Source organism: Candoia aspera, chromosome 2 (genome assembly GCF_035149785.1).
Source record: "Candoia aspera isolate rCanAsp1 chromosome 2, rCanAsp1.hap2, whole genome shotgun sequence".
Lineage (NCBI taxonomy): Eukaryota > Metazoa > Chordata > Lepidosauria > Squamata > Boidae > Candoia > Candoia aspera.
In genome coordinates, this window is record NC_086154.1 from 211,791,977 (window position 1) to 211,936,155 (window position 144,179).

Consider the following 144,179-nt stretch of genomic DNA (forward strand, 5'->3'; position numbering starts at 1 on the left):
TCTCTCAGCCCTAGGAAGGAGGCAATGGCAAACCACTTCCGAAATCTTGCCACAAAAACTTCAGGGACTTGTCCAGGCAGTCACCAGGAGTCAAGACTGAGTCGAAGGCACGCACACACACACACACAAAAGGCTTTCTATATAGGATATTGCTTTTAGACTGAATGGCTTGCTTATGAAATCCACCCAAACTTGCTGCATGAACACTAGAGCACAGGGTCACTTGACTTTGGAATTGAGGGTATAAGCTACTCAAATAGATTCTGTGCAGTTGTACTTTGAGCCGTTGTCTTACTTTACAGATTCTGTGTCTACTTCACAACCAGCTTTCTAAACGTAAGTAGAACAAGCACTTCTTATTCTAATTCATAAACTTTTTTTTGATGATGAAGATGATGATCAGAGGGAGTAGTGGCCAAAACTTCAGTATGCCTATGGAAAAATTATTTAATATCAAAACATTCTAAGGATAGTCTGCCTGCTGTGATTATTTAAAAAATGACACAAAGTTTTTCAAATGAATTGGATCACAAAGATCATCAAAAGAAATGAAGCGGAACACATTTGATTATCTATGCACTGTGTTTTGGTTAACACTGGTTTATTTTCTTTTATACAAACATTCAGAAAGAGTGACAAAATATAGGGAACCAAAGGGTCAGGGCTGGGGGGGAAACCACTGCCTTGGGCTCAGCGATGATCTACACTTACAGAGCCTTTCTTTCCTCCTCCTTTCTTTTTTTAACAGATACAAGTAAGTTTTGAAAAAGAGAGATACAGGACATGTTACATTATATCCATGCAACAGATAATGTAAAAAATGGAGGTCAGATGATTATTTGGAAGGATCCTTGCATCACTGGGTTTCCAAACCATGGCTTTTTTCATCCCTGCCTTAAACAGAACACTTTACAAAAAAGTGACATAGATGCATACATGATTGATTTTTGTATATTGTCTAATGGCTACAAATTTAAGGCATCCTAAGAGTTTGTTATTCTGCTGGTGAAATTTGTATCTCATATGGGTGCATTCCAAGAGGGAAGATTTCAGGCCATGTTTGGAGGAAGACTATGAGATCCAATGAAATGTAAGTCAGAGGAACAATTCTTGCAGCTCTGGTTCTTCAAAACAGTTTTTGCTGTAAAAGCTCTGAGGTTTTTTACTGTAGCTATTATGCCTGACAAGACAAAAAGAAAAAAGAAAATAAACAGTTATTTGGGATCAAATAACCTGTAGTTAATCATAATCCAGAAGTAGCATTGGTCTTAAATTGGCACAGAAGTTTGGTGGACCATCAAATATGTAGATAATCTTACAGCTAGCAAATTGCGCTGAGATTATTTGTATTCCTATCTACTTTTATCCACCCATCCATCCATCCTGGTGTCAGAGACAATATACTGCATAGGTACTCATTTGGACTATGGTTCTCTTGTGGGAGAACCCAACTTTTATAAAAATTTACTTATTTCCACCAAAGCAGCCTGGAATTAAAATCTACAATTGGGAAATGAGGAATAACCTAAGAGTCCAGTTATATCATAGTATGCAAAATGATAAACTATGTAGAGCTAGTAGATCTTTTACTGCTGAACTAAATTTGAATATGAAAGGTTCTTTTATTATGCATATGGATATTAAAAAGTATGCAAATAATAAGCAGACCTTTTCATAATAATTTTATTCTGCCTAAGTAGACACTAATTGCAAAATATGTTGTTTATCCCTGTATCATAATGCATAAAGCATTAAGATTATATTATTCAAATGCAATCATAGTTTTAAAAACTATAAACTATACATATATTTGCAAAACATATATTTTGCATTGTATGCATAGCCATTAATTAAGAACTGAATTTGCATTTAGAGAGAAACTAGGGGAATAGGCAGGTAAAAAAAAATAAAATCTCTTCCATTATATATTTGAAAATACTCAGTACACTGTACAAACAGAGAAGTACACTGTGCTTCTCTGGTTTGCAATTTGGACATAAAACTGGTTAGGTCACCTCTTTCACAGTAGACAACTTTCTACACATGCTCATTCCCACACTGGTAGTAGAAAGGAACAATCTTAAATAGCAGCAACATCATAAAATCTCCAAAGCACCTGTTACCTTCCATTTCATTCTCCATATTCTCTAATTAAATATGAATACATTGGTATGATGAAAAGTTGCCACAAGCAGTTTGCTTATAGTTGTTGTTTTTTTCAATCATGGCATTGCAAACTGCACTGTGCATGGATAGAAAGGACAGCTGAATTCTGGTTCTGATGCTTGCATAAAGCAGTTGCTTTGTTCTCAAAACCCAAGCTAAACCATGCTGTCACTTTTCTCTACTATGAAATATTGTTTAGTTAGGGTTAGGGTCAGGTTAGGTAACCTGTTTAGTTACACCTCTAAAGTTAAAAAGTCCCATACATGTTAAACGATTGCCCCTGTATTCAAGGATGGTGGGGGAGAAGTAATGTAAAAATGACTCAGCAGCTTCACAGAGGCATTTAGCTAAGTGCAAAGTGCCCACTACAAATCCTAGCCATGTGTAGCCTTCCTTCTTTCCTACTAGTAATTAATGCTGAATTTACATGCTGATAATAAAAGGATATTGGTAATCTGAATGCATATGTCTAATGAAAAAAGGAACCTGTTCTCTATTCATTTCTAAAAATGGAGAGACTAGCTCTGAGGACAACATATATTGGTCCCCGTAGCTTCATGATGTAGTAAGGACAAAGGTAATAAAAGCAATAAAATAGCTTTCACGATAAAACTACTAGTGATGTGAATAAATTACTTATCGTAGATGAGTACATTCTCACTTTAATGTAGCACATACACTACATGCTTAAACCCTGAGAAACAAATATTTTATTAGCAACAGAAGGGTAACATAATTACAAGTATTTATTTGGTACTATCTTTAATAAAAACAGACCTGTCCTTTTAAAACAAAAAAAGGACTTAGCAAGTGGAATAGACCCTGTGTCGTTTAAAGAAAAGGACTGAATTTCTTTAAAATAAGAATGTTATTTGTTTTACTACAATCAAGCTATAGCCAATTAGGAACAAATAGCAAGCAGGACTTTTTGGAGGCAACTGAGATTTTAAAATTGCTGCTATACATATCTTAAAAAAAAACAACATACTGAGAGTGAAATGGCAGCTTCAAACTTCTACAGCTTTTATATTTTTCTTGGGTTTTCTGGAAATTACCAAAAGTTAGTATCTTCTTAAATATTAAACATCTGCCCCAGAGGTAGGTTATAAAGCAATACCAGGACAAAATTAATTTTACAAAAGCAATTCTCCAAAAGCATGATGGTTATAGGTGTCTGTCTTTCTGTCTGTATATCTATCTCTATGCTAAAGTTGTATATGAAATTTGCCATCTAAATAGAGGCAACTGTGGCTGTATAGAATTGGAAAAGCTATAATGAATTTCAGAAGCTTCAATAAAGGCATTTCCCCCAAAAAATGTTGCTTAAACTTATTTACTTTTTAATCTCATTACCATTTTTGTTTTATCATTGCCTACTTTTTTGTTAAATTTGCTACTCCTTGCTAAGAACTATAAAACTGGTAGGTGCATTGAAACTTTTGGGCAACTTTAATTATACTTCATCTCTCCTCAAACAAGCGTCCAATAAAAGACACAATTTTTAGTTAGATCCAGATCTGCATTCAGGGAAATTCTAGAACACAAGAGGACAGGGGTTGCGAGGGCATTTTCAGTGATTTTATGGCAGCCTTGAAAAACTACTCTGGAGGACCTCTGGGGGAATTTAGCTCTTGGAACAGAGAAAATATTAGAGATAGGCATCTTGAAGAGGATGCCAATAAATGTGCTATTGCAAGTCATCTGAATTTCCATCCTGGTACCATTCCTTTAAAAAACATGGAAGCCCTTCCCAGTATCTGGGAATTTTACCAGTGCCCCACTGAGAACGGCTTTTACATTCCTTTGCCTGCAGACCATGCTTTTGGCATATCTTGAAGGCAGATTTTGTAAGTACCTTGTTGAATAGCATCTCTACCCTGGGTACCAGTCAAGCAGAGAGAATTACTCAACTTGTCCTCCACTGTCCCATTTATGATGAGATCAGGGTCAAATTAATGGTGGTAGGTGAACTCAAGGGCTCAGTCTGAGTGACTGAATTATCTTCTTGCAAGTGTTTTTAACTGATAGTAGTTAGGTTGCTACTTTTGTTCTATTGTCATTTAAACATAGACATGTTTAAGTTCTTAATTGTAGCCCTGGTTTTATCTTGATCCAACCTTCTTATATCTAGCGTTTTTTTTACTGTTTTTCTTTTCTTGTTATTTTGCTTTCTTGTATTTTATGCTATGCCACATTGTTATGACCTGTGGTTACAACAGTAAACCTATTTATTTATTTAGTTACTACTCTGGATGACTGAGAAACCTTCCAAAACAGTGTGAGAGGTAGGGATGAAGGCTGCAAGGAGAAGAGACATTTGGCAAAAAAAAATTACCAGCAGAAAACATCTCCTGGATCTTGGTTCCCTCTCCAAACAGAAGCAGTATTTCATTCACAGAAATGTACGTCTGGTTCCAACCAAATATATTTATATTTTTGAAAAGAGAAAAACACTTTAATTTTGGCCTACTTAACATTATCTTGGCATTAAAAAATCAGAGTTCAAAGCCAAGTTATAAGACATGAGCAAATAGAGCATGAGACACTCATTCTCTGAATCTAAGTGGAGTGACTTGGCCTGTGCATAAAAGGAAATTTAATTTCCATCCTCATCTGCTGTTTGACTTCCATTCAAGAAGCTACACAATGCCAAACTGAACTAAAGGGCATTTTTGAATTTATGAGTACTGGTGTTTTTTATGCACACCGTACCATGGAACCATTAAGCTAGTTCAGCTATGAATATTAGCAATGGCTTATAAGAATTTATTATATCTTTTTAGCAGATCAAAATTATATTTTCTTTTACAATTATCAATGGTTTCATTAGTTTAAGCTGTGAACAATTATAAGTGGTAGATGCAATGAGAGGATAATAAAAAGTAATAGAAAAACAATGTTTTCATTCTACATCAGGACATACCATGCATTGTTACTGAGGCAGTCTCCAATCAGCATGCTAGTGGAAAAACTGATGTAGCTGGAGCAAAGAGCCTAAGGAAGGGCAATGCATTTGTCAGTCAGAAGGCATGCAGCTAGCTTCTTACATGCACAGTATACAGACAGGTATTAAAAAGTTAAGCATATCAACAAATGGGCTGGACATCTATATTACAGTTTAGTATCTAAGTAGGCGTGCAGAAACCTCAGTGTCTAACTAGAGCCTTGCATGCAAGGGAGAGGGCTGCTCCTATTGCCTTCAAGGGATCAGGATGTTTTTGGCAAACAATAGGGATTTTCTGCCTTACTGGCACAAGGATATAAGGTTGGATCCCCTTGGATAGCATCTATAACTTCATCAGGTAAAAAGGAAATAGTGCTGATATCTAGCACTTATATATGATTTCAACAAATCTTAATCTATAGACAAATCTATCTGCCACACCTTTAATTATACTTTGATTTCTAGTTTGCTTTAGGTCTCCTTTTAACACATATCTTCATTACGAGAAGCCACTTGGAGGTAGAATGTACTGTATGCATATAAATGTCAGTTTAGTTCAATACTATAGGAACTCAAGTTTAGGCTTAAATTTTCAAAACAAAATGAGCTATGCACTGACATTCTGCCAAAGCATAGCTTAGTCTTTATTTAAAAACTTTCTTTATATGAATATAATCCTTGCATTTTCTTGGAATGGGCTGTAAAATATGATCCACTCAGTTACTTTACCAAAGCTGGCTCCCAAGGCTCTTGATCAGGAGTATGAAACTTCTGTTAGCTCAAGCATCATTATTGGGATTTGACCTGCATGTCAATGGATGGGGCCAGGACCCCAAATGGACCTAAGATTTGGGAACACTGCCTTTTTAAGTGGAGAAAATGGTGCCGTAGGCATCAGCCATTTTGCTACTTAAAATCAACCTCAGCCCCCCCAAAACCCCCAGACTTGACTTTTTTTTTTTTTACCATTTCCAGTGGGGACGGGGATCTGGGGTCCAGAAAAGAATGCAGGCAAATTGAATGTACCTCTCTATTACTGGCACCTCTGCTCTAGACAAAACTTGTTTTATTCCCATTCTTTTCTCTCCTCCATATCTTTCATCTCTCTGACAGAATTTGATTTGGAAGCGTTCCCCTTTCTTAAGGTCTCCAGAAGCAGATAATATACTCACAAGTCCTATAATTTGTCTATTTTCCCTGGTAGTCATCATTCCTATAAACAATGGTTGAACCTGAGATTCCTAATTCTGAACCTTCTGCCTTACTTCTGTTGCAGCATTACCCAGTGCTCTACAGCTACCCTATTTTTGTCTATCACCTACTTCTTTGTAGTCAATAGCTTTTTTTTCCAATGCAGTAATCTCCAATATGCAGTCTCAATTGCTTTATGGCTCATACTTGATAGCCAACACAAGTAAACTAATTTAAATTCTACATAATAGGTGGTGACTTTTTCAAGTGAGGCAGTGTGCTGCATGGTTGGGCTTCCCCCCCCCCCCTTACCAGCATAAATGCTAAAAGAGAAAGTTTGCATTTGTATGGAAAAGAAAATTATCCAAATGCTTGAACAAGTCAGTCCATATGAATGTTTTAACACATAATAATAGCTGCCAAGCACAGCATTTAGGTAAGGGAAACAGAATGTAACACCATGCTTGGATCCCCTGGTGATTCATGTATTTCTCCATATGGCTGTATTCCTATTTCTGGTTTAGCACCATTGCATGGATATGCCTCCCTAATATTACTTCTACAACGTATTCCAAATAAAATATTCATTACACTTATCCAATCATCTCTCTCTCTGGGTATGTAAAATATAGAATATTTTATCTTTTGCTGAAGGGTTTGGATTTTAAGACCCATCTGCATAAAAAACTATTCCAGTCTCAATTCATACCAAGGCAAAATGATGAGAGAGAGTTCTTTCATCTCTGACCTATATATAAGACAGAACACTCTGATATTTCTTCTGTGCACAGGAGAATGCAAGCTGGCTTTTACTGTCATGCCTTCATCCAAGCAGATATAGAAGTTTGCATTCTGAAAAAGCTCAATCAGACATCTTTATGTTACACCCTTTCCAATTTTTTCTTGCCTCCTTCCAGATGTTCCCACATCATCATTTACCTCTCCTAAGCTTCCCCAGTCATGATGAACTGATATCAATTTAATGGTGTCATGTATATATCATTTTTGGCATTCATGATTTTTGGCAGAAATTATTGATGAAATTATGAACAAACATTCCCTCAACCCTTTATATTGACTCACTGGTTTATTTTTTCCTTTTGTAGAAGTTGCTGAATTTCCCTTGCTATCTGTGGCTTTTCTTCCTAATGAGGTAAAGGGTGATGAGGTCTTGATTAAACTTGAAGACTGATAATTATTATTATTGTTCTGATTGCCACTCAGAGTCTCCATTATGGATCGAAATGTTCCGAATGGACGTTTCTGCTGGTCCCCAGTCTCAGCAGTAGGTATTGGCCGTGGAAGAGTTTTATTCTGCTCTTTGTCCTTCTCCCCATTTAAACCAATCTCTGTTTGCTCTATCTGTACCACAGGCTCCTCAAATGTCACTCTGAGCTTTGAATTCTGAGCAGTCCTGCGCTTTGAAGATGGAGATTTGAGGGCACTCTTGGGACTTGTGGCAACTTTGGGAGCAATCATGGTATCGGGACTGGATTGACAGGGGTCTCCCCCAGCCTGGCTTTGAGGCATAGTTCCAATCTGATAGTGGGATTCATTATCAGGATCACTACTTTCAGAAGTGGGAGAAGGGCTGTGACCATCCATTGATTTCGAGGTTTTAATTCCAAAAGGAAACCGGCGTCCCGATGCCAAAGCATGTTTCTTAATCATGAGATGCAAATTCTCAGTGCTTTCAGTGTTTTCCACTATAGGCCGTGGCCTGGGCTTATCAATTCTTTTCACAGGTGTGTTCTTCTGGTCTTCCGAATTATTTGAATCTGTGTCAGATTCACTGAGGGACTTCTGCATTAGGTGCTTCAGTCTTGCTAATTTCAGTTCCTTTTTCTCCAGTGGAACCTTCTTTATATTCTTGGAAGCCTGAACATCCTGAAATTCTAAGGACAGCTTTTCCTGCATACAGACATTCTCAGAGATTTCTTTCCCCAGCAGCTGGCGCAGGATTTTATCAGAATCCTCCTCTTTCATCTTGGGCCGATTGGGGTGGTGTATTCCTGCACTGCCAAGAATCTGAATCCCATCATGGGTGTTCAGTTTACTTTTTGGTGGAGTCACGTCATCTGTATCAGATGGTTTCCACTGAGGTTTGCCAGAAATGGGTGATGATGGTGAACTTCAATGAAGAAAGAAAAAAAATTAGTACACAAGACCACAATCAAAATTATACAGACACAACATGGATGTTTCCATCACATTTTCTCCCCCTTTCCCATGCATTCTATTGCCTTCTTTTTTGACCTCATCCACCTGGAATATATTATGGACTTGCACTTCTATGCTACAGTTAAGCAAGTAAGTCTATTTGCAAACTAGGATCTATTATTTCCATTCTTTGCTAATCTCCACAGAAGGATTTTCTATTAAACATTTACTTTAGATCTTGATAGAATAGGTGTGTGTTAAAACCGAATATTACACTTTATTATAATCAGCATATGTTTTGACTTCATGAGAAAAAAAATGGTGATAATCAACCCTAATACTAACATCACCACCAGCAAAAACATTGTCTATGCCTCAGAATTTACAATTCTGTTGATAGTCCCTATGTTAACACTGGAAAAGACATTGGGAAGGAGTAGAGGAGCAGGCTATCTATAATATATTCTTCTCTACATTATTTTCAAATTGAATATGAGTAGAGGAGTATAGCTCACTTCCACTCAGCTGCCATTTTTACTCATCAGAATGCCTCTGAATGTTCTGAGAAAGTCTGGATGAAGAGGTTAACCACTGATCTGAAGCACCCTTCTCCATCTTGGGTACCTCCAGATGTGCAGACCAACTCTCAGAATTCTTAGCAATGGCCAGAACTGGCTAGAGTTCACACCTCTGGAGGGGACCTATGTTGGAGAAAGCTTCCAGGTGAGGTTCTGTGGCATACTAGATGTCTCCAAGGTAGTGAAGACAGTGCAGTGAACTGAACAGTGGCCAGTGGTGATTTCTGGCTGGTGAAAGTCTTTCTAGATAACGGAAAGAATGAAAGATTGTCCACCTGCACTCCGGACAGCTGCTCCTTGGAGGAGACTGTGGGATAGAAGTCTTGCTGTCTTCTCATTAGAGTGGCTGAGGGTCACAGGAGAAACAGCTTGCTCACTCTAGCCATGGAGATTTTTAAAGGACACTAAGCACAACCAATCCTGACTTTCTTAATCACTTTGGAAGAATTTACAGTTGAAAAGAGGTCTTTGAAAACAGTGGGACAAAGAAAACTTCTGGTGAGTCAGCCTTCCTTCCAAATTACGGAAAGTAAAATAAAGAGGGAAATAATACTTTGAAAAGACTTAAAACAACAGCAAAGAGCTTAATCAAGGTTTTGACTAAGAAAGTTATAAATGGATAAAGGGAACAGTATTAATTGAAAGATAAAGATTTTGGTGAAAGTGTTTTTGGCATTACATGGAATTAATGAAATAAACACAGCAGACCTTCCTGGGAATGTTGATTTTTGACATTAAACGGAAAAGATAATTGGTGGAAGTTACAAAATAAGATAAGTTTAATATGAGATGGACTGTGTCATTAAAACTATGGAAAGACAGAATGGACTAAAGCCTTAATGGTATAAAGAAAGTGAACAAGGAAAAAAAAGAGAGAAGCCTGCCTTTTACCTTCAGCTTTGTAACTGATTTACTTTTACTTTTGAATTATAAGTTAAAAAATGGCAACTCCAGAAAAGCTGCAAAGCAGGGTGAAGGAAGAAGAGGTTTGTTAGAGCAACCAACAGAAAAGGGCAATTACTCCAGAAATATTACAAAAGTTGTTTGAAGAGATGGGAAAGCTGGTATCTGAATCTGTCAAATCTGTTAAAAGTGAGTTGGTTGCGTTTGAAGAGAGAATGGAAAAAAGGTTTGTAAAGATGAAAGAGGAGATGAAAGAAGAAGTCACTCCCCCTCCCCCCCCCCAAAAGAAGAAGAATCTATAGGGCACCTTACAGGAGAAATTAAACAAATTAATGACAAAGTGAAAATTTTAGAAAGTGAAACAGAAATAATAAACAGAGAGAAGGACTTAGACAATCTGACATTACTGGAATTGAGAGAAAAAGAATTCTGCCTGAGACTTAGAGCAGTTCCAGGGGATCCTGGAGAAGACAGCAGAGAAAAGGTTGTCTGGTCTTTAACAAACTTTCTGGAATGGGATGAAGGTGATATAGAGGCAGAAGCTGATCAAGTTTATAGAATCAATACATGATTCACAAAAATAAGAAATGTACCAAGGGATATGCACTTTGTCAGAAAGAAGACCAGAGATCAGGTTTTGCAGCAGCATTTTACTTCCAGATTAAAGATTAACAATGCAAATGTGATTGTACTTAAAGAAATTTCAATTAGAATACTACGCAAACAGAAAATTGTATTTCTTTTTGACTAACAAAGTTAAACAGAAAAGGATACCATATTGATGAGACAAATTGGAAGGAGTGATCTTCACTTTGAAACAACAGAGATTCAGATTGAACTCAGTCCAAACAGCAAGAGAATTTTTAGAAAAGTTTAAAGGGGAACTGGAAGAAATGTAAATGTAGATGACAAAAGGCCCCAGCACTCTGGACTCTGAAACAGCTACAACAATAAACTGAGGGGGGACTTGGGAATTATTATAGAAGAACCAAAAGATTGTTTGGGATGACCCAGGGAAGTTGATGGCAACCATATATTATGGGAGGAAGAAGTAAAAGATTGAAGCTAGAATGTATGGAGAACAAGTGAGTGAGTGAATCAAGGGAGAGGAAATGACTATTAGAAAGAGGTTATCTCTGTGGATTTAGATATAATTGAGCAGCCTGGGACCTTCTCAAAGCTTCACCCATGCCACAGATACATGAAATTGGAGAAATTACTGCCCTCTTCTCAACAGTTTTCCTTTTTATATTATGGATTTCTATAGAAGTAAAGAAAAGTCATCATAGTTTTGCATTCTACACATCAGAATCTTTTCTGTTTTGCAATCAATATGAATTTCCATCATATGACATTTTCTGTTACATTCGTTATAACCCAAATTACTGAAATTTTAGCTGAAGCATGACTTCTCTGTAATTATGAGAAATTTCAGTTCAGAAACTGAATCCTACTTTTATAAGCCTAGTTACCTTGAGGATGTTGGCTGTGATTTGCCCTCTGCCCTCTGAGTTTCTAGAAGCTCCTGGAGTTGGTTCTGTAAACCCACACGCTCTACCGTCTGCCTATAAGAAATATTAAATTGTTAGACTATTTTATTCCTAAAAGAAAAAGGTGTCCATCGATGTACTAAAGGAGATGCAATTGTTTTCAGTAAACATCCCTTTAAAACAGCCCCTGTTAATTTATAATTTAAGGGCTGCACTCACAGAATGCATACAAATGTCAACATGTACAAAGGAGGACTCTGTTCTGCAAATTGCTTCTAATCCCTGTGACAAGACTCTGATCACTCTATTATACCTTCTGAAAGTTGCCTGCATTATATACATTATTTACTCCTAGCAGTGATGTTGGTGTCAGCTGCAGGGTTAGAATTTTAAGGAGCAGATTCCTGGGGCTTTGGAATTTACAACAAGGAATTTATCTGTGTCCAATTAAAACCAAAGTCACTGAAATTTGGAACTACTTCCCTCTAACTTTCCTACCAGTGACTTGAGAGAAAAGTATTTTTTAATTTTTTTTACTTATACCTGTCCTGCGTCCACTTAATGTAGTTTTGATAGATGTACACAGAATGGTGCAGCTAATTCTTTACCGACTTCTCAGAACTACAGATCTTCCAAAGTAGTTTACAATGTAAAATATACAATTCGGAATGTCCGAAGTTCATAAAATCTTAATGTGATATTAAATAAACTTAACAATGAACTAATAATGGAAGCAACGTATAAGAATGAAAAGCTTGCAATTAAAACTTCTAAAAAGTAAATTTGTGAAATGTATGCCTCTATTTCCCTCATGGTACAGGGTCATTTAGTAGAGAGCAAGTACAGTTATTCCGCATTCATCTGGAAGGATGCTTACAAATACAAAATGAGAGTGAAGTGAGGCCAGGGCTTATCAGTCAAAACTAAAGAAACAAAGCGGTACACTTTATACTAAAGAACAAGTTTATAGAGTTGCTAGCAACACGGAAGTACTAGTGATATCTAGAATTTTCTGCCTCTTAGATTACAGCCACTTCCATCTTTAAAATTAAGTGGTTGAGTAGCATGTACTAGAATATATATGTGATTTTAAAACGTAGCCCTTCTTATTTTAGCTTTCATTAACAATGTTTAAAAGAGACATTCAGAACTTCAAGAATAATTATGAACATGTAATTTTATTCTGAGAGTAAGAATAATAATGGTTCACATTTAGTGACGATGAGATCTCATCTGAGGAGGCCAAACAGGGTACCCAATTTGAATTAACCACATAACTGTCTGCATGACATTTAAATAAAACCCTTTCACTGCTCATCCGCTTGGTGAAACCTCTGTGGCAGCGTCCCCAGACTTTTCTGATCAGCCATAATAGTTTCCTTATAAGATTGCAAGATTGCACGGAGCGAGATTGCATGGAGGAGAGAGTTTCTATCAGAAACCAGCCCTGACTGGCTGATCCATGCCATGTGACATCAAGACATTATCTGCATTCTGCCATTGTTTTGCAGATCTGAAAAAAACCCTATTACTTTCACTTTTATTATTATTTTATACTATCAAAAAGCACCATGCTCAAATATCGGATTGGTGGGAATATGCCTTGAAAGGTATTAAAAGAAACAGACACAAAATTAAGGGAAACCACTCATCAGTATTGCTTTTTTCTGATACGATTTATGTTTAATAAAAGTGCAAGCTTCCTATATAAATCCTTGCTCAAAAATTCCTTTTTCAGTAAATGGCAACTATCCCAAGTATTAAAACTGATACTATAATCCTAAAAAGACATTCTTTCGCTGTCAGCTATACAATAATCTGAATAACTCATCTTTCTTTCTATATTTAAACAAGTACTTTACTGCCAGGAAACCTTTTAATTTTCCCCTTTCCCTCTACTGTTAAAAAAAAAGACTTAAACTGTAATAATTTAATTGCATAACATTATGTAAGTGTGTGTGTGTGCGTCTCTCTCTCTCTCTCTCTCTCCATAAATTAGACTTTTCTTTTGTTTTTTAGTAAACTGAATGTGGATTTTTATCATAAATGTGAATTTAGGTTATTTTATTGTCTTAGACATTGTCTTGAAAGCCCATTCTTAATGGGATAATTTCAGGTAAACACTTTTAGATAATATTTCTTCAGTTATTTACAGATAATAAAATAAAATAAAATAAAATGCTAGCATCTGAAGATTATTGTCATATGATGCCATGTTTTCAGAAGTTAAGAAAGAAATAGTAGCAATAACACAATAAACACTACAAAATGGAGTGTTTAAGTAACTGGCATATGCCATGGCTACACAAAAAAGTAAAATATATTTCAAATGACTCAACTGAAACATCCCCAAACATAGTAATTACTTTTCCTCTAATTATGATAAGCACATCCTTCAGCAACTCCTTTAAAAAGCAAAACTGTATATGATTTTTTATATAGAAGGCTTAAGAGAAACTCACACGGACTACTTTAGTAGTCCTTCAACTACCAAGGGTGCTTTTTTGTGACTTTTCCATCTCTCTTTCTCATCTTATGAAGCTATAAAACTTACAACAATAATGGGAACTAAATACATTTCTTTGTGATAACTGTTCCAGTCACCACTGGGACCAACACTGGTGACAGCTTTCTACATGGAGAGATTCCCTTTCAAAGAAAGGGACGTTGAACAGAGTACAGAAAAGGAGTAAAAATAAGCCAAAGAAATTAAAGTCATGAGGTGAGAAAGGGGAACATAGCTAAATCTAGTCCATACCAACACTGTTTACTGTTTCTCCCCATACTTTTCCAAGCTTGCAATCATTCTTGCTTCTATTACACTGTACACCAGTTCTTTCCTTGCCTTTTTGTTGCTGTTCTTTAAAATTCTCACCTCTTTCTTTTTCAGGATCTCATCAACTCCATCCAACATAACTTGCTCAATCTCTCCCCTCCTCTTGACCCATTCACTCAGGCATTTCTCAACAACTTGCTGAATGAGCAAAAATCTGCATACTTCCTGCTGGCATAAAGCTATAGTATATTTCTCAGATTTTGCTCATTATCACCTCTTGTACTCTTTCAGTCAGAATTCCGCCTAACATCCTCCCAGGCACACTTAACAAACTCATCCCTTTGTAGTTATTACAGTCACTCTTGCTACAGGGGAATAATAAAAGCATTCTTCCAATCATCAGACACAGATGCAGTCTTTCCACACATGTTAAGTAAGTTGCAAACCACATCCATATTTTAACATTTCTACAGTTATACTATCTCTACCTGCAGCTTTACATCTGTCAACATTCTCACAGCATTTCTGACTCTTCATTAACCTTTTCTTGAACACTGACATTTCTAACATTTGTTTCAATTATACTCTTCACCATATAACTCTCATTCCCATACAAATCTCTAAAATATTCCTTCCAACATTCCCTCACTTCAGTTTCATCCCAAATAATTTCATCACCATTTTTAATCCCATTCATTTAGCTCAGGTCTCTTTGTTTAGCTCTTTTCATCCACTTCCCAAAATTGTTTTGCATTTTGAGGAAAAGTTGTGTCAGCTTTTGAGGTCTAAGTCTCCATTCTCTTAGTAGGTTTTGTTTATGTTAGGTGAGAAAGAAGCAATAAAAATATTTGCAATTGTTACAATAAGAAGAGAAAAGCTTTTTTCCAGACTTGTAAAACTATTCAGGGGAGATGAAGATAGATTCCTGGTGACATGGCATCCCATTTTTAATGTTTAAACAACTTTGCAATCTGCTGAGAGATCTCCAGTTCCTAGGTAGACCAAAAGTATTAACATTACTGTCAAGACATTCAGTTTTATTTAATTTTTAAATTTTTAATTTAATTCATTCTCTCTCTCTTTTTTTCCTTCCCCCTTCCAGCAGATTTTTACCATTTTTGCCATACAAGTTGCTTAATGTTGAATGATATCCTGTGAGGGGCCACGATCGGACATAATCCATTCAGTTATATGTGTTAATTGGTGATCTGATCTCTTTGATGAAAAGGGGACAAATATTCATTTATAAAGAAAGAATGACATATAATTTATGAGGAGTTATTTAGTACAGGGGTGGGAATTTGGTATTCTTGGGAACAAGCAGTAGTAATGAACTTGCTAGAGGTTGGACCCTTGGCTTGATCAAACAGGACTCTCTATTTTCTTTAGGTAATCTGTCTACTAGAATGTGCACAGACATACAGTATATGAAGCATGCTAACTTTCTTGCACCTCCTGTAAACAGTTTGGAAATTGACAGCTTCTGCCCACCATGCATTCAGCCACTAGACTGCTACATTCTATGTTACCGTTTTTTTTCTCTCCCATAAAACCCTGGCTAATGTTTACCTTTGAAATAGAAAATTTCCAGAACAGCTATATTTTTCCTTTTCCCAGTTCAAAGCCATGTGATACTGCCAGAGCGTGTATAAAAATGCAGCCACCTCATTACTGCTTTCACTTTCAGAATGATTTGCTTAAAATGTGGAACAAAACTGACAGCACAAGTCCAGCTGTGGTATATTTAAGTGGATAATTTCCTGGCTCAAAGGACATAGTTTATTAACTCACTCCTCAGTTGTAGAGCTTTTGAAATGACAAATTTAGAGCCAGAAAGCATCCACATGATTTCAACCACATGTAGGCTGAATCTACAGTACTTATAAATGGAAATGCTCATACAGCATAGCAAAGGATCTGGAAATGACAAAATGTATTTTAAATAGGTCAACAGTAAACTAGTTTGTAGAAACTAGATCCATGGAAGATCATTCCTTCCTTCCTCTTGCCTACACATTTTCTTCTTGTGCTATTTAAAAATCACCCCCACTATCTGTCAGCACTGGCTTGTAACACAAAGTTGCAAGCGTACCTGTTTTGCAGGTTTCTGGATGAATTATTTCCATTTGTTATTTCTGACTATTTTTGGTCTACCTGTTTTTCTCTTCCATTAAGTGAAGGGGAAAAGTCACCTGTAAAATTCAAGTGTTTAATACTCACAACACATGAATTGAATATTCAGTTGTATGTATCATCCCATTTAAGAATCTGCCAAACAGTAAGTTTCAACCATGGATGTTGTCAGGAGGTGGACGAAGAGGGGCAAATGATAAGGCCTGATGGCATACTTATATACTTGCATTGGATGTCATGGTGCAAGTACATAATCATGGCATCATTGCATTGTGTCACCATTTTGGCATCATTGTAATTTGTTAGTATAGTAATCTTCAACTAGATTATACAGAGACAGAACTCAGGAACCAGATTGGCCACTTCTCTGGGATCAACAGTGCTTCGTTCTTTTCCAGCAACAGACTTTGTGCTCGATCAGTCCCACCCGTGAGCGTCAGTTATAGCAGTTTCTTTAGCAGGCCCAACAATGTGAGAAAACTACATGTCAAAAAAGCAGCAAAGCTAGATTTGGAAAGGCAGCCTCAATATTGTCCTTCTTTAATCAAGCAGCAGAGGTGAATCTGCTCTCCAATTCTTATCACCGAGCTAGAGCTGAACAGGAAAGCTTTGAGTAAATTGCAGATTCAGAGGGAATTTTTTTAATTTCATAAGCATGTAAATGTTTTACACCCACATTTCTCTGTATAGATGGTGCAATAGCAAAATGAAAGAGATTGTGATATCTGAAGATAGATAAAAATTATTTATGAAAGAATAGAATTGGAAATAAGAAAGTAAGAATTCTATGTCACAAGTAACAATTTATTGAATGTGTCATTAGTCCAAAAGTCTCACAGTTGAGGAAATTTCCATTTACTTCAACATGCCTTGCTTAGAAGACATTCCAGGAGAACCTGTTCATGGTTTATGCTTATCCAAGGAATGTGTTTTCAGCATGTCCATCAGATGTCCCAAGGTGACATAATCATAAGTAATAAGATATGCAGTTAGCTAAGGACCTCACTGCTTATTGACTGGTGGTACATCTTCAACTCAAGTGTTACATTATCTACCACACAGATATGCATGAACCATAAAGCAGCCTAAATTATATAGAAAATTAATAAACCTCTGTTTTGAGAACAGTTGGAACAACCCAACCAATGAAAGCTTACTCTTTTAGCTGTTTGGTTAACTTCACAACCTGGGATGCCAAAGACATGCATGTCTCCACCACTACCAAGTAACGTGAACACATGGTGTATCCCTGCCGTTCAGCACTTTGGGAAGGTTTTTCTCCAGCATGATTTTGCATAGTCACATTTGCTCCATATTCCACCAGAGTCTAAAATACATAAATATTAAGAGCAGCTATTACGTTGAGTGGCACTAGGTTCAGCATATTGATTACAGCAGCCTATGTCAGCCTTCCCAGTTTGATTCCCACCAGATGTGTTAGAAATATAACTTCAAGAATTTTAGCTAGCAAAACCAATAGACATTCTGTCTGGGAATTATGAGAGTTGTAATTCCCAACACAAGTTAATGAAACCAGGTTGGGGATGGCTAGCTTATGCGAAGTATTATTGTAAGAAGAGATATGGGAGAGTTAGTTCTCACACTGCCAGTAAAAAACAAAATAAGAACACATTTCACGGTTTCAAAAACACTGAGGAAAACAAGGCCAGCTCCCGCCAAAGAGGAGGCCAAGTAGTCAGTTACACAGGGAGGGAACAAAAACAAAGCACAAGAGCATTTGACCTGTTTTTCTATAAATAGAGTTAGTTTCTGAATAACTGAAGTTGCTGAAATTCTTTTGGTTATGGTTTCCTAACTTCCTTCAATAAGTATTACTTTTTCTAAATTCTTAGATCTGCTTGTGAGCTTCTAAGTGGTTTCAGTCCTGCTTGATTGGGTGAAGCCTGACATGATGAGTGCTGCAAGGTGACAGAATAATTTAAATTAGTGGAGGATAGGATAACTTTTTTTTTGAAGCATAAAAAGGAAATGGGATAAGCAGCATATTTTAGTTGTTTGAGGGGGAAAAGAATGATATATTTGTGCTGAGAAGGTAACAATAATTTTTAGATGATCTTCAGAAACTAGGAGAATTAATGATCTACTCCCTTCAAGGTCTTTCATATGTTCTTAACTTTAAAAGTCCTGTAATACTTCAAAGAATGTCATGTCAGTGATGGCCTTAAGCTTTTCATGCTTAGTTACCTCACCATGGATACAAATGTTCCAATTTCATTTTCCAACTATTATAACATTTTATTTAATCTAATAAATACATTCTCCTGAATTATGCTATCACAATTATATTTTTGTTAGATGAAATAGTATTGACCATATGCTATGCAGAGCACTTGCCAAGCCTGATACTACTTGGTGCTATTGGAAAAACTGATCCAAAGAATTAAAGCTGAGTCCATATTTAGGACTGAACTGTTATTAATAAATAACTGCTATTGTAAAATAAAAAGTTGACTGCCCTCTACCTTCCTGGGAGTTTGAGAAGCTCCAAAATCACAATGTGATTTAGCAATTACATAAACACAGGATCCATAGGAAATTACATTAGAAGGAAGGCACTGCACTTAAAAGGTGTTAGAGGTGAGAGCATCATGCAGTGTTGTAGATGGCTTAGTTCCATATAATACTTTTTATGATGGTGAAAAGTCAATTTGTAGTGAAAGGATCCATTCCAGAATATAATTTAAAATTATGTACAGGTCACTGATATGAACATTTTATAACATTCTCCTTCCTCCGTACCTGAAGAAAATTAGATGACCAAAAGTTTGTATCTTTTTTTTTTTTTTTTGGCAATGTAGCTCAACATGGAACAGTTGAAATGTTTTGAATCTTGATTCATGACGACAACAGAAACTCAAAAGTTCTAACATAACATTCCAAGTGTTCTGAGCTAGAACAATACCTTCCCATTTTGTCCACATCTTTTGCAAAATCCCATTTTTCCTAAAGCCCACACTTATTAACCCATTACTTCAATATACTAGTATAGTGTTTCTCAACCTCAGCAAGTTTAAGATGTGTGGACTTCAACTCCCAGTCCAATCCTGGGAGTTGAACTCCATACTTCTTAAACTTGCTGAGGTTGAGAAATGCTATACTAGAACATAGCATAATCAACTGTCATCTGATGTAAATGAACTTATGTTTCAAGTTAGCAATATTTTTGAATACTGTTATTTGTGCCCTTCCAAATGTTGCTGACAATTGCCAGCATCCCTCACCACTGGCCATGTTGGCTGGGGCTGCTGAGATTTGTAGCTCAGCAACATCTGGAGGGCCACAAGTTGCCCATTCCTGTTTTGTGGTTTACCTGTATACATCCTAAGTATCCATGCTGAGCAGCCACATGAACTGCACTATTACCATCTTGATTAACTTCATCCAAAGAAATCCCTTGTTCTTGCATAAACTGAAGAAGCCACAGAAGGATTTTCTCCTACAGAGAAAAGGAACATTTTATAAACTATGTGGAGAACAAAATATGTACAGTAAATATTGATAATTATAATGGTGTGATATATACATGTATAAAACAACATGATATATTTAGGTAGTACCAGCACAATGGAATTTAACACCAATTGCTTCTTTAGTTCATAGAAAGCCTATGTTAGATGCTATTAAAATTCCACTGAGTATTAATAAATTCTAAATACTGTCACACTACAGTTGGAAACTTTTCCATATGGGGAGTAAGCATTATTGAACTATGTATGTGTAAATATGCATATGGTTTTGTTATACTTCTACAATGATTTACATTAAAATATATGTGCAATCAAAACTGATATAGTTAATATATCCATTCTTTCTTTCCTGGGCATTAAGTACTTGAACTAAATAGATAAAAAGTGTTGGCTATTGATCAATAAAGACTTAATGTAAAAAAATGCATTACCTTTGTGAACATATGCTATCTATTAGTTATGGTCTCTTAACTGCAGCATTTAAGTTCAGGCAAGATTGCTATCAGCACCTGTCCATTGATGGCACATGTTTTTTCCCCCAGATATAACAAATAATGATTTGCCTTTTTGTACTGCAACCCATGTCTATAATGTTCTGTTATACTAATTAGTCTATCTATAGTTTGCTGTCTGGATTCCTATAATATATTTTCAGCATTTTTATGAGATTTTTCTTTTTTCTTTTTTAAATGAAAGGAATAATGAAACGTTGGGAGCGATAGAATCAGCATAACATATCATGGGGCAGCAGTATCAAGCTCTTTTGGTACCTCAAACTGAAAGTAATTCCTTTTACTACAGATTCTAAGACTTTTGTTTAGCAAGATTTATTGAAATGAAAAGGATGGTGTTACAAGAATTTTAGCAGCTGAACTATTTCTCATTTAGAACCTATTTATCTGCTAATACATTATGGCAGAGACATCTTTAGCCTCTTTCTAACAGCCATCCTATGATATAGTGAGGAGTTAGGTCTTTTATTTGACAGTGAATAAGCATGCTGGTTACATAGCCATCTCCTATGTCCTGAACAATTTGGAAACCTCCCATTAGAAGCAGATTTTCTGCATGGAATAAATATTGAGAAATGCAAAAATTCTCATGACAATTACGTTTTAAATATTTAAACCTTATCTCATATTTTTTTTTGAGGCCTATAAGTAGTATGCTGAAGCTCCACATTCCTAAAAGGAGGTGGGACTAAAACATGGCCAGGGACACAGCAAAAATACAGTTGATGTGAGTACTATTTAATTAAAATTAAATTAAGCAAATATAGTTATTATTATTCTATATCTTGGAATTATGGAATTGCAAGGGACCATTTAGGCCATCAGATGCAACCACCTTCTCATTGAAGGAATCCAGTTTAAAATACCCTGTCAGGTGCCTCTGCTTGAATACATCCAGCAAAAAGAAGCTTATTGTTTTCTTTGGTAATTGATTCCACTGTCAATCTCCTCTTCCTGTTGGGAAGCTATTAATTTGTTAGATATACATCCTCCCTTATGTTCAGATACTCAAGGAGAAAGACATAATGATCTCTTCTCCCATTTTTCCCACAATACCTATGAGGTGGGTTGGGCTGAGAAAGACTAACTGCCCCAAAGTCACCTAGTGAGCTTCTATAGCTAAGGGTAGACTTGATCCTGGGTTTCCCTGATAGAAGTCCAACACCTTAATCACTAAATTGCACCAGCTCTTTAATGTTTTCCCTAACATTCAACCAACATGTATAACTTAAGACCATCATTCCATGTCTTGCAGAAAATAAACCTGATTTTCCTCTGGGTAACATTCCTTCAGGTGTTTGCAAAGGATATCGTATCTTTCCTCATTCATCTTTCGCTAAGACTAAATATATTCACTTCCCTTAGTATCCTTAATAATTTTCTACTTCTGCAATGGCGATTTTTGGAGGAGCCTTAGATTGTACACCAGTGTTTTATATGGTAATGCTAAAATGCTAAGAACCCAAATTTATCTCTTATATTTTGATTGTATTTTATGAGCATTTCATTGTCTCTCCCCTCCCCCCATTGCTATTGTTTATTTGATTATTTTGATTTCATTCTGATTTTACAAGAAGCCCTTTGGCTCCTATAATGATGTTAGCATCAGGTGATCGTAACTAAAAAAAGCAGAGAACTCTGAGACTCTGAAAAATCTAATACCTTCCGAGCTCCTATCAGCAGGATGGAAATGAAGAATGTGAGGATTTTAGCTCTTTCCCTCCCCCCACTCCCAGACTGAAATATTTAATATCCTTTTAAAAGCAATGGAGAAAAGAGAATCTGTGCCAGAATTGGTCCATATTAGACATTAACTTGGAAGACACTGAGGGGCCAAGGAGAGTTTGATGATGACCACTCCTGGCATATCCCCAAGAAACCTCTCAAGCCACCTCCTTTCCCTTTTTGCAATATCAGAAAGGCTTCCACAGGGCCCCTCAGAGGGTTCTAAGAAAGGATCTCAGGTCAAAGTATATGCTCTCATATTGAAGGAATTTAAAAAATGAATCGTATTGCACAGAGGAATCCTCTGCAACAAGATCATCTTCACATTTAGACTATTGCAATGCACTCTACATAAGGCTGCCTTTGACAACCCTTTGAAACTACAACTGTTGCAAACTGTGGTGACCTACTTGCTAGTATGTACTGGCTGCCAGAAGCATACAACATTGGTGTAGTGGTCCCTACATTCACTATCAGTAAGTATTTGGGTACAACTGAAAGTACTGTTTTTGACTTAAATGGCTTGGCACCTAGGTAACTGCAGGACAGACCTCTCCTATTTGATTCACTCTCTCCTATATGATCATCCTGGGAAAGGCTACTTCCATTGCCTACTTCTGTGAAGTGAGGGGGCCAAGCTAGGATGTGCCATTTCTTGCTGATGGTCCCAATTCTGGTAGAACAGCCTCCCCTTACAAATCCTTCTCTAATGTCTTTACAGAAGACAGCAAAGACAGCTTTTCTGGGGAGCACTGGGTGATTAATTTTTTTGCTCAGTGCTATTTTTACTGTTAGAGTTATTGTTGGATTTGTTAATATTCCATCAATATAGTAACTATGTTTAGATTTAGAATTTCCCATGAGTTTTTAGCAGATTTAGCAGTACAGAACTATAGTAAATAAATAGAATCATACAAATATATTCCATTTATGCAATGATCAAAATGACAAATTTGCTTCTAAATGCTAAAATTAATTTTAAACTCATAACTAGGATTGCTAGAAATCAACAGTGAAACAGGCAAAATAAAGGCAATGAACTGTAAGACATCTATTGTTTTCTCCCAGATAAACTAATTTAAGGCAACAGAAGAATGAGATTGGGGAAATTGTAGTAAAACTCTGTATAAATCCTATTGAAGCAAAACAGTTGATGCTGACATATAATAAAATATAGTAGTAAAATTATACAGGAATAAACAAAAAATAATGCAGAACCCCCCCCCCCGCAAAAAACCCCTAGGGTTGAAAAGAGACATGGTTTGGATTAAGAGAACAGCAATATGATTTAATCAATACAGTTAAAAATTGCTACACTAAAAAATCTGTAATCAGTCAGACAATTTTTTTAAAAAAAAATATTTATTGGAACAAGTACTTAAGACAGTTTATTTTCTCCATATGAATGACAGGGAATGCTTCTTACAGCTTTATATCTGTTGAAGAACAGGCCTATGTAATCTAAAACCAGAAAAAATAAGTTTTTCTTCAGAACTATTATTTTATGTAGGAAAATTTAGTTTTTAATCACCAAGCATTTCTAGGATAAGTTTTCTATAATCGTATATAACCTACATGCTCTGAGATTTTTGAATTAATCACTTCCTCTAACAAATTGAAGAGGACAGTGCCAACAAAAAAGATGCCAAAATGAGATCACTGGGAAAAAAGTAGATTTCAGCAAGTTCAGAGGAAATCCAAGGTTTGCAGAAGTATAAAAATATTTAAAAATGCTAAAGATCAACTCCCCCTTCACCAAACAGGTCTCACTTATATATTAAAATAAAACACAGAATTTGTTTCCAACTAGTTAGACCAGAGATGTGTTTGGGGAGTCTGTTTGGCATACAGGGTTGGACAATAAATAAGGCTCTCTTTTTTTACTATTAACATGATTCACAGTCTAAAGATCCACACATTATTGGGGAAGTGCTCAATCTACATCTCTTTCTGATGTCACCAACTGGCAAGGATCCAACTGGCTCCTTTACTCTTTCTGAAAATTTTTGGGTTCAAGGATATTCCTGCATATAGACCTGGAACTAAGGCAAGACAATATTTTTTTTGTTTTTTAAGAATAAAACGTCCTGTACAAGCATTGCAGGGCAACATGGACATCAAGGGGTCTATTCGTTAGTTCTACCCCCACCCTTTTTAAAAAACTTTCCTATCATAGGAAATATTTACTGAAAAAACAGATAGCCTGTGTGCCAAGTGCTAGAGGAAATAATTATGTGTTGAATCCATTCAAAAACACTTCTTCCATATAAAAATATTTCCCTTGACTTGCAGCCAAGTCTGGTGTTTATACGGGTTATCTTTTGCATGAATAACTTTTGAGTATGTTAAAAAGCATCTTGCAATTCTTATACGTTAGAATTGTTTAATATTTATTTCTGCAGTTCTTAACACTTGAAAGCACTTTGCATTAGGCTTCACATCAGGGTTTGACCGTAAATTTTGGCTCTCTAGATACTTAACGCTTTATTCAGCCTTAGACTTGGCTTGGCTGAGGACTCAGACGTAACTTGGCTTGATTAGAAACTTCATTGCAAACAAGAGTGAAGCCTTAAACAGAACAGCTGACTTGCCCACTGCAGTGCAAAGATGCCAGAGTCATTCTGCAGGTCCATCCTCGGCTAGTCTTTTGACAGCTGTGGGAGACAGCTGAACGGTTTCCATAATGGTTGGCTTAAGCCTGGAAACCACTGGTTCCTGTCAGCCTCAACCCTCACACTTCGGATAAAATGCAATTACCTCAGTGTATTCAAGAAAAAAAACAACCCATCTTTGGTGCAGATTTTATTCTAAAGTTTCTATTTTTATGGAAAAGTAGAATACATAACATACTGTGGGCAACCTGAATCAATTATTTTACATACATATGCATGCCATATCTATCTCTCTGTACCTGTCCATAGCATCCGGCATAGTGAATAAGGCTTGGGTGATCCTTAGAGCAACTTAGTTCTGCAATAGCTTCTGTTTCACTCACCATCCACCGCACACACTCCAGCTGACCATTCTGAGTAAAAGAAAGAAAGACCTTTTTTCAGTTCTGCTTATTTGTAAGTATACCATCATCACAACAGCAAACACACACTAATAAATATCTGTCCTGATAGTTCACATGCCAGGCTGCTTTCTTATGTGCTTATTATCATAATGGCACTGACTGCAGACTTATTTACAATTTATGAGTCATTTCTGCTGCACAAACATCAATTGCTTCTAAGAGGCCTAAAAAATAAAATAGTCTTGAATGCATCAGTGTTTCCTTGACAGCATGCTTTCATAAGTCCTGTAAGAATTCTTCTGTAAATATGTATTTATTTCACGCAAACTCTAATTTAGCAATCACGGCTGCTTCCCAGATGTTTAGGACTACAGCACCCACATTTCCCAGACAGCATGGCTGCTGAAGCTCTGACACTCTGGAAGTGCCGTATTGTCCCAATTCATAATGTTAATATTAAAAATAATTTAAACATGAAATTAATATGGTTTAATAAGATGCAGATTGAGAGGGGGAAGAAGATAATAGATTACAGGATGCTGATTGTTAATATAAAAGAAACAATAGTTCTATCTGGTAAAGGTATACTTCAGACCCCAAATATCTCCTGTTGCACTTCCCCATAGCTTGGCTTTTTTCCAATTTTTCTGATTTTGATTATGGAGTCTGTTGTTAGAGAAATCAAAGAGTTAGGCAACTGTGTTTTTAATCTTGATGTTCTAGCAAATGTAATACCCACATTCAGGGTTAGAGCAGACTCGTTATGTATTTGTAGCATTTTCCCACATATTTTTAACAACAGTTCTGTATTAGATGATCCTACCATGACTCTATGATGCAAGGAAGTCCTGCCTCAGGTTTGTGAAAATGCGTTACTTTTAGGATAAAATTTGAAGCTTTATTAAGCGTGATTGTAAAAATAAAGATAAATGAGATGAAAGAAGTGCTTTTTATGCATCTTTATTTCAATATGCAACATTCAGAGCTAAAACATCTTAGATACTAAAACCTTTTTGCAATATCTCATGAAAATAAATAAGTTCTTTCAAAACCTAGCAGCCATACCAGTCCCAAAAAGGGGCTATATTCCTATGTACTGTATTTGGCAGCAAGCCTCACTGAAGTCCAAAGGATTTATTTCTTAGTAGACATGGATATTAATGCATTGAAAAATATCTAATGTCATCTGGAAAAAAATCAGCTGACAGCTATGAAATACAAGAAAAAGATACATATTATAACATTGTCAAGCACTTGTAAAATTTAACGATCTACACAGGAAGGACCATGATAGAATGAAACTTCTCCTTGGATACTTCTGCAGCTGAAGCAGAATACTATGACTGTTTTCTAAAGTACTGTAGTGAAGACAGACAATACAGGAATTAAAGAAGTTATAATATGTTTAGAGAACATAAAGGTCCCAAAAAACCCATACACACACACCAAAGCGTGCCCCCCACCCCAAAAGAGATGTATATACTGCAAAAAGGAATTTTGGAGATTCATTACACAGACAAGGGATCTGAATCATAATGCAGCTGAGATGCACAGACTATGGGGACATGCTGATATCTCCCCACCACTGGCAACTCTTAAGCAAATGTAAGGTCAAGAAAGTATAACACCCATCTATTGGCAATTTAACGGAAACACATGCTGGAAGTTTCAAATAGCATTAAAAATAAATCTTTTTGATGGATCCCTCCAATGTGTACTCTGCGTGTTACTGTACCCATAACAAAGCTATCCTTCATTTTCATAGCCCTGAATTGCAACTGTCTTAGAAGTGATTCAAGAATCCCAACATGTCAGGATACCCATGTCTTTCTAGAGATTTTGGTTTGTCATTTTGAAGCAGAAGTTGGTTTATTAGCCTTACTTGCTAATAAAGTTATCATACCTTTTTATTAAAATGCTTCTATAATGTACAATTGCAGTACTTGAAAATAATACGCTGGTCTTTCTCCCAATTAAGTGTGTATTACACACTAACAGTTCTGCACAAATTTATCCAATGAGTTCAGTGAAACCAGTCAGCGTGTACTGGTGTGTAACCTAAGGCTACAGTCCTATGCATGCTTATGTAGGAGTAAAATTCTTTGAACATAATAGGAATTATTTCTTTAAGTAAGCATAAATTGTAGGGTTCAAATTCATTTTGTATTAATTTTTTGTGCTGGGTCAGGAGTGCACTGTTGCTAAAGAGCAGCCAGAGAAGAGAAACATTCACTGCCTTTAGTAGCAAAGGCCAAGGAGCAACAACATTAGCAGAAGGCTGGATCTTTCTCACTGTGCACAAGTCGTTAGCCTAACTGCTGGCCACTTGACAGCATACATGCCTTTATGGTACTGATCATGCGTTCTTGCTTTCAGTGCCCTTTTGCAACACCTTCCTGTAATGCTGCAGTGTCTTCCTTTCCACTGATTGCTACTTTGTTGCTAAGGGCATCACTGGCAAAATTGTGCCTAGTGGTTCTTTTTTGTTTCTTGCATGCTATTGAGGAATGAAAGTTAAAGACCCAGAATAAAGTACTCCTTAAATATATAACTGGCTTACAAACTGGTTTGGGAAGGAGTCCCAACTTTTTGTGCCGATGGACACATTTGAAAATTTGAGAGGATATTATGAGCTTTCTTACAAAATAGCTGCCATGGTGGATGTGGCCAGTCACAAAACATCCATCTGCCAGAAAGCAAATGAGTGAGGGTACTCCCTGTTATGCCTCCCAGGATTCTCCCTACTGTCTCAGTTTCCTTTTGTCTTCTTCTGAGCAAATGGACCCATTTCCTGGCCATCCCCTTTTTTATTTTTTAAATATGTCTCCTGGGCACAACACTGGGTAATGGTGTTGGATTAGGAGTGGGGAGGTACAATCAAGTTTGCCATCAGCTATGGAAACTCCCTGGGTGCCTTTGAAACAATTACTACCTCTCATCCTAATTAACTCCAAGGGGTTTTGTTTAGTTTCTGGAGAAAAGGTGGTCATCTGTGTAATAACTATTTAACTACCAAAATAAATATGCATGGTCCCAAAACTTCTGTAGAAGTAAACATCATGCTTGAGACTGGTGTTCTGCTTTGTAGAATGCCAACATCTCATTTAAATTGAACAAATCTAAATCAAAACAAGAACAGTGGGACAGGGAAGCCAATGATGATGAAGGTGGTATCTTTTGGCACGCTGGCTCCTACCGTTGCCATGCTGGGGGAATTTGGTTTCGACAGTCCAGAGTGATTATAGTAGGTATGGTACACATTTTTTTTCTTGAAATAGGGGGTTTATTTATTTATATTTCAAATTTCCATCACAGTCCATCTCCCCTGAAAAGGGTTGAGTTTGATAGTGCTTAAATTCCAGTTAATTTTAGTATTCTCTGACAGAAATATTCATAAATTATTCAATAATATGTCTCACATTTATTCTGAAACAAAGAATCTAATTTAAATGACACAGAATAAAGATTGTCTAACCGGCTCAATGTATTGAATAATTACGTTTGCAGAAAAATCTCACTTCAACTTTTGCTTTTTTAAAAAAAATCAATTTACATAGTTTTTTTTATTATAAATTTTAAAAAGAATAACATTGTATTGCATTGATCAGGAGAAGACTAAATGTTCAGTATAAACTCAGTTTTGGAACACAACTATTTGACTGCAATCTAAAAACCTGTGTTGTGAGTGTGTAATTTGGAATGCAAGCTACTTAATTATTCTTGTGTGTATTGCTAATGTCCTAAAATGGCTTTTAGGCTTGTCTGGACCCCTTTCAGTCAGGATTCAGGCTGGGATATAGTACTGAAATAGCTTGGAGGGCACTTGTTAACGACGTATGGTGGGCTCGGGATGGGGATAATGCATCCATTCTGGCCCTCTATGATCTCTCACAGTCTTCAATACCAATGACCATGGTATTCTTCTGGACTGGATTAGGGGGTTGGGAGTGGGAGGCACTGCGTTAACAGTGGTTCTCCTTCCTCCAGGCCTAGTTTTATCAGTTTTTTGGTGGGGAGTGGTCTCGCCCTAGACTCTGCTTTGTGTGGTGCCTCGGAGCTCTACTGTCTCTCCACTTCTTTTTAACATCTACATGAAGCCTCTGGGAGAGATCATCCATTGACATGGGATGCAGTGTTATCAGTATGCCAATGATACTCAACTGCTTATCTCCATCCTTGGCTGACCAAGTGAAACTGTCAAGATTCTATCACAGTGACTGGAGACTGTAGGGTTCTGGATGGAAGAAAACATGCTTCAGCTTAACTCTCCCAAGACTAAGTTGTTTTGGGTTTGAGCCCCCCTGGAACTGGAGATTTTCCATCTTGGGTCTGGACTTCCTACTCAGACCTAGTACGTAATGTGGGGGTCCTCACTGATTCACAGCTTCTGCTCAACAAGCAATTGGCAATTGTAGCTAGAGGGCTGTTTGTACAACTTCATATTGGGTGCCAGCTGCACTCATTCCTGGGTCAGGTGGCCTTGCTCACTGTTACCTCTCAACTGGACTACTCCAATGTGCTCTACATGGGCTGCCCATGAAAACCATCCAGAAGCTACAATTGGCTCAGAATGCAGCAGTGCAGGTAGTACTGGGCATACCATGGTACACCCATGTAATGCCACTATTTGGCGAGATACACTGACTCAACATCAGCTTCTGGGTGCAATTCAAAATGCTGATTATCATCTATAAAGCCCTACATGGGACAAGGCTGGATTATTTGCAGGGCCACCTCTATCCAAGGATATCTGCCTGTCCCACCCACTCTAAAGGACAGGCACACTTTGGATCCTTTCCTTGAAATAGGCTACCCAGAAGTGCCTATCCAGTGCCTTTTCTCTAGCTGTGCCTGCCCTGTGGAATGATCTTCCCCTGAATCTTCAGTTGGCTCTGACCCTGCTGGCCTTTAGAAAGGCTTTAAAAACTTAGCTATTCACCCAGGCATCCTAATCAGGAAAAGTATGAATGTGAGTCAGATCTATTATTATTATTATTATTATTATTATTTGTTTTTATCTTGGTTTGTTTGCTGTTGCTAGCTACCCAGAATCACATTGCTTGTTGGGTGGCCATATATATTCTTTAAATAGAAACATAAAAAGCTCTTTTTTTTCTAAATACACAGGTGTGGAATATAGAAAAGAAATGGCAGATAGAGAAAACTATCCCTCTATTTTTTTAAAAAAAATTAGCAAGGGAATTATATGTCTAAGCAAATGTATGTTGACAAATGTGTACCCTGGCCCTTAGATATCATATAACTTTATATTACCTTTATTGCTAAGCCCGCTGGAGTTAGCTGGTCATTGTTCCGCTCATTCAGGCAATCTTCACCCATCAGAGAAGTGAGATGCTGTAAGCATTCGGCATGTCCTTTCGATGCTGCAACATGTAAAAGATTGTTGCCATTTTCATCATGGATTTTGTCCAGATTGTCTGCTGCAAGGTGGGGCTGTGCAAAAACAAAAAAAGTGAAAATGCTAATTCATTAATTCAAGGTAAGCTTTCTTAGCTGCTCCTAAATTTGTTCTGTTAGCAAATGCAGACTATGTTTATGGGATGTTTTTACACTGTTATGTAATTGAACATTAATTCATTTGTGAAATTTAAATATATCTCTTTTAATTTCTAGAAGTTATTGATGGGAGTCAGACCAGGAGTGGATAATTTTTAAATGACCAAAATCACACTTTTAAAAATTTCTACTATTCTTTTTTTGGTGATCAAAAGCTGCTGGGTTGTGATATAATGATATAACCACATGGAGAAGGAGTAAGATGCTTAGGCCTTTTTCACTTTCAGAGCTGTTTTTTGTAAAAAAAAAAAAAAAGAGAGAGAAACTTATCTAGGTCTATTAAACCTGTCCAAGGTTTAACAGACCATGTTTCTTAATAATCTTTTTTCCCCAGCAAAAATCAGTAGAAAATTCATCATGGGTTTGCTGAGTTTTGACTGCATGGTCCAGTAAGGATTCTAGGGACCATACAGTATATACTATATAAAAGCAGGTGAAAGAAGAATGTGCCAATCCTCACACTCAAATACTCTATATATGGACTAGTTACAATAAAACTATTTTTGTAATACTTTCTATAATTGCCATTTTATTTATATATGCTCTATGTTCCAGGATGTGAGTGGAGATGAGCTGCTTTTCCATGCTTTGGAATGGTTTTCCCTTAGAGATCAGATTTACCCCCTCCTTGCTTTTAGGCAGTTATTGAAAACCAAATTATTTCAAATTCTTGTATTGCACCATTTTTAATTCTTTTTGTATTTTTCTCATCATTGATGTTGGTTTAATTGTTATTATATTGCATAACTTGAAAGCTGCTGACAGTTATTTGGTTGCAGAGGGGTATAAGTTCAATGAATGAATGAATGCCCTAATTTTGCAAATTTAAATCTTCCAGAAGACTCTAATGTGAGCTGGCAAGGTTGGAAAAGACCAAATGGTGTGTTCTCCATTTATTGCACTTCTTCTCTTCACTCCAGTCTTGCTGTTTACCTTACATAGATTTAAGAATTTCTTCTTATGTATGAAAAAAAATCCAAACCCCATCTGCACAATACCTTTATTAGGAGCAATAAAATGACACAAAACAGGAGGAACATTTTTGAATTCTCTGTAACTCTTCATGATGCAAGATGTTGTTCTTAATATTAGGTGAGACCTAACATTTATTACATCTACCATTAACAAATGTATTTGATCAACAAGCACCAACTTGAAACTGAATCTGAACTTTAAACCTTATGACTACAACATCTGGCTTCTCTCCCGTCATTTGCTTTTTAAAACACTGACCTACTGAAGCATTCTGGAGAACCAGAAAGCTTACACACTCTTTTGTATTATTTTGGATGATTTTAATAAAGGAAGTTCATCCAACTGTAGCCTTTTTTCCAGATAGATCAATATGGCTACAACTGTTTATTTGTTTTTTCCTATGTGTAAGTTCTTTGAACCCTGGCTTCAAATATAATTAAAGGCTCTCTGTATCGATTTTTCCCTTTGCAGCAGACAATACCAGAAATGTTTAGATCTGCATAAATTGCTATAGTGTTACAGCTTTTTATAAGGCAGATTCCTATATATCGGAATAATTAACTGTTAAAGTAATGGTCACATCTAAGTATCTAAGGAATCAGTGGAACTAGCCTTAGATGAAATGTATTACAACAATGCTTGGTGGAGGAAGAGAAATGGTTGGGCAAGAACGGAAATGCAGATGCTTTGCATTTTTCAGTCAGCGTGAGACACCATTTAATTCCAGCCTATTATTTATTCCAAAAACTCTAAATAAAACTTATTGATACTTTAAAAAAATATTAGTGTGGGCTTCAGAAAAGTTGCATACTTATAATTCATTTTAACAGCCTTTATAATGGAGAAATCATTCTGATACAGCCTTAGAAATTCCCCTCAGGTTGTACAACTTGTAGTTTGAAAGCATCATCAAAAGACGGGAAATAGTGAATTAGAGCTTGGGACATATTGTCCAATATCATGTGTCCATATATAACCATCTATAACTTTTCAAAGGAAAGAAAGAAAATAATTGGAGTGCCCGGGAGGATTAAAAAACAGTGTTTCCTTCCAGACTGGTGAGGCATAGGGTTGAAAATTAATTGTATAATGCCACTCATTTTTTGAAGGCAGAGCTGGTCTAGGCATGGATGAATATTGATCTACTGCAATACAATAGTCCCTGTGTTCCTAAGGGATTCCTTTAGAACAATATAACACTACATTGTGTGGCTTTATTCTGTGTCTAAGAGTTCATCAGATCAAGCAAAAATAAATGCACAAGCTTATTTCACTATGTGACTGTAACTGTAACATTTATCCTGTATTTTTTGCCAGTAGTATTAGAATTTACTGGCTTCAGTATTGTCTTAGCATTAGCATAGTCTTTAGTTTTTCAGTAATAATATGATATTAAAACATCAGCTTGCCCCAACAGGGAAAATATAGTACATATAGCATTAGATACTTGGGCTAAAATACCCATGGACTAGGCTTAGTAGTGGATTAAGGTATCACAACTGATCTTGTTATGAGGAGGGAGAAAACACAAACACTGAATGGCTGAGTAAATAAATGGAGAGAGAAAAGGCAAAAGAGACAGCGATTAAGAAAATTCAGATAATTGACAGTTTTAGGCTGCAAAATATACTGATTTAGGACTAAGCCCCACTGAATGCCATAGGGCTTACACTGAAGAGATATGTATAAGTTCAGTCATTAGTGACTCTTAATATTTTTATTCAGAGAAACCATATCAAATAATATAGAGAAGGGAATAACTCACAGCTTTTACAATTGCAGTCTAATAAAGAAATAGCACCTATTGTTTTATGCTGAATCTATAATTAATCACTCTTCTGCTCTTGATAACATGTTCTAGAGAAGCCAAAGCAAAACCAGGTATAAAGTGAAGAGTGCACACAAAGCTTGTTTTCCTCACATCAACCTTGTTAACTTGCATACTGTTACTTTGGAAATGCCTTTTTTCATGATGTCTGATCATAAAACTGGAACTGACTAAAATCTTTGTGTGGGTTAGAGGCCAATTGGGGCTTCTGTGTGAGCTCCTGTTCATGAAAGCTGTTGCAATAAGCTGGGATAAACACTCCTGAATAATAATTAGAACAAAACAGAAGACTCTCTGTTACTATCACTGGCCTCTAAATAGAAATTGAACTGATTCTTTTAGTAACTGAACAACTGAAACTGTACCAATCTGAAAAGTAGAGTTATATTTAAATCACAAAGGTGGAAAAAATACCATCTTTTGCTTAATAAACATTTTAAAAATATTTTCACTGTAGGCTACAATGAATGTATATTTTGCAAATTACAAATCATTTGTATGCAAGGGGGGACATATATTTTTGCTTTTGTTTTGAGTGCCTTATGAATTATTTTAAAAACTTACCAGAAGTGAAATTTGTCCTTCTTTCACAATATTTAAGATGCTCTTAGTTTTTTTCACATCCTCATTCCTTTCTTCTGAATTTCCAGAACTGTTCCAGTTCACACTGCTGTTCAGTTTGTCATGCTTGTTTTCTGTAGTTTGCAGATTAAAAGTCCTTAGCTGGCAGTGGGACGCCTCCATTTTATCAGCAAAAGTCCTATTGAGGAAGCCCTTGCTGTGGGCTTCAGGCTCATGGACCGAACCACTTTTAACAAGTGGCTGTGGAAACTCCCGTTCTTCCACTAATTGCTTATGCTGATCAGGGACAATGGGCTGTGCTTTTTTCAACTGCGAGCCTTTCACAGGGGACAGAACACAGAACTGTGTTGTTCCTGTTGAGGCCTTCTCAGTGTTCCCTACAGGGCATGACTTGCTGCTAAGCCCATTCAGTGTTGAATACACATTCAAAATCCGTTTCTCTGGAGCTGCCTTTGTAAAAGCAGCAAGCTGCTGGCTTGATTTAATATAAGGCACATCCAAAATTTCATCCATGTCCAAGTCATAGTGCTCCAGCTCACCAAGCAAAACTCCAGGTTCAACACATTTAGTTTTTAGGCTCTCACCATTACCTGGAGTTTGATCACCATTCTGAGCCATGTATGGAGAGTCATTGCCTTTCTTGTACTCCACCTTCTGATTCTTTTGGTCATCACTTTCATTGTTTTCAGAGCTTTCTGGTTGGTGTTTAAGTGGTGAAACCCTCTTTACTGGTCTGAATTTGCTATACATGTCTGCAATGCCTGTTGGTTTTTGTGCATTTCCAAGGAGTGTTGAAACTCCTGCACTCCAATTTGTGCTGGACACTAGAAGATACAAAGACAATTTAGAATGAATCCTCTTTCATCATTTGTTGTTCATGCTTTCTTATCCTGCAAACTTTGAACAAAAACATCAGAGAATAGAATTACCCATAAGTAGAATGTTGTGAAAAGGGTTTTTAAAAATACCTATCCCTGCATATCTTTATACATACAAATTTTAAGTAAGATTTAAATCTAAACTGCAAAGTAAGTAATAATGTTAATGAATTTAATGACTTTGGCAAAAGAATAGCAATAAGTCTTGAATAAAATAGAAAAAAATGTACATTGGAACTTGAAGTATTTCTCATTTTCCTTCCTTTTTTTCCTGAAATATAATGGTGACAGCTTGAAAGTAAAGGAGGGGATTCAAATACCAATGTGTATGGGGCATGTGATAGTGGAAGACAATACAGTTTAAAAAGATGGCATAGGATAAAATGTTAAAATCAGTAGATACTATCATAGCAATGTTTACATTAGCTCTGAATGTGGTATAGGTAGAAATGAAAAAAGTCTGCTTCATTCTACAAGTAACATTTAACATGCAGGATTAGCGCTGTAATGCTTCATTTGCATCACTTTTGCACTCACATGCAGAGTCTCTGAGAAGCATGATTTTTGAAGAAGCAATTGGAATAACACTGCATAGCAAAGAGTAAAAAACTAAGTTACATAAAAAATAGAAAGTGATTAGACTTATTACTATGGCTCCAAAAGCATTTAGAATGATGTAACTCTGATAGTTATTTATTATTCCATCAACAAGATGCAACTTAAGAGTTTCACTATATCCCATTCATTTTAGATGTTTTATACATTGTGTACAATCTTGGGTTCAAAGGGTAATACATTTATGAAGGCTTTATTTACATGTGAAATTTTTTCCAAGTGATAGAGGGAATGGATACCACATGTTTCCCAGCTGTTCCTTTCTGACAGAAACCTCTTAAGCTTTGCAGAAATGAATTCTGTCCAAGGCTGTTGAAAACACTTCTTTTGACATAGGGATGTAGGCAAGTACACATGACAAGGCATCACTACTTTGCTAGCTGGCACTTAACCCTTTGTCACTTTTAAAGGTAAATTAATGTTTCATTTTCTAGAATATCTGACTAATCAAAAAAATTCTGGGGTTAGATAGGCTGCCAGATCTACACTGAGAATGACCACGGTCTTAAATAATTATAAAAAACAAAAACAAAAAACCTCCCACAATCATGAAGTCAAAGAAGAAAATTCATATTTTTCTTTTATTTTTCCTGGACAAAATCCAGAGTAACCTGGAGATGAATTCTGCAAAATGTATTTACATTCCAAACCGTGAGCTCTGATTTCGACCACAGTTGAAAAGAAATGTAAGTTTTTAAATTTGGAATGGGACTTTTATTGTAATGATTAACTGGTTTCATTGATTTTAAGGCATGACTAACTCTAGTCTATACAATAGATTCAGTTCTTTTACTTTCTATATTTAGGTTTCCTTTCTTATATTATAGAAAGGGTGTTGAATTCATTATACATAATTATCTTGTCTTATTTTCACAGCAAAGTTCTGAATCTGGCTATTCTGAAAGATGGTAATTTACCTAAAAAAAAAAAAAAAGCGAATTGATACTTTTACATACTAGCACGTTTAATAAATCATAAGGTTTTGTAGATTAGGGTCTCATTTATCAGACATGTGAAATGTTAGTCAGCAGGTAAATTTTATGCAGGTTTATAGAGAATAAAACAAAAACTGAGTTTGAATAGAAACGTAATAAAAAATATAGACTAACAATTCAGATTAAAGCTAAAATCAGTGTGAAATAACACAATAACAAGTCATATCAGCAGCAATCAATGGCAGTTGATGGCTTATATAATCCAGTAATCTTTATGACTATGCAGTACCAGAAAGAATCCTAAATTGACAAAAATGCCAGTTAAACAGTCTTTGGGAGGAGAAGCATTGGGGAGAATGGGTACTTCACTACTTCAGTTATTACCTCTCTCCTTCATATTATGAGCTTCATCTGCCCAAGCAATTTTTAGGTTTTGGCAGGATTCACACATCATACTAAGCTAGGATTTGTCACAATGGCTGGTTTCTCCCAATATGTTAAGCCATAAACTATAATTTATAGACCACCATGACTAGATTCAAATCCAAATGTATTATCGCTTAGGATGAAGAACCCAGTATTTCAATCATTTCATTCCTATTTTGCATGAGCAAAAACTGCTCGCTCCCTGTCAAGAATTTGTCTATAAAATAAGACATTGCTTGGCATTGCTTTAAGATTCTAAGTAACTTCTCACAGGAGTTACTTTAAATTTATCTACCTAAGGCACTGTCCACTTTCATAAGACCCTATGGTGTGGTGGTTAGGCATCAGGCTAGAAAATGGGGGACCGTGAGTTCTAGTCCTGCCTTAGGCACAAGGCCAACTGGGTGACCTTGGGCCAGTCACTTTCAGCCCTAGGAATGAGGCAATGGCAAACCACTTCTGAAAAACCTTGCCAAGAAAGCTGCAGGGACTAGTCCAGGCAGTCACCAGGAGTCAAAAACTGACCTGAAGGCACAATAAATAAAATAAATATGTATCCCCTGCTTTTCCCCTCTGGCCTGCTGACTCCTTATGCCAACAAAGGCTTCATCTTATGAATGTCTGTTTGTGACACACCTCTTAAAGACACAGGAGATTTTTCAAAGTCAAGAAACAACTGTGTATCTCTCCTGACTTCCTTGGATTGTTAACATAAAACCGATCCTTCCTTGACCACAAATTTGGCCATCTTGTCTATGAAAATTATGCAAGTACAGTTGTCAGTCTTTCAAGAGGCAAAATCCATAAGGAAACAAGTAGTCTTTGGGAATTCTGAATCTGCAATTCCTAGCTGAACTCCTACAAAGCAAAATATTATTGTTGTTTTGAAAAAACTAGGATTAAAAAAAAAGCAATATCCAATCTATTTGTTCCTTGAAGAAATTGCAGACGAGCATCTTTTGAACCTTTGAATATATAAATTATGAACTAGAAATATAAAAGATAACCCTGATCTATAGCAAGAAGAATTCTAAGGGGGGAAGGTATTCTGTAAGCATCAATGAGAAGGGCTACCTCCTGACCGTCCATGGGCTGAGAATCTCAGTATCCCCTCTTGTGATGCCCTTGCTAGTCAAATGTAATCTAGTTCAGAAGTGCTGTAGATTCATAGGACCAAAACATGCAGGGTTAGCTATGTTGTTTTCACTGGCTGGCTTTACACACTGAATTACGTCATGAGTTCCTAAAAACACTGTTTACTATATCAAGCACAACTGGGTGGGTTCTCAAATATGATTAAACTCAGGGTTTAATCATAAATTAGGGTTTGTAAACTAAGGTGGCTGCACTCAACATTTTGGTGCCACTATTACTTCCTGTGTCTAATCTAAGAATTCCTCTTTTCCCTGATAAACTGGGAGTGGACAATTTTCCCTCTAGCCCCTTCACCTTCTCTTTCTGGAGGGCAATCAGCCTGCACTTGTAGCATAATAGAGCTGGTTAAACTTATTTATTTATTATTATTCAAATTTTGCTACCGCCCATCTCCCCCAAAAGGGTGACTCTGGGCGGTTTACAATAAAATCAATAAAATCAAGACTATAATAATAACAATTATTACTTACACAGTGAGATACATTTGCTACATTGATACAGAATTATAGGATAGACAGAGTGGAAACTAATGCCTTTGAACACATAGTTATATCCAGAGTAACATAACCTTTCAAACGTCTTTGTGCACAACAGGGACAAAAACATGCATTGTGTTTTATGAAATGGTGTTATTAGAAAATATAGACCGTTCCTAATAAACAGAGACTGTTCGTATGTATGCTTCCATATATTGAAAATATCTCTGCAATCATTTCAGTTTTTCTCATAATTGGCAGAAATGTCTCAGATGCTGCTGAGGAGCAATTGCCTCCCACTTCATGCTTTTGAAATATTCCCTCTTGGACTGACATGCTGTCTCCTGCCCAAGTCTAGTACAGCTCTGAAAAGACTGGAAGCTTTTGCTTACATTTTGGATTTATTGCAATTTAGCATGACTAATCATGTTACAAATCATGTTTGAAGTTGGCTTATTTCAACATACAGTTCAGACGAATCCCAATTCTTTGAGTTCTGACAAACCATGACATGATTGATTAAAAATAGAAAAGAAAACCCATTTAAATGCCTAGCCATGCCAAAGAAAGCAAGGGGAGTAGCTCCTGAGGCTGGAGAGAAGCTGGGTTGTTCTAGGTTATCCCTGTTCAACATGTAGAGGAAGCCATTGGCTGATTCTATCCTCAAAGAACTCAAAATATCTCTATACTTGTAATACTTCATTCTCTTTCTCTTTCCTTCTCTTTTTCTCCCTTTCATTAGTATATATCAGTGTTTCTCAACCTTGGCAACTTTAAGATGCGTGGACTTCAATTTCCATGACCCAGCATGCTGGCTAGGGAATTCTGGAAGTTGAAGTCCGCACATCTTAAAGTTGCCAAGGTTGAGAAACACTGGTATATATACTCTCTTCAGCCATTCTTTCTCAACTGGGTGAGAAAAGGCAAGATTGTGATTCTACCCTCGACATACCAGCATTCTTAACAACCCACAATGAAACACTGCCTGCAGTGGGAAGGACTGCTAAACACAGATTCCCTAAAAAGGAGAGTCTGTACTTGGGGGACTTCCAGAATACACGGAGGCAGGGTTGACAAAGGACATAATAGTGGACACATCCGGGAGAAACGGGGATTGTCAATTGCTAGACACTGAAGCCAGGGTGGTGTGGTGCTTAAAATACTGGACTAGTGCTAGGAAGACCCAGGTTCAATTCCATGGAAACTCACTGGATGATTTGAGGCTGGTCACTCTCCTAGTCCAACCTACTCACAATGTTGCTGTTGGGGGGAAAATGTGAAGAATAAGAGCTATGTTAAGGTACTGAATGAAAGGCAGGATATAAATTAAAAAATAAATAAATAAAGGTGGTTTATGTGTTATTTATATATTTATATCAAACCTGACCTGAAAATGAGATTTTTTTTGTAAAAATCACCCCTCTCTTTTCCTGCCCCTTGGCCTGAGAAGCAATCCAAGCTGGAAATGTTTAATGATTCCTTATAACAAGATAATTAGTGAAAAAAATATTTTCTGAATGGGTATTGTAAGTTTTCAGCAAGTCTATAGTATCATGCTATTAGGATATTACATGTTTTTGATTAAAAGGGTTCATTTTAGGGATGGGAAAGCTGCAAACATTCACACTCACATACACACACCCTAATCATCATGATCATCATGATCATCATCATCCCAAGTGAATCCACTAGCTGAAGTGGATTAAGACCTATTCATTGAAGGTTATGGACAGTAATCTACCACACTGATCAAGTTGCTAAATAAATATTTTTGGACTTCCCAGTCTAGGATTGAAAGAGATTGACTGGCCCAAAGTCACCCAGTCAGTTTCCATGCCTAAGGGAGGAACAGAACTTGGGTCTCCCTGCTCCTAGTCCAACACCTTAACCACTAGACCACACTGGTTTTCATACATACACACCAAACACATAACAGACACAGCCATACAACAAGCATTCACATACATTTTTAAAATGAGTTTAAAATGATTTCATCGCTATTGCTATATGTGAAATAAGAGTAGGGAGATCTCATGACAATATGACAAAAGAGGAAGATATTGGTTTTTGTTATTCCCTTGTGTAAGACTATAAAGGGATGTGACAATTTAATCACTGATGGCTGCAGCAGAAGAATGCAATAGAAGAATGCTGTAGTTACAATTGATGGCAATTTTCTGCTATGTGAAAGTTGATACAGAAATGAAATATTTGCCAAAGTCTGCCATGAATTGAAGCTTCAAATCACTATGATGGGCATTTCACATTCTAAAATATTAATGAAACCACCATTTGATGTATGCATAATTAGGTTTTCAGAGTGCCATGCAGATAGGTTACTTTCATCAATACAATTTGCTTCATGTTGAAAAAAAGAAACAAGAGCCTTAATCCGATTTACAAAGTGAAAAACAACACTGAATGCACTTTTTGTTAGTAGGGGGGAAAGGTCTCCAGCTGGTTTTCATCTGAGTGCCATGACTCTTCATTTAGTTTACACTATTAAACTCCAAAACTTTGCTTTCATCTTAACTGTTACAGCATGCTTCAGAGTAGATTCTATCTTGTAGCATTCTTGATAGAGTTTCAGAATTTGGCAAAACATTATGCTTCAAACTGGTCATGACCATCTGGGTAGTAAATGTATCCAACATTTTTTCATTGGCGCCTACATCATTATGTCTTGTCACTAATGGTTTCTTGGGTTTTTCAGTAAATTGTTGCATATACTGTGGTTTGGAGTTGCTGAGATTAAACTCTGTGTTTTTCTGCATAGCACCAAATCCTTTTATGGAACTTTTTTGTTGGTGCTGTTGCTAATGATCTAACATCTTAAAAAAAATACAGAGAAAAACTGAGGTTAGGATTGGGGTTGGATGGTAGCAATGAAGAAACCCATTGTTACCAGAAAGCTATCACACAAAATGAGTTGTAAGAAGATTGTTAAGGTGGGGGGTGGGGGAGCGGAACTACCCTGCCTTGTTACCAAGTATAAATGTGAAGTTTCCAAAAGTAGCATACCTGTTCGGTCTTCATTTTGTGAATCGCACTTCCTACGTAATTCTGGGATAGTCTTGAGAGAAGTTACTGAGTACTGAAAAATAAGAATTAAAAATCACATTTAACTAAAATCCAGTCATGCTGTGAGTAAAGAAACAGCCTCATTTTAATGGAATAATATATTATCCAGGGCTTTGTTTTATAGTGTGTGTGTCATTTTGCTGGTGGGTAGACACAGTTGGATACAGCTCAAAGTTTTGCTTTTAGACAAATGGATTCATCTATCAGAAAGAAAGCAAGTCTGCATGAAATTCAACCACACCAAGTCAATTGACTATAATCTACAGTAACTAATCCAGTGCATGTAAATTTCCCACAGCAGATTTAAAGATCAAACAAGGCAAAAGGAGGTACTCACATTTCCTAGATAAGCCCAATGTGATCAAGGAAAAAAACGGTTGAGAGGAACATCCAAATGGCAAAATGCTTCCTGGCTTGCTTGCTTTATAAAAACATTAAAAAGTGCATCCATCTAAATTGCAGTGGAATTTACTAGTCTTCTGTGCTACTAGGAAGATTATGTTAAACTTCCAAGCAAGCACTGTGGCTGACTGAATATGAGCAGTGGATACATTGTAGAACTCTTAGATCACTGTTGGATTGATTATGGATTTTGATTTTGCTGTTTACATACTGTAGTACTTGATTTTAAAGTGGCATGCCTTAAAAATAGCAAAAATATAGAAACATTCTCTGGTATGCTACGATCTTATAAATCCATACAGGAAAATAAACCAATGTCTCGAGGATTAAGTATTATTAAAACAAGGGTTTCCTACAATTTTGATGCAACCTGATGTTGAAGAAGTTATTACTGGATTCACTTTTAAAACAGTGTCACACATCTGGTAAATTCTTTTGGAATGCCTTTATTCACCTATATGATCTAGCATTATTAAGGTAATCTTCCTACAGAGCAAATCTTATACTACTCATATTACATTGAGCTAAAAATGCATTGCTGCTATACTAGCTAATATACATCATATTAAATTTAGTCTAGTACAGGGGAAGGAAGGAAGGAAGGAAGGAAGGAAGGAAGGAAGGAAGGAAGGAAGGAAGGAAGGACAATTCCATCTATATCAACAATATCTTACTTAAACATATCTTAAATTAATGGAATGTGAACAAACAAACAAACAAACAAACCAAAACAGTTTAAGGCTCTTTTGAGATCCAAGAAAGGGATCTGGTACTGGCTGGTCCAGTCAGTTAATACTAAGAATTTGTTTCTTTTTTGGCAATTACTTTCAGAACATAAGAATCAGGGCCAATCCCTTTTACATAACCATATTCCTATGAATAGCTGGGAAATACATTTGAACGTCTTTTATAATGCACGAGAGGAGGAATGGAGGGTATTAAACTCTAGAGAAATTTATGATATCATTCCTGATTGGCCCCCTGTGACAGCGTCAGAAATGCAAAAACTTGTTAATTCACTGAAATCTGGCAAAGTCCTCAAAGGTAATTTCATCCCCTCAGAAGCTCTGAAGCTGAACATTGACTGGTGGATTCCTGTTTTGGCCAAGCTCTTCTGATGATTGATAGATAGATAGATAGATAGATAGATAGATAGATAGATAGATAGATAGATAGATAGATCAAACAGGACATACTTTCCATGATTGGGGTGAGGCTATCACTGTCCCCTATTAAGAAGGGGAACAGAGCAGATCTGGCTAATTATAGACCTACTAGCCTTTTAAGCATCATTAGTAAACTGCATACACACCATCTAGACTGGAAATTGCAGGACTGGATAAAGAAAGAGTCGATATTAGATAACAAACCAACAAACTCACTCTTGGATATCCCAAGAATTTTAGGTACCAAAATACACCCAAAAAATTGGGTTTGGATTATCTGCAGATGGGCTGATCCGTGAGTATATACCATAGTATTTTTTAAAAGTACCCATAATTCCCATATATACTTGCATATAAGCCCATCTACAGATAAGCAGACCCTAGAATTTTTAACCAAAATACTATGAAAAATGTGGATTGGTTTATCCAGCATGTATATATGATATGCCAGGACAATCAGATGAGTTTTATTTTTTTATCAGACAACAAGCCTAACATCACATATAATGCAGCTAATTTTTTTGTTGCAGATATTAAAGCACATTAACAAATTACTAGAGAATCAGTTTGGTGTAGTGGTTAAAGGCATCAGGCCAGAAACTGGAAGACCATGAGTTCTAGCCCCGCCTTAGGCACAAAGCCAGCTGGGTGACCTTGGGCCAGTCACTCGTCCACAGCCCTAGGAAGGAGGCAATGGGAAACCACTTCCTAAAAGCCTTGCCAAGAACACTGCAGGGACTTGTCTAAGCAGTATCCAAGAATCGGACATGACTGAATGGATAAAAAACAACAAATTACTAGAGTTAGATCTGCTGTAAGAAAGAATAAATATTATGTCCAGGGTGAATTATGTTACAGTTATGTCATTAGAATTTGACATACTGTTTTAAATTGGCTTTTATTATGCTATATTATTGTAATGTAATTTTGCTGCCCAACTGTTTTATTGTTCTGATCATTGATCAAATAATTCAGGTTGGGGGGGAACATGACCACAATATAGACATTTGAATTATTTATTTATTTATTTATTTGTCAATTTTTTTCATAACAAGCAAAATAATCTTCCTACTTATTAACCCAAGTGGCATAGCCAGCAATGATCCCATTATTGCCAGACCCCACGTATCCCTGAAAAAATGGTTTGAATTCTTATATAACCCAACTTTCTTAAGAACAGTGAACAAAAAGAAGTGGAAAATACACAACATAGCACTCACATAGGTGTGGTGTAAAAGCCACACACCTTCATCTGGGGACAATGGTTCAAAGCTGACTTTGGTAGAAAAAGACTTTATAGGCAAATGAGGGAGGGGACACAAGACAAAAAGTCAGCCATAGATCAAACTTAGGCTGTTCACATATTGTACTAAGCTTTGTTCATTGCAAAGAGTCATTGTATCATCATATCAGTTATTCTGATAATTCTGATAATTAATCTTAAGATGTTCCACAATCTGGTATGATCTAGATCAGGAGTCTTCAATCTTTTTCAGCCCATGGAAACTGTTAGTAAAAAAATGTTGGAAATATGAACAATGTGAAGGGACATTTTATCATGCTTGGTAGACATGTAAAAACAACAACAACAAAAAATGGATTCAAATACATATATTGATTCAGAGGAATTTAAGGATTAATATTCAATTGAAGCCAGAACTGTCCCTTTTAGGACTGATGGATAAACGATTAGAAAAAAGCTATAGAAGATTATTTCAATATATGATTACTGTGGTGAGATTACTATATGCACAAAGATGGAAAGATTTGGCATTACCCACCATGGAGGAATGGTTGGTGAAATTGACAGAACAAGCTGACTTCTTTGATTAGAGAAAGGACAATATCTACATTTATTGGTGACTGGAAACCTCTTAGGGATTTTTTGCATAAAAATGAAAAAAATAACTTGTGATTTATGGTTTTGATGATTAGACAGGATAGATTATAGAAGGAAGAGAGTCATAATATAACTTTAGAGGGAGAGGTTAAAATATAATTGTACTTATAACTGCTGTGAGGAATATTGGAAGTTACTTCTTTATACCTTTTTATCTTTCTTTATATCTTGCTCTTTTTTCCTACTTTCTTCTCTTTTTCTCTTATTGCATTTTTAGCTTTTTCTGTTATTTCTGTTCTTTGTTTTTTGTTTTCTTTGTTCTATTTTAGGTTGTATTAATTCTTATAATTGCTGTTAAAACTTTCATATATATAAAGAAACTGCTAGTAAAAAAATAATAATAATCCCAGAAACCCTGATGAAAAGGTAAAGCTTTAGTGATAGAAAATTGGTTCTGTTCAAGTGATTTTATTTGTTTGTTTGCCCTTAGGCTCTCATGGAACCCCATCAAGTTCTTGACAAACCCTAGAATTCTACAAAACACAGTTTGAAAACTTTGATCTAGACAATCAAAGGTTTTGCTATGGTGAATGAATAAAAGGAAAAAACTCCATGTTTCATTCTTTTGTTCTACCTACATATTCCATTCTTTTGTTCTTTCCATTATATATTCTGTGTTTAGCTATCTGAACTTACCCATTAATTTAACAGTTCTCTCTTGATATATGACTCTGAACTTTTTTGTAAGAATTTAAGCAAAACTTTGCTTGTAAGAGTAGTTAGTTCAATGGTTCAACAATTTGCACATTCTCCTGCATCTTTCTTCTTCACTATAGGTATATTCACTGAACTTGTCTCATCTCTAGGTCATGCAGTTATGTTTCCTATTGGTTAATACAGAACCATAAGCACTTTAACTGCTTATTCTACTGCAATTTTAAGCAGTATACTGGTATTTCATTTAGTTTATTTAGCTTTTAGTTTATTACCTGACACTTAGATGATTGCCAATTGCACCTCACTGTCAGGCCCAGTCCAAGAATGACAAAGAATCAGTCCAGCCAAACTCCAGTTCTCTATTTGCTAACACCATGTAGGCAGAATCTTGCCAGACTAAAGCAACTCCACTGTGGTGGATTTTGGCGGTGCTGCTGGTTCTCAGGAAGGAAGGAGCACATTCCAAGGAGATGGAGGACAGAAGCAGAGGCACAGTCCAGGGGGCAATGTTGGGAAAATGAAGAGGTTCAGGATAGCCCCACCCTAGTGTCTTCCAGGTTATTTCCCCAGAAGTTAGTTAGAGTGGCTTTAGTCTGGCAAGATTCTGTCTATACGGTGTGAACAAATAAAGAACTGGAGTTTGAATGGATTGACTCTTTGTTGGTCTTGGGCTGGGCCTGACATCTACCTAACCTAAGGGGAAATAACCTGGGAAAGCTCTAGGGCGGGGCTATTCTGAATCTCTTGGTTTTCCCACATTCACTTTTTGGACTGTGCCTCCTCTTATCTCTTTCCCCTCCTTGGAATGCCCTGAGAACCAGCAGCACTACCAAAATCCACCACACTCATTTTGTAATGGAGATGATGTCTGAATATATTCTCTATCTACAAATATTTATGTTATTTTATTGTCCAATGTTAAGGGTTTCAGTATAATATTCCATATTCCTTTAACCTAATTTGCCTCCATCAGATCTCTTCCCTAATTATTCTAGGATATTACTACCTTAGCCATAAATTTTCCTGTGGTTTCTCTGAGCTTTGTGAAAACATCTCTCTTTTATCTTTCTTGTTGTATTCCTCCTTTTGTTGATAGTTTTGATTGACATACCTTTCATTTTCCTTTCTCAATTGATGTTGGAAGTCTGCTTTTAGTTATTCTATACACTTCTTAGTGCCCTGGACTTCCACCCTCCATCTTTCCTGATGAACATGATACTAGTTATGTATGAAAGTTGGAAAATCTTTTTGAAATTTTGGGATTGTTTTTCTGCTTTGTTTTTCACAGTGTTTCTTACCTTGTGCTGTAGCACTCACAATTTATGTGAACTAAATTTGTTTTCTAACGGTTATATTGTGTATTTCATAGGTCATATCTTGCCTGACCTCAACTCTCTTTAATTTTCTAAATTTAAACCCTTATTAGAGAACTGCTGAGATAACCTTGGAGAAGGTATGAGAAGACCCTTAGCAAAACATGAACTGAGGTTGGTAAAACAAGATAGTGCAAGAAAGAAATGTAAAGTTATCCTGTCTTGACTCTTTTGGTATAACAGGGAGGGAAGAGGAAATGCTGTTTGGTTTTCAAGATTCTGTTATTATAGCCTATATCAATAGAGTTCCAATATTTCATGTGGAGTCCTTTTCCTGAACGCCTAGCTCGAAGGGCTGAAATCCCTGTATTTGACACCAATAATTCATGGCTGGTTCTATAATTTACCCCTGGAAGTATCCCAGATTGCACTTCTCAATCCTCTGCTTTGCATTATGTATTTGATTTGATTTGCTACTTGTATTTGATTCACAAGTTGTTCATCTGGTGATTTCCACATGAAGTGTCTATATTTATGTGGCTCAAAGCAGATGTTGGCAATAAAGAAAGAAGTCCATTAATTATATTAAATATCTTTTGTATTATTATGTTCATTCAGTCTAACTCCTGTGATAATTCTAGGTTCCTTTCTTTCTCTGACTTCTACATGCCAATAGCTAAACACATTTTGTTGTTTATTCATTTAGTCGCCTCCGACTCTTCGTGACTTCATGGACCAGCCCACACCAGAGCTTCCTGTCGGTCGTCAACACCCCCAGCTCCCCCAGGGACGAGTCTGTCACCTCTAGAATATCATCCATCCACCTTGCCCTTGGTCGGCCCCTCTTCCTTTTGCCCTCCACTCTCCCTAGCATCAGCATCTTCTCCAGGGTGTCCTGTCTTCTCATTATGTGGCCAAAGTATTTCAGTTTGGCCTTTAGTATCATTCCCTCAAGTGAGCAGTCTGGCTATTTCCTGGAGGATGGACTGGTTTGATCTTCTGGCAGTCTCAGAATTTTCCTCCAACACCACAGTTCGAAAGCATCGATCTTCCTTCTCTCAGCCTTCCTTATGGTCCAGCTCTCGCAGCCATATGTTACTACGGGGAACACCATTGCTTTAACTATGTGGACCTTTGTTGTCAGTGTGATGTCTCTGCTCTTAACTATTTTATCGAGATTTGTCATTGCTCTTCTCCCAAGGATTAAGCGTCTTCTGATTTCCTGACTGCAGTCAGCATCTGCAGTAATCTTCGCACCTAGAAATACAAAGTCTTTCACTGCTTCTACATTTTCTCCCTCTATTTGCCAGTTATCAATCAAGCTGGTTGCCATACTCTTGGTTTTTTTGAGGTTTAGCTGCAAGCCAGCTTTTGCACTTTCTTCTTTCACCTTCATCATAAGGCTCCTCAGTTCCTCTTCGCTTTCAGCCATCAAAGTGGTATCATCTGCATATCTGAGATTGTTAATGTTTCTTCCAGCGATTTTAACTCCAGCCTTGGATTCCTCAAGCCCAGCATGTTGCATGATGTGTTCTGCGTACAAGTTGAATAGGTAGGGTAAGAGTATACAGCCCTGCCGTACTCCTTTCCCAATCTTAAACCAGTCCATTGTTCCATGGCCTGTTCTTACTGTTGCTACTTGGTCGTTATACAGATTCTTCAGGAGGCATACAAGATGACTTGGTATCCCCATACCACTAAGAACTTGCCACAATTTGTTATGGTCCACACAGTCAAAGGCTTTAGAATAGTCAATAAAACAGAAACAGATGTTTTTTCTGAAACTCCCTGGCTTTTTCCAGCTAAACACATAGCAATGTCATTTTTAATATTATTTCCATCCCATTCTGCAAGGTAGACTTCAGCAGTTCATGGAGCAAGAATTGCCAGATGTACAAGCTGGGTTTAGAAAAGGCAGAGGAACTAGAGACCAAATTGCCAATATCCGCTGGATAATGGAAAAAGCCAGGGAGTTTCAGAAAAACATCTATTTCTGTTTTATTGACTATTCTAAAGCCTTTGACTGTGTGGACCATAACAAATTGTGGCAAGTTCTTAGCGGTATGGGGATACCAAGTCATCTTGTATGCCTCCTGAAGAATCTGTATAACGACCAAGTAGCAACAGTAAGAACAGACCACGGAACAACAGACTGGTTTAAGATTGGGAAAGGAGTATGGCAGGGCTGTATACTCTCACCCTACCTATTCAACTTGTATGCAGAACACATCATGCGACAAGCTGGCCTTGAGGAATCCAAGGCTGGAGTTAAAATCTCTGGAAGAAACATTAACAATCTCAGATATGCAGATGATACCACTTTGATGGCTGAAAGTGAAGAGGAACTGAGGAGCCTTATGATGAAGGTGAAAGAAGAAAGTGCAAAAGCTGGCTTGCAGCTAAACCTCAAAAAAACCAAGATTATGGCAACCAGCTTGATTGATAACTGGCAACTAGTGGGAGAAAATGTAGAAGCAGTGAAATACTTTGTATTCCTAGGTGCAAAGATTACTGCAGTTGCTGACTGCAGTCAGGAAATCAGAAGACGCTTAATCCTTGGGAGAAGAGCAATGACAAATCTCGATAAAATAGTTAAGAGCAGAGACATTACACTGACAACAAAGGTCCGCATAGTTAAAGCAATGGTGTTCCCTGTAGTAACATATGGCTGCGAGAGCTGGACCATAAGGAAGGCTGAGCGAAGGAAGATCGATGCTTTTGAACTGTGGTGTTGGAGGAAAATTCTGAGAGTGCCTTGGACTGCAAGAAGATCCAACCAGTCCATCCTCCAGGAAATAAAGCCAGACTGCTCACTTGAGGGAATGATATTAAAGGCAAAACCGAAATACTTTGGCCACATAATGAGAAGACAGGACACCCTGGAGAAGATGCTGATGCTAGGGAGAGTGGAAGGCAAAAGGAAGAGGGGCCGACCAAGGGCAAGATGGATGGATGATATTCTAGAGGTGACGGACTTGTCCCTGGGGGAGCTGGGGGTGTTGACGACTGACAGGAAGCTCTGGCGTGGGCTGGTCCATGAAGTCACGAAGAGTCGGAAGCGACTAAACGAATAAACAACAAACTGTTTATCATCATGACAGTCCTCTTATGAATTGGCAAGTTTGACCCAGGAAGCATTTTGCAAAAATGACCACAGTATTTTCTCAACATCCAAATGTTCCTATTAGTCCCCAGAGTTTGCTATACACACTTCAAACAGAAACACAGATATTCTATCACTATTATAAAGCAAATATCTAACTGCATGTTGCTAAACAATAAGGAGACTTTTTTGATCAAATCAGGGATTCCCAAGTATCGGGAGCCCTTTTTAACTTTAAAAAAATTATAAGCCCCCACAACAGTTATTGTACTTTAAATATCTCTTGACTGAAATAAAACATAACAAAAAGCCATCATGATTTCATTGATGCTGTTAAATGAATGTATATTTTATTAATCACAGCAATGTCTACATACCACTGACATATTAGAGAAAGTTATTTATACAGAAAATTATTTTTCCTGTTCAGAGGAGAAAGCCCTCTGGAACTGTGAAATGGTGCAAAAGGCCTCTCCCCTTTTCCCTTCACTCTGAGCAGATCACAGGCCAGAATTGGGAACCACTGGGTTAAACTGTACCCTCAAAATATTACAGCCTTTTGAAATGGATTAAAGAAGTTTCCATTTGTAGACTTTAAAAACTGAAGAATATGTGAAGTATTTGCTTAAATGAAGTGATTACTGACAGTTCACCAGTGAAAAGGGGTACAACAGGAAGGAAGAGCACCAGGTCTCTACGGAAACTTCTGATTTCTTGAACACAGGTAATGTTACACAATTGGAGTAGAATTTATATATTGCACTGTAATGTATTTTGTTCGGGCAAAGCTTTTCTCTGTATATTGTTTTCTTTCTCATGGAATGGCAAACCATTTCATTTTAACTGCATTAAAATATATTCAGTTCTCTGCAAAAAATCTATTAAACACGCTATAAAATTTGATTGTAACTTTAATGGTATGTGCTTGATTGCATTAGATTTTCTTCTGCTCAGCTCCTGTTTCTCTCTCCTCACCCCACCTCATATGAACATTTAAAATATCACCCATTTCTATACATACAGCAAACAGAATTTCAGATTAGAAAATCTGTTAAGTCACCAAGAGAGAACATTGCTCACTTCTTTCCTAAGTGACTAACAACTTTTCACTTTCTTCCATTCCTTAGCTTCTATCCAGTTCCATGGGGAATGGCGATCAAATTATCTTACAAATCAGTTTTAAATATTATTTTGCCCTATTTGTTTAATCTTATAATTGAGAAACACTATTTAAATGGACACACAAATTATGAAGGAAGCTGGTTATAAACTCGGCAAATATGGTTATTTTGGATTTTTGTTCCCTATATTTTTCCTTTTAACTTGGTTCAAGTGGTGTGTTATTATGGAACACATTTGAAATACATGAGACACAATATCACAAAAGGTAGGTGTATTTTTGGTCATTGTTTTTAACACCAGATGCTCAAAACATCAGTTGCTCATAGATAGAGCAGTTGCCCAAGACTCAAGGTCTAGACAGACCAATCTGAGCACTATAGGTTCTACAGGATTGACTACAAGAAAGCCTATCACTCAGTGCCACACACATGGATCTGTGAATACCTGGCACTATACAAAGTCAACAGGACACTCAGGACCTTCCTCAGGAACTCAGTGGGACTGTGGAAGACAACACTGGAAGTCAACTCAAGGCAGCTTGCACAAGTGGACATAAAGTACAGCGTATACCAAGGTGATGCACTGTCCCTGCTGCTGTTCTGCATGGGCTTGAACCCCCTCAGCCAGATAATCACAAGGACTGGATATGGATACAAGTTCAAGAGTGGAACTAGCATCAGCCACCTCCTCTACATGGATGACATCAAGCTGTATGCCAAGAGTGAACAAGACATCAACTCACTGATCCACCTGACACGGATCGACAGTGAGGACACTGGGATGTCATTCAGACTGGAGAAGTGTGGCTGGATGGTAGTAAAGAGGGAAGGTAGTTAAGACTGATGGGGTGGTGTTGCATTATCAAGTACAATGGCAGACAATTTATATGTATTTTAGTTTGATTATTACTATAGTATACAGGAAAGTATAGAATAGTAGTAGGAAGAAAATAATTAAATAAATGTTATCTTTGGGGAGGAGGTTGATTAGGAGGTCTATATTTTTTTCTTTTCTTTTAATATAAGGGGAGGTAGCAACTGTATTTAGTGATTTTTATAATGTGCCAATGGAATGATTTTGGTTTAATACAGAGTAAGGGATTGATTATAGAAAATTGTTGTATATCCTTGCTGTTAAAAGTTGGAAGTCGCCTCTTTTTGTAACTTTGAAAAAATCTTTGTGTTTCTACACATTTTTAGTTTTTTCTTTTTTTTCCTTTGTAGTTTTTTGTTTTTCTGTAGCTTTTATCTTTGCTTTAAACTTCATAAAATTCTTATATATAAAAAAAAGACTGATGAGATGGAAGTACCAGCAGGCAACATAGCAGACATACAGACCAGCTACAAGTACCTTGGCATCCCACAGTCACATGGGAACCACGATGAGGAGGCAAGGAAGACAGCAACATCCAAGTACCACCAAAGGATAAGACAGGTCCTGAAAAGCCAGCTCAATGGGAAGAACAAGATCCACACCATCAACAGGTACGCTCGGCCAGTCATCAGATACCCTGCTGGTATAGTGAGCTGGTCAAAGGAAGATATGGAGGCTGCCAATGTGAAGACCTGGAAGCTCCTCACAATGTACAGAGGTTTCCATCCCAAGTCCAACACCCAGAGACTGTACACCAGCCAGAAAGAAGGCGGGCGGGGTCTGGTGAGTGCCAAAGCCACTGTCCTGGATGAGATCCAGAGCATCCAGGAGTACATCAGTAAGATGGCACCCAAAGATGAGCTGCTGAAAGAATGCCTAAGGCGGCAGCAGCCATGGAAGGAAGATCAAGCAGAGGAAGTGCCATGGCAAGACAAGACCCTGCATGGGATGTACCATTGACAGATACTTGAGATAGCTGACTTTGGGAAATCCTACCAGTAGCTGGAATGGGTTGGACTAAAAGACAGCACTGAAGCACTGAGCATAGCAGCACAAGAACAGGCACCAAGGACCAGATCCATAGAAGCAGGGTTCTGCTACACGAGACAGGACCTGAGGTACAGACTGTGCAGAGAGGCCTCAGAGACAGTCCAACACATAGTGGCAGGATGTAAGATGCAGGCAGGAACAGCATATACTGAATGGAACAACCAGGGCTAAGATCCTGTGGGACTTCCAGATCCAGATGGACAGGCAGCTACTGGCCCATCAACCAGACATCGTGGTAGTAGACAGTGGTGGTGATAGATGTAGTAGTGCCAAGTGACAGCAACATCAGGAAGAAGGAGTATGAGAAGCTGGAGAAGTACCAGGGCCTGAAGGAGGAACTAAAGAGGATATGGAAAGTAAAAGCCAAAGTGGTCCCAGTGGTGGCAGGATTAGTTGAGGCTGTGACTCCTAAGCTAGGAGAGTGGCTCCAACAGACCCCAGGAACAACACCAGAAGAGTGCAGTGCTAGGAACAGCTAAGATGCTGCGCAGAACCCTCAAACTCCCAGGCCTCTGGTAGAGGACCTGAGACTGAGGAAGACACAAACCACCCACAGGGGTGAAAAGGGATTTTTTAAAATACATATTCCAATAGAAGATAATATATGTAGCTCAGGGTTGAGCTGTGGAGTCCTTGGTGTTTTCTGAGCTTGGTTTTTTGCTTGTAGATGTTGGTAACTTGGTAATAGCAGCTAGACAGAATAGTGGTTAGAGCACTGCCCTTTGACATGGGAAACCGGGGTTCAAACCTTGGTACTTACCTTACCAGTAGGGGTCCTTGGGCAAAGATCCCCTAACGCTTCACCTGCCTACCTTGGATATGAGAGTGACATGAATTAAGAGAGTCATGCCAGCTTGGATGTTGCCTGGATTAACAAGGTCCATGCCAGATGTTAGAACTACCAAAGAGAAAACCAGTCCCCCACCAACACTGGCAAGGCAAGCTACTGTATAAGAGAGTGAACCTCACACTCATCAGCACTGATAATGTTACCTAGTGGGGTAATGAAATGCAACAATCAAGCTCATAGAGCATCAAGGACTCCACATATATACATTCATACACACACACACATATACATTAGAAAAAAACACTCTAATTTCAATAGAACTACAGTCTGCTAAAGAGTGCTGGCTGCTGATAGAAAGCATTCAATATTCTCCTTGTCCTTCTTCTGAGTCTTTAAATGAAATACAGAAGATGTTTTCAAATAGAGATCTTTCCTTCTTAAAAGAGGATAGACAACTACCCTTGCATAGATAAATGTTATGAATTATCTAGAGTTTCTTGGGAGCTGGCTGTTGTGGTCCTGAATTATTTTAATATTGCTACTTCTTTTGGTATTGTAATATTTCTTTGTAATTACCTATGAATTTGAAATCTCAAAGCAACATATAAACCAATCAATATATTTAAAGACCACAAAACAAAGTCTTCTTAGTGGGGCTGAAGCTGAAGTGGCATAGATTTTATTTACAGAACTCTTATGATTATAGCAATGTCACTTTTCATATTTACTCTAAATTGGAATGTCTCTGAAGTTTGTTACTCAGGCCTTCATTCAAGAGATACAAGATTTATTATTGGGAAGGCACAATACTGCCTTATTTAATTTCATGTAGTCAATGGTGTTTTACAGCACTCATTATAAGACCGGAGAATTTGTGTTACCCATTTCTAGAACTGACAGTAACGTTCATTACTGAGATACCATAGGAAGAAAAGCTTACTTTGTTTTATGCTTCTATAGGTTCTGGGATATGTTCCTTTATCCTACAGTGATAAACTGACAGTTATCCTGAATACATTATACTATGAGGATTGGATCATTGTCTAATACATTTGCACTCCTTGCCTTAATTAAGCATTGACACAAAGAAAGAAAAATCTTTCAGAATTTGTTCTAGTTTTAAGCAACTAAAAATTAAACAAAAGAACAATGGCATAGAAAAGCCAGAATAAAAATACAAATTCAGCAATCATACGTATAATTCCCTCACTTACTGAGCATTTAACACATATTTCATTTAGAAGTCTATTCATAAAATAGAATAATCAGTAGTCACAATCTCATTATGGACATTGAAATAAGCTGCATCAATAGTTCTGTAAGGTTTTGCAAAGTGTGTGCCTTAGAATGATAGCATTTTAATAATGGAATAAGAATTTATTACTGAATTTAGATTCGCTAAATGTACTGCAGGCTTAAATGGATTCTTAATTCCTATTAAAGTGAAACACTGAGCTCTCTGAATTGCAAACTTTGGATATTTCTGGAGGGGTTTGGAATAAGGAAATATGGAAATGAAACAACAGAATATATATGTTGTTTATTCAAGACACAGCTCCATATTTCCACATCATGAAATTATTGTAATAAAAAAACCCTCCAACAGGATTGTCACATAACTGATCTATTCATTTTATTCTCTTTCCTAACAGTAACTAGCCAGGTGTAGTAACTAAGGCATATTCACCACCAGGGCATAATATGCCACCTATACTCTACGGTTAATGATGGGTTCTTGGAATTGGTTTTGAAGGGTACTTGGATTCCTCCATATTTCAATCTGCTTATTGGCTGGTGCCTTCTCAGAACTTGCCTGTACTCCAGACTAGAGGTAATAACTCTAAATTTTACTCAAGTGAATCAATAGAGCACTCTCTAGGCTCACTGCAACTTTTAATCATATTTGAAATAGGTAATTAAGTATTGGATTGTGTGTTTTGGAACATGCACTGTTCTAGCACATCAATATGACAGCTGAATCTCCTTCTGCCTTCACTAAACTATAACATGGATAAGAGAGTTACAGAATCTTGGCAGGTCATGAGTCATGGCTTCAATTGTAGCAACTACCCTGGATTTGTCATTTAAATTCTGTACTGACATAATGAACCAGGCTATCCTTGAAGAAGAGTTACTCTGTTAGATTAGGAGAAGCAAAAACTTGATCGTATGCTACACAATTCCCTCAAAATCCTTGCCAGCTGTCAGGCTCAACAAGCTTCTGCACATAATAACTCCTTCTGATCTATGATTAGATCAGAATATTCTGAATTATTAACAATTAAGAACCAGCAGATCTTTCAGATCTGTATTTTACTTCTGTTAAAGCTGAACCTGAAAATGTCTTATTGATTATAACATTCATGAGCAATACTTGTTGAACTAGGGCATAAAGAGGAGTAGTGTTGGTGACGATAGCATTTTCTCTCCCAGCAAGGCTGACTCATTTTGAATGGTTCAAGATTAAGTACCATAGCACATGTTCTGTTCTTAGCATTCCCACATATTAATCATCTAAATTTTATGGGATGAATGGAGAACCCGTGGCTTTCTATAAGTTGTTCCATCTCCGTTCCCATCAGCAGGACGTGGTTAGTAAGAATTATTGTTTGCTAACATAGGGAGGTCCATAGGTTCTTGCATTGGAACAATGAGGGAAATTACTCATTACATGGACAGCCAGCTCAATGCAAGTCTCATCTACTGGAAATGTGGAACAGACTGCAAGATTTAGAATGTTTTTAATTAAAAAAACCCAGGAAATATAAATTTAAATCCTTGCTATCATATTTCTCTGAGAGGTGTGGACTTCCCTTCATTGAATGTGCTCAACCAGCAACCTGACAGCTGTTTGTCAGGGATGCTTTAATTTGGATTTCTGCACTGAAAGATGGATTGGACATGATGGTCTAAGTGGCTGCTTGCAACTGTATGATTCCAACTGGATAGAGATATTCTTTCAGAGTTATTGCACCTTTTCCATCTCCATTTTTCTTATTATTTGGTGAAATACTTGGAACATTTAGGTCTATATTTAAAGGAACAACAATTGCAGAGAAATAAAAAGAAAAATCTCATACTTACAGAAATATCATCACTAAAATCTATTTCATCCAAATCTAGGTACTCAGGAGCTTCCATTATTCTGCTATGCACATTTTCACTGGATTAGCTGAATACGGAAGTTCTGTTTCAAAAGAGAAAAAGAAAAGACAAAATTAAAGCAATGTACTTAAAAGTAGAAATGTTGGCTGAATTCTTCTCTGCTCAGTTTGCAAGAAGCTGAACACTGATCATGATTCTTGGTAAGTATTCTTAATAAATTTTCAATAGAGGTTTATCCGTATTTTGAAAATTCTGCTAGGCTCATAAAGATGGCCTATATGCATGATTATCCCTGGGAAGTGTAGTTACCAGCACCAGCTGTAGAAGAGCTGCTCAGCCATCTCCCTTTTCATAGGTAAACACATCTCAGACAGATTGAGGTTTGGGATAGGAACTTAATTATATTTATTAATTGTCAGAGAATTGAAACTAATCTCAAAACTGAGTTGAAATAGTGGTTTTAGTTTTGTCGTTTTAAAAATGAAAATATTTTCTGTTTAATTAAATTTTATTATTGATATTAATCACAGATCTGAAACAGCTGAGTTTTAGTATAGATTTAGGAAGCTCCTTTCAAATTTTGGGGACAGGAGTGTTGAGCAATCTAGGGAAGCTCAAAGTAATGGATAAGCTAAAGTTTAAGCAGATTATGCTATGTATTTTATATAAGCTTTACTCCCAGCACAAACACTATACTGGGTGGGAGTCATGGATGCGGAAGGACTTTTACTAGCCACATGGGGTGCTAAGATTTATAAACACAACCACCAAGAATGTGTATGTGTGTATGTATTCATTTGTTCATTCAGGTAATGGAATTATCTGAAAGTTGCTCAGTGTTAAATGCAGGAAACGTTCAGAAATTTTATTCTCAAGTCCCAGAAGTATTCTGAACTGCCACTTGCTGACTAGCTTGCAGACCATGAATTATTCTTGATGGCTTTTATAGTTCTTTCTCAGCTGTGATTTCTTCCCAGGATTTAAGGAAAAAAAATAGATAAAATAGACTGCTAGGCTAGTAGTCTTTGCAAGCCATGTTGTTTATTATCAGTTGTAAGGAATTAATGTTAAAGTAACTCATATGCTATGACAACAAATTAATCTGGCTATTCAGAATGCACAATATCATTTTATATTCCAACCCAGTGAAAAATGTCTGGGGAAAATGATACTTGATTTATAATACCGAAGAGCCTTACAAACCAAACAAATGTGCAGTCTAATGTAAACCAAGTAACACAAAGAATATAATCAGATCCCAGAGAGCAAATATATATTAATTTCAAAGGGGAAATGCAGCCAGTGCAGAACCTGATGTCATTTTTCTATATTAACGATAGATTGAAAGATCAGTATTCGCATACCAAGAAGAATATAATGTGGATGTTCTACAAGCTTAAACTCTTAAATAATAGCTTGTAATCGGTTCTAACATGCTTTTCTTGATTACAATGGCCACAATTCAACAAAAGTTAAGCACTTTTAATTCCTATTTATTTTAATTTCCATTAAGCACATAGATCTTTTCTGATGAAATTAGTGGGGTTGAAAAATGGTTAATTTTGGCTGGATAGGTCATGCCCTGAGTATTTTTATTTTAATCCCCATGGCTCCATGTATCCATAATAATTCTACTTAAAATGTAGAATGCAAGATTCTCATTTTATTTATTTATCAAACTTCTATCACAGCAGAACCATAGGACTCCTGGTAGCTCACAAAATAAAACTATACAATAAAATTGAATACATAAACATGAAACATGCAAACCCCCTCATGTATTCTTCTATGTAATTGCTGCTTAGTTGGAAAGAATTCTGAGGTTAAGGCTGCTAATCAATATTATGTGGCTAATGAGGACATAAAAACATGAATAGGGAAGAAGCTGGAAACCTTATCATCTAAAATACCAAGAGGTCCACTCTGAGCTTCAGAGAAATAATTCCGTCACCTTGAAAACGTTTTCTTAATAATTCCCTGGTAAGCACCTTAGGCCTCTCCATAGGCACAAAACATCTTAACTTTACATATTTAGTAATGGAATCTCAAATGGCAGTAACTGATCAGGAAAGAAAAGATACTGGAAACATGGCAGAGAGCTCAATAAAAATGTGTGGCTGCTAGGTCAATGGTAGATAAATATTTTATTTTTTTATAATTTAATTTTATTTCTATTTTCTACCCATGTTAATGTATTTATTTTATATTAACAAAACGTTGTTGTAGTTAAAAAATGAATTGTAAACCAATTCAAAATATTTTAAGGGAAAATATGTAAACATTTTTTGAGCCTTGTGTGGCACAGAGTGATAGGTGGAAGTATTGCAATCAAAAACCCTCCCCATGACTGAGTTTGATCCCAGTGGAAGCTGGATTCTCGAGTGGCCAGCTCAGGTCGACTCAGCCTCCCATCCTTCTGAGGTTGGTAAAATGACTACCCAGCTTTCTGGGGAAGGTGACGACTGGGGAAGGCAATGACAAACCACCTGACAGAGTCTGCCAAGAAAATGTCGCGAAAGCAGCGTTCCCCCCAAAGGATCAGACATCATGACTCAGTGCTTGCACAGGGGACCTTTCACCTTTCATATAAACATTTTAAATTAAATATTATTAAATAAAGCAAATTCTGTATTTAGAAATAAAACAGCCAAGATAGCAATCCCCTAAAGTTATGGCAAGACTGCCCTTGGAGTACTGTGTAGTGTTCTGATCATCACATCTAGAAAAGGAAATGGAAGAGTTGAAAAATTTGCAGAACAGGGCAAGGAAAATGATTCAGAGGCTAAAGCAATTCCCCAGTGAAAAAATACTGAGTATTTTGGGCTTAGCCTGCAACCAAGGCAGATAGATAGGGACAGGATAGAGATATGTAAAATCATGTAAGCATGGAAAGTGTGGACAGGTATGTGTTTGTCTCTTGCCATGTGAGAACTTGGGTTCATTTATTCAATTATATGTAGGGAGATTCAGGACTCATACAAAGAAATACTTCTTTATGCAATACACATTTACGCTGCGTAATTGTGATGATGACTCCTAATTTAGAATTTAGAATTAGCCAAATTCATGGAAGACTGGGCTATCAGTTGCAAGTGGTCTCAATGGCTGTTTGCTAACTTTGAATGCCACTTCTTGGGGAGCAGTATTGGAGGGGGGCTACCCTCCTATCCATGTTTGTGAGCTTCCTGGATGCTTCTGTATGGCTTCCGTATGACAAAGAAGCTGAATTGGAAGGGTCTTTGGCCTGATACAGCATGGCTTTTCTTATGTTCTAAGTGAAGATTTATCACATCTCTTCTGATGTTTAATAACGTGCAAAGAAAAAGGAGTAAAGTGAAGCTGTAGTGCTAAAGAGAGAGTCAAAGAATGGTTCCTACTGGAAGAACCAGACTGAAGAAGCTGCTTGGACAAGCAGCGAAACATTTCAACCAAAAGAAAGAAATCCAGTTGCCATGACTCAACCTACAGGCAATTCCACCTGGATGACTGAGAATCTTCATCGACATAGGCTTCCTACTGAAGATGCTGAATGATATATTCCCATCCAACTGTACATATACAACCTGCACTGTGTTGTTTTAAAGAATATCCCTTGACTTACATGGTATGTGCAAAAGCCTGGCATGTGACTTGGTGAATATTTAGTTTGAACAGTCTTCCATTTTTAAAAAAGACACAGGACAGACAACCTTCTTTAGAATTGTTCTGTCTAATCTTGTTTTGTCTAATCTTAAAACTCCTATTGTGCCAGCATGATGGTGTTTTTGTCCTTACCAACCTTAGAAAGAGACATTTTGCTCTTAATATGCACATTGTTAGCACATTTTGCTCTAAGCTCCTTTCCAGCCTGGAAAAGGAAAGAACAGAAACCATGGCTATTATACAGTCTTCCCAGATGCTGTTTCATTTCTCTGGTTTTAAATCAAGTGAGTGAAAATAGAATTTCAACATTTGCAGCTTTTCAGTGTTGGCAAGTCTGCTTAGACTCTATAGGCTTGAACTCAATTTCGTGGTAAGCCCTTTGTTTCAGGCTGTACAATTAAGATTTAATTGGATCAGTTAAGCTAGCTATAAAACTAACTTTTCTGAGCCTGTAAAGGCAGAAGTACATTGACACAAAAGTCTGATATAGACATATGAATGCAACCCAGATGACTGAATGCAGACATAACACTAAAGCATCATTAAGCTTCTAATCTTTTCCTTGTGGGCTTGCCGGAAAGGGAAGGGTGAATACATAAGCCTGAGGATGGTATATTTGACATTAAACCTTAGTTGAGCATTGCAGATTAATTGAATCAAGATAAAGAATGTGTGTATTATCCCCATAATTTTTATCCTTTTTTCAAAAGGAGAAACAATTGCAGGGTCCAGGCAAATGGGCATACTCTTCACATCAGATGTTACAGCTTTGCTGTTAAATGTATCATATTCACAAGGTTTCCATCCAGAGACTATGGGAATCAGCTCCACAAATGATTTTTCAACAGCTTAAATTCCCATAAAGAAATTTGGGGGAGTATACTATTAATTAAAAATCATTGTAATGTAGAAAGTTTTTTGGGACACCCACAATCAAAGTTGATGCTGTTTTTGTCCTGGATTTATATATCATGTACCAGCTACTAGGCAAGAGGCAGTATGTTCAAGGAGTTAAACAATCATGGATATCTATGGAGAAGAATCAATATAAATCTCAATCATGTTTTTAACTTCCATTTATTTTTGCTCAATTACAGTGCAAGGAAAATAAGTGCAGATTTAGGCAATTTTAATCTCTTAACATTAATAGCATAAACCACATCAGATGGAGATATGGAAGATGAATCAGCTGAATAAACAAAGCTGTATTTTGGTAATAACAGTACATGTTTTGTGCTCAGAAGCCCAAGCCCAATTCAAAACACCTTCAAGTAAGACTGAGAAGGACTTGCACCTGAATCGTCAGACCCCGTCTACCAGCCAAACTGATATAGTGAGTAAAAGGAGCATTTTTTAAAACTTCTATTTCTTATCTACATATTTATGCGTTTATATTTATAGGACACCCATAAAACAACTTTTCAAGTTATTTGTATGAAAAGTTATAGTATGAAACTCTTAAAAAATTACAGTAAAGAAAACTTTACTTAGTCTCAAATATCTATGCCAAAATGTCACCAAAATTAGAAAGGTAAGATATTTCTATAATGTATGACTTAGTGCAAATTTATTTGAAAAGCAAACTGCAGTCCTTTATAATTTTTAATTATTTTTTACTTTTTATTTACATTCGTAGTTTAAAAATGTACTTTGAGTTTAGAAAGAAAAAAATGCAATATTAAATATTGTATTGTTTTATAGGGACAACACTGTTGTCTACAATATTTAACTCTGCACATTCTTTTGTGGCTTTCTGATTGATCCTAAAACACTTTATAACATTAAAGCACTGCTAAGGTAGTCTATTTTCTCCTACCCCTACCCCATAAAGCAAGCCTAGAAGAAATTTGTACCAGCCCATAACAAATAAACAAATAGATAAATAACCTTGTTATATTATGAAAGTTATGAGAATTAGTCAAAATACTATTAAGGGTTTACAAATGTTTGAGAACTGAAAACCTTATATACTTTTTGTGACATTTTGTTCGTCCAATGGTAGGGAATATGAATATATCTATCTATCTATCTATCTATCTATCTATCTATCTATCTATCTATCTATCTATCTATCTATCTGGATTCATTTAAGACTTCAGAAAAGGTCATATTACTTAGATTTTAAAGCAGAATGAAACCAAGCACTTTAGTCAGAAGTTATGATTTTATACAAGATGTGTGCCTTGTTTGTTTACTTGCTTGCTTTTAAATAATGGACATGATCCTGCTTATTTCTGGAACAAAGTGCAGCTATTCAGTAGCATCAAGCTGTCTGCCAAATGTAAATACCATGGAGAGCAAGTAAGTTCATCTCTAAGACTGTGGGACTGGAATAAAGAGAAGAATGCCAGATAGCAGGTGATAATTTAGTCTGCAAAAATGTTACACAATGGTATTTGTAACTTCCATCAATGAAGCACATGCCCAAAGCTATGCTAATTACTAGCAGCCACTGAGCAGCCAGTATCTGTTTTACACTTCTTTAATTAACCCCCCTTCCCCATTTAGCCATTGGGTTGTAAGTAGTCCACATATATTTTCTTCATTCTTTTCCTGTTAGGAGCCCTGTGAGTTGCTGTATAAAAAGTGGTACCTGTACAGAATGAGAGGGCCAAGGATTAGCCAAGTATTCTTTTCTCCTGGGGCTCTACGGCTGAACTGTTCCTGACATAGCAATAGTTTTTCTAGTGAGTCTGGACCTACATCTAGCCATTTCCTCCTTGGTAACTTAACACTACTGTGGTTCAATGTTTTGAAGGACTGCCTGAAAATCATTCAAAAACAATCGCTTACTCAAAATGCAATGGTTGGTTAATTGGGGCTGCCATCCAAATGCCATAAATCAGATCCATCTCCCAGTCTGTTTCTGGGCTCAGTTCAAAGTGCTGGTATTAACTAGAACAGTTTCAAAAGACGGAGCTCTGATTCTGGAAAGCCATCCAGTCTCTTCCCTCACTTTCAACCTTCTGAAATGTCAAGATGCTTATATTCTTGATAGCTTTTAGAGCAGACGGGTTATGGGTTTTTTTTTCCTTTTACTCTCCTCCACTGTTTTTTTTTTTAATATAATTACTGCTTTGTAATAAATATTGTGAGCAGTGTTGTATTTTTTTAAAGAGAACAATTATGAAATATTTTAAACACATAAAAATAAACATAGCTGCTAGAGCCAAAAACTTGCCCATAGAAAGATTCTTCTCACTGTAGTCTTCAGAAGCCATGGGAAAACAGGGGAAGATGACAAGCAGTACATACAAACACCTCCTTGTTCCCCTTCTCACATAATCTTTTCTGTACACTCAAATACACTTTTTAAAAACCAAATTGTGGTGCTAGGCATATGGAGAAATGCCTACAGAAGAAGATACAGTTGATAAAGAACCTGTTTTCCTCTCAGCCTTATAACAGAAACACTTCACCTTCACTATTACTTTGTAGTAAATCAACATAAGGAGAAAAGGACTGACAGCTGAATATCCTGAAGACAGAACTGTCAGGACAGGTGGCACAAAGTAATTAAATTTAAAATTCTTCAGGCAGTAAATTAGGATAAAATTAGAAATCCAAAGTGAAGTAATAACCAATATTAATAACAGAACAAGTTTACATGCTCTAAGAACCTCAGTTTCACTAGCATCACGCCCAATCCATATGCCACCATATGTTGCCTTCTTATATTCCCAAAGAAGGTGTGTTATTCGGAATCCAGCAAGGAGCATAATTAGAAGAGGAAGAAGATCAATAGCCACTCGAAATAATTTTCCATAGAAAAACTCCACATGATACGTTTTATATTCTGTCTTACATTCATCATAGATGAAACTGCTGGGTTGCTGGTAAGTTTCATTTCCCATATACACTTTGCCAGCTTTTCCTGTGTAAAATGAAAATGGGCAGCAAACTGCAAAACCAGCAACCCAAAGAATACCAACTAGGACCAAGTGACACTTCCAACGCTCTGTAGTTATAGCTTCAGATGGAGGATGCACCACTTGACACAATTTAAAACAGTAGAACAGGACAATGTATAATGTGGACCATATGGCAAGACAAGTAGTAAAGGTTGATGAGAACACAAGAACTTTGCACCTATCTGAATCCAGCCCAACACCAGATGCATAAGCAATCTTAAAGACATTCACCACCAAGTTATGCAGAAGATGGACAAGCGCAAGGTTGACTATAAGTATGAATGAGGTTCGTGAATTCTCACTGATGCATCTCCTTGTGCAGTAAATCAGCAATGGATTTCCAATCACGCTGCATGAGATTAAAATGGCACAGACCACAATGTCCAGTGTGCTAATGCTGGAGCCCATGTTCTCCATTCAGTAGGTTTGTCCAGATTTTTTCTGATCTTTACAGTTTTTGAGCTTTAAAAAGCCTGGTAAAATTTCTTACCAAATGCATTTTTTCCTCTGGTGAATTTTCAGCATGCGTACGGTGCCAAGGAACTTCACATATAATAGTCAGTCTCTTCACAGAATGCAAAAATGAAAAACAAAACCAAGCCAATGTTGTTTAAGTGAATGTACTTAAGTGACCTTTCATCATCATCACATGTGGTGCTATCATTATGTACCCTCACGAGGGTTTCCTTTAATGAAAGGTTACAGGAATATAGAAACTTGGAAGCCTGCTTGTCTAAAAATACTTCAGCCACACAAGTCTTCACTGAATAACACCCCTATATCTGAGAAGAAGAAAGGAAGAAAGTAAACAGAAAGGCTGGGGCTAAGGGAACAGAAAAGGATGTGGTTTGTTGGCTGCCCAGAATATTAAACAGTAGTTCTCTATTCCACATTTTCTTACAGGTCCCGCTTGTAGTGATAAAATATGAAGGTCTGAGACTGCCAGACCTCTACTACTAAAAGATGTACAGGCTAGAGAGCTAGGCAGCAGAAGTAATATTTATTCTTTTCCCACTTAGATTTCCTCAGTGAGTTTTTCTCTTTTACAGGGCTGATTCACATTTCATTGCAGGTTTGTCTATATTGCTCTAAAGTAGGGATAGGCATAATATAGATCAAGGGATCTTGATTGGGGTCCACAGAACCTTGGGGATGTATGGATAGGTTTCAGGACTCTGAACTTAAATAGGAAAAAACATTACAACTCTATTTTCACTAACCTCTAACTCAAATTTAGGGGTTTTTTTTCATTCAGTAATGTAGGCTACAAAATAATTTATGGCCTCTAGACTCCAAAAATGTTTGCTAAGTTCAGTAAATCTCACTATCTAAAATTATTATACCCCTAAAAACTGTGTTTCCTTGTTATTGACTTAATGGATTACTAAAGCAGCACACAAGAGCCAGTTTGGTGTAGTGCTTAAGGCATCAGATGAGAAACCCGGAGACTGTGAGCTCTAGGCCCTCCTTGGGCACGAAGCCAGCTGGGTGACCTTGGGCCAGTCACTTTCTCTCAGCCCTCAGAGGAAGTCAATGGCAAATCACTTCTGAAAAACCTTGCCAAGAGAACTGCAGGGACTTGTCCAGGCAGTCTCCAAGAATCAGACGTGATTGAACGGATAAAAAAAAAAGCAGCACATATACATATTTGTTCTTACATATTTGTTATTTTTCTACATTTTTGTAACTGCATTTGAGCATAATTGGTTTCCTTTGAAATACAATCTGTATATATTTTATTTTATGCATTTAAATACTTTTTCTGAGATGATCTCTATAGCTTAAATGCATAAAATAAAATACATAGATATAGATTAGTACTTAATTATGGACGTCAGATTTAATCAAAGTCAGAATATATATTATCCCATGGTTTTCTGAAAATCACAACATAACAGTCATAGTATAAACTGCACTGAATTGTCAAGATTACCCTTTTCCAAACTGGTGCCTTCCAGATGTATTGAGACTGTTATTTGATAAGCCATGGTTACAACACATAAACCAGTCTAATAATTACAGATTCCTCTTGTAGAAATCTTTGGAATTCTAATGTTAGATATTAAAACTAAATTTTCACAATATTTTCTCTGAGGGATTTCCACTATTGAGGAAATTGTTGCCCAATACCATAAAGGGCCAACTGAGAGTTTTGACAATAGTGGTCTTTGATTGTCTGGGTTTTTTTTTTTCCTTCCTAGCACTTTCCCCACAGGTGCAGAGTCCACTTTTTCAGATCACCCAAATGTTGATCAGTTGATTGCGACAGGAACTGACCAACTGGCTTGTTGCTCAAGCCTGATGTCATGGACTGAAAAAGAGTGACTGGCCCAAAGTCACCCAGCAGCTTTCATGCCTAAAGTGGGACTAGAACTCTCAGTCCCCTGGTTTCTAGCCCGGAGCCTTAACCATGAGACCAAACTGGCTCTACTCTGAAATCCTCAACTGAATTTAAAAGCAGTTATAAATCTTTATGAAAAGACATGAGAGTTAATTGATATCTTTAATAACACTGTTTATTAGATATAGAACTAGTATATTTATACTGTATATGCACTGGGTTTACTGAACTGGATCAGGTGTACTCAGAGTTAATATAAAGCTCTAAAACTTTGTTTGTTTTTAATCATTTTGTAGGTAAGGCAAGGGCAACCGAACCCAAACCAAACACTAGATTGCATTCCCCTCAACCTTCCCAACAGTCCAGTCTGTGTCTGGGGTGGGACTTTAGGAAAAGAGAAGAACTGCTCCCTTCCTCCTTCTGACCAGGAAGGACTGCTTTTTTCTGTTCAAATAAAAGCTTGAAGCAATCACTCCAAGGCTGCTTATCATTCCCCAAACTGCTGCTCTCTGTGCAGAAACACATTGTGGGGTGGTTCTTTGAGGAAGAGATGAACTTTCTATCCAAGGCTCCATGAGCTGAATGTGGACCATGGAAGCCGAGGATGGTGATTTTTCCTCTGCACCCTATGAGGTATTGTGAGGATACAAAGTTTCTTGAGGTGGAAGAAGTTAGATATCATATGATTTTAGGATTAAGTTGAATTTTCAAAAATGTATGAAGTAATTTAGTGTCTACATGTATTTATGAACTCTAAACACTATCAGTCAGTAAGGAACTATTGTCGTTTGCCTGCCGTCATTTGCTTCACAGTGGCATCTGTCTTTGTCAGTGGCAGAGACAAATGGGTTTTCCTTGAGTTTGTCTTAAAATATTGGACCCATTAAAGCTAATAGGGAATATACTGTATATTGTAGTTTTGGGATGAAGCGCTGCTGTATCCGGTAACAACGTCTTATCTGCTTTTTAATTAGAGAGACCTTCATACAATTATACATTACAGGTAAAGGATTCTTTCTCCTGAATATATAAAAAAGAACAATTATTCTAAAAAAGGCTCACAACTGGGGAAAAGCCTTCAATTAGGCAAAATATATAGTACAGCTGAGCAGCAATCTAGATTTGAAGAGGAAAAGGTGATTTGGAGCAGACATGGGCATACACGTCTATCTGTTGGCATCTCCTTAAATCAAAGCACGGGAAAAAGCCACTTTATGAATGGTGATGATGTAACGTAGGTGCCTCTGCATATTCCAAATCACCTTTTCCTTTTTGAATTCTGATTGCCGCACAGCCCTGATATACTGTACATAAATTGATCTTGGGAACTTTGTTATCCAATCAACACCAATATGAAAAGGCAAATGATAACTCTTATGTCTTCGAATAGGCCATCCAACCCAAAAGTTTAGCTAGAATTATTTGTGTTGTCTGTTCAATATAATGCTAGCACACAGAGAGGAATATTTTCATTTCAGAAGACACAAATCTAACATTACTTCTTTAAGACTTGCATGTCTTTTCTCTGGGAGAAGAGTATTGCGAGAATTCATCAGCTTCAACAGAATTATTTGTGTGTGTGTGTTTTAGACTGCTTCTGTACTGTAAAGCTATCTGGAATACTGTGCACAGTTCTGTTTGCCCCATTTCAAAAAGGATAGATAGAATGATCTGTAGGTAGATACTCCCACTAGAAGAGGATGGGGCAAGAACTATATGTGTTAGGTAAAGGTAAAGGTTTCCCTTGACGTAAAGTCCAGTCGAATCCGACTCTAGGGGGCGGTGCTCATCTCCGTTTCTAAGCCTTGGAGCCGGCGTTGTCATAGACACTTCCGGGTCATGTGGCCAGCATGACGACTCGGAACGCCGTTACCTTCCCGCCGAAGCGGTACCTATTGATCTACTCACATTTGCATGTTTTCGAACTGCTAGGTGAGCAGGAGCTGGGACGAGCAACGGGAGCTCACCCCGCCGTGCGGTTTCGAACCGCCGACCTTCCGATCGGCAGCTCAGCGGTTTAACCCGCAGCACCACCGCGTCCCCCTACTATATGTGTTAAGTAGAATGAAAACTGGAAAGTTTTTCTTTTCAAAGTTTTAAACTCACATGAGATTATGGACAATTATGCAAATTCAGGGACAGGTCAGACAGTTTCCCAGATATTTGAATATTATACATATTCAAAGCCTTGAGGAATGTTTTGTTACACTCAGTCCAACAGTTAGATCTAGAGGATGCTTTAACCATCATGATGTTAAATTACTAAGGTGAATTATAAAGACCTTGCACAAATATCTACTTCCAGGTTACTTGTGGGGGTGGGGTGTACACATTCCTTCTGAAATTAAAAAAAAAAGGCCTCTATGAAGCAGTGACAATTTCTGTCTTCAGCAGTCAGAGAGAAAAATGTCTCATTTTGGCACATATCTACACAGCTAAACAATAATGTGTTTCTCCTATTACCTCAGATCCTTATAGTGACATGGGAAGTCCATTTCAGATCTCTTCAGAAGTCCCAGATGGAAGAACTTTTTTATTTCTTTATGTATCGCTCACATTTATATGGCCACCCATCTCACATAAGGCGACTCTGGGCAGAGTACAACAAAGAACTTGTGGTTGTACAGCCAGATAGCCAGACCGTCCCTACTGGCTACCAGTTTCAGTCTCACTTATCAATGCCCTGAGGTCAAGCAAGATACCTGGCAGTGATAATAGTCTACCTGAAATGCTGAAATCTAATGTTGACTGGTGATCCCCTATCTTGGGTGTGGCTATAATTGTCCCAATCTTTTAAAAGCAGGAAAGCGTGATTCTGCTGACTATCAACCAGTTAGTTCACTGAATGGAATTAGCAAGATTTATGTTTGGCATCTAAAATAGACATTGCAAGAATGTATGGAGAAGGGAGCCATTTTGAGCCACAAACAAGTAAACTTCAGGTATGGCCATTCCACTACATATCATGTTTCATTCCATGTCAACTGGTTGATAAATATAGTGCCAGTTTGGTCTAGTGGTTAAAGTGCTGGGCTAGAAACCAGGAGACTGAGAGTTCTAGTCCTGCCATAGGCATGAAAGCTGGCTGGGTGACCTTGGGCCAGACACTCTCTCTCAGCCCAACTCACCTCACAGGGTTGTTGTTGTGGGGAAAATAGGAAGAGGAAGGAGTATTAGGTATGTTCGCCACCTTGAGTTATTTATAAAAATAATAAAGGCAGGATAATAAATAAATAAATAAATATATTTTAAAAAATAGCAGTAACCTTAAATCCTCCCACAATGTGGCCTTTGCTGAATTTAAGACAGCATCCGATTTAAAAAAAATGTTTAATGGGAAGAATCTCAGTCACTGATACTGACTACCATCTGCTCTTTGTTTTTCAAAAAAGGTATGGAGAATACAGAGGAAGATGTGACCCACAAGATTCCTTATCAGTCAAATCTCTGTATAAGAGAGTTAGACAGGGTTACTCTATCTCCTTCCCTGTTCAACATATACATGAAGTCACTTGCAAACAAACAGAAATTCAAATTTCCATCCTCCCAAAATAGTGGATGCGAATGTCCCACACTTGCTGTATGCAGACGATGCAGCAATATCTTGAGGATTCCAGGTGGCCTTAAAGGAACCTTTAGAAGCTTAGTGCAATACTGTAGGGAAATCCAGTTGCCAGTTAATTTTCAGAAGACTAAAGTGAAGGCTTTTGCCAAAAAATCTAAGCAGCTGAGTAGGATAACAGGGCAGGAGAATAAGCAAGTGAGGAGTTTTAAACATCTTGTACTGTTTCAGAGGTCAGGGTCATTGAAGCCACACATAGACTTGTGCATCTATAGCAGTCATTGGCAACCGATGCCCATAAGCCACATGTGGCCCACCACCCGAAATCATCCAGCCCACAGTCCCCAAACTAGAAATTTTCCAACCAGCCTGCAAGAGAAGAGAACAGCTATTCATTAGGCTGTTCTTGTGAGCAGTGCCTCCTTGGGTGGCCATTTTGGTGATGGCTTCACCAGCTGCCTTGGTAGAGGCGGAGCAACAAGTCCCCTGTCCAGTACTGGTGTGAGTAAGTCATGAGGCAGAGGAGGAGGAAATAGCAGCAGCATGGCCTCTGATCCCTATGCAGAAGAAGGTTGCTGACCCCAGGTTGAGGCGCTCAAAGAAGCTATTCAACTATTCTAAAATTCTTCCATACAAAAGGCATAGAATACATTTGTCTAGCTCTGTAACTGTTTGCTGCTAGACCTTTAGCTCAGTTGCTTTATGGTTTCTCAGGTGGGTCCTTCTCCAGTTATAAGTCATTGGAAACAATGCAAATTAAATTCATAAGAGCAGCGTTTCAAGCACCTAAATGTGTATCAGCCCTGATTATTAGAAGCTGGCCCATCAAACAGCATGATTGTTAATATTTAATTACAAGTTAAAATGCCATTATTCCCCCATAGGGCTACTTCCTCTTATCCTGTCGGACCTATTTCAGTTCTCAGACTTTCAAGAAACTTTTAGAAAAGTTTCATTATGTGCCTTCTCTCTAGATGTTCTGCGACTTTTAGAATTTATCTAGGCCAGTAAAATCATCAGAGAAAGGCTTTTAGGCATGACATACCAAAATGAAACTAGTTTGATCGCAGAGTACACTAGAGAATGAACAGGATGAATGAACTATATGGCATCTGGTTAGTTGTATTACGTCACTTACTTAGTCATTCCAACAACGATTATTCTTTAGGGCCAGGTTTGACATCTTACCCTCAGCAGGGGATTAATAAAGTCCCTATAGCTTGCCAGACCTGTCCCTGAAGCTGTAGTGCAGTTGAATCCGTCCTTCATGTGTTGCTATATTTTTTCCTTTTATAATGACAGCTGAAGAAACCTAACTTTTCCTTTGTTACTTCATGTCCCAGGTTGGTCTAATTAATTTTATGCTAACTTTCTTTTATCAGAAAGAAGAAAGAAATTTTTTGCTTCACATAAGGTTGAAAAGAGTTGCACAGCAGCTGTCAGTATCTGCAAGGAACTGATCTTGAATTCTACTGAGTAATATATGCCTACTCATATAACTTTTAAGATTGTTGGTATTTAAATGTTATTTTACCTTCTGGGAGGATGGTTGCTTCTGTTTTTTTTATTAAAATAAATTGAATTGATTATTTTTGCATTTATTTAAAATATACAGTCATAGACCAAAAATTAAAAGAATTTAAAAAAAAGATTGAAAAAGTATACAGAATATGAATACTGAATAAAAACTATTCATACCTGAAACTAAACATTACATATGTTTAGTTTCAGGTATGAATAGTTTTTAGGTCAGATCCAGTAGCTTCTAATTATCATTGCTATGGTACAAAATTTGGTCACAAAATTGATAATAGAACTGGAAAAAATGCAGACAAGGGTAAGCAAAGCTTCTCCTTCTGAGGAAAGATTAGACTGTTTGGGACTCCTTAGCTTGGAAAAGGGGAGAGTGAAGGAGACATGATTAAGATGTATAAAATGTGGGTATCAAAAATAGGGAGAAGTTTCTTCCTTTCTCTAATTCTAGGATGAAGAGCCATCAATAAAGTGGATTGGAAGGAGACTTAAACCAGATGAAAAAAAAGTATTTTTTCATGCAGTGCATAATTAGCTGTGGAACTGCTTACCACAAGGTGTGATGATATCCGCTGACCTGCAGAGCTTTAAAAAGAGGTTGGATAAATTCATGGAGGACAGGTCTATCAAGGGCTATTCTCTTGAAGACTCAGTGTTATTCATGAGTCTCTTGAAGACTCAATGAATTGGAGCAGCATGCCTCAAATATGAGCTGCAACTGAACAATGGGTGGAGATGACTACTGTATGTCTCCACCTCTTTTTTGCAAACACCCCGGAGATATCTGGTTGGCCACTGTGAAAAACAAAATGCTGGACTATGACTGGCCTTGACCTCATGGCTTGTTGCTGTGTTTTTATGTTCTTATTTCCTATGCTGTTTTTCCTGCTGAAGCTTATATTATATAAACCTGCTAGTAAAATTTGCTCAAAATAAACAGCTTTATTTTAATATATTTATTCCTCAGGCTTAGACGATTCAAATTTATCAATAAGAGCACATTTTTCAAGAAACAATTTTTTTCTTCACAAAATTTGGGCCATTGGTGAAATAGTATTTTTTCTCTAAGTGCAAGGTATGGTTTTCAGCGTAAAGTGACAAGTAATTTTGCTACTATTTACCAAATAAATTGAAAGATAGTGGTAAATTTAAAAAAATCCAAATCTTTCCAACCATCATCCAAGAAGAGTTTGATCTATACAATAAAGTTAAGCTACACTTTTTAAAAACTGCCTTGCTCCTTTTCTGCCAAAATCCTTGAACATATTAGAAAATTACATTGGCTTACAAGTCTTTCTATTCATTCCAATTTTAAATTCACATTCCTTATATTCATGCTTTATGGAAAACATTTTGAAAGCAAAACTGAAAAAGAAAGTTAGTTTTTTGTACAACCTTTTACTAGAAAGATGGGCAATTAACAGTATTATGCTATAAATTCACATATCCAAACAAAGTGACAACCTGACATATCAAGACACTGCTTTGACAGTAATAAGCTTGATAAGGGATTGTAATATAGGCTCAGAAGCATTGATTATTCCACCTTCTAGAACTTCTGTTGCAATTTTTTCCTCTGTCTAAATGAAGTAAAATAACACTGTTTCTATTAGATGTCATCTACGTTGTCTGGCTTTTCTCTCATTGACTGAGCATCCTTGTGGCACCAGCTTCTTTTTTCCCTTTCATTTCTCCTCCTCTTGTTGACAGAGTGTGCCAAGAAAAACAAATGTTACAGCATGAATTATGTACTCAGTCAACTTATATATAAAATTTAAAGGGAAGGGTTAGATGTATTTTCAGAGCCCCTACATGAATTAGAAGCAACACTTTTTTCTAAGAAAAACAAAAGGCTAGCAGCTGGGCCACTGACTAAAACAATGTGATTGATTTCAGTGGAGGAGTGGATTCTGGGACTGAGATTACCTTATCCCTTATCATGTTTATTCAGAAGTCTCCCTAAGTTCAAAAGTTCATAGCTGCCTATAGAGATCTGGTACTTTTGAAGCAAGCCAGAATAAAGGTATTGTTTTAGACTAGCACACAACAGCTATCAAAATGTATTGCACAAATCATAACTAATCACTGTCCAGAATATGAGCATGGAGGTCACTGACCATGATCCAGATCAGGGACTTCCAAAAATGTCTGATGTTTGATCACCACATTTTAACATTCATCCAGAAAGAAGTTAAATGGGGCCTAGCCTGCAGTTTGCTGGCTCTCCAGAATATAAGGGTAACTTTTTCAGGACTAGTCTTTTTTATATATAAGAAGGCCCTTTCCCTTTCTTGACCAAGCAGATCAGTTCCTCTCTACAGATTTACATGACTATCAAGGTTAAAGCCCATAAGGCTCTATTTCTCTAAATAGTTGCATCATCATACTGAAATAACCAAATTGGATCCAATCAACTGAATTAAAAAAGACATCATGGGAAAAAACAGAACATTAAATGTATTTTTTTTAAAAAACTAGATGCAAACAATGCACGTGAAGTGCATTTCATATGTATTGCCATGAATTTCAGGAGTTCCTAAGTTCCAAAATGTTCACTGTAAAAGCCTTCAAATTGGGTAGGAAAAGCAATGCCAGATCACATTTCATGAAAACTAAAGTTGCAGAGAAATAAGCTTATTTCCTCCACTTGGGCTAGACTTCATTTTTGGGTTTCATTGTGTTACTGATACTTTATAGTTCCCAAGAATCCATGTTGCATTTATTTACAATAGTTTTATTCTACCTCTCATGACCAAATCCTCATAAGCGGACAACAACAACAATGAAAACACACACACACACACACAGAGATGAAAACAAACAGTTCAAAATTAAAAACTGCAGCATAAAAACTCAGCAGCATAAAAACTTTTCAACAAAAGGCTAAGTAAAACAAATGTACTTTTAGATTCTGTCTAAAATCAGCCAAAGAAGAGAACTGCCTTGATCAGTAATGGTAAACCTATGACATGTGTGTCAAAGGTGACAAGCCAAGTTTTGGGTGACATGCCAGTGTTCACCAACACCTGGCAATAACAATTCTCCATTTGAGTTACCAAAGAAATTGAACAAACACCACCACCACAACTCCCCCCAACCACCTATCTCCCACCCATCTCTGCCCTTTGGGCCACCCTGCACCCTGCCTTGCAGGGTGGCAATCAGTCCCAGAACCATGTTGGTCTGGGGCCGCATGCCATGTCCCAGGAAGCCGCAGCAGTCCCAACCCAGTCCCAGTTGCAGTCGCCCTTGCACCTCTGAGACCCCTGCTGCCCTGCCCTCCACTGTCCCAGCTCACCTTGCCATCTTCTTGCTCCCTCTTGCACAAGGCTGGTTCCTGCAGAAGCCGCTTGCTTGGGGACAATACTAATAATAGTTGTTGTTGTTGTTATTATTACCCCTTCATGCAAAGCCAGTTCCTGGAGAAGCTGCTTGCAATTTGTGCGAAACTTCAGAAAGGTTGGTGTGGGGAACTGGGAGAGAAAGCAGCTGCGGAGGAATTTTGCAAAATTGCCATTGAAATAAGCCCTAATTAGAAAAAAGCTTTCTTTCATTGCAATATGTTTTGCTGAATTATAGATATTCTTGTGAACTGACTCACTTTTGCTTGGTCTCAAAGAAAATCATTGCTTAAAACAGAGATTACATGTTTTTTGAAAGGAAACTGTACTAGGACATTCTAGCAAAGATACCTTAGGGAATATATTCAACAGGGAATGAATTAGAAACTGCCTGTGTGTGAGGGAGAGAGAGAGACAGAGAGAGAGAGGAGAGAGAGAGATAAATGCATGGGTATTTATCTGCAAATATTTCTTTCTAAAAGCAGTTTATATAAAGCAGGTGCTATGCAAATTGTCCTTTCAGCCAATATATTCATAGTAAAAGAAATTAAAAATGGATTTCTATTAATCAGCATCAAATCCTCATTGTGATATAAACTGTGGAAAGATGCTGGCAAATCCTATACAAACCATTCATAAATGCACGTTCCATACATTTGTCATTAAGAATGTCTTTACTGGCCATCAACTTCAGTTATGTTTTAAAAATTTTATCACTCAGGTTTTTATTACAATTGACAAACATGCCAAACAGAAGGGACTGTAGTATGGCCCCTTTCCTGCTATTAAACAAAGATAAGCTACAGTACATTTAGATATGGAGTTATCTTCTGTATTATAAACATTGAAAGATCAATAATACAGATTTCTGGAACCTATGCGTATTATACACTTTTAGTTCTTAGTAAAAACAAAAAGTCTCAAAGTTGTGAGTTAGCTTTGTTCTGATGGAACAAAACTTGAAATGGTTTGAGGAGTTTGAGTTTGTCAAAACAGTAACTTGACATGTTTCAAATGTTCTTGTCACTGGAAACTAAATAAATTTGGGAGCAGCTCCTGATCCACTCTTTTTCTCCCCAGGGCCATAATAGTAGGTGGAGTTTTAGTACATGCTGAGTGATATCCAACTGCAGAAAATTTGGGTGATGGGATGATCTTTAAAACATTAAAATACATCCCCATATAAACAGTTGGAGTACAGAGCTGCTTTCTGCTTAGATTCTCCTATTTTTTTAAAAAAGTATTCCACCCCTTCCTCTTCTCAACAGAGAAAACAAAACTGACTTCAATTTAAATAAAGTTTTTGGAACACTCAGCCATCAGATACAAGTCAGGCGCAGCTAGTCTTTTTAACAATCCTTTCAATTATCACATCTTCTCTATGAAGTTTCCTTATTTTTGCACTAAAAAAAAACTCCTTAAACAATTTTTCCAGTACATGTGGGCATTCCACTTACCAAGATCAAGTAAATTTTAATGGTTTTTTAAAAATTTTTATTTTTTTTTTAATTTGCAGCCAACCTGCTTGGTGTAAGCTCAGGAAAAGTACCTGTATTGTATTTTTATTATCTTTCTGCTTGCATGTAGTGATAGCTATGGCTAAAAAAAAAAACCCTTAGAGTTCCCTAATTACACAGATTGTGCTCCATAACTCAAACTATACCAACATGCAATCAATGTATGGATGTGCAAAAGTCACTGATTTGGGAACTCCTGCTATGATTTCTTCTAAGTCCTCTGAGTCAGAGGCTGAAGAGGCAGACCAGAGAGACTTGTCAGCCCCAAGGCGTGGCAGGTGGGGCACGATTCAGATAATGAGAGGCCAGATTCTAGCCTGGTGCCTGGCCTAAGAGCATACTGGTAGCTATGAAGGGCAATCAGCACATCTCCGTGAGAGGAGAGGGCAGAAGCCTCCAGGCTCTTGCCCTTCCATTGAAAACAGCTGACTCTGCACCTGCATTCCTGTAACTCTTGCTTTTTGCCCTGCACTCAGGCCCTTGGCTTGACATTCAGATCAAATCAGGTAATTCTCTGGTGCTAAAACCCAGGACAGTTATGGACAAAATTTGTATCTCCATGTCTGCCTTTCTTCTGCTAGGTGATCACTGATGTTTTAAGTTTCAAGGCAAGTCTCGTGCTGTCTAACTAATTAACCCCAGTTGCTCTCAGTACGTTTACACTTGTATTTGTCTGTTTTCTATTTTGCATCAGCTGGCACAAGTCCAAAACATTATATTCCCCCTCCAGACCATGCTGTTCTGAGATGATTCAGTGGGGTCCTTGGTGCTTTCTGATTCTCTTCTCTTGGAATGATTCAGTGGGTTTCAAGAAGTAAATGCTCCAAGCTAGAAGTGGTTCCAAGAGGCATGTGGCCTGAAATAGTTGTTGAAAAAGTTTCATCCAGAATACTGTGTCTGGGGTTCTTCAAACCACTTTCAGTTTGGAGTATTTACTTCCAGAAATCATTCAACTGCTCTCTGAGTGACATAGTCTGGAGGACAGTCACCATAGTCCAGAGGGGGGACAAAATTACCTGGAACATTCCATTCCCAAATCAGTATTTTGCATACCCTTTCCATATTTAAAGCTCAGCATCAACAGGATCCAAGAAAATGTACAGGATGAACACCAAAGCTTAACACACTAAGCAACATTGTTATAGTAGTCTTTTTGTTTACACACCCTCAACAGCATCAGCAGCATGTGTGTGAAACACAATAATGCATAAACATATGGACTTTTGCCTTACCTAGCTGCAAATGAAATACAGCCCAATGCTTATATAGCTCACCTGTAATTTCCTAATAGGGAAGCTTGTTAAAAATAGCAGTAACTTACCTAGCAGGTTGTTGACTGTAATGAAGCATATTACTATCTGACAAGTATGCCACTATAAACTATCATTTTCTTTTGTCTGGCCATGTGCTTAACTGCACATGATAGGTTCCTGCCAGTATACTGGCTAGGTTGGAAACAGTAGTTAAAAAAAAAACAGCCCAATCACAAAGCAACAGCCCAAGCACAGTGCTTAGAACAGTTGGAATATTCAAAGCAAAGCTATTCAAAGTAGCATTTACTTTCAATTTCAAACAAATCCTTTGAAACATGCATTTTGTTTCGTGCTTTGAACATGTGAAATAATCATAATGGGGTTGAAAATTTTTGCATCTCCCTAGTAATCAAAGCAGACACAGGCCAAAATATAAAGCAACTGAAAGAAGCTGTACAAGATCAGAAATCATGGAGAGAGCTGGCTTATGGAATTGCCAAGGGTCAGATACAACTGAATGGATAATTCGATTCGATTTGGGTGTTGATAGGAGATCATTTACAAAGTACTGCAGTTAAGTCATACACTATAAATTACAGGTTCATTGAGTCCAGCTTACCAAAGAACTAGCTGATTTTACAATCTTATATGCATGTGATTCTATACATGTTCTCAGAACCAGAACCCAGTCATATACTGCATATCTACAGTATCGGCCATTCTCTGATGTACTTGAAAAGTATATTTTCAGTTTTATAGATATGTTTCTGAAATGGATTCATCATTATGTATCATATTAAACATAACAACAACAAAATCCCCACAAACCAATTCAGCATTATCCGGCTCAATTTGTTTAATGGTTCTCTTGCCCCACTGCCAGTTGAGGCTCTGTACTTGCTGCCAGAAACTGGCGCCCTTGGAGAACCATATGATCAGCACATTCACCCTCACAAAACTTACTTTTATTTTTATATTTTTAAAAATTTCACACCTTAATTAACTTGGTGCTCTTGACATCCTCCTTGATGAAAGGGCTACACTTGAGTAACATTTTCTTGACAATAGGTATCATCCTCTGTACCTCAGCATCCAAACACTTTTGCTTTGGCCATTATACAAAGGAGTAAATAGAGTAGAATAGTAAGAAACAGGCTTAGTGTGTACATAGAGTTACATCACAGAAGTCTGCTTTTACCTTCTCTATGTGCAGACTGCATTTCATTTCTTATTCCTTCCATAAAATAATGAATAAATGTTGTAGCATTATGTCAGGCTTTTGCATTTTTGCCAAGAACCATGTTTTTCTAGTACAAATGAAGGCAGATCACAGATGTCCAGCTGTTAAATTCATCATACTACAGGGAGTGAAAACTCCACAACATAAATTATTAAAACAAATAGCTATAACAACATTTATTTTCTCTTCCATATTTATGATTACACTGTTATTCTCTAAAATTTTAGAAAAGACTGAACATCAAGAAGCACTATTTCTAACCCTTTATTACATGCCTACGCTTGTATTAGAATTGCACAAGATTGACATAAAATCCATACATTGGTTACATACCATGGCATTTTTAACATTCTGAGATTATGAATCTAAATATATCTCTTTACCCTTCATAGATTAAAAGAAATCCTTGGAAATATCAAGGTAATGTCAGGATTTTGGGGTTCAATAATAGTGCCTAAGTAGATTATCTATTAGTCTGTAGCCCACTGCACACCATCTCTTATTTTTCCATGTGTGATTCTACTACCATGGACAAGGGACACACATTTTTCACCCTTCCTGTCTTCCACAATCCAAGCTGAAAGTTTCTTTCTCCATGCCTGCTACTTCCTCCCATTGTGAGCAACAAGCAAAGGTAGGTTATTCCAATCAGATTAATCCTATGTGTTAAAAATTCTTAGTGGTGTACACTGGTCAGATCCAAAGCAGGCAAGTGTTCTTCAGATCCAGGATAGACACTCTTGCAGTTTTAATACTCCCCATGTGACCTATTGTACATCCTATTATTCCTTGTTTGATGGTACTTTTAATGGAAAGCAGGCTAGGAATTTATATAAATAAATAATAAAATGTTGTTAAATTCAACTATGTAAAATCAACTACAGATAAATAAGTGGTCTAGTTTATCTCTAGGAGAAATGATCCATCTAGGCCTTCAAAGGAGAAAGACTAGCTCTTCTAGGATTATAAGAACTAAATACAAATATTATTTGTATTTAGCTCTTACAATTTTTTCTATAAGTGCTAGAAAAAGTGAGGCCAATCAATAGAAATGGCTTCAAGCAAAGAGAGAAGAGATCTTAAGATTCTAGGAGAAAATATACTTCAGACTTTTAGGTTACAGGAAAGAGGCAAAGAAAGCAAGGTGATAAAGTGCCTGTGTGCTCTAGAAGCCTCTGCTGTAATGATGGTTTGCGTGGCAGCCTTTCAACATTGTGCTTTAAATCCGCCCACTCCCCTCTCCTCCCAAGGGGTTAAACCAGTTATGAATATTTCAGTCCTGCCTTCTCCTCATAATATCACCAGCCATACCTCTTGCTACCCCTGGCAAGCACAGAAAGACACTGTGGCCTCCATGCCCCCAAAATATTGCCCATCTCTGGTCTTGAAGATTAGTCTTCTCTGGCTGGATGCCTATAACTCCCAGCATCCCCAGGCATTACACCTAATGACAAATAACCCTTTAAAACTATTGTTTGCCTTGAAATGAAATACACATTCTTACCAGCAGGATGCTTTTCCAGTGCAAATAAATGCTTCAAAAGAGGGCTCAAACTTCTGAAGAAAAAGAAGAGTTATATTCTTCTCCCATTCTTTCTGACTTCCTGATAATTATTGTTGCCTTCCCCTAACCCTCCAAAATGATTGCATTTGCATTGCTACAAATGCTGCATGTTAAATGCAAAGAAATATTTTATACGACTTCTAGTTTGGCTCTTAATTCAAAGGCTCAGCATATTGCATTGTTTAAATATAATCTTGTTTAGGTTCCAAATAAACAAGAACATCACAGAAAAGCTTGATTTTGTATATAAGTAGCTCAATAGTTTGAACTTTTATCACCATAATTTTCTGTATCTTTGAAATTCAATGTAAGACCTGGCAAGTGCCTGAATGCAAGTGTAAATCCAACTCAGCTGGAAACAACTACATAAGCTTGGTTGCTAATGGCATCGGCTGTGATTCAGGTTCCCTGGCATACCAGGCTTTGTTCATGTCATTTTCAATATCTCATGCCAACAGCTATGCTTAAATAGAACAAAGATGTATCCATTAGCAGAAGGCAGAATACATATTTTATTTTTGGCTGGATGCAGAGAAATAACCATGTGAAGGATGTGTACAGTAAGCCATACTGGGCAATTTTATCCGCATTCTAAAATCTAATTTGTTGGCACAGATCCATCTCTTTCTTTATATGACTCTTCTGTTTTAGCTCCAGAACATGCCTATAGGGCTTTCTTAAATGGACCCCCCCCAACACACACACACTTTTCCTTCAAACCAATAATCTATTTGAAAATACCAGATCACAACAGACACTCAGTATTGAATCAGGATATTCCTATAAAATGCCATGAGATGGTCCATATGATTATGGGCATTATAAGTTGGACTATGGGTGGAATCTCCCCACAGAGGAAAAAAATAATTAAAATGGGATAAATTCAAGGATAGTGAAAAGTCTTAATATAGAGAGTCTATGTACTCTTGCAATATATTTAAGAATATTTTACCATTACAGAATATATTATAAAGTTATGAGAGCACTTTATACAATTCTTGTTTCTCATGACAAAATAAACTTGTTGAGAATCATTTTGCTTTTAGTTAATTTCCTAAGAAAATTATAAGAATAAAGCAAAATAAACAAAATAGACATGGTAGAAGCAACCAAGAGATTAACCTAATCCAATTTAATTGAATCCAAAGAAAATAATCCAAAACCCAGGTAGTTTCATCAAAACATTGGTGCAATACAACCCAAAACCAGCAGAGTAAAACATATAGCTCCCAGTGATTCAAATAAGTTATCCGCCTATCTTCCCACAAGTGAAAGCAAAATCTTGTAGTGAGCACAAGGTATTTCTTAGTTTCCTACTGTATAACTGAAAATATGTGAACCTGTCCTTCCTATATATAAATTAAGCAAGTCTTTGAGTCCAAGCCACTGTGTGTCTGTGTGTATATATTTAAATTGATGAACGAATTGGGCAAAAAAAATACTTAGGTATTTATACATTATAAATTTATTACCACTGAAGAAAGCTAAGTTTAATAAGACTAATACAAGCAATTTCAAACCTCTGAATACTTTTGGTGATGCAATACTGCTGTAACAAAAAGGGGTTTGGGACAACAGCTTAAGGATGATCAAAAGTAAATGCCATTCAGGCCAGCATTTTTTCTGCAACAGTGGCTTCCAATAATCTGCAACACAAGGCTTCCAAGAAGGTCCCAATGGATGGAGATAGTAATTATCTGTAACCTGTGTCTGATGATAAACACTGAGCACGATAGAGGCTTCATTTAAAAGGAGCATTTTGTCAATATTATCTGCACTGCACTTACAGGCTAGTTTTGTTCCAATGTATCTTAGGATAAAATAAAAGTTATGACCAAACTTTTTGCTTTCCACTGAGTAGATCAATTTGCATTTCAGTTATGTAGGGGAGCTGTTACCGGCCTTGATGATGGCATTAAAAACAAACAGCTACTGTCTACCAGAATAGGGGCTAGGTTGAAATAAGTACTAAAATAAGTAAGTCAGGACAATGGGGCTAATGTTATTTCCTCCTCCTCCTCTTCCTCCTACTTTCCACTTTCTTCTAGGTCAGTGTTTCTCAACCTTGGCAACTTTAAGACATATGAATTCTGGAAATTAAGTCCATGCATCTTAAAGATGACAAGGTTGAGAAACACTGTTCTAGGTGGTCAAGAAGCATGCACAGCTCTCCATCTCTCTATTTTAATTTCACAACAAACTTGAGATAAGCAAGGCTGGGAGCAAGACTGCCAGGGATCTCCACACAGCTCCCTGTTTAACACAGAAGAGTTAAATCTGACCCTGTCCACTGTGCTAACCATTAAACCAGAACAGCTTTTAATATGCAAAATTCAAAATTTGAGACTATAGTACTATTGTTGACAATAAAGTAATATAAATTGAAATACCATAAGATGCATGTAATAATAAATAATAATAAAATGCATTTTCTCACCTTTGGTGAGAAAGAGAAGGCAAGCATATTTATTTAGAAAATTTTTATAAGTGCTCAGTTCATGTAATTACACCTCTAGGTGGCACATATTCTTTTCCCAAGGTATAATTGTGAGGAAGTTGGTATTTACCAAAAAGTTTAACCTACCCATGTTACAGGGAGTAATGATATGATCCATACAACAGGTTAAGTTCCTTTTTTTTTTCCAGGCCAAAGTCCAACCTGATCTTCATACTGTAAACACAGTCAGTTCACTTCTTGTATTATTGCCACCTCATGAATAAACAACATAGCATCTCCCTGTTCAAGGTATAGTGCTTTTCATTTTGAATTCATCATGTCTTGTATAGAATTCAAGTTCCTGTTCCTTTGCTGTTCGATGGAAGTTACAATTAGAACCCATGACTTTATGATGGGGACATTTGGCATAAATACATCATGAACTCATAAAAGCTAAAGATCATTGCCTCTGGCCATACAGCAGATGAGAACCACCAACACAGAATAAGTAAGCAACTGTCCAAGGGTTGCTGAGACATGATATTCATTTTAGATTTTTCATTTTTCAACAATTCAAAAGGTGGCTATGAATATGTAAGGCATGTAGTTCTAAGAGGACATTTTCATTTAAAGATTAAATATGAGTCATGCTGTTGGTGCAATTCAGATACAATAAGGTGAATAATCTTGTAGTACCATTTATATCTATTGGAATTTAGAAGGTCTAATTTTATGTTGATTGCATTTGTAATTTCTAATATCATTCCCATTAAGGCTCCGGGCTAGAAAGCAGGGGACTGAGAGTTCTAGTCCCACCTTAGGCATGAAAGCCGGCTGGGTGACCTTGGGCCAGTCACTGTCTCTCAGCCCAACTCACCTCACAGGGTTGCTGTTGTGGGGAAAATAGGAGGAGGAAGGAGTATTAGGCATGTTCCCCGCCTTGAGTTATTTATGAAAGTAATAAAGGCAGGATAAAAAAAAAAATCTAAATAAATAAAACATTTCCCCATTCTATCTCTCTCTACTTTTTTCTCCTTCTTATAAACCCTTAATCATTACTTCAGTATTGTTTTAAATTATAATACTATGCTTCATGTATGTTTTTCAATCAGACCTGCATACATACTATTTATTGAACTTGTTCATGTTCCTCTAGCAGCAAATACATGTGTATACTTTATTAAACCTTTACCTGGCCTCAATTACAAGCAATTCCGAAAGCTTCATTTACTCAAATTCTCAAGGCTCAAGTTAGTGCATGTGTGTGTGTGTGTGTGTCATGGGTATACTACAGGATTCTACAATCTGATATCATCTGGGTGTGAGGAATTACATGATCCAGCACCCACCAGCACAGCCAATGGAATGATAGGAGTTGTAGTCCAAAACATCTGGAAGAAAGCAGTTTACAGAAGGCTAAAGTTTTTAGGTGGACAGTTAGCTACAGGAGTTGAAGCTGAAAGGAACAATTCCCAGAAAGAGAAGCTGCAATTTTGAATGGGCAGAGACAAAGAAGAGTATATGGACAAAAAGCTCAGAGTCTCAAGCTAGACATAGGTGGAAGCTGAGCTATAGTCTGCACAAACTCACTGCAATCTGATGCAGGTGAGGTGGGATCAATAATTCTGCTGCTTGCATATTTGCATATTTGCATGAAAAATGATTATACTAGAAAAAATATTTTGAATGAAATACTCTTGTATCCAAACTCTTGGAACTTTTCCCCACACAGTGAAGTAGAAAAAGCGTGAAAGGAAATACTCCCCTCGTCTCAAACTTTCTTATTTGTTTCAACCATTCATTGGTAGTAGAGTGCTTATTTTCACCAGATTGGGTTTACATATTCATATAATGTTCTTTTGTTCTCTGAGCAGCAACTAATTGGTCAAGTTGTCTGGAAAACAGATTGTCTGCATTTGTAAAGGAAATTTTGCTGCACTAAACGAGCAGCGCATCAATAAATATATATATGAAGCCTGAACTTCAGATGTACAGCAACTGCAATTACAAGAGGCTGGCTGCTAATGCTGTTGAAATTTATTTAACAGACTTGTAGTATGTTCCTGCCAATTCAAACAGAAACATTCAAAAATCAGAGAACTCAGACAGCACAAGTCTAGGCGCATCTCAGTTCAAAGCTAGTTCTGACTTTAAAAGAGACAAGGTGCTGAGTGTCTCTGCACTTTAGCCAAAGAATGAACTAGTAGTTCTGGCATCCACTCCCCTAGCTTCAAATTACTCTCCATTTAGCCAAAGTTGAACACTCTGGAATATGAATGAAGAATGCAATTAAAAAGAAATACAACAGCTATTAATCACATTATAATAGAAGAAAAGAAGTGAATTGGTTTGTTCCTTTCCACCTTAGGGTTAAATGAAAGGCCACAACAATATTTGTTTTCCTGCCTTCTCATTATATGAGTTAAGTGATTTGATTTGTTAGTTTATTTGGATATTTGCTGCACTTCATATTAGAGACTTTGTTCACAAGCTTTGTTTCCTTCTTAAACTTAAAATGATCTTTGCTCAAAATTCCACTTGGATGACATTCATCTTATTGAGCAGCACATAGATGTCTCCCATGAAAACTGTTGAGACTAAGGTTGCCACACTTTTTAAAATAAATTTATAAAGCCATTTCATACAGATCACTTCAAAATTATTTTCTTAATAACCTGACATATATAAAATAATTAAAATAAGGTTATTCTTTCAAATATGGGCATTGGTACTGATTTTGTAGATCATTTCCTTTTGTTTTCACACTGGCATCCCAGAATAGTAGAAGGCTTCAGCTTATGTTCAGATCTGTACATATTGAGAGGTGCATTTTCAAAGCCAATTGTACTTATATATATCAGCTGTATTTGAAAGAGCTCTTGAAACATGTTGTACTCATAATGGCTATCTTGATTAAAATACAATTCCTGTACTCTCAGGAAGATGATGTTATACTTGATCTTTGCTATACTCACGGCTTTCTACTGTTACAATAAATCTCAGTCTGGTTAGTGAAATAACTCATAGGCTCAAGGATGTATTCTACTCTATCTCCAATAGAAGTATACACAAGGACACTACCTGCACACTTCAGTGAATCTATAACAAGTAGTCCTTGCTGGAAGCTCTTTGTTATATGTTTTATGTTTCCTATACCAGGTTTCAATCTCCTGACTACAGTGTAACTGATAAAAGGAATCACTTGGGTTAACATAGAAGATTTTCCAGTTTTATCTTATATGAAAGGAACCTCAATATTCATTTATTGCTATCAGACACAAAAATATTAATCATTACCATCATAGTGATATAGTTAATATTTTCATTTAAATATTGAGAAAAATATATTAAAGCTATTGGAGAACAATTAAATCATAGTTCATAATACTTTTTCTGACTAGGAAAACACTTCTTTAAACCTACTGGAAAACAGTAGTTCTGAATATAATACACTGATAATTTAATAACAGTTCCAAACCACAAATCCTTACTGAAATCATATGAAAAATGCAAAAAACATGAGTTTGAAAAAATATGCATTGAATAAACCATTTTAAATTGGACCATTTACAGCAATAATCCTAAATATGTTTTGCTAGGGAGTAGGCTCAACACTCAAATTGTATAATTAAGCATTGTGCTGCAGGATGTGTAAAAACAAGTTAATTGCTAAGGATATGAATTAAGTTGTATCCACATGGTCTATCATCCACAAAAACAAACAAACAAAATCTCTGTATCTCACTGTTGTGAGACGGACAACCATAAAAATAATTTAAATAAATAAATAAAATATTCCCAATTACCATTTGGTGGGAGAAGAAGAGTGCCTCCAATATGGAATAAATCCTCTTCCAAAATGGCTAATCAGAGCTATTATCAAATATTAAACTGGTGTGAGCATCTACATCCAGCTAATAAATGGTTTTATCAGTTTATTCTATGCATAGCAACTATTTGCATGTCCAGTTTCCTGCCTAGCAAAGAATGTATATTGAGATGAGTTCCCACACATCTGTCATCAGTTAATTATTATATGGATGCCAAATATGGAATATGGTGGTGATTAACTAACTTACTATGATGTAACTGGGGCGTGGTGGCTCAGTGATTAAGACACCAGGCTTGTCAACTGGAAGGCTGCAAGTTCAGCAGTTTGAGACCAGAGTGCGGCGCAGTGGAGTGAGCTTCTGCACTTGCCCCAGCTCTTGCCAACCTAGCAATTCGAAAGCATAAAAATGCGAGTAGATAAATAGGTACTGCTTCGGCAGGAAGGTAACAGCGTTTCCATGATTGTCATGCTGGCCACATGATATGGAAGTGTCTTTAGACAACGCTGGCTCTTCGGCCATGAAACGGAGCTAAGTACCTCCCCCTAGTGTGTCATTAGACACGACGAAACAGGAGTCTTTACTTTCTTACTTTAGGATGTAACTGCTAGTGCAGCATCAATGGAACCATAGTACAGCAGCCAAATGTTGCTGCTAAAATAACTTACTATGAAAATTGTAAAGAAGAGCTCATTGTAAATGTTGGTTTCATCATTAATGTTACGTCATTTCATTGTGAAACACTTCTAAACTGCTCACAAGAAAAAATAAATCAGTTTCTATAACAAAGCAAACAAGAACTCTAAGAATTACATAACATGGCAATTGAATATAATTTCAAGACTGTATTTTGTATTTTAAACTTTCCTGAGAAATTACACAAATAATTTAAACTTAGTACAATTCTAGTGGGCATGTGCAGGATGGGCTTGGATAAGAATAACTGGATCACTCTTTTTTTCCTCTCTGCTATTCCCTAACTAATCTGCTAGTCAAGCACAGGAAACTGCAAGCAAGGCCCTAAAGAGACACACGATGTATGTGTGAGAGGTACTGAATTAATGGCTAGCTATTGCAGAATAGGTAGACAAGGGCAAGGTGAAGAAGAAGAAAGTAGATCTTGCCGCTTAATTTAATTTTTTATCATCTTTGGAAGCCTCCATTTAATTCATTTTCCATATCATAGACAACAGCACAAAAGAACCTATAAAGAGGAATATGTTGAACTTTAAAAAGCAACACTGAAACAAAATTAATGTTGCACATGTGAAAAAGAATATATATTATGCATATACATTTTTGGCTGGGTGCACTTATCATTTTCCACTGTACTTGTAATTGTTGCCTTGGAAGAAAAGTTCTAAGTGTTAAAAGAAACTCAGAGTGACTCTTAACAGTCAGATACTTATATATATTATATGGCCACAATCCAGCAATGCGATTTCTATGCGTGCAAGCAATAAACTTCCAGATTTTACCAGCTGTTCCTCTTTAGTAATTTCCTGTGATGATCTGAAAAAAACTTTGTAAATCTGGTGACTTGAAAAATAGCAAGAGGAAGGGGGGGTATTAGAGATGCTGAAGAAGAAATAGCTGTTAAATAACAAACTGGAAGAATAGATAGGCTTGACAATGAGCAGTCTTTCACATGATATTCTATCTATATCCCTCTCCTATACTCACGTGCATACATACACTAATGCTTCAACTATGCATATTCATCTGTTTTTAATACTAACACCAAACCATTTTATAATGCAGAAATATGCAATATAGTGAACACTGCATCATCCTTACACAAGTACTTATATTGTTCAATTATCTTTAGTAAAAATTTAGACATAAGTCTGAACCAAATACATATGAATGCTGTTATTACAAAGCTGAAACTCCAAAAATAGGAAAACTATGTAACCTATTAATTTGACTATCAAAATAATTCCAAAGTGTTGACACAGTATGCTAATAATAGAAAACAAATCTTGATTATTGCTGATGGACAAAAAGATAATTCCATTGTAAGAGAGTACCCATCTAACCCCTTTTGTTTTTAGTTTGTTACTTCCTATCTCCCGTTAGAACATTCTGTAATAGAACAAACTACCATTTTGTCAGATTCTTATGCCTTTATGCCTCTTATGCCTTCCTTTAAAATGTCCCTGATGTCTTCGTTAATATAAGTTATCATAGCTATTCTGAATCTATCATTACCCCCTGTATAAACAAGAGAGAAACTGGTGGTGACTTCTCTTGAGGCGAAAAGTAGAGTGCAAAAATTAAATACACAAAATAAAATGTTTCTGGATCAAATGCCATGATGCATGCACAATGTGTATTATCAGGATTGTTGATTTGTGTGTGTATATGTGTGTGTGTGTGTACACACACACACATACATACATATATACACAAACACACACACCATTTATTTTTGTACATAGTGTTCTAGTGTGGCATGTATCATTTGTTGTCTTTAAACAACAACAACCCATCAGCTGTAGCATGTGGAAGAGTTACTGACTAAAATATTGTCACTTATTTTCAAATCTCTATCTTGAACTCTGTTCAGAGTTTATTTATGGAAATGTTACATCTATATATTGATTCTAAATAAAAATTAACACTAGTTCAACAAATAAATCCTCTAAAACTCTGATACATGTTCTTCTGTGTGTGTCTCTGTTAGTGCCTAGCTTGGAATACTGCACAACCGTGTTGTCTCTAGTGGCAAAAGTTAGTCTGAAACAAGCCAGCATAGAAGAGGACTACCCACAGATAAGGCAGAGAGAATTCTCAAGAAGACTGTTTGGATATTCAGAAAAACATGTATCTTGCAAATAAAAAGGGATATGAATATTGGACCAACATACCTTAAAAAAACTGTCAATAAAATATGTAATCCAAAGCTCCTTCTCAGGAACCAAACACTGAAAAAGAATGAAAAGCCTGCAGTGATAAAAACATGCTAATTTTCTTGTTGTCTTCAACAAAGAATTCCCAAATAACACAACGGAACAGGGGATAAGCATGTGCCTGCCATGCAATGCCAAAGGGAACTGGCAGGTCACTGACAACAACCATATTGAGAGCTAACTGCCCACTTTACTATCATGCAGTTCCAAATTCTCCAATATGGCTTTGAGGTGAAAATGTAATTTCCCCACCCTGCCTTCTACCATCAGGTTGGGGATTAGCTGTGCATTCTGGTATGCAGCCAGCTTCAAATGTGTCTTTATTATACATTTCTGAGAACATCAGAGGGAACTGGGCTCTGTGTAAAGCAATGCAGCAACCTTAATATCACCTTTCTTTTCCCCGTGTAAGCCTCATATGTCTTCTTAAAAGTAAGAAAAATGGGTGGCTGCAGTTCATTTTGTTCATAAGGGTGCCCAGCTGACCAATACTAAGATGACTCTAAGCTGAAGATGGTAGACAGCTTCTTAGGGGACTGGAGAAGATGGTGAGGAGCATCCATACAAGTTTGTCTTCTAGTACATGGGTGTTTTTTGACTACTTCCAGCTATCCCTTCCCACCCCACCACCCAGGACTAAAAGGCTTAGAAACTCATTCAGATTGCCCAGCTATACCAAGAGCCTCTGAGCATCAATGATAATACAGCAGAATTTGGCTACCCTTCTGCAAATTTCCAGGGATAAGTCTGCTGGTAGGAAGAATACATTATCCTCATATGACTCAGGTGGGGGGTTTAGATATGCAACAGGTCAGGTAGTGTGGGCATGGGCAGTAGAGTATAACATCTGTGACTGACTCAGACTCCTCAGTATGATAAGAACAAAGGTGATCTTGAATTATAGTCTATCCCCCACTATGTGCACAGATGAGAAAGCATTCAACCTGAGTAATGTAAAGGCCGTTCAATGTGGCATGCACAGGACATTAGTAGTTAGCTGGGAGAAATGGTCTTCCAAACAAACTGCCATTACATGAGTTAGCAAATGTACTCTGATCTTTTTAGAGTCAAAAACCTATTATTTCTGTTTTGCATTGGCTCTCTTGGTCCCAAGTAGGATCGAAAATTAAGCAGACAATGCCTAAGATCCAATTTATGCTTTTTTCCAAGATGTAAAATTATCTCAAGGATCATTTAATGGTATGTGGGAATGACCTTGGGAGACAAGGCAATGAGACACAACCAAAGGAACAGTCAGATAAAAGGCAGCTTAGCCTGCAGCAAGAATGTTGATGGGCAAGTGGCTCAGAAGAGACCCTCCCTAGTTTGGGGGATGTAAAGGGGACAGGGGGAGAGAATTACTTTCAGACTTGCAAGATTGTGTTACTGTAACCTTACAAGTAGAATTAGCTCATCTGGTCATGTTTCCTGTCTGGTCTACCTCATAAGGCTGACAGATCAATGGGGCTAATGATTCCTCATGTAAAGTCAATTTTAGTTAAATCTTAAGATAGCAAAATTTCACAAATACCTCTATAGAGACTAGCCAGACTCCAGGCAGAAAGAGGAATTGAACATGCATTGGGGGACTACATCCTTAGACAAGGCAACAATTTGGAGAAGACTGTTTTACTAGTCTTTCAGGAGAACCAGGAGAACTTCCAACCAGTAGTAGTTCAATAGAAAGAGAATGGAGTGGATTTGAATAACATAGAGTTCCAGAACCTGAAGATCCTCCTCCTCTCCCTTTTATCTTTTATCTTCACAGGCTTATATGAAATAAGTTTAAATAGCATAGTCTTATGCTAGTTAGAGCCTTTTAGATCAAAACATTTTCAATTTTAGTTAGAAACAGACTGGTAACAAAATGAGAGTGCTGTAATAGGGTCTCTAAAACTAACTCTGTTAGCAGTCTGGAAATTTCCAAACATTCTTCAAAGGCAAGTCCCATATATAGTATGCTACATTAATTCAAAAATGTAACTAAGGCACTAGATCTGAAACATGATCCTTTAGGTGCATTTATTCCTTCTGCAGTTCCAGACCCATGTTTAATTCACAAATATATGGAACTGAGAAGGAAACGAGAGGAATGACTGTGGGGTAAGAACATCACAGGGGAAACAGAATCTCTGTCCTACAGGCCATAATAAGGTTTGACGATGAGGGGAAACAGAAGAGATAAGGTTCTTCATCTACTGCACATCACAGTATTCCAGACATAGTTTTATCTTAAAAACAGACATTGGATAAGGAATGCTAAGTCGAAGGGGATTAAAAGGTATGCCTTTTAATAGAATTTGTTAGAAAAAGGTGCTACCAGCCTCCTTCATAAAAACAAAATGTTTGATCCTAAAGGATAAAACCTTTGAGAAATGAGTTTCAGGAGAAAAGATACCGGTGGATTGACAATACACTATTATCTTTATGCTGGTCTATGACAGTAATAAAGATTGATTTGATTTGAAAATACTATTCCCTCTCATGGAACTTTTTCATTAGAGATTGCCCTCTTTTAAGGCTCCATTATAAGAGAGAAGCATCTTTCAGTATTAATCCTTTACACTAATGTTATAAGATCTTACACAGAATATTCTAAATTATAGAAAATTTTCACCCCGTACTTAGTATTTTCTTTAGTGGGTGACATTCTTATTCTGCAAATAAGAGTGTCAAGTATAGAACATTTTCCATGTATGCTTTAATATAATTCCAATTTTCATTAGGTTTCAAGTACTCCTCCCAAATACATTTTGATCAGCATTTTTCAACTCCAAAAATGAGACCTACAGATATAGTTATCTTTCTAAATGTGGGACACATTTGCTCAGCTTGAAACATAATAGAAAGTCTGAAAATTGCCAAAAACTATGATTTATTGATTATGTGCAATCAGGTCGTTTTTGCTTCCTAGCAACCACATAGACGATCAGTCCCTAACCTGGTCTTTCAGGTCTTCCAAAGGTGTACTTATCACTACTGTAACTGAGTCCATCCACCTTGCTTTTGGTCATCCTCTTCTCTTTCTTTCTCCTTCCCCAGCATTAGAGCCTTTTCCAGAGAGTCTTCGCATAATGTGTCTGAAGTAGGATAATTTGAGCCTGGTCATTTGTGCCTCGAGTGAGAACTCTGAGTTGATTTGTTCAATGACCCATTTGTTTTCTTGGCTGTCCATGGTATTTGGCAACGCCAAAATATCTTGCATTTTTAACTTAATCTTTAGAGCAATGTCCACCATATATCACAGTATACTGGAGTTAGGCAATCTGTAACTCCAAGGTTTCTTGTGGCCTTAGATTTCTTTCTAATTGCACAACATTGCAGTGGCATGATTGCTGAAAAATCCATGGCACTGTTTCCTCCTCCAATTCTGAAGTAGCAAAAAGACTGCAATGTATACCCTAAAACTGATTGTGGTTCCTCCCCCATCCTCGCCCCTGGGAATAAATAGAAAATTCAGACTGTGCCTTTGTGCATGACATGACTTCATTTAATCTCCATCATGGCTCCACTCATTGCAGCCTTCAGCCCCTCAGTTGTGTGGTCTTGGCTGCTGAAAAATTGGCCATCATGCACTACTGGGTGACTGAATAATATCTACAAGAAAAAATAAGCTATCAAGAAAAAAAAATGTTATAGACTAGCATAATTGTTAAAACATGCATGGTTAACATTTTTATCAATCTTCGGATACTGTGAACAATCCATTCATTAAAATATTTGATAATTTTGGATAAATATTAAGGTAAAATGACAAATCATCCAATAAATTATTCTCTTTTCTGAAAACGTAAATTCTTATTGTCTCGATGAAAGTATACTGTGGAATATTTATTATAAGACAATGTGTCACAGAAACCTAGATATTGATTATAAGTGGTTAATTCTGGCACTATTTGAGATCAAGTTTGATTACCTATCTAGAAATAATGCACTAAGTGCTTTCTTCAAACTAAAAAAATGAAGCAAATATTGCAATATATTCATTCTTGCCTTCAGTCTTTACCATAAACTTGGTCATATGCTTCATTTTTTGTTTCACAAAAGACTCTGGATTGTCCTCTTAGCTGTGCCTGTTTGGGGCTTTTGAGTCTACCTTCTACCATATTTAACATATCAACAATGAGAAAAATAATCCAGAAAAAAAATCATTTTGAGTCCTCATTCCCACCTCCAACATTATTAGAGGACTGAAGTAGCTCTTCCAAAAGAAAAGACTAAAGCAACTGAGACACTTTCATTTGGAACAAAAGAGTCATGCTAAAGATAGAGTTATATAAAATTATGTGTGGCAGAGTAATGTACATATATAGAGGTTTTCATGCCTTTCTTACAATGTTAGAATTCACCAGCTGAAAATGAATGCAGGGTGTAATGATTGCCTTATCCCAACGAAGTCAGTCCCACCAGAATGTAGTGAATAAAACTGATTTATTGAAAGGATAGTATGCAAATACGAAGAAAGCTGAGAATGAGCAAAAGCGCGCCAAATACAAACTAAAAACCCTCGCTTCAAAACCAACCCCGCCCTTCCTCCCTCCTAGCAACCACCCCCTCCCAGGTGCTAGCAACCGTTACTCACATCGGCCTGAGAAAGTAACCTTGAACAGAGTCACTAACCCAAACATACATTCCACAGTTGCAGTAAGAAGATTACAGCCCGGCATGGCTGGAAATTTCCAACCCGCAAACACGGGTTAGAAAAATGACATGCGAAACGTTACAATGTATACAGAACATTGAAACGATGAACATGACATATCACCCCCCTTCAATAAAAGAAATGAGCTCATGGAGCAGGCTTAGCGGGGTAAGCGGCGTGGAAATGGGTGACTAGAATAGGGGAGTGAACATCGTGGGCAGCAACCCACTCAGGATGAGGGAAATGTTTCCAGCGAACTAGGTATTGTAAGACAGAACGACATCGTCGGGAATCCAGGATTTCTCGGACTTCAAAGTGTTGTTGACCATCAATCATGATAGGTGCAGGGGGTAGAGGCTGTGGATGCCAGCGGGCTGATTCGTGGAAAGACTTAAGGAGGCTGCAATGAAAGACAGGGTGTAAGCGTTTAAGATTTGCAGGCAAATCTAATTTAAAAGTAACAGGGTTAATTTGAGCAATAATAGGAAAAGGACCAATAAATTTAGGCGCCAACTTTTTTGAAGGTTGTGTAGACTTGATGAATTTGGTGGAAAGATACACCTTATCACCCACTTGGAACGGTGGCGCGGTGGCTCGTTTGGAATCTGCATGTCGTTTGTAAGTGGCTTGAGCATCAGCAAGCGCTTGTTGTATTGTTGGCCAGGCAGCTGCCAGATGTGTAGCCCAATCAGCAGGTGAAGATGGGGGGGTGGATGGCTGAGGCAGTTCTGGGATCGGGACAAAGTCATGGCCAAAGACGGTATGGAATGCCACTTGGCCGGTGCTTTGATGAACAACATTGTTGCAGGCAACTTCTGCAAATGGTAGGAGATCGACCCAATCATCTTGCTGATAATTGACAAAAGCACGCAGATATTGTTCAAGGGTAGAATTGACCGCCTCCGTATTTCCGTCAGTCTCCGGATGCGACACAGTTGAATGCTTGGTTAGTACCCAGTAATTTCATAAATTCCCGCCAAAACTTGGACGTGAATTGTGTTCCTCTGTCCGTCACCAAGCGGGCGGGGCATCCGTGAATTTTGTACACGTGTACAATGAAAAGGCGGGCCAGCTGTTGTGCCGAGGGGATGGAGGTACATAATGGGCTTGTTTAGAGAAAAAATCTTTCACCACCCAAATGACAGTCTTTCTTTGGCTAGGAGGTAAATCAACAATGAAGTCCATAGAGATCTCCTCCCAAGGGCGGGAAGGATTAGCCACTGGTTGTAACAAGCCCTGGGGCTTTCCCACTTTCCGTTTGGATGCAGCACACACTGGGCAGGAATTGACGTATTCTTTGATGTCGCGCCGGAGCGTTGGCCACCAAAATTGGCGTCTAACCAGATGAAGGGTCTTTCCGAACCCAAAATGCCCAGCCATTCTGTCATCATGGGATCGTGAGAGAATGGTTTTGTGCAACATCTCAGGTACATAGAGACGATCATACTTCCATGCAAAATCTTGTTTAAAAGTAACCTCGTTGAGGTTTGCTTGCAACCAAGTATCAGTTTTTAGCTCGGAAAGAAACTGTTGTTGCAAGTCTGAGGGAACAGGCAGATGAGGTGAAACTGAAGCGTCTGTGCGCTGCGCTCGGGTTTGGCTGCGAGTCACAGCTGCTAGACTCATTTGGGGCTCCGTCCAGAGAGTTCCCACTAGATCTGGCACCGTACTAGCATCCTGAGGCTGGCGTGAAAGCACATCAGCTAGGAAGTTGGTTTTTCCAGGTATAAATTTCAGTTTAAAGTCAAAACGACTAAAGAATTGAGCCCACCTAATTTGTTTTGGGCTCAGTTTACAAGAAGCAGTCAGTGCCTCCAGATTTTTATGATCAGTCCAAACTTCGAACGGGTGGGTAGCCCCCTCCAATAAGTGACGCCAGCTTTCTAAAGCAGCTTTAACAGCAAAAGCCTCTTTCTCCCAAACATGCCATCTCCTTTCTGTCTCCGAAAATTTTCGGGAGAGGTAAGCACATGGTTTTAACTGTCCGAGATTGTCCCTTTGCATTAATAGAGCTCCAATTGAGAAATCAGAAGCGTCCACCTGCACCACAAATGGTTTGTCAGGATCAGGATGCTGCAGGATGGGTTCAGACGTAAACAGCTGTTTAAGGGTGTGGAAAGCCCTCTGGCATGCGGGTGTCCACTTTAGCAGCGCTCCTGGATTTTTCACCCTCCGTGTGTCCCCCAAACCTTTAGTTTTGAGCAACTCAGTGAGGGGCAGCGCAATTTCCGCGAACCCCTGGATGAAGGGCCGATAAAAATTCGCGAATCCAAGGAGACTTTGAAGCTGTTTACGCGTGCGTGGTGGCTCCCATGCCAAAATGGCTTCAATTTTAGCGGGATCCATTTCAATTCCTTTATCGGAAATCCTATAGCCTAGGTAATCAATTTGCGACTTATGAAATGCACATTTTGACAGTTTAGCATACAATTCTGCCTTTTTCAGTTTGCTTAACACCTGTCTGACTAGATATATATGTTCCTCCATCATTTCAGTATATATTAAAACATCATCTAAATACACCAATACCCCTTTGAATAGGTGGTCATGCAAGACCTCATTGATAAGTTGCATAAAAACTCCTGGTGCCCCCGCCAACCCAAATGGCAAGACTTTGTATTGAAAAGCACCCAAAGGACAATTAAACACAGTTTTCCATTCATCCCCCTCCCGTATGTGAATATGGAAATATGCCTCCCTCAAGTCCAGCTTAGAGAATATTTTCCCCTTTGCCAGATGTGTTAGCATGTCCTTTATCAGGGGCAAAGGATATTTATTTAATATTGATACTGCATTGAGCCCACGGAAATCTGTACACAGTCTCAAAGTGCCGTCCTTCTTTGGTCGAAACAGCACAGGTGCGCCTACTGGAGAGCTGGCGGGTTCAATGAAAACCCTAGCTAGATTTTTGTCAATGAACTCTCGTAGTGCTGCCAGCTCCTTCTGGGTCATAGAATAAATTTTCGGACTAGGCAATTTCACATTTGGAACAAATTCTATTGCACAGTCAGTTTTGCGATGAGGCAGTAGCCGATCCGCCTCTTTTTCACCAAACACATCTGCAAAGTCCTGGTATTGCTCTGGCAGCCCTCCCAGCAGCTGGAGGACTTGCAGAGAAGTGGTTGCTGACCATCCCACCTCGTTGTCGTCTAGCTGGTCTTTCACAGGGGCTTTATAAAATCCATCTGCAAACGTTACCGTTCGATGCACCCAGTTTATGGAGGGATTTTGCCGTACAAACCAGGGCATCCCCAAGATGACCAAAGGTCCCCCTACCAGTGCCACAATAAACGGTAATTTTTCCCAATGGCTGCCCATTTGCAAGGCAACCATCCCGGTAGAGTGGGTGACTGGTTTTCCCCCTGCCATGGTCCCGTCCAACTGGGTAAAGATCATCGGCCGTTTTAAAGGGAATGTGGGTAACCCCAACGCAGTAACCACGTCGGGGTGCATCAAGGACCGTGAGCACCCCGAATCAACCATGGCCCACAGTTCAATGGTTCGGGTGCTGGACCCCAACTTCACTCTAACAGTCAGGGTAGGGAAATTCCCACTCACCGAAACATGGTTGCGCCCATCTTCTGCATCTTCCACCTGCCCCATGGCACCCTTTAAAGCAGGTGGCTGGCGTTTCCCGCCGGCTCATCGGTCTCCTGTCCCCCCTCATCTCCAAAGAAAGAGATGCCCTCAAGTTCCACCTCTGCCAGAGCGGCTTTCATCTTCCTTGGTAGGGACGGCGATTTCCCAGCCAGTTTAGCTGGGCGATCCTCGGCTCGCCTTTTTGGGCACACCACTGCCCGGTGTCCTTCCTTCCCGCAGCGCAGACATTGCCCCTTTGCAAAGTGACGCTCCCTCTCCTCTTCCCACGCACGATGGCTGGGTCGTCCCGAAGAGATCGGAGCACGGGTGCTTTTGATGGTTTTGCCTTGCTTCACCGCCTTATGATGTGCGAAGGTTTCCAGGGCGTTTTCGGCGCTGCCCGCTAATTGAATCCACCCATACAAAGTCTTTGGGTCATCACGCCCCAGAGCCCACTGAAGGACCTCAGTTTCCAGTCCATCTTTAAACATCTCTACTAAGGTGGACTGGGACCAATCCTCAACTTTTCCAGCCAGTGCTTTGAACTCTAACGCGTAGTCTGCCACTGACAGCGATCCTTGTGCCAGGTTCTTTAGAGCCCGTTTTGCCCTTTCTTGTGCTAGAGGGTCCTCAAAATGTTGCTTTAGCGCCCACAGGAACTCCTCAAAGTCCTCTAGCTCTGGGGCCTCTGCTTGACACAGTTGGACGTACCAATCCGCCGCCCTCCCCTTCAGCCTATTTGCTATGGCATTGATTTTCCCCCCCTCAGAACGGAAACTCTGCTCCCAATCGTCCATGTAGCTATTAGCATTGGTAATGAAGAAAGACAGCTTCGTAGGGTCGCCATCAAACTTCACAGGGAAGGGGGGGGTGTCTCGCCGCCTCCAGCTGTTTGGCTTTTCCAGTCACGTCTAGGGTCCTCCTCCCTGTCGCTGCCTGTCGGAACCGAGTCCGACCTCTTCTCCGCGGAGATGGGGGTGGTGACTCCGGGCGAATGCTCTGATCCTTAGCGTCCTTTCGTCTCCCCTCAGCCGACCCCGACTTCCCACAGCTTTCCCTTAGCATCACCGCCAAAGACTCCAACTTCTACCTCCAGAGCCTTCATTCGCGCGGGGGTGACCGATTCTTTGGCTGCGCCAGTTACCACTACCACTGTAGGTGACAACGGAGGTCCTGGTTTCCGGAACTTTTGGGCATCCCCTACAGCGGAGTCCTCGTCCTCGTCCCCTGTTCTATATTCGGCCCCTGACGTGCCTGTCGTTTCTGACGTTACCATCTGCTCACTGGGTAGTAGCCCCAGCTGTTCCCGGCGGGCCGCCCTCTCCACGCAGGCACTCCGGGCCACCCGCACCGTGGTGTCCGGTTCTTCTTCAATCCACTCAGCTTCCCGTAGTAGAGACATCGCTGGCGCTCCCCGTCACAGGTAACCTGGCTAGGGGCTAGCGGGATAAGTTTCTTTGATGATTCTCAGCTTTATGTAATGATTGCCTTATCCCAACGAAGTCAGTCCCACCAGAATGTAGTGAATAAAACTGATTTATTGAAAGGATAGTATGCAAATACGAAGAAAGCTGAGAATGAGCAAAAGCGCGCCAAATACAAACTAAAAACCCTCGCTTCAAAACCAACCCCGCCCTTCCTCCCTCCTAGCAACCACCCCCTCCCAGGTGCTAGCAACCGTTACTCACATCGGCCTGAGAAAGTAACCTTGAACAGAGTCACTAACCCAAACATACATTCCACAGTTGCAGTAAGAAGATTACAGCCCGGCATGGCTGGAAATTTCCAACCCACAAACACGGGTTAGAAAAATGACATGCGAAACGTTACGATGTATACAGAACATTGAAACGATGAACATGACACAGGGACATTCAGGACCAACAGAAGCAAATACTTTTTCACGTGGCATATTGCCAAACTGTATGACCAGCAGTAGTACTAAATAACAACCAACTGGAATGATTTTAAATGTTGATTGGGCACATTCATGGAAATTCAGGCTATCAATGGCTATTAATACTAATGAATGCAAAAGACTTCCTAAATCAGAGGCCATAAAAACTTGTTGCTTCCACTGGAAGGGTCTATCATTCTCCAGTCTCTTTGTGAGCTTCCAAAATACATCCCCTTGGCCTCCATGTGACACAGAATGCCAATTAGATGGTTCTATAACCTGACCCAACAGAGCTCTTCTTATGTTCTTATGGCAAAGTCCAGAAAAAAGAGGATGAATGATGACTCAAAGAGCAATTTGGAATAGGGCAACTGCAAATCTGACTGACATGGATATCCCAGGGTCCACCTGGACTGATGCTGCTCAACACAGCATCTTTTCCATAAACATTTAATAGTAGCCAAGAGGGTAAGTAGATGGTCTTATTTGATTATTTTTACTTTAAGTCCTTAAACTTCTTTGCTACAATAAAATGATGCTTATTTCCACACAAGATATACAGTATAACTTTCCCAAGTGTTTCTTCCATCGCTTCATCAAGTCAGTGATCTAAAATTACAGTACCTATAATGCACTACTATTTGTTTCAGTCTCAGTTTTAGGTAAGGCCTGACTTGGCTGCAAGACATACCAATGATAACATTTTAAAAATAGTAATATAAGAACAATAGGATAATTACTGCTAGAAAAGGTTATGTTCTCTTGAATTCTTTGTGCTTGTTGATTTCTGATTATGCAACTCATTAGTTTAAGTACATATTGAAGATCCCAACAAAGATTCCAATATACTGAGTTTATACTGTGCTTGAATTCTGATAGCCCTATAACCCACCTTTGCTTATGCTTAACCTAATATTTCAACATGATGCTATCACCTCAGACACTTTTTTGTGTGTTTTATATCCTTTGAACCTAATTCAATAGTGATTTTAAGGCATATAAATCCTACTTTTTCCACTTCTCACTACATTGTATATGTGCCCTAAATCTGTTTATGAATTCATACCAAAAGAAACTTTATTTATCTACCTTTAACATTCTCCCCTAATTTTGACAGCACTATACACTTTAACTTTATTTTCTGAAAAATTTAAAGGTTTTAAAAATGATTCAGCCAAACATTTTTCTAACATCTCATTAACATTTTCATCATTATGATATCATCTTGAGCCACTTTAGAAGTATCCCAATTTTATTGGGATCTTAGTTTACCAGGATTATAAATATTCTTAAAAATATGTCATGTTTTGTACTTCTCTACTTTACATAACACATCTCCTGTTATAATAGTTACACAGCATGATCTGATCCAAAGTTCCATGGGAATCTCATGCAAACAAGGAACTCCCAACTACAAATCTTCTGTACTTCCTGTAGTATCAGGAGTATCATTCCTGAGGTAAAGTTATCTACATGGTTTTCTGTGGTTTCTACAAAACTATCCAAAATAATGGTGAGTTGCAAATTCAACCACTTTTAGAACAAATCCCACTGTTCACAAGTACCTCTGCCTTTACTGAGTCCCATGTTTGTCATTGTAGCGTATCAGCTTAATTTATGGTTTAAACATGCCAGTGACTTTATCTTGTTACTTGATTACCTTAGGATGCTCATATATATTGTAATTCTTTCAGATTTACTAGAGATAGTTCTTTTGAGTGTTTCAATAAAGCAAGTAGTATAAATGCTGACTCCAGTGTCCTTTGCTTGATCAGTAGAAAAGACACAACAGCCATCACCTGGTCCAGTATTTCCCAACATTTGTTCAGTACTTTTATCAATGATTCCTCACTCCAATCGTCTGAACCATTCTCTTCCGGCAGTATCATACAGAGCAGTGTCAGTATCATATAGAGAGAAGAGACCTGCGGGGTCAGACCAAAAGGCCTACATAGCCCAGCATTCCTTCCCAATGGTCAACTAGATCCTCATGAGAAGCACATTAGTAGGATATGGGCATAACAGGCCCTTCTTCTCATCTTCCCTCTGGCAACAAGAACAAACTCACTCTATGGCATTGACTATTCTACCCATCAGCATTTAAATTATCAAAGCATGGTACCTTCAATATCCAATTCAAATGACAGAAGGATATAATGATTAATTTTATCAAAATTATATATATACTCATAAAACTTAGGATCATATTCTGCCTATCCTTTTTTGTGAGGTAGATCATCGATCAGGGAAATCAAAGTGTTCCCAGTATCGTACTGCAACCAGTAGCCAAAATGCAGTGGGCCCATATAATCAACATACAAAACCTGTTTGCAGTTGGATAACTACTACCCATTCATATCTTGTCTGAAAATGGAAGACTAAAATCTATATAATAGATGGAACATTCTGTAGGAGCAAAAAGAATATATTCAGGAACAATTGAATCCCTGCAGCTAATGAGCAATATAACACCACTTGGATACAATAAACCAATCATGCCAATTCCATTCTCCTTCTACTAACAAAGTTTTAAAAACTAGGGATAGAACCAATTAAATAAGTAAGTGTTGGGCTGCATTCTCCAAAAAACCCTGTCAACAACATCAAGGCATAAAATGTTTTGCAAAATAATACAATCTTGCAGAATCAAAGAATAGATATGTGTTGAATCCAGGGGATATAAAAATGCTTTCTGCATCACTCTGGAATAATCACAGTATCTCAGCTTGGTATTGAGAGGCATTATATAATCCATTCTGGAGTTCTTTAAAATCCCTGAAATAAAACTGAGGTTGAAATGGAAAAAAGGGTTGCACATACTTTGAAAATGATTTGAAAAAAGTGCTCTGTAAACTCAACTCTTTAAAGCAGCAGCATCATTTTTCAAGGTCATATGGAAACCCCAAAATGGGTGTGTCTGCTTTAATGATCAGTACAGAGATTATCTCCTTATGCAAGATCTGAAGGGCTTCTTCCAAATAATTTTCAGTTAACACATGCTTATAGGAGAAGTATACCAATTAAAAATCTCTATGAATGAATCTCTGAATGAATTTCATCCCACTAAGAGTCAAAACTGTTTCTGTAACATATAGTTCAAATAAAATTTACAGAGCAAAATTAATGACAAAACAACTTAATCAAAAAGTCATCAATTTACCACTGAACTAGATTGCTGCACAGAGACCCAAGGTGGTGTAGCATTTAAGATCTTGGACTAGGACTAAAGAGACCCAGGTGCAAATCTGTTCTCAGACATCAAAGCTCACTTGGTGACTTTGGGCATTACATTATCTCTCAGTCCAACCTACCTCACAGAATTGTTGTGAGAAAAAGATGAAGTGGTGTATACACCATGGGATAATAATATATAAAGGGGAAAAAATGTGGGATGACAAATGTTTTAATAATTTATCCCATGTGCAAAACCTATACCAGACTGGATGAGCAGCAGAATTTAGTTTAATAACATTTGGTAACAGCCTTTTACTCCTAAAGTCTCCAAATTCTACTTTATTGAAATATTTCAGATTCCAAAATGCACAGGTTCTTCTCAGGAAGCACAGCAGCCTAAGTCAGTAGCTGAAGTAGTCACCACCCCCAAACATCAGACTTCATTCTAATGTCAAAAGTAATGTATCATTACCAAATAGCAACAGTACAAACATACTATTATAATAGACTTCAAAAATCTCTAATATTTTTAGGATTTTTTTTTGAAAGAGTAGAACTGTGTTTCAGTCTATGACTTTTAAATGCCAAGTAATTCAGTCATGTTTCATTTATAAAATAGTATAGCCCATATTGTTTAACACAGTGTTTCTCAACCTTGGCAGATGGGTGGACTTCAACTCCCAGAATTCCCCAGCCAGCATATGCATACAAGTCCACCCATCTTTAAGTTGCCAAGGTTGAGAAACACTGGTTTAACAAATTCCAGCAGCCCTGTATGCAATCAGAAATACAACATTTGGATACATGTTATAGAGGATGCAATTAGTAAGCTTACAATTATTTTTTCATTGTTTGAAATTAAAAACTGTCAAGAGCAATATAAACATTGTCATCATATTCTTCACACTATACACAAAGGAGTATTCGAAGCAACTTGTTAATATTGTCACCAAAACTGTATTTGTATGGACCACAAGAATATCTGAAGTAAATCCAAGATAGCTAAATGCAAACTGATTGGCTTTTGGTAATTTTAGCCATATGTTTTTAGAAATGTGACACTATATGCAAATCAGATTGTAATACTATATCTGAGAGATGAGGAGCTGAATGAATTACTAGCAAACATTTTACTGTTTGTATTCTCCATTAAGTAAGGCTTTTTAAAAATCCAAAGTAAGTATATTTAGAAGTGTTAATAATTAGAACCACAACTCTTTCCTGTTTGAATGGCTCCCTGAGCAAGTTAAGAAAGATCTGGAAATATTCTCCCATACCACACTCCTCAAGACATCTACTGTTGGGCAGGTGTGAAGCTCATTACACAAGTCAATGGAAAAATCCAGAATTGTAAAACTATTGCTGGCTTTGTTGCTACCTGCTTGGTTTTTGATAGGGAGACATCTGAAGTGATCTCATCCAAAGCTTTTTTATTTTCTCAAGATGACCCTGGTTATTTTCTCAAGATGACCCTGGATCAACTCATTATGGAAAAAATCAGATTTGTGCAAAAAAAAGAGAGACCTGCTTATCACTTTTTTACTAAAATAAAGTATAGTAAAAGTAGAGATCCACTGGATCTCACTGCAGAAGCATTTCCTCCCTCAATTCCCCCACTCCCTGGTCAGCATGAACTAACTCAGCTATCATAGTCTACCACCTCACTCCCCTATCATTTAAATCTCCCCTTTTAAATCTAACGACTAATTTATTTATTTTTTTAATTTCCAGTCATATCTTCCATATTTTTTAGAATCTCACAGGAAAAAAAAATATTTGCAACTGGGTGCGAGAATTATAACAGATTGAATTATCTCAGACTCCTTTCCATTACAATGTGGGACATTGTAAGAGCTGCCCCATTTCTCCCTTGCTATTTAATTTGATTCTTGAGTCTTTGGCCACCATGATAAGGCAATCTTTAGATACTAAGGCATTACACTGGCAGGGTGTGAGTATAAATTATTTCTGTATGCTGATGATATATTGGCAATTTTGGATCAATATTCTACTTCTTTGCCTAATTTTATAAAGGTTGTGCAGTATTTTGGAAGGTAATCTGGTTACAAAAAAAATTGGGATAAATCTAGTTTGCTTCCCATGGGTCCTAATATATCAGTACAGTTATGTAAAGAGATGGGATTTGTGATTTCTACTGATTATATTAAATATCAGAGGCTGATATACCCAAAGATATTCCTAAATATGTGGAAATAAATATGTTGAAACTTCAAATATGTTGAAATGGATGTTAATAGATGGCTTAAAATTCCTTTAAGCCTGTGTGGCAAAGTTAATGTTATTAAAATGAATATTGTCCCTTGTTTGATTAATGTTCTTAGAGGTATTCCTGTGTTAATATCTAATAAATATTTCCTTTTGATTGCTAAGTTGTTTAGGAAATTTATTTGAGAAAGTGGACCACCGAGGTTTCCCTTAGCCAAATTAAGATTATAATTTGAGGAAGGTGGTTTTAATTTATCTGGTCTGCAAAAATATCATTGGGACAATATTTTATCAGCCACCTGCTGGTGGAATGAAAATATAACGGAATATCATCCTTTAGGGGCTAAGTTGGAAATTTCATCTACTTCCTTTGTGATCATGGCAAGGAACAACATATAGCAGAAAAGGTGTTTTATTTCCAGGAGTAGGAGAAATCTATGGGCCATTTTGGGGTGTAAATTGAGTTTTGATAACAAGACTCATGAATATCTAACACTTCAGAAAAATTCTACTCTGAAAATTGGTGGTAAATAATTTTATTGAAGAGCTTGGGCAGAAGCTAGGATTATCACTCTAAATCAACTTCAAATTGAATTTGGTCTTCCAATTCACAACAGCAGAGGTATCTTCAGCTTAAGTATGTTCCAACAGATCAATATGGACCAGATGCTTTGGCTGCCTCAAAGGCAACTGAGTTGCTTTCTTGCCTGATGGAATCCATTACAGAAATAAAACCTATAACTTATTTCTATAAAAAGCTCAAGAATATTTTTTTTAAGTGGACATTTCTGGGATATTTCAAACATGGACTAAGAACTGGAATTTCCAATAAAGCCATAGCAGTGGCTCCTTAAAAATGTTAAAATGGTATCTACAGATTTGAGATTAAGGTTGATTCATCAAAAAATTGTATTTAGGGTGTATTAGGCTTCCCAAAGAATGTATTTGAAAGGATGAATATCAGATTTTCTATGCTGGAGGTGTAAGAAATGTGAGGGCTTACTGACCCACAGGAAATGGTAATGCGATCATTTAGTATATTTTTGGGATAGTGTATTAATGCATGCTTATGGGGGACGCGGTGGCGCTGCGGGTTAAACCGCTGAGCTGCCGATCAGAAGGTCGGTGGTTCGAAACCGCGCGGCGGGGTGAGCTCCCGTTGCTCGTCCCAGCTCCTGCTCACCTAGCAGTTCGAAAACATGCAAATGTGAGTAGATCAATAGGTACCGCTTCGGCGGGAAGGTAATGGCGTTCCGAGTCGTCATGCTGGCCACATGACCCAGAAGTGACTACGGACAACGCCGGCTCTAACGGCTTAGAAACGGAGATGAGCACCGCCCCCTAGAGTCGGACACGACTGGACTTTACGTCAAGGGAAACCTTTACCTTTACCTTATGGGAAAATCTTTAAATGTTAAAGATCTTAATGTAATGTTGAATTATATACCAAAGCTTTGGAATTTGACTGTTTATCAGGAATTGTGGTTGTATCTAAGAGGCGGGGGGATGTGTGTGGCAAAAAGAATTATATTAAGAAATTGGAAATGTGATATTATTCCAGATGTCAAGGAATGGTTATCAGAAATGTGTAATCTATATGTTTGGAAAAGGCAATATTTTCTACCAGTTAAAGGATGCAGCAATATGTGTTACTATGGCAGAGATTCTGTGATATGTTACAATAATATCTTGTATTGTTCATATTACAGTAATGAATTCATCGGTAAACCAATGACTATTGATAAGTATAAAATATTAGATTTGTTTTCTTTTCCTTCTCAGCTTCTATTTTTAGTTTGTACTTTTAATTATTATAAAGTTTCCTTTTTTAAGATTAAATATGATTTTTTACAAAAATAAAGATATTTTAAAAATTGCGAATTGATTTAGAAAGAGCAAAGAGATCATGTTTGGAAGAAATGGAGAACTTTACAGATTGGCCTATCTCTAGTTTGTAACACTGAAATTCCTTCACTTCATTATTTGTGCAAATAAAGCAAAATGTTTTATAACAATCATATTTACATTATCTCTGCCAATAAACAACACCAGTTATTCTAGGCATACATCATTAGATGTGCATATTCTTCCACAGGCTATTCTTTGTGGAAGAACTTAAAACATCTGAACTGAACTGAACTGGACAGTGATTTCTATGGGAGAAATACTACAATATACAAAATACTTAGCTTTTTCTCATTTGGATCAATTGGATTGAAAAGAGCTTAACAATGCTATTGCCTTGTATTTTTATGCAAAAAATGGTTGAAACACAAGTATCTCCGCTTTCTTATTTCATATAAAGTATAACTGTATAAAAGCTGCAGGAGTAACTCCTTCCAAAACATTATTAAAATGACTGATCAGCTTTTTCAAACTAAGGTTGACTTCAAACAGCTACTATCTAACCATCCATGATTAAAACAAAACAAAAATCAAACCTATCAAAAATATACATACCCCCTATAAAAGAAGTATAATATAGATTCCCAAGCAGTTACTTTTTGTCTTCATGTCTGTTATTTGGTGGGCATTAATTTCCTTCTGGGAACAATTGGTCATGGAAGATAAACTGCAAGCACAGTCATGGATGACTGGATAACTATCCTTCCTAATGAAACAGAAGAAGAGTTTTGTGCAAGAAGAGAGAACAAATGACATATCTTATAAAAGGATATAAATTTATTCAAGCTTAGGGTATATCCAGACAAACACCTTTCATGCAACCTGCTACAGGTATTTGTACAAGGAGTTGATAATATATGCCACCCTCTGAATCTGATTTTTTTAAAGTAAACAAAAAAGTCTGTATGTCATTAAAACATGGCAGTTTTCAAAGCATTAACACCTTTTTTCCCCTTCTGGCTGTTCTTCATTAATACACAGAGACATATCTCATAAAATTATTACATTATATCAATGACTAACTACTTGGATTCTCAAGGTCTTCTCACCCTCCCTTTTTCCCTTCCTTTTTAACAAAATGGAACTCATTTGTTGCATTTGGAGACTGCATATGTACAATTATAGGATTTGCTGGAAGAAGGCCAAAGCTTACAACTCTGGAGAAAGAAATTATATATAAAGTGAAGGTCAACAATGAATTTAAATTAAGTGTGATCAGTACTGACCTGAATAAACCAGCACAAGGAAAATTCAAATATTTCTTAGGTATATATTCCAGACCCACTACTCTATTTCAGATAATGTTGTTTAACTCTTTGCAATAATTGATGAAATCATCCATTACATTCATCTATATCTTTTTTCACTTCTTCGTCAAGCACTTTTCCTGATGCGATCGGGGCACTGTTTAAGGCCAGGACTGTTTAGCTGCAGCCATTTTCCTGCTTAGAGAAATCCTAGTAGGCCTTTCTATCCCTCAAATTGCAGCATCTGAGTTTTGCATTTTCAAATGTTGTGTGTATCAAATGTTACAATACACACATAAGTTAGGTGACATGAAAGGTATAAGAAATATGAGGCCACTGTGAAATAAGCATAAAAGCAAACTGCTAAGAGGTATGCTGTCTCTTATTCAGGCTTCCCAAAGCTTTGACAAGGCTTAGTCATTAACAACTGAATTCCAATTAATGGACATCTGGTTACATTGCTCAACTTCAGTAAGAGTATAAAAGGGAAAAGTCTGATTTCAGCTAAATTTGAGTGCTTAGCTAACTAATCAACTAAGTAACTACTCAATAACAGATAGTACAGAAAACGCCAGTACTTCTCCAGGGAAAAGTTACCCTGGAAAGATTTCAAGGAAATTCCCAATGGTTGATATCAACATTAAAATTAAATATTGTTCATAATTGGCACATCTTTCTAAGCAATACTGAATGGCACAATAATGTTGGTGGACCCTTGTAGCTAGATAAAAGTTGGTGCCAAAGTTTCTCCTCCTGGGAAAAAAAAAGATGGAATCTTGACTGGGCCACCATATTGACTTGGGGGGGGGGGGGAGTATCTAAGGGTTTTCAAGGCAAAACAGTTACAAAACATACCCTTGCATGTAAGCTGTTTCCACTGTGCTGAAAAGCAAGCTTCAAAAACTAGCAACTAACCCTACTAGAATATTACTATAAGTATGGGAGAAGAATAGGGATTTTTGAGAAATTAAAAAAAAATACTCATCACAGGTGAACTGGCAAGCAGTTGTGATAATCTGATAATAGAGTTTTTGTTGATGTTGCTATGTATTATTATATCTTCTGAATATTCAGTACACTATATCTAGTACTTGGAAAAATATATTTTATTAATCAAGGAAGCAATAATTGAACAAATGTGGATGTTAGAGAATCAGAGATACCTACTGGATATATTTTTGTGAGGCAGTTGTAACTGAATCTTTCTGCCTTCTGCTGGCAATTTAATCATTCAGAATTTTTGCCATTCCAATTCTGAACCTGTGGAAGTCCGTAAAACATTTTTGTGTAATGATGGATCCAACAACAACCCAATGATGCAAAAGAATCACAATGTCATGAAAGCAAGCAAGATTAGACAGAGTCACACCAGTGCTAACATATGAAGAATAAACAGCTACAGGCACAGAGCAGCATTGATTGGCTTCTTTGATATTCTCAGAGATGTAATGCTTTACAGCATCCATATGGACACACCTAGCTAAATAATGGGACAAAAGAAAGAGATGGCCTGTATGATATGACAGATTTGCTGTGATAGACAGAGATTATGGTTATGATTTGTTTTTGTGTGGTTTAGCACACTGTGTGAAGCCATATGTAAGAGATAAAATTAAGAGATAAACCTAATGCTCATATTCAGCAAACTGAAGCCTCAACAGATGATAAGGCACATATCTGCCTCACCCCTGGTCAATCCACAGTTTTGGCAATACCTGGATGATTTTCATCAGACATTCTCCATCTGGTACCTTTTGCCTATACTGGATTCTTGACTGGGAACTAAGCTCCCAACTCATACGGAGGATACCAAATTGGGGTAATGTCAATAAATCCCTACACATGTACAAAACAGTAAGTAAAGTTTTTACTATATTGACTGAATGCATATAAGACATAAAAGTATAGAAGTCCAGGGTGGGTGAAATTATATAATCATGTCAGTTAGGTACGGCTACAAAACTACCAGTTGCTATTAGATATCAGCAAAGAGAGCTTTCTCAATTACTTTGCTGCTGTGGCCATCTGGAATTTTGCATCCTGGATAGTCCTAAATTATTGATCAAGCTCCAAAACTGAGCAGGCCTTTGAATCATGAACTTCCCTATTCAAACCAAATTATTACACTATAAAACAAAGCAGGGGATCATATAATAGAAATGATACAGGTCAGGACTGCATGATTTAAATCATAATTCAATAAAATAATCTGCATTGATATATTGTCTTGATTACTTGAGAATAATTATATTTCTTTGGTTCAAACTGAACATCACAAACAGATTAGAGTAGTCACCTTTTTTGCTATACTATGAAACAAATTACTGAGTTCAGATGGAAACCATTCAAATTTTCTTAAGGAACTCAGATGTGAAAATGCCCAGAAATATGTAACATTTTCTAAAAGAGTGTTCTTAGACAAAGGACTGGAAACATCCCCCCCCCTTTTTTTTTTACAGTAAAACATCAAGAAGGATTCAGGAAATTAGCAGATATTGTTCTTGATTAGGTTTACATCAGTTCTGGATAGATTTGTGGGAAGCAGTCATGTGCTATTTGTAAAAGAGCCCAGATGAACCATTGACCATATTGCAGTTCTTGCTTTCCTTAAATCCAGAGGCAGGAAATTCAAGAACCTCAGTGTCACAACTGGTTCAGCCTCATGATAAGGATTCCAAGTCCAAGTTGGATGGGACAAAACCCATCAAGCCTTAGAAAGCCTATGTTTTGTCAGTTCAGACCCAAAGATAAAGCATGTTTCTGATGTCCTCTTTGAAAGGGCTTACATGAAAAGTTCTGCTCATAAGGAGATTTTTTTTTCTGAAGTCTACGAATAAACAAAAAATATGTTACAACTGGATATGGATATAATCCCAATGATTCTAGTTTTATAAGACCTTGATTCTGAGCCTCATTATTTCCATTATGCTGGAAATAACATCTTATTAGGTTCTGAGAATACTTCTACATTTACCCTTGATGTTGATTAACTGTCTCTTAACTCTTGGACTGACATTGGATTTTGCTTTTGGAATTGCTTGCTGTTTACTTCTTGCTTGAACCTTGGACTGGCTGCCAACTCTGTTGTAACTTGCTGACTATGATAATTCAGACCAGGTTACTAATTTGCTAGTCATCTATACCCTTGCCAGGACAAAAGCATTATTAAAGATAAAATGACTAACACTATAGAATGACAAATCTTGCTGGAAAATCAGCATGGTTTCTGATTTTGCAGAGCTAAGTGAATATCAGCAAGCCTATGGATCTAATAAACACTGCGATGCTACCCAGAGGCATTTTGGAGTTGGGTGGTCTAGAAATCTGACAGACAGACAGACAGACAGACAGACAGACAGACAGAGATAATATCTAATTCAATGGAGAGAAGAAATGAGGGAGTCTTCCAATAATTTGTATTGAGGCTGGAGATACAAAAGATTTCTGCCAGTGCACTTCATCCTAAGTAGGTCTATTATAGCACAAACACTAGCTACAAGCAAACTTTGGCTAGTATTTGCGTTTCCATATAAAAAAGCATGAAGGAGAGCCAGGAGAGAGAGAGTACACTTCTTTTTTTTTGGTCCAGGGAAATTTTTCATTTTTGTTTCCTTCCCTGCAAAGTCCCTGCAGCACAAGGCTCTTTGCAGAGAAGCTTCTTCTCTGATAATACTTCCTAGACTGCCCAGTGACACCAGTGGTTATTCCCAAGGGTACTGTAGGAAAATTTTCTTTGCAAAGAACATCCTCTACCCTCTAACCTACCCGACAACTTTTTCCCATTAGACTGGAAATCTGTCAGAACTGATCCTTGTCTGCTCATCCCAAATTGGGATCACTGCTTTAAACTTGTTTATAAATTATTTGGAATCAAGGGTGAATACTGAAGAGGTCATGTTTGCTGATGATGCTAACTTATCTAGAAAACTTAACACAAAAATAGAATAGCAAATCGCTCCAAGAGAATCTGTCCAAACAAGGGGACTGAACATGAAAATGGCAAATGCAGTTCAATGAAACAAAGTGTAAGATAATTTATATTGGGCCAAAAAAATCTTAACTTCTCAGATATAGGTTATGGTGGTTAGCTTCTTGAAAACTTTGATCTAGTGTACTGATCTACAATAAAAAAAGGTACAATAAATAAAACTATGCTGAGGTTCATCAGGTAAAAAAAAAAAACCCTAAAGCTGTCTTTATAAAATCTATGCTATGATCATACTTGGAATGCTATGTGCAGTTATGACCATTGCACAAAAAATGGAGAAGATGCAGGGATGGAACTGAAAAATAATCATAGGACTATTTCCCTCTTATAATAATAGAATGAGGGGTTATTCAGTTACACTAAATAGTGAGAGGTACAAGACAAACCTTCAGCAAAGGATTGTTACCTTGTCATGGTGCTGGAGCTTGAGCACCTCAATGATGCCATGAGCTAAACCGTGAAGGGCCACCCAAGACGGGAAGGTCATGACAGAGAGGTCAGACTAAATGCGATCCCTGGGGAAGGTGATGGTTGGGAGAAAAGAGAAAAAAGGGGATGTGAATTCTTGAAAAATCAAGAGGACAGGGAGCCCCTGTATTCCTCTCCTAGTAGAATCCATTTAACTTAAAAAAAAAGTGGCTTGCCCTTCCCATCAGTGTCCCCACAAATCTTTACTTAATATGTGGTTAATGCTTGTGCAAGAGAGAAAAAGGGAGTATCTTATTTTTTACAAGGAATAATCTCACAAAAGCAGGGGAAAAGAAGCAGCTCAACTTTATTATACATTACTTCCAATATCAGAGGCAGTATACCTATCCTCTGAACATCATTTGTTTTTGAAAATTACTGGGAGGATATTATGGCCCTCATGACCTGCTTGTGGACTTCTGCTTGGTCACTATGGAAATTAAATGCTGAATTGCAGGCCATTGTCCTTATGTTCCAAGTTGAACATAATGATGAAAAATGTATTGAATGGCAACCAATCTGCTGTAATTGGCCTTGAGTCCATCTCCAAAGTAAAATGTTTTTCACACCCAATTTCTCCTCCACATGAAATATGGCATAAAGTTATTATCCCGGTTCTTGAGTCAACTAACAGTAATTAAACCTTTAAATATCTCAGATTTTTTTCTAGAATACTTGTATGAACAAACCTCTAAGGTAGATAAGGAATCATGTATTTAACATGAATCTAAAAAATAGCACTTACACGAGATAGAACTATAGGTTACCATACAAAAGACAAGGAGTTTGTAGAGCATTTTGCTGGACAATTAAAGTTTTCCTCCAAAATCTTTTTAAAAAGAAAAGACAGGAGCCAATCTGTTTCCAATTCTCTTCTAAATTTTGTTATATGCATTTAAAATAGTTTCTCCATAAGTGATGTCTGGCTCAGAAGTAAGCAAGTTGCACTGGCGTCATGATTTATAGAGAAGAGTCACTGAAATGAATGGTGACACTTCAGAGATCTGACATCATGTATATGGTTAAAATACTAATAAATCCATTGATATCTAGCTTAGATTTCATAAAAAATATATATACTCTACAGCATACTAGTTCTGGTTTCTCTTTTATTCTCTAGAAGCCTCAACACTCTTGTGTTTGATGGATACCTGTCAACTGCAGGCTGATTAGATTCTTGTTCACTTTAGGAGCAAGAGCAGGGAGCACAAACTAACAGCAGGGCAATGGCATCCCGCTCACCAGTTACTCTATGCAAGCATAACATGCAACAGGAAAAACCAATTACATCTGAGGGTTTTGCTCAATGAAACATTGAGAATTGTCAACAATGGTTATTTCTGAGGACTATTTCTTCATTGCAGAGTTCAGCAAAGAATGCTAGCATTTCCTGTGGAAACTTTTTTTGGCTAGGAATATCCCACCAATTTTCCTCTTTTTATGTTTTTAAAAACAAAAATAGATACAACATGGCATTCTGACAATAACCACAATGAAATGTTTGCACCATTCACCACCTTGCTGACTTCTTTCAGAAAGCATCAGGAGACAAGCAAACGGAGTGGGGGGCGGGGGGGAGGAATACATATCAGCAGAGGCAGCCAGAACCGAGAGAGCCTCTTAACCTTCCATAAAAGTGGCTTGCAAATCTCCGAATCAAATCATAAATGGGACTTTCAGCTCTGCTTTTTTAAAAAAATCCTTATTGATCTCGCTCGCGTTTCTCTCTCTCTCTCTCCATTTCTCAACGTCAGTACGCTACTGCTTTCTGGATATTTGATACACACGCAGTCAAAGTAGTGCTGTTTAAGAACCTTTTCTTTTCGCGTGGGTAAGATGTGATCTTTCCGTTCGCTATAGTCAGATATAGGAACATCTCTCACTCTCTCTCGGGCGCACACACATTGAAGAGGTATCCCTGCTACAGAGAGTGTCTGTCCCATTTTGCTACCCAGAGCCGCCTGCTTGGCAGGAAACTGCTCCTTGAACAGAAAGCTTGAGGGACAGAAAAAAGGTACAAAAGAGGAAGCAAAACAGTGCAGAAACGCGAGCAACAAGAGGGACCGGCGGCCGCTGGGAGGTGTTGCTGCCGGCGTGTGTCTCCCGTTCCGGAGCCCCGCAGCTGCGGCGTTACTATAGAGACACCACCGCCAAACCTTCTCTCGTTAGGGCAACCCTCCCGCAGCCCGCGAGAGGGGTAGCGAGTCCCAGCCGAGCTCGGCGCCTTCTCTGCCTCGTCCCCGCAAAATCCAGGCAGCAGAAAGCGAGGAGAGTCCCCGCAGCAAACTTGTGGCAGCCGCCCGAGCTCCCTCCCTCGCCTGGGGTCTCTGGTCTTCCCTCAGGTGGAACTTGCACTCACCCCGCCAAGGCTCTCGGCTCCTCCGCCACCTCCAGGGACTCCTCGCCGCGGCTCGACAAGCTCCGGCTTCCTGCCGCTGCCGCTGCCGCCTGGCTCCAGCAGAACGCGGCCCGGGAGGGCTTGGGGACGCGAGCGCCGGCTTCTAGGCTGCTTGCGTCACAATAAAGCTGAGGCCATTCCCCACGCCGGGAATTCGGGGGGCTGCCGAAGAGGGAGGGGGCTGCCACGTGACTTCAAAGGGAGGCCCTGAGGGAGAAGGAGGAAGAGCAGGCGGAGAGGTGACGGCGGTGCTGGTCAAGTGAAGGCTCTCGCTCCTGCTCCTCTCAGAGCTGAGGCTGAACGTCTGGAGCTTCCCCACCCACCTAGCTCTTGATGCTGAAATAGCCCCTTCAAGCCCCCTCCTCCGGCCGCTCCTCACCGACCACGCGTTCCCGACTCCCCTACTCAATCGCCTCATTCTCACTTCTTTTCGCTCTTCTCCCTCCTCCCCCACCCTGCCGCTCATTTTTTCCCCTCGTCACCGGTTCTGTGGTGCCTCTGATCTCTCCTCTCCTTTCCCCTTCTACCTTTCCTTTCCTTTCCTTTCCTTTGACGGGCATTCCTTTGCTTTCCAGCCTTCCTCGCTGTAATCTCCTGGCTTCATTTCTCGCCCATCCGCAGTTCTCCCTGACACATTTTGCCCCTGCTCCCGTCTGACAGCTTAGGTCCTTTTTGTTCATCTGTGCTTCTCTTCCTCATCCTCTCGGACTTTATTCCTGCTTGTGTCTGTATGTGTATGTGTGCGTATGTACAAATACATACTTTCTGAGGACATTTTTCTTGCTGCTTTTGTCCTCTTCAAAATACTCTCTTGCTTTTCAAAGCTGCTTCTTTCTTCACCTATCCTGAACAATGGTAGCCCCAGAAAGAGAGAAGCTGGCTTCCAGCACCTCTGAGGCTTTGAGATCCTAAAGGGTTAATAAACTTCTGTACAGAGCAAATGAGTTTTCTGTGCCAAATCAGATGATAAATAAAAGGAGTTTATTTCCAGTGGCAATTAAGAGTACATGAGAATGACACTGCTTTGTTTGCTTCTAAATAAATACTGACTCTTTTGTTTATTTAGCATGGTTTATCTGAAACATCTCTTATTGCTTTAATGAAGTCATTTAAGGTGAGGATGGACAGAATAAATATATGCAGATAACTTACCTCTCCTCCCCATTATAGTTAATAATAAACTAACTTTGGGGTTCATGGTCAGACAGAAAGCTTGGAAGTGATCCTGGTAAATGTGCTGTACTTTATTGTGTAAATGCTTGATATTAAGACCCATGTGATATGAACAGATGATTGACCAGAAAAAACTCCCTGAAGAAAGACTGAGGGAAGGGGTAGTAGAAGAATGGGAGACAATGGATGACAAGATGGATCAAAGAGATTATAGGGCTGTCCTTGGAAAAGCTACAGATTTTTGCCAGACGTTTTGAGATGGTCAGCATTTAGTCACCAGGAGTTAGCTTGTGCCAGACCTGTTGCAAACTAACTACTAGAGCAAAAGTTGGCGGGGGACCCACTTTTTTGTTTTAACTATAGTGTGGGGGAGTTCAGTCCTAAGCAAAGCCCAGTTGGTGGGAAGAAAGAATAAAATGTAGATCATGGGAATGGCAATTGTGTCCCCCTAATACTGCTGAGCAATCCAGCAGCCCCAGCCAAAATGATCAAGGGTGAAGGAAGCTAAGAGCTGTCATTCAGGAGTATCTCATAGGGCTGGTTGTCCATCCCAGATAAGATCATGTTGAAGAAGTTACTAACACTTATTTTGCTGTTGTCTGTATGTTGTTTCCAGATAGTGTAAGATTCTGTAAAATGTGTGGAATCAATGAGAAACAGATCATCTGATAGTCTGAAAGAAAAAGAGGATGCACACCCACACACCCACATCCACACATACCAACAGGACTTATAGATGAACACAAAAACAAAAAAAGCAAGACGCGTATGTTATTCCATGCATCAGTTCCTGTGTTCCTTAGCTCTAGGAGACTTTTCCTATGCAGGGATAGGAGGAATCAGTAGGCAAGAGAAATAGGCAGTTCATTATCAGGGGAGCTTAAATTCTCATGAAGGGGTTAGGGCTCCAATGCTGTTGACATTAGATGTGGAATAAAAAGTGAGTAAAGTCTCTGAGCACTATGCATATTAAGTATGCTATGCATGCTAGGTATTAGGGAACCTAAACTAGTCTAAAGATTATACTTTGTCAGTTCCCTCTGATATAAAGTATATCCTATACATGCATACTATATTGTACTGTCCATTAATGAGACAATAGGAAATGTAAGTAATTTTCCTCTTCTTGGTTCCATTTGTTTTTCAAAGAAAATAATCCATCCCCTTCACAAAACAGAAGAAAAACAGGCGATAAAAGGATGAGAGAATTCTTATGAGTTTACTTTGGATTAATAAATTACACTGGGGCACTTTGGAAAAGTAATGAATTTTGAAAAAGGATAAAACATAAAAACAATCCATATAGTAAAGCGTCATCATCCCTCTCACCACAGTGTAAAATAATCCCCCTCCAATATAAAAACATTGATATTCTAGAGGTGACGGACTCGTCCCTGGGGGAGCTGGGGGTGTTGACGACCGACAGGAAGCTCTGGCGTGGGCTGGTCCATGAAGTCACGAAGAGTCGGAAGCGACTAAACGAATAAACAACAAAATATAAAAACATAAAAGAAGAAACAGCAACAGCCCAGGCACTGTTACTCTTCAAAAACCCACTCAAATAAAGATTTTCACAGCCTTGCAAATGTCAGTAACAAAAGGCACAGGTGTACTCTTGCAGGTAAGCTGTTCAGAAGTGTTGGGGCTACCACAGAGGTCTGCATTTTGAGTGGGTGGAATGTAAGAGTAGGCTCTCTTTAGATGACCTGACAAGATAGGCATAATCATTTTGGAGGAGGTAGTCCTAATATGACCCTATTTAGAGTAGATTTGTTGAAATCAATGGGATTTGTCATTCAGTTCAATCTCATTGATTTCAATAGATCCTAAGTGTAATTTTATCTAGATTTCACCATCATTATTTTATACTTCTTTGTAAACAAGCCCTCAGCTACTCTAGCCATCTACCAAATTAGAAAGGAAATTATTTTATCAAACCAAAAAGAACATTCAACTAATAAGAAAAATAAGTGAAATACAAAAACAAATTAAATCTTCTTTAAAATCTAATTAAAGAATAAGAATTTTTAAAATGGAACTATTTGAAAAGCTCAGCTGGAATTACATCTTGAAATTGTTCTTTTAAAACCCAGAGAGAACAGAGTTCCAAAACAATTTTATTGTGCAGTTTGGGAACAACATATGACAGGGTGCTAAGAATAGGCTAATATAGTGAAATCTTTCAAAATCTTTTTGAAATTCATTGAAATTGTTTAAAAGCTGAGTTTTCAGATTTAAAACCATAGATATAGAAATCTTATCTTGGTCCTATAGCATTAGCATCAGAACCTATAATATAGATATGTTTGCACAACTTTCTTTTGAGCATTATCACAGGTGAAACCCAACAGACCCAACCCAATACTTGGTTGAGAAAAACTGTGCAAATAAGGATCTTGCAAAGCTCAATTTGAGGAATTAATTCTAGAAATACAAGAGCATAACCTAGCCCTAGAACATATGAATTAATAATAGAAAGCATGATTATTTTCATTGCATGCCAAATGTTTTACTTCAAAAACCATAACTAAACTCATATGCAGAGCTATAATACTATGGGGGCATGCTTAACCCTAAATATTTCTAACTATAGAAATTAAAAATTGGGCTTTTTAAAATTGAGTATTTTCAGATGGACATGCAATATATAATTCTGGATCAGCAATGCCTATTTTGGGGTGTATTATACTATCTAAGATGAATAACTGTAAGTCATACCATCTAGACTTGTACCCTCCCTTTGTATTAGATATGCAAATGCAAACATATTGACCAGTATTAGGTGAATATGATATAATCATAAAAATAATCATTACTTTCTACCTCTAATGATTCTCCCACCAGCTGATTATGCTGAAAATGTTTGGCCAGAGTGTTTCTAATAGGCATATTGATATGTATTTGTCTCCCCTGCCTCCACCCAATATACAAACTATCTTTTTACTGCATCTATTGTTTTCGTCCACTGAATCCAATAAAATAGTAAACAAGAACCTGTAGAAAAATAACTCTTTACAGAACCTGTATACATAATTATTGCAAAATAAATGAAAAAGGGGGAAAGAAAATATGGAAAACATATGGGCCCTCACCGCTTTTCCAGTCAGCTGGCACAGAACATGATATCTGAAACCAATATAGAAGATGCACTAAAATACAAAGGATATCTACTACATGCAAACACTGACAACAAAATTCAAGTCAAGTCAAGTCAAGTGAATTGATTTAGGTTCTGCCTGAATCCAAACAACCCTGGGCAGATCACAGTATAACAAAGAAAATAAATGCAATACAATTCAAAACCATAACCAGCCCTTCTCCCCCACATCAAAAAAATAAGTAAAAGCAGATAAAAAAACAAGATGGCAAATCCAGCCAAAAATGGAATTCACAAGAGTCTCCAGCCACCTTAGCCAAAGGCCTGGGGAGAGAGTCAGGTCTTCAATCCTTCTGGAATGCTATCAGGGTGGGAGTCATCTGGATTACAAGGGGAACTTTATTCCAGAGGGCAAGCACCATGACAGAGAAGGTGCACTTCCTGAGTCCCAAAAGATGACACTTTTTAACTGAAGGGACCTGAAGTACACCCACTCTGTCAGTTCATATCAATCAGAAGGACACCATAGGGAATAGTCACTCAAATAACCAGGCCCTCTGCCAAATACAGCTTTATAGGTCATAACCAGCACTTTGAATCTTACCTGGAAGGAGACTGGCAGCCAGTCAGCCTTTGCAAAGCATAGGTATCACATGTGCATACCAAGGCATGCCATCACTGCCTGCACCACTATATTCTGGACCAGTGAAGTTTCTGAGTCTTTTCAAGGGCAGCCCCACATACAGCACATTGCAGTAGTCAAATAGTCAAGCCCTGAGGTGACTAGGGCATGAGTGAGTATCGGAAGGGCAATCTAATCCAGGAAAGGGCACAACTGGTGCACCAAATGAAGCTGTGTAAAGGCCTTCTTGGCCACATCTGCCTCCTGCTCATGAAGAATACCCTAAGATTGCATACCACCCTTGAATGGGGAAGTGCAACCCCACCCAAGGTCAAAGTTGGAATCTCCTAGGATCTGGGTCCCCTAACAACCACAGCCACTCAGTTCTGGTGGGATTATGCTAAAGACAGTTCCTCACCATCCAGGCCCACACACCCTCTGGGCAATGGGACAGGACTTTGGCAGCTTCATTCAGTCTGGAGTCAAAATATATAATTGGATATAATCAGCATACCAATGCAAATCCCAAACCAGCAGATGACCACACCCAGCAATTTCATGTAGATGTTGAATAGGGGGGTAGAGATTATTAAATTCTGAGGCACCCCACAAGGAGGGGCCTAGGGAGTGACCTCTCCACCCCTTACCAACACCGACTGGAACTGGCCCCAGAGGAAGAAAGAACCACTGCAGAATGGTGCCCTGAAGTCCCAATCCCCAGAGCCTATCCAGAAGGATATCATGGTCAACAATATTGAAAGCCATCAAGAAATCAAGAAGCACAAGGATGAATGTACCACCTCCATCCTGGCTTTGCTAGAAGTCATCAACAAGCAAAGGGAAGGCTGGAGATGGGATGAGAGTTATCTAGGACCGTTAGCTCCAAAAATGGCCTCTTGAGAAGGGGGCATACCACCACCTCTTTCAAGGACAGAGCTACTACCCCTCACTCAAAGAGGCTGACATCACAGCATGGACTGCCTTTATGCCCCCGGAGGGACCTGGGTCCAACAAACAAGTGGCCAAGCTCATAGTGTGGAGAATCCTGTCTATTGCCTCAGGAATTACTGGTTGGAACTCATCCCAGATCATACCACATGTCCTAACAGCCAGGAACCACACTGAGACAAGGAACAGGTCTCTAGTGTTTTATTACTGCTACATAACAGAAATCCTAACAAACTGAAGAAGCGTGGGAAAAACCCAGACATATAAACCCCAAAGGTTAAGGCGGGCCCGATCTGTGTCTCTTGGAATGGCTACCTAATTCCTCAGTGCTATGCATGCGCTTTACAGCCTGGATGGGAGCCCCCTGCTCGCCATCCTTACTCATGACACCACATGACTGCACACCAGGCACATTGGGTGGACTACCCAGTGAGTCCAACTTGGAGTGGATCTGAGTGATTTTATCTGCTAGGTAGCCAGAATATTTCTCACAGTGGCCCTGCAGATGGTTCTATGGCCCATCCCTGCCCAGTAGGGATTGAGTCACCTGAAATAGGGCCATTCAGTGAACACAATAAGGGCAATGAAATATTGATGTTTTGCCACCCTTATTGCCATGAGGTAATCCCTAATATGGGCCCTTAACTGTATTCAATCAGACTCACTCCAAGGCTTTCTCCAGACTTGCTCCAGGCATCTCTTCTTGCACTTCATCTTGCAGAACTCCTCAGTAAAGCAAAGTATGCCCCATGATCAGAGCACAGAGAGAGGCCACATATGGGTGATGCAGCCCAGCCCATTTCTGGCAGATACTAGGGCCTCAGCCAAAACACCCACTAAATGCTTGGGGCAAAACCCAAGCTGCCTCTGAAACTCCACTAGGTCCATCAGTCACCTGGGGTGGGCTGATTGAAGAGGTCCTGTCTCCACATGGAAGAGGGTGACACTAGTGAGCCAGAAGGCAATCAGAGAGTAAATTGTCCATGGCATTGTGCTGATGTTAATGTCCTCCACTATCAGATTACATTCCACCAATGAAGAGTAAGATGGATTTTTATTTTTTTAAAACTGCCACACCATTCAAATCTTATAAGACATTCAGGAAGTGAAAAGAAAAAAAAATGCTTTAAAATCAAATTAAATGGAACCAACAATACCTCTAGATGAAATTACTCAGCTCAGGAAGAACAGTAATAAAGTTTGATCATGCCATAGGACAGTTATGGGTAACATGAGGCTGGAGGGCTTCATCTGGCCCATGAATCTCTTTTTTGCAACCCCTGAAACTGCTTCTGACCATAGTTGGTGAAAATCAGTGATATTTTTCCTGCTACTCTGAAATGGGAAGTACTCAAAACTGTTTTTGTAAGTGGTAAAATAGGCTGTCATAATTACAAATAGAAAGAAACCCCAGCTTCCCTCCGGTCCAAGAACTCCGTTCCAAAATATCCTGGTCTCAGTTACTTTATATAACCAACACACCCACTACAGCCTCCACCACCCAAAAAATGTTAAGTATGACTCCCAGCAATTAAAAGGTAGTCCATTACTTCTATAGGGGGTTTGAAACAAAATCAATTTTTCACAGCATGAATACATGGCTATGATAATCTATAATCTCCAAGAATTGGTTGGATAACAGGTAACATATATAGTGCAAGTAGAAGTGCAATATAAATTATTAAACATATGTAATTTTTATTTTTTTAAAAATGGGAACCAACAGTGAAGATTCGCTGTATCCCAGAGGTCTCATTTGTAACTTTGTCATAGGCATCAGGCTGGCAGAGTCATAGAAACAAATGCTCAACAAGAAGATATGTGGTCTACTTCAGCAAGGCAAATTGTAAGAATATTGTAAGAATATTCTTGCATTATAGTAAATATTATAAAACATGAATTACCCTGCTGTAAGCATTAAACTAAAAATACTTGAAAATGCCCAATAGAATTCATACACATCTGTTTAAAATAAAGCCATGTTTCTTGGCTTTGTTAAAACCTTGGAAAGCCTACATCTTGCTTCCTTCCAGAAGATACAGATGGAATTGGTGGCACCATTCAAATAGAGAAAGCACACTTCCATTAACCTAATTGTAACTCCCTTTGTTAGAGGACCATATTTGTACAGCACCGAGAATTACCAAAAATTAGAAAGCATTACTTTGTGTCCAAAATTTATCCATATGTATTGTATGCTGTCAAATGTAAGCCAAGTGGTTATTGTGCTTACATCTTGCACTCTTTGGTTTGTAGTAAGAAAAATTTCATAGTGGAGTTAGTTTAGTAACTGATATCATTTCAGACTAAAATCATATGGAAATGGGAAAAATATTGCGTTAATAAGTGTTTTAGCTGGCTTGAATGGGCTTCTAAAATGTATTAAACTATGTTCTCATGACTTATATTTTAATTACACTCTCTGTTTTAACATGTTTTCCTATTCAGAGGCCAGATTTTTTTTCCATATGTCTCATGCTTTTTCCAATGCTTTCTTAATTTTTTTGTTGTATAAGTGTTCTTTGTTCTTTTTTATATTTTAAAACAAAAATCAGATATTCTGATGAGCAAATGCTGCTGAAATTCTATACCATGGGATATGAGCTAATATTAATATTATGCATAGTTTTGATCTGGCAATACAAGTAGATGAACTGTCTGCTGTATGTAGATTGCATATAGTGTAATTAGGAATAAGCTTTTTGCTTCATTTGTACTTCATTCCATATTGAACACCTTAGCAGTTTATTTCTTGGTCTTCCTATTGAATAGTGCAATGAAGGCAATAGCAAATCATGCTATATAAATGAACTTGGCAGCTAATTTATTTCACACTGTCCTTTGAACCTTCAGCCATGTTTGATCATAGTAGTATGTTCTGTATTAGTAACATGAGAAGTAAAGGCAACTGTCTATGATAGCATCTTTTAACTACCCATTGCATTTAATGTACAATCATACTTTTATGGGAAGCTGCCTGCATTTCCAAAAACCCGAATTAGCAAAAGCTGCGTCTTGAGGGAGAAAGAAAAAATGCTTTGCTAAAATTCATCCTGAAAATATTATATACCAAGAAGTACAGAAATATTCTGCAAGGTTTATTTTGGAAATATCCAAGTAATGCTGCACTCCTTGAAAAGAATATTTGGACAACACCCTTTCACACTTGTACATATATGGAGATTAAATAACTATTTGGGATATTTGAAAGGCATTTGATTAGGTGGGTTGGGAACTCTGTGTGTGTGTGTGTGTGTGTAAGGAATGCTAGTCAGCTGTGTGTGATTAACTGGTTTTGAAAGGAATGCAGGTCAACTACAAAATACTGTGTCACAAACAGTGAGGCCTGCTTTGAGAATTCAGGGGGTATGAAAAGAAAATAATTGTAGAACTATAAATACAATTACAGTTTAAATGGTACCATTTATGCAAATATGTGCTGAGGGTATTTTTTTTTTAAATAAACAACAGTGTTTTTAAACTTGGCATCTTTAAGTTGTGTGGACTTCAACTCCCAGAATGCATACTGGCTGAGGAATTCTGGGAGTGGAAGTCTACGCATCTTAAAGTTGCCAAGTTTGAAAAACACTGATTTAAAATATATGCTACCTTGCTAAATTTCAGTAGGAGCCAGCAGTCATGGTGTCAGCTCTCAGTGACAGTTACAGAACTGTTACTCATATGGCTACTGTAACAGCAATTCACTGCAGTCGAATTTTCATATGAATTATAGAAGAGACTGCATTCTGCAAGATATTCTACAAATTTCTGACTTGCTTACAACATGCTTGTTGAAATCTCAAGGACTAACAGCTCATGTCACATGTATCCAGATGTAGGTCTTTTTCTGACATGTGTAATTTAAAACAATTTTCCCCCCTAATTGACTGAACTTCACTATCAATTATATAGTGATTCAGAATTTTTATCTATTTAAATATATTATCTGCTTTCCAAGTTATATTAACCTCATTAAATATAATTTCTCCTTATCCAAACATCTGATTACTCAAATATGTTGGATAACACTCAAGTCATTTGGGTAGAAGAGCTATTTGGCAAGATCGATTTTGAAATACATGAAAATGGTGTTTCAATTTCAATGGTGATGCTAATGATGATGATGCAAATTCAATAAAGAGAGGAAAACTAGAAAGTTGCTTGATATAAAGAGTGACGGTTTATGACTGCATGTTCTGTGTTCATTATATCAGCATGAAAAGAGAATCCTTGCAAGATTGTGTACTATGGAAATTTTGAGAACAGTGTAACTGTATTTCACTGACCCAACACTAAAGTCAGAATGAACCATTATACTGAGAAAGCAAATATGGATCAGCCCTAGATATTAATCTCCCAGTAGGCACACTTTATGAATTGTTAAGTCAACACTTTAGGTAATAAAGAGAAAAAACAATAAATTATATTAACTATAAATAAAGCATTACATTTTTAATCTATAAGAGAAGCAAAAACTGTAATCTGAGAAATGTTGGATTCAATCATATATAGATTTGGCACTTAAAAGAGATTTTTATGAGAGAAGGCAAATCAATTAGTATTGCATCTCATGCAATAGTCCATAAAAAGTTATGCTATAATACATCTGATAAATCTTTACAATTTCAGGACTCTTCATTGTTTTATTTTTTCTTAATGTTTATTTTGCAGATTATTTTTTTGGCTCCAATAAAATGTATATGCAATGAATCTAAAGGCTCATATTTAATTTCTGCTGTATTATTTATTGTTTCACAGTGGCTTTTTTGAGGATGCTGCCATGCATTTTTTTTTTCTTTTCTTCCATTCCTAACTTGAAACAGATCTGACACACTGAACTGTGAAAAAAATATCTGATCTTTTTCCTTTATGGAAGAATGTCCTCGAAGAGAAGAACAGACATTATTGACCCTATAGGCATCTTCTTTCCAACATGTGGCATGTCATACAAGTTATTCAAGGGCAGGAATGTTCAATTTTGTTATAGTTCAGGGCCACATTTGGCCTTTCCATAACATGCTTGGGGTCCACATTCCAAACAATGAGATGGGTCCAAGACAAAACAGTGGACACCAAGGCAAAATTCCATTTGACTTAAATTAAATTGGATTAAATGTGGTTTTACACAATAGCTGCTCACATATTCAATCATTTTCCCCTTGTCATTTCAAACATTATAATTCAGCAACAACTTTTGGAAGGCCTATAAAGTTGGGAGGTGGGATCTGCATGGAATTCTGGAATTTTAGATTGTGCATCCCTATTTTGGGAAGGAAAAAGACAAGCCTTAGAAAGCAGGCTTGATTTTATTGGTTTTACAATGCCCATTTCTATCTGCCAAAGAGAAAAACTGGTATGTAAGTAATTGCCTGGAGGTCAATATGTCCCTGACATTTGCATGACTGGTCAATGAATTTAAGTTGCAGCAAATCTGGGCATCCATCTTCTTAGAAATTCTATGCAGATTTTCCATTCTGACATTAAAAACACACACCTACATACACTTGTGTATTATTCTGTAAACTAAAACATTGTACTTCACATTAATCAAGATTATCCACAATCTCCTCCATGTTCTTACTTTGCTCAGCAATTTTTGCACTGCAAGTGAAATATATTGCCCAGTTTAGAGAATAGCATCAAAGCTTATTGGAATGAATGCGGGTTTTGCCGGTTTCAGAACTGTAACATCATATTTAGATTTGCATGCAGATCTAGAGGGAGAGTATATTTACAGACTCCTTGTTGTTTTTGCCATTAGATTAAGAGAACAACAATGACAATTTTGTTTGCAAAAAAAGGCTGTTACTGTAAAACCACTAGATGCTTCAGCACAGAGCCATTCTTATTCCTTTACATTACAACAAACAGTACCATGAAAGCACTGAAAAATAAATCTACCATTCTAGAGTAATGAAACTGCTGCATCTGAAGAGAGCTAGGAGATTAAACTCCTGGGACTGCAATAAAAATGAATTATATTTCATACCATGGTTTGCCTTGGCCACACAGGTTTGAATGTAGCAGAATTTTCAATTGGTATTATAAACAAGGAATTTGAATGCATTCATCATTTAAGCAATCCCTAATCATTGACAACCCAGAGGGGGAGTTGTCTAAGTCAAACTGGCAAGGTAAGGCTCAAGAGGATGGGAGATGAGATTAGTAACACAGGGATAATTAATGTGAATTCTGTTATTACCCACCTGATCAAAAAATAGAGCGTCTGTTGTCTGGAGCAACAGAAAAAAAGTGTTTATTGACATGAGCTTATAGGCAACATAGCTTGGATTTACTGACTGTTTTCATGTATGCTTGCATGTTGTGAAGTCAGTGTGGCTGCTTTCAGTCTTTAAACAGGCCTTCAGATGCTTGCTTGTCACCAAGAACATCTTCAGTCATGTTCAGTAAAAGCTTAGGTAGTTTTAACATGGCTTAGATCAATCTTAATCAGCTGGGTTTTTTTAAGAGGTATTAGACTTCAGCTCTCATAATTCCATGCCATAAATATAGGTATTAAGAGATTTAATTGATGTGAATGTTAAATCAAACTTCCTTGTTCAAAGGTACATAGCATAACTGTGAGCTGGGTGCCAGGGAACAAGTGGCATGCACTATTTGGATCTGAAGTGAAAAAGGGGCTTTGGGTCTGACGTGGCCCATTCACTGTCAGCAACTCCTCAGGTCAGATTTGAAGCACCTTTCCTGCTTCAGATCTGAATACCTGAACATCCCTACTGGGAACAAATAGGGGATAAGTATTGCTTTTATGACCTCCAGACTCCTGTTGGAAAGGGAATACGGAACAAGGTGGGAGTTTAATATAATCTAGAGGGCACTTTTTACACGCTTCATGAAAATAAAAATGAATGCCTGGCCAGAATTCTACTTCTTCATCTGTTAGTCATGGGTGATGAATTCGTTGTATAGGTCGATGCTGAACAGAAATTTTTTTAGCCAACGACTTCCAGCATGAAAACTGCTCCTAAAAGCATATCACCAAAAACTTTGCTGTCAAGAAAGGGTGTAAATTTACAGAAAAAAAATGGTCACAGTCCTCAATTAACTGACTGCATGATCGTATATATTGGGGAGTTGTATATGCTCAAAGTCTGCATATTGGCATGGCCTATAAGCCTTGTAAACAAACAAACAAACAAACAAACAGATAACCTAGTGTCACAAAGTGACTATGATATGAAATAGTTGAGAACTCCAGTTACAAATCCAGTTCTAGCACAAGGAGACAAAAGACCAAAGGGCCAGGGAAAGATGCTGTGGTTGAAGATGGACTTTTGTTCACCTTTGAGGCAGAAGGACATAGATCCAAAAAGGAAGAATGGAATGACACGGTCTAAGATAGTGGTCAGATTTTGATGCAGGAAGAGAAGGAGGCCATGAGGACAAGGTAAAATGAGACAAGTCTGTTATAAGCTATCTATCATTAGCTTCTTTTAGTGATGCCACCAGGTGCAAGCACTTCACTAGACCTCATGGGATCTGATTAATATGAAGCACTGGCTGAAAGAATCTATACTGATACCAACATTTATTGGGCACCTTTGACCCACAGAAATTGGTCTGCCTGGTTTTCTGAGAAACCAGACCTCTCATCTTGAACCAGGATGGCTGTGTTTTTTTTTTAACTGGGCCCTTGCACTCTGGAATAACCTTCTTTTTGAGGTTAGGTGAGCAACCTCACTGATAGCTTTCTGGAAATTATTTAAGGCTGGGTTATTCAAGAGGTCATTTGGGGAATGATGTGGTCACCATTATGCTTATTCTATTGTTGTTGCTATATCTGTTGTTATATTTGTTTTCAATTTCTTTTATGCGTCTGCTTGATGTCATAATGTCAACCACAAGAAGTCACCAGGAATTGCAGTGGTGTAAAAATATAATTAAGAATAAACACAGAAAATAATTAAAGGGAGACAAGAAGCCTTTTTTTTCTGAAGCTTCAGGAGAGGTTTCCTGGCTGAGTAGCGGGGCAACCTTCGCTTGGAATTGCAGCCTTAAAAATGATGCCATTGCTGACAGGACAACCTCACCAGCATAGAGTAATACATGTGTCTCCAGTGGTTGCCAGTAGACTTCAGAATCCAGCTCAAAGTGTTGGTCATTACTTTTAAAACCCTTTACAGAATAGCACTGGGATATGCCAGGCACAGAATTGATTCTTCATGTCCAATCTGGTCATTTAGGGAGGATCTATGGAGAATCTCCCCCCACCCCATAAGAAGTACATGTGGAATTGCCAGATGACAGACCTTCTTTGTGATGGCCTCCTTTGTTGTTTGCTGCCCAAAGTCCTTTGCTGCAAAAGTTATAAATTCTGTCAAATAAGTATTCATAATGGAAATTAGATGCAATCTCAATGCATCAGCCAAGCCCAGTTTATTAACTGAAGAGTAATTAGAGAAAACAAGATCATCAACAGTCTCTGATTCAGATGAACTTTGCTCTAAACCAACTGTTCTCTATTTTTTTCTATTTTGAAAACTCACAATTGGCTTGAAGTAGACCTTTAAGAAATAAGCAATTCAGCCATCCCTCGAGTATGTGTTGCTGTTGTTGCTGCGTTATTGTTGCTGTTGTTGTTTCTTTTAAAATTAGACTTCTAAATGAGAAATGCTTATTAAGAAGAGCAATGTTAAATTTTCATTTTAGTTTCAATTGTCTTTTCCCTGGGGCTGGTGTTAACTGATCAACAGCTGCTTGATTAGCCACCACTCAGGGTTTCAGAAGTGTACAAGCTAAGCAAGCAACTGAAAACCAGAAAGGATGTAGGAAGAGATTTAGTCCCCTCCAAATTGACAAAAACTCATTCTGACTAGTGGGCACCAATCCTTGCCTCACTCTCCCCTTATATTTATAGACCAGCTTGCATACCCCAAAAGGGGTTTAGCCATAATCATCCCGATTTTCAAGAAGAGCAAGAAAGATGAGCCAGTCAACTACCATCTTGTCAGCCTACTAAGTATTATTAGCAAGCTGTATGCCAGACATTTGTGCTGGAAGCTGCTAGACTAGCTGGAGGGGGATAATATCTTGGCAGTTGAGACAGCAAGCTTTAGAACAGGCCAGTCCACTCTGGATCAAGGCTTAGTGATTTACCATCTGATTGAAAAAAAAACCTCAATTACCTAAAGCAGCTTTCTGTGCTGTCTTTGGATTTGAATTAAAAATCTAGGGAAATTCTTTGGCACAAACTCAGTCTCTCCGATGGTCCATTGCCTCCTTCCCTCAAATGTGCATTACAAATAACACCAGTCTGGGGGAAGGTGTAATGTGCCAGGCCATGTTTCAGAAACAGTTGTAGCAAGATTTTAGCAAGAGTTAAACAAGAACTCTTGTAATCAACTCAGTTACACAGAATCTAACGAAACAGGAGCATCATCTCCTGGAGTCAGACAACAAATCTATAGCTATAGCACCACACCTGTACTCGATGATGCTGTTATCTTATCAGGGATCCCAGCTGAATTGAGGAAAGCAATGAAAGCTTCAGTTTATGTAGTGATTATTCACTATAGATCAACTTTGAGAAAATCATAATTATGTGAAAAGGTGGAACAGAAAATAATAATAATGATAACAACAAAAAACAATGGCCTGGAGAATTGAGGGGCATGCTTTTAAGACTTAGGATCTGGATTTCAGTCTCTTGGGAAGTGAATGCCCATATTGCTCATGCTTCACAATACATATAAAAGAATTCCTCAGTAGAATACCCTCCAGCAGTGTTAACATTATTTGAAAACAAGGCACTGTTACCATACCTCTGTGGGGCACTATTAAGCTTGTGCATCACTTTAGTTAAATTTAAGGCTGTTCAATTCACATTTTTAGAAAGTTGTTTCAAACTCGGCACATTTTTATTGCACACGTAGAAGCAGGGTGGATTATGGTGAAGCCTGGAGTATGGATGCATACTTTCAATTACTGGCTAGATCTAAATTGTCTACCACAAAGTTTGGCCCTATGGCTAATAGCTGCTGATCTTGGAAATGTAGCATTATAAACAAATTACAATGCTATTGATATTTCCTGAGGTGTTGCTAGCCTTAGGTTATTAGCAGACCATGGCAAATCTTAAACAAAGGATTCTAGGCAATGAATCCCATACTGAACTTAATAGAATTTCCATATGGGTTGACTTGGGAAACCATAACAGCTGTTTTAAACCAGGAAGATACTTTGACCAACTTATGGTTTACAAATACTGCAAGCTTTTCATATTAGTGTTGTTTGACATCTGATCATCAACAATCCTCAATGGGAGATTGAGAATGAACCAGTTTATGCTATCTGGATTGAGTCATTGGATAAGGTTCTTTCCTATTGTGACTTCTGTATAGACTCCCATGATACTCTCTTAGCACCTCTTTTCAAGGAATTCCTGGGCAGACAGATGTGCATCACCTGCTGTCAGACAAGGACATGAGACAAAGACCATAGAACAATAGTTATTGTAGTGAAATCCACATCAATAGCCTGCAGGGTTCATTCACTATTAATAACATTCTGTGATACAGTAGAACACCTTATGCTGCTGATCTAACATAAGCCAATAGTAAGTTCAGTGTAATGTCTTTGGCAGTTCATTTTACTGTAAGTTATCTCCATGTATATATCAATGTGTTATAACTACTATATTTTATCTTACTACTTCAATATTTCTCAGTGATTGCAAAAACAGTATTTGATTTATTTTTTCCACTGACCCTTTATTACACGTTGGGATGGGTGAGTGCCAGCAACAGAAATGATTAATATACAGCTCTGGGGAAGATTCCTTATTGTGGGCCTGCAGCATAGTTTATTTTATTTATTTATTTATTTATTTTTCAAATTTCTATTACCGCTCATCTCTCCCAAAAGGGGGACTCTGGGCACTTTACAGTAAAATCAAGAATTAAAACCATATAAATTACAATATAACAAACCAATAAATAAGGATAACATAGATACAAAATCCAAGAGGCAGAGATCTTATTCACTGGGGAGAGATCTGTAGTGCTAGCCACCCCCAAGTAGAACTGTTGCCCCTCCCACCCCAAGCGAGGCAACAGAACCAGGTTTTCAAGTTCTTCCTGAAGGCCGGGAGCGAAGGGGCCCGCCTCACCTCTGGGGGCAGAATGTTCCAGATGGCGGGTGCCACTGCAGAGAAGGCCCACCTCCTGGACCCCGCCAGATGGAATTCCCTTACCGGCGGGTTCTCAGCATGCCCTCTCTGCATAACCAGGTGGGATGGGTTGATGTTAAGGGGATAAGACGCTCCCTCAGGTAACCTGGCCCCATGCCATGTAGGGCTTTAAAGGTCATAACCAACACCTTGAATTGTACCCAGAAGCAAACTGGCACCCAGTGCAGCTTGAGCAGCAGTGGTATCACATGTGCCAGTCTTGGGGCACCAATAACTGCCCACGTGGCTGCATTCTGGACCAGTTGAAGCTTCTGGATACTCTTCAAGGGTAGCCCCATGTAGAGTGCATTGCAATAGTCTATGTGGGAGATGACCAGGGCATAAGTTACTGTTTGGAGGGCATCTCGATCCAGGAAAGGGCATAACTGGCACACAACATGGAATTGCGCAAAGGCTGTTCTGGCCATGACTGCCACCTGCTCTTCGAGCAGGAGTCGTGAGTCCAGAAGGATCCCCAAGTTACACACCAGGTCTGAATGGGCAGTGCAACCCCATCCAGAACTAAGGATGATAACTTCCCAGATACAGAGGAGCCGTCGACCCACAGCCACTCTGTCTTACCAGGGTTCATCTGAAGCCTGTTGTTCCCCATCCAGACCCCCACAATCCCAGGCACTGAGTGAGGGCAGCCACTGCATCAGTTACTTTACCCGGGATGGAGATATATAACTGAGTATCATCAACATATTGATGATTCCTCATCCTGTGGTGATGGATGATCTCACCCAGTGGTTTCATGTAGATGTTAAATAGGAGAGGGGAGAGAACCAAACCCTGTGGAAATCTCCTATCACCACCGATTGGGACCAGCTCTGGAGGAAGGAGGTGAACCAGCATAAGACTACGCCACCCACCCCCAACAAACTGAGCCAGCCCAAAAGGATACCATGGTTGATGGTATCGAAAGCCGCTGAGAGGTCAAGAAGAGCAAGGATGGATGCACTCCTTCCATCCCGCTTCCGCCAGAGATCACCCATAAGTGTGACCAATGCAGTCTCTGTCCCATATATGGCCTAAAACCTGACTGGAAGGGGTCTAGATAATATGTATCATCCAGAATGTTACTTAGTTACTTAGTTACTCCTAAATGAGAGAAAAGAGGGAATGGGAAGTCTAGAGGCTGAAAAGATTATGTACAGTTTATTCATTATGTCTCAGGAAAACATAAAAGAACTATATTGGGATTAGGATTATGTGAACAAGTCCCAGTTTACTTCTGGTACATCTTAAATGGGCACTCAAAAGTTTTTGCATTGAGGAGCAGGAGAATATAAGTATGAAGCTTTTTTTCATTTAACTTTACACTGGTTGAGTGTTATATCCAAAGCAGCCAACCATTCCTTACATCTATTCCAAAGTAATATATGATATCATGCTACTTCTCAATCTTTCTTAAATAAACTATGTATACCTCTCAGAACAGAAGACATGATGGTATTTCCGGGTTGTTAACTTTCATCATATTGAGATTGCTTCTAGCAGCTGGATAGGTACTTGCATCAAACTAAAAACGAAGCTTGATCTTCACCCATGAATGTCAACAGCATATTATCAATGTGTTTGCTGGACACATAATTTTGTTTCAAAAAAAATTTGCTTACAGCAATCAAACATGCAGAAGCTTCATTTTTATGATCCTTTGTTAAGGAATTTCACCTTCTTTCATTGCCAAGGTCTACTAGACCCTGAAGGGGGGAAAAAGACAGAAATACCATCAAATTTTAGTTAATAGACTTCTTTGCTTTCAGTGGAATTGCAGAAAAAAAATGTAACATTCTTACATATATAGGATAAGCTTCCAAATATTATAGTCATTTTCAGTCAAAATATATTTGACACAATATAGTCAACAGATATGCTAGTTTCTGTCAACAGTCATCTATGGTAATATCTTGGTCACCTGCATGCATTGCCACATGCTGAACTTGGCTTTTGTCCTGCCACCAGTAACTTACAATTAGATCATTTTTCTCAAAGCTTTTCCTCACTGCTGCCTTATACTAAAATAGTCATAAGAATATAGAGATCGGTTACTACCCAGCAACCTATAAAAACCAAGCTTTGTTTTTAGTTTCATGCACGTTGGATCTCTTTCCTTCCCTCCCCCAGGTTTTGACTTACCTTCCAAGAACTCAGACAATGAATTTGTGTTACTTAGTGGAATATTTACTTCTCTCCTAACATGCCTCCTTATTTATTATTTTGCAGAGGCCAAGGGCCAAATTGCATATTACATGAAATGTGTTTTAGCATTTAACTTTAGAATAGGCTTTCAGAGCAAATGCCCCTGGGGGAATTTACTATAGTGCATAGCAACAGAAATAACCTTCCATGGTCCTCACAAAAACTGGCTCCCCCATCACTGCAATGGATGCTCCTAATGGTGCCATAATGCCTGCCTTTTCAGTAATATTCACATGTCATCCCTCCAACATGATGCTTTCAGCCCCTGTTTATTTCCTGGTATATTCTACATAAACTGATGTAACGGGCAGAAGGAATAACCTTGAGGAACAGGAGGAAGAGCTTCAATCAAGACAATGGTCAGTTGAAAGAAATCTGAGTCTAGGCAGAAATGTACTGTAATTTGAGAAAGTGTCTCAGACATGACCCTCCCAAGAACCGGCTCTAGGCTAAGGCTGAGGAGGCACTGGCCTAGGGGCGCCAAATTTTAGGGGGCACCAAATTTTAGGGGGCATCAAAACTGAAAAGACATCTGAAAAACACAATAAAAAAGTAAAAAGCAGTATTGACGCACTCTGTGAACCAGCATGCCAACTTGAGGGTTAAATATAATTTTGCATAATTGTTGCCGTATGACAACAATGGGTGCTGATGTCATTAAAATTACTTACTCTGTAAATAGAGTGAAAATGTCCAAGAAAAGGGGTAAAAACTGTCCAGGGCTGAAAATCATAAGTGTAAAGCTAAAAAACTCAAAGAAAAAAAGAAACAGGAGGGTGCCTTTTTGAAATTCCTAACAAAATGGAAGGGGAGCCAAACCGTAGGGGGCACCAGAATATGACTGTGCCTAGGGTGCTGAACTATCTAGAGCTGGCCCTGATTCTCCCTAGTTCTCTTGAAGATAAAGGGAGGGAGGGGGGGAGTGCATTCAGACTTGCAAGATTCTGTTCCTCTAATCTTATAATAAAAGTAGTATTAGCATTTATAACTCTGGTTTCCTAGTCTGGCTTACCCTGAAGGGCTGCCAACGTTCCCCAATTTTGCATGTTTTTAGATGAGATATGTTACAGACTCAGAATGCACAGGCAATATCAGGCAGGTACCAGGTAAAAGATACTATCTAGTACGTTTCTCAGCCTTCGCAACTTTAAGCTGTGTGGACTTCAACTCCCAGAGTTCCCCAGAAAGAAACGCATCTTTTAGATACTAGAAACTGTGGCAAGTGGAGCAGCAAGATGACTTAAAAAAAAAAAAAACTCAATGCAGCCATGGCTGCTCATGTCATGGCCTATGAGAGGACTGTGCCTTGAGGGAAATGTAAGTAAGTATGCTATTGTTGGCTTTCTACCTCTAGGGGTCAATACAGCAGCTGCTGGGGCAGCAGCTGGTCAGTAGGAAGGATCTATTGTACATTGTCACATGCCTTACGGTGTGCTTGTCTGCATTATGTTATTTGCGAGGTTCCAACCCAATTAGGGAAACAACAATGGAATAATTCTCACAGATCTCTCCTTTGGGGAAAGCATGTATCTTCTCAGATCGTTAACATAAGAGAATTAATGCCACATTTCAAACTCTTGAGGATCAGAATATGGTGTTTCTTTCATCATCAAAAAATAGCTTAAAAAGTGCTTTGCACTAAAAATTGAAAGTCCAGGACAGTAACTATTAACTGGCAGCCAATCCAATGGTGGTGTTGAGGAGCAATAATTAACTCTGCCAATTTCTTTTTTGGGACCCAAGATGGTATCTGTTCAAAAAGATTTTCCTGGCTTTCTAAAACATACTTCCAAAGAATACAGTGGGAGAAAATAAACAAGCTTCTCTGGAGTGGCCAAGCATGTGAATGGAGGAAAAGAGAATATGATACTCAAGACTACTAGAGACATGTGGGAGAACTCTTGAATATAGATTTCCACATGTTTCTGACTCCTTTAGTTTGGCTCTACATGATTGGGAAAAGTAATCAGTTATTTTGTGGGAAATGGCTACTTAATTATAGAACATTTTCAATGCTAACACAACCAAATAACATGTAGAGAAGATGTAGAAACAAAAGGAGACCTTTACCAGCTGGGGAAAACTGAGAGAAAGAAAGATACACACACACAATTGTGTTCATTTGTTCACTGTAAAATAGAAGAGAAGGCAAGCAGCTGCATTCACTAAGCAAAATTTGTTTTTGGATCTACTCCTGCTATGACTGAATCAAGAGGCAGATCTCAGAAAAAGAACTGGCCAGGATTAGGATATTTGATGGAAAAAGGTATGGAACCAGGAAGCTGACCTTGACATGTTTCTTTCCTTAGCACAAATAGCTCTTATAATTATAATTTAACTGTGACAGAAATAAGTGCAACATTTTTTTTAATGCCTTCTAGTCAGTGTTGACTCCTGGTGACTGCCTTGACAAGTCCCTGCAGTTATCTTGGCAAGATTTCAAAAGTAGCTTGCCATTGCCTGCTTCCTAGGGCTGAGAGAAAGTGGCTGGCCCAAGGTCACCCAGCTGGCTTTGTAGCTAAGGTGGGACTGGAAATCACAGTCCCCCAGCTTCTAGCCTGATGCCTTAACCACTGCACCAAACTGCCTCTCTTTACCAAACTAGCTTTTCCATATCCTATACTGTGCATCTAAATTCTTTTTTCCTAATTCAATAATTTTGAATTTATTATTATTACATTTCATTATTATTTAGAGCCATTTCTCTAATCTATCCAGGCCATTTTGAATGTTCATTCTGTCTTCTAGGACATTAGTTATCCCATCCAGTCATCTACAAATTTGAAGAGCATTCCTTTTACCTCTTTCCCCAAAACATTAGTAACAATGTTGAAGAGTACATGGCCAATAATTCACTTCAGTTTAATGAGGAACCACTGAATATGGTTTTCAGACCAGTTGTGGGTACACATAATAGATAAGCTATCTGACACAGTTCTTAATCAGAATGTCACAAGGGTTTTGTCAAAGCCTTTATTGAAAGCAAGATATATTATGTCCACAGCATTCCCAAAATCCACTAAGGAAGTTATTTGTTTATCATATTTATGAATCACACATTCCTAGCTAGACTAGCCCAATTAGAAAAAATGATATTGTCTTAACCTGACAAGCTTTGTTCTCAACAAATCCATGTTTCATTCCTAATGATGCTTCTATCAAATGCAGACTTCATTTAAGTTCAGCTTCTTCAATTAGCTCTTTAAAACATATTGGCTGGTAGAACATATCACTTCTTTTCAAAGACTGAGGCAAATAGCTGAGCAACTCTGCCTAACCCATCTGGAGGGCAGTTGGTTGGGGAAGATTGAATTGCATATATTTAATCCATTTAGTTCAATACTTATATAAATATCCATCTATTTGACAAAATAATAGGCCACCCTTAAAAACAGCTTTCCCATAGCAGCTTGAAGCACATTAAAGTCACAATTTAAAAAGGAAAGTAAAGATAGTGGATAAGGACATACAGCACATAAACCACAAAAGTGGAGTCATATGCCCTGCTATTTAACGTCCCACGTTCTGAGTCATGATTCATCTACTGATGCATTCTCTTATGGAGCCTGTGGTTAGAATTCTACTTTCTTCAACCCTCTCTGGACATGCATTGCTCCTCTGTTGAAAAAACATCCCTTTCTCTGAGTTTATTCTGTAGCTTCCACAAGAAAGCATTCACAATGTACAAACCTCCAGTATTTTGTTATCTAATGCAGAAAGGCTTTTCATATTCCATGCGACATTTCGTATCTCTTCACATTTGGGAAAATGGATTGGGATATATTTTAACGACCTATACGTTCAGATCTTACATATTAGCTGGTCTGAAGAATTTTAAAGATTACATACAAAGGCGACTTCTGACTTTCAACAAGAATATACAGCAATTTCCATAATCAATCACTTACTCTATATCGAACCAAGATCACATTACTTCTATAAATCCTTCCATTAGCACATATACAAATCACTAATGCACTTGCTCCTTCCCCTTATAAAAAGAGAAAAAGATACATACATTCTAAAATAACTTCCCTCCCCCATAAAACAACATCCATTTAATTATTTCCTTCCTACCACTATTCTATATATTTCTATTCACTATAATAAAAAACAAATTATAAAAACATATAAATTGTCTGCTTTTATAATTAATAAAAGGTTACCTAAGGGACCGTCTCCTCCCCATCATATCAACCCATCCCACCTGGTCACGCAGAGGGGGCATGCTACGGACCCCGTCTGCAAGAGAATTCCATATGGTGGGGTCCAGGAGGCAGGCCTTCTCTTCAACAGCCCCTGCCCTTTGGAATATCCTTCTCCCGGAAGTCAGATTGGCTCCCTCCCTCCTGGACTTTAGGAAACAACTAAAGACCTGGTTCTGTTATCATGCCTGGGGTGGGAAAAAGAGTAGTCATTCCTGGGGATGGTTAGTCTCTTAGAAGGATCCTGCTCTGCTTGCAAATCACAGAGAACTTCCAGCCATGGGGGTTTTTATCATATTTATTTTATTATGTATTATAGTATTTTACAGTTTTATATTTTCTTATTTATTTATTGTTTTATTGTAAACCGCCCAGAGTCCCTTTTGGGAGACGGGCAGTGAAAAATTTGATTAATAAATAAATAAAAATAAATAATACTACAACAATCTTAACTCCATTAAACCTAAAAACCAAGCAATTATTATTATATCTTATAGATACCTTATAAATCTTACAAATCAAATAAACCTTTAAAAAAGTCCATTAAATCTTAATCCAAGTCATTAAAAAGAAATAAAATCATAATAACCTCATAATCAATCCAATTACACATTCTTAAATTTTTATCCCACTTCATAATAAACGAGATCGTTTACAGATCTCCCAATTACACCCAAGGCATTTTTCTTACAAAAATCAAACAGCCCAACTGCCTCCTTTAAAAATTCAGACTTCTCAGTAAAAAAACAACAACTCCCACAAAGCAGATTCTCTTCTCTCCCATAACGTTTCCTCAGAAAGTCATAACAATCACTTAGAAAAAACAGCTTTAATATGCAACTCAGACTTTTGCTTTAACCCCTTTGGCACCAAAATATAGTCTTCATCTGGCATTATTTCAAGCTCACCATCCTTTTCTAAATCTTCATCTTCTTCCACAACATTTTCAGCCAGATGACACATTTTAGGAATAATCTCTTCGCCAATATTCTGCAGAATAGTTTGACAGCACTCTGATAAAATCTCTTTGAAGGTCTACTTTCATTCACAAAGGAACTGAAAAATCCTCTTTGAAATCCTCCATGTTTCAGGCAGTAGCTTATGGCGCCCCCTAGGTACTTGACTCATGCAGATAGGGGTTAATGAGTTAATACAAAGCATCCACATGAAATTGAAACAGGAGAAGATATGCTAACAAACAAGTCCCAGAGAAGGTGAACAGAAAGCTGAAAGTTGAAAAAGGCAAATCCAATGTGTAGGAAAAATATTCAATCTTTCAAATTCAGGACAAAAAAATAGCAGGGAGGCAATTATTTATTCTCAATCCTCCTTAATCTTTAAACAGGAAAACAAGCCAAAACTTTAAAAGATTTTTAAAAATAATCTAGAAATAATGATAAGCACCAAGGGAGTGCATTTCTTCTTACTGTAGAAAGCCTCTCTTAGGGTACAAAACTTCAAAAACATAGTAACTTGGGTGTTTTAGAAATGGGGTGGCTGGACTTACAGTCCCTTTAAGGGCTTGAGCGCGGCTCAGAAATGGTGAAATCCCAGCCTCCCGGCTAAGTCTTAACTGTTGATTGCACAAGCTGTCCACAATCTCCTGGCTGTAACTCACCATCCAGAGGACAAATGGGTCAATTCCAAGCTTTTTCCTTACCCTGGAAAAAAGCTCTGGACTACAGGAGAAACCAGCCTGAGCCCAGAAAAACCGCCACAATGCCAGTTCTGCCTGCGGAGCTCACAGGCACAGCTGCTCAGTCTGCCATATTCCCACTGGAAGTCCAAATTCTTTCTTCTTGTTTTACACTTTTTTCGTTTTCTTTTTTTCTTTTTGCAGGTTTTTGCTTTTTTGTAGTTTTTATCTTTGTCTTAAACTTAATAAAACTCTTATTTAAAACAAATACATATTAGCTGATTTGCATTTACAGTAGCAATAGTACCAGTGGCATCAGGCCAATGTTGTGCTTTCTTTGTTTCAGATCTGTTGGCACCAGCGCCTCCGTTTTCCTCTTGATAAATGCTTACAGGTGAATATTTAAACACTGTTGATGGGTTTGAGCATGTGGATTCCTTTCTCCTAGAACTGGAAATGAGACATGTCATCTCTTCTTTTATATATTGCCAGCTTATTTCCATAGGGACTTGTAGAGCTTAACATCTAAGCACGGCCCTCAATTAAAATGCTGTTTTTGATTGGTACTTGTTTTGTGATCGTAACAATAGCAGTCCTTCTGTACTAACTAAGTGTATATTCAAGTTGCCCAGGATCTGCTTTCTTCTAGTCATTTGATCTGGGCTTTAAAATTCATGAGCACAAGATGTTCAGGTGAAACAGTGGCCTGAATCTCAGTTGCACATATGTATTGTAGATTTAAGCCTGAATATTGCTGATTTTATTTGCATCATTAAAACATTGCTCTATGACCCAGCTCAATCTAACATAGTTGAATTTGGGATGAAAAAGTTGTTTTGTTTTGTTTTGTTTCTCTTCTGGGAGCAAATGTTGGCCTTTCACTCCCTTGGTAATCCATTGTGGCAGGAACACTAGCAGGAATGAAGTTTAGATAGCATTCATCTTTCTCTTTTAAAACAATCCACTGGGAGATTATGATTGCTATTTAAAATCTACAACATAGCTCAGGGGTCTCTTCAAACTTTCTCTAACCTTTAAAATGCCTTGTCCATTCACAGCAGTCTTAGAAAGTCTACAAAGAAACTTCTCACCTCTGTGAAGCTTCTGCAATATTTTGTCCAGTCTGGCAAAAATTTCTATGTCTTTTTTAATCCTACTCTACTAATGTGAATGGCAAAATAAAACAAATACTTGACAAATCCAGTTGTTCTAAATCTTTGTTTAAATAGACAGGAATCTTAGTGTGCATGTATTATTTTGTCTTGGTGGTGTTATAGTGAAACTGTAACTCAGTTATATCGCAGAGTTATCAAAAAGTGTGTATTAAGCTAATCATAAGCTGGAATTGGCTGGCTTTAATAATTGTGGATCTTCATGCAGTTTAAAAACAGAAGGATGACAATGATGATCAAGGCATGAAGAGGTGTCTTTGGGGGGAGGAGATAAAAAAAAAGTCAGGATGACTGCCATGACTTGTGTGATTGAAGCTCCATCCTTTTTATGGGCAACTCACTTGTGATGTATGTACAAAAGTAATGGGGCTTTGATTGCACAGTTGTGGCACCATCTTGACTTCTTTGACACTCCCCTCTCCTGCAGATGTCCCTGAAGGCATGGCATGGTGAAGATGCCAATAGACTTTGGTGTGTTATTGTAATGGACTGTAAGAATAGCCTTGAGAGACAGGAGGAAGAACTGCAGCCTAGACAATGGTCTGATAAGAGAAATCTGAGTCCAAAGCTGGAATGGGGGTGAAGAAAGCATTTCAGAACTGACCCTCCTTAGTCCTCTGGAATGTAAAGGCAGGGGAGGGGGGAAGTGCTTTCAGATTTGCAAGATTCTGTTATTGTAACCTTACACTACAGGTAATATTAGTATTCTTGGTTTTGGTTTCCTGGTCTGGTCTATCTTGAAGGGCTGAAAGGATTTCTTTAGAAGCTCATATTCATATCCATTCACATTCTCTAATGCTTCTAGAATGTGAGGTGGCAAGGCAGAAAGAAATATGGGCCAAAGAGATGCTCTCATTCTGCCCTTGACACAAATATAGAAATAGATTTAGGGACATTTTACCTCCCCCCACTGTGTATATTTTTGATCATTCTGCCTCTTTCAGAGTGAAAATTGCAGCTTCCAAACATATACAGTAGCATTTATAATTTGTGCTTTCTTTAGCCTAAGGTTATTGTTCAAAGAAAATATGCATATCCTTCCTTACCTTTAAATTAATGTGTTCATTTTAAACCGTAAAAAAGGGCCAGTGATGGCATATTTTTAACTGCAGCAGTATTAGATTGAACTGCCCTGGCAGTACCAGACACTGGGGTAATTGGTAGGATCAGGTTGGATAAACTTCTCTCCTTATGCATGAAATATACCTTTAAAGTATATTTGGTTGCTTGTTGTTTTTTGTTTTCTTTTCATTTTAATCCTTGAAGCACAATTCATGAAAATTTTATGATGGTATGGTTTGAAATTTGCAATTAGAGAAACCAAGGCAAGTGTTCATTTCCTACAGTAAGGAATGAAAAAGATGCATATTTAATGATATTTTCCTGCAATATTAAGTCTACCATATTCCAGCTGCAAAAATTCCAATAACCACTAATTGGTACTAAAGACTCACAATTGAGAGATAGGCAGCTATATAAATCAGTATGATGATGATGATGATAGATAGATAGATAGATAGATAGATAGATAGATAGAAATAACTCTAATACTTTGTATCTACGGACTGTTCAAATTCTTGCAGCCCAGATGTGGTAGGCCTATGCAATGAAAATGTATTATTATTGTTACATTTGTATGTTGCTGAATTCTTCCTGACTCCCAGTGGCTTATAGTACAAAAACATACAGTACATAGTAATAATAATCAACCCATTCATACCTCCCCAAATTTACAATATTCATAGAAAGAAAATTAAAAAAAAATACCAATCTCAATTTACACAATACCCCAAAATATATCAGTGGTGAACAATCAATCCCTAAAAGTTTCCCCAAGGTTTGTTCTTTTTGAAAGGCTGTCATCAAGGGGCCCAATCTTTCTTCCAAGGGAGGCTGTTCCAGAGAATTGGCGCTGTGATGGAAAAGCAGCACTTTCTGGCCTCAGTTCTCCTATCTTGCACAGCTGAGACATTAATGGCAGTTTCTCCCAGGAAGATCTCCTTGGATGTATTAACTCAGGTTGGAGCAGGTAGTCCTGCAGGTATCTTGGTGCCAAGCCACACAAGGCTTTACAAGTCAAAACAAGCATTTTGAATTGCACCTGTAAACCTATCGAAATATGTTCATAGTGATGAACAAAAGTCTGCCAAGCAGACTGCTGCATTTTGAACCAACTGTAGTTTCCAAGTAGTTTTCAAAAGCAGTCCTATGTAGAGCTCACTGTAGCAGTCCAGC

General features: G+C 37.8%; 2 protein-coding genes across 4 annotated transcripts; both read right to left on the reverse strand.

Annotated features, from left to right (window-relative positions):
• Positions 1 to 563: 563 nt before the first annotated feature.
• On the reverse strand, positions 564 to 116,553 carry SNCAIP (synuclein alpha interacting protein). Of its 3 annotated transcripts, XM_063295288.1 has the most exons (14): positions 116,461 to 116,553; positions 115,660 to 115,905; positions 57,071 to 57,173; positions 41,551 to 41,623; positions 34,635 to 34,868; positions 34,027 to 34,157; positions 30,357 to 30,536; positions 24,978 to 25,091; positions 19,673 to 19,798; positions 17,499 to 17,668; positions 11,415 to 11,507; positions 7,385 to 8,432; positions 5,090 to 5,160; positions 564 to 1,180 (listed from the first exon to the last, which is right to left on the reverse strand). In XM_063295288.1, the coding sequence occupies exons 3-14, from the start codon at positions 57,125 to 57,127 to the stop codon at positions 1,096 to 1,098; spliced, it is 2,382 nt and encodes a 793-aa protein (XP_063151358.1). In that variant the 5' UTR covers positions 57,128 to 57,173; positions 115,660 to 115,905; positions 116,461 to 116,553; the 3' UTR covers positions 564 to 1,095. The 3 variants fall into 3 exon arrangements, with proteins under 3 accessions (XP_063151358.1, XP_063151356.1, XP_063151357.1); XM_063295286.1 differs by having other exon boundaries at positions 34,027 to 34,868; XM_063295287.1 differs by lacking the exon at positions 5,090 to 5,160 and having other exon boundaries at positions 34,027 to 34,868.
• LOC134490215 (uncharacterized) lies at positions 64,066 to 65,052 on the reverse strand. The gene has a single exon (XM_063293114.1). It carries the CDS (start codon positions 65,050 to 65,052, stop codon positions 64,066 to 64,068), a length of 987 nt encoding a protein of 328 aa, XP_063149184.1.
• Positions 116,554 to 144,179: the final 27,626 nt, after the last annotated feature.

Excerpts from the sequence above, each read along its gene's own strand:
- LOC134490215 (XM_063293114.1), bottom strand. The coding sequence starts at position 65,052 with ATGGGCTCCAGCATTAGCACACTGGACATTGTGGTCTGTGCCATTTTA.
- SNCAIP (XM_063295286.1), bottom strand. The coding sequence starts at position 57,127 with ATGGAAGCTCCTGAGTACCTAGATTTGGATGAAATAGATTTTAGTGAT. Across the intron at positions 34,869-41,550 it reads ACAAAATGAAGACCGAACAG|TGTCCAGCACAAATTGGAGT; the intron begins GTATGCTACTTT and ends TGTATCTTCTAG. Across the intron at positions 1,181-5,089 it reads TGCCTCAGTAACAATGCATG|GCATAATAGCTACAGTAAAA; the intron begins GTATGTCCTGAT and ends TTGTCTTGTCAG.